The 121896-nt window shown below is 35.2% G+C and overlaps 1 protein-coding gene across 1 annotated transcript; it reads left to right on the top strand.

Annotated features, from left to right (window-relative positions):
- The first annotated feature begins 370 nt into the window (after positions 1-370).
- On the top strand, positions 371-91848 carry GABRA4 (gamma-aminobutyric acid type A receptor subunit alpha4). Its single transcript, XM_003773279.4, has 10 exons — positions 371-427; positions 774-911; positions 1321-1439; positions 19124-19191; positions 20241-20461; positions 20555-20637; positions 23830-23973; positions 25606-25758; positions 31912-32171; positions 80167-91848. The coding sequence occupies exons 2-10, from the start codon at positions 826-828 to the stop codon at positions 80701-80703; spliced, it is 1671 nt and encodes a 556-aa protein (XP_003773327.1). The 5' UTR covers positions 371-427; positions 774-825; the 3' UTR covers positions 80704-91848.
- Positions 91849-121896: the final 30048 nt, after the last annotated feature.

Below are 121896 nucleotides of genomic sequence, written 5' to 3'. Positions count from 1 at the left end.
TGGGGGGGGGGCTGGTGATGGTGAAAGGGATGGTGGAGGAGGGACGTAAAGGAAGGAAGGGGAAAGCTGGGGAGGAGGGGAGGGCTAGCGAAGGAATTAAGTTTTATGAAAGCGCTTGTCTCAGGAGCTGGAGACTGTTTCCGAGTCCCCCGTTCCGTGGGATGTAACCCCTTACCACGAGCTGGCTCCTCACCCTCTCCCCAAATTTTTGAAGACGGGAGATCCGTAGTTTCGGTCCCCGAATCTTCTCCGTTGATTTGGCTTGGGGGGGGGATGAAGCGGAGGAGGGGGGAATTGGGGGAAACAGAAGGACCCCGCCCCCCGTCCCCCTTTTTTTTGCCCTGAGAAAGAAAGAGGAGTCCTCAAATACCCTACATTTCCTTGGCCAAATCAAAAGCGAGCTCCCGGGGGAAGAGGATTAATGGAGGTGCGTGTGGGGGTGGGATGGGGGTGGGATGAGCTTAGAATAGGGGTGGGGGCGGAGGATGTTCCCCTTTTCCCTGCCCGGAGTTGAAGGTTCAGACTAACTTGCGCAGGCTGGACCGTAGGGGGAAGGAGTGGGAGGGCTGCCGAGGTGGGCACCCGGCTCCCCCGTTTCGGCTTTTCCTCCAGAAGGCTGGGATAGAATCGGGTCCTCCTCCCCTCCCACCCAGCCCCCCGCCGCGCGCACCCTTGCTCCTCCGGGGATGAGCGCCGGGTGAGTGTGAGCGCGAGTGTGCGAGTGTGCCCGCGCGGGTGCCAACCGCTGGGTGATCTCTGCGCTCCCGGACCAGGCGTCTGCGAGACGGAAACGTGAACAGGCTTAAAGTATGGCATGTGGCAAAGATGGTTTCTGCCAAGAAGGAGCCAGGAACGACCATGTCCTCCGGGGTCAGTTTTACCCTCTTGCACTTGCTGTGCCTGGCGGCTTGGTGAGTACTCCCCCGAGGCCGAGGGCGTGGGGGGCCTGGCCCCCTCCTGCGCCCCGGGGACTTCGCCGGCGCCCCCCGGGCGCTGGGACTCCGGCCCGAGCCGGGCGGGCTTGGGACCTGGGGAAGGGGCTGGGGCGGAAAGCGCCCGGTGAGCAGGTGGGAGAGGAGGGAGGGAGAGCGCCTTGCTGACCGCTGCCTTTTCTCTCCATCCCTCCCTGGATCAATTTCCCTCCTCCCCGCTCCCTCTCCCTCCTCCCACCCCCAGCCTCTCCCAGTGATGCTTCAGGTGAAGGGCTTTGACCCTTGAAAATCAATTGAGCATCCCCTCTCCCTCCCTCTCCCTCTCTCTCAATTCTGATTTTCTGTCTTTCCTACATTTTGGTTGTTTTTTGTTGATTTTGTGGTGCAGTTTAAACGAACCCCCAGGAGATCTCAAAAAGGAGGAGAAATTGCGTCCAGAGAATTTCACCCGCATCCTGGACAGTTTACTCGATGGTTATGACAACAGACTGCGTCCTGGATTTGGGGGTATGAATGATTTCAAACACGCCAGTGTGTCCTGTCCCCCCTGTCTGTCACTCTCTACGTCTGCCTGTCTGTCTGTCTTTGGGGAGATCAGGAGGTATGCTTCTTATGCAAATATAAATCTGTCTCTGTCCTGTCCCTGTCGTCCGTCTTCAGGTTCTGTGCCTCTATTATGTTATAAATACCCCCCCCCTCTCCCTTTCCTGCCCTCTCCCGCCTCACTTCTCCCCAGTTGCCTTGTCTTTCTTTCATAGCACCCAGGATCCCTTAGTCTATGTGGGGGAGAGACTAGGGAATTGCAAAAAGAAGAAGAAGATCAGGATATCTCATTCTAAATCCACTAAGGTAAAGAGTTTGGAGGTCCTCTCTGTCTTGAGATGAAGGAAGATGCATATTCCTCTACCTGAACACTGGGTGTTTCACCAAAAGCTTCACCTGTTATCCTTTCATTAGCACATAATTAGTAGGTGTGTTCCACACTGGTCAGATAGGAAGGGAAGCACAAGCATCTCTTCTTTTCAGTTCTTCCGTTACTTTGGTGGTTTCTTTCTTCTGGGTATATCTGGTTCTCTTCTACATTTTAGGAGTCTTTGAGCTCCATCATTAATCTGTTCACCAAATATTTATTGAGCACGTGAGCTGGGCCCTTTGCTAGATTCTATGGGAGATGTGAAATTGGCTAAGACAGTTTTTATACTTTCAAAGACTTTTGAATTTTTAATAGGAAAAAAAAGGTTTGATAAGAACATTGAAATGTAAGTAGTTTAAGAATTTAAGAATAGGGAGAGAGTACTTCCATATAAGATGATCAGAGAGGTTATTATAGCACAACTATAGAATCTCAGTATTGAGAGGTACTTTAGAAATCCCATTATTCAACTCTTATCCCATCAGGATAAGGATCAGGATTCACTGTTATAATATACTCAACAAGTGGTCATCTAGCCTTTTCTGGAAGTCCTCTAGTGAGAGAACACTGAGATGTTCCATTTAACTTCTGCTTAGGTCTAATTGCAAGGAAATCCTTTCTTTTATTAAATTCAACTTTGCATCTTTTTTTAAAAAACCTTTTTCCTTTGCTCCTAATTTTGTCTTCCAAAACAGCATGTCTAATTCTGTTTCTATATGATAGGCCTTCAACTATTGGAGATAGCTTATCATATCCCACTAGGTCTTCTTTTTCTGTGCTAAACTCTCAATTTTTTTAACCTTATATTAAGGATCTTCACACTAGTTACCTCACTCTGGATGCTCCAAAGCTCATCTTTCCTAAATGTGGTCTCTAGAACTAAACACAAATTTCCAGATAGGATTCGATCAGGTCAGACTACAGTAGTTCTGCACATTAGTTTTAAAGGTTGTCATATCACACTGTTGACTTATTAAGTTTGTAGTTCATTTTCACCTGAATTAGAATGTAACTATCTTGTATTTGTGACATTGATTTTTTGAACCTATGGTGACACTTTACATTTAGTCCCTTTTAAATTCTAATTCAATTCAATCTAACATTCAGTTCTTTTAAGATCCTGGGAGGATTAGGTTGGCAAATCAAGTAGGGCTTTGTGAACTGCTAATAGTACAGCTGGGTTGAGACATAGAATTCATGATGGAGAGTGATATGAAATAATGCTGGAAAAGCAGGTTGAAGGTGGCCTTTGAGCTGGACTTTAAAGATAGACTTTTGAGAGCTGAAGCTTAGAGAAAGCAGAACATTGAGAAGAAGGTCGTCCTAGGCAGTGAAAATAACAATAGCAGGGTCAGAAAGTAATCTATATTGCTAGAAGCTATATTGCTATTCAGATTTATTCATATTTGGGAGTAATGGGATTAGGAGTTTGAACTTTTTTCCTCATAGGCAACAGGGAACCGCTGAACATTTATTATATAGGTTTTTTTTTTCCCCTTTCATTTGATCAAGTCCACCTCATTAAAGGGACCTAAGAAATCATATAGTCAAATTAAATTTTACGAATGAGGAACTACCTTTGTCCAAGGTAGACAGTATCAATGTGAATCCAGCTTTCCTGATTCCAGAGCTTGTGTTATTTTCGATGCAAATGATTTATACCAGTGAGTTCCCCTAGAGAAACAAAGAAACAAATGCAAGTGTATTTGAGTGCTATGACTTTTCGACAGAGATATAGTTCCCTGAACAGTGAGTACCTTGATTTTATGTACAATCATAGAATGTTGGAGTGGGAAGGAATCTTTGAAATAATCTCTTCCAACCCCCTCATTTTATAAATGAAGAAACTGAAATCCTTGGAGGTTAACTGACTTGCCAAATGCCATGTAGGTAGAAAGCAGCATAGTTAGGAATTGAGGGCAGCCACTCAAACTCAAGTTCTGGGCTCTTTCCACCAAACTGCAATAATAATTTGGTAATTAACTAGAAACACTTTTTAAAAAAAATATCATTTGCTCTATTAAGGGTTTTCCTAATTTCCTGAGTAATTCTCCCTTTTGAGTCAGTAAACTGTTAGTAATTTAAATAAGCAATGAACTTTAAACTCTCCTTAAGTCATTCTGGGCATGGAAAATGTGGCTAACTGCAATATTGTAATTCAAAAGGGGATGATACTTTTGACTAACTCAATATAATTTAGTATCCATATTTGGAAAATTTTTACAGGATGGAATTTCCTTCCCATTACTTTGAACATTAGCAGTTGATTAATCATTAAAATAGTTACCATACAAATCAAACTTTCCCTTTTGTCTTCTAGTTCATGCTAATAAATATTTATTGTATAAAGTGATTCATAATTTGGAAGTCAGCTGCCCATTGGTATATGGCGAGTACTCTAGGTATCACAGAGGGTAATTCATACCAAAAGAAAACATGTGGGCTTTCAACAACATTTTAATGTTGTGTTTCCCTAAAAGTCAAGAGAAAATTCAGTATTAAAGATAAGTCTTCAAGTTTGTTTCCTTCTCTCAAATGCACTACTTTAAGGGATATTTTGACTTTTTAAAGATAAAATATAAAATACTTGTTTTTTTTTGCTAATAACACAGAAATGAATAAGGAAAGATTTACTTTCTGGTTCTGCTAACTCACTAAGAGATAAATCATTTTTATGCCTTTGCTTAAACATTTTTTATGTTCTTTTTAAAATAAAAGTTAAAATGGAAGCTTAATCAATCAGCAAGCATTTAATTTGGATCTTGGTTGACAGCATGCTCATTAGGCTAGGCAGGGGTTTGAATAGATTTGGAACCTAAATAGACTGTTTTTTTGTTTGTGGAGGAGAAAGGAAATAATTTTCTTTTTTTTTTGCTACCTCCTGCTTCCTGCCTTACTCCCTAACCTTCCATGTTTCTATCTTTTTCTCCTTACCCCAGTCATTATCACAAAGATTTTTTTTTTTTGGGGGGGGGAGGGAAGGGAAGGAGGAAATTAAGGAAAAAAAAAATCAGAGGGAAATATGGAAAGGACCTTGGTGAGTATTCTGAACAGATTTTCATCTGTTCCACAGTGGAATAAAATTAAAGCCTTCTAAAAAAGAAATTTAGAATGACTCTGTACCTTTTTTCCACCTATATACCACAAGCCCTGATTTAGAAACTACTTGTGTGCCTAAAGGAAGCTTGGCTTATAATTATCCAATCACTTATTGGATGATAACAGTAAATGAAATACAACCTAAAATATCTGGATCCTTTGGGACCAGATGTGACTGGGATATAGGAAATCATTATGAATATTATTGTGGAAAGAATGTTGGATCTGGTAGCAGAGGCTCTGCATTCGAATTTCATCTCTGCTCCTTACTTTTATCCTGGCCAGATTACTTTCCTCTCTAAAATCAGCTTCATCTCTAAAATGAGTGTATTGTACTAGATGACCCATAAGGTCCCTTTCAATTCTCTGATTTTGTGATCCCATAATTTCATCTCCCTGGACAATTTTTTACGGGTCCTTTGAATTAGGGAAGGAGGTGACGCGAGTCACATTTTCAAGCAGACATTAGCTTAGATTCTAAGCTCCTGCAGATGGAGAGAGAAAATTTAACTTCACATTAATTTTCAAGGCAGTTTATATGAATTGCCAAACTCATTTGAACAGACCTTATTGAAGTTACCCATTTAAAATGGCAAAAATTTGCAACTTTCATCAAAATCAATCATGCTGTATGTAATATGATTGCTCAATTCTGTAAAATTAAGAGATCCAGAAACCAATCACAAAATTTTAAAAGGTGAAAATTGTTGGTATTATTTTTCAAATGTATCAAGAGCTTAGCTTCCATGCATTCTCCACCCCCTACTCCCCCAAAATCTTTAAACTACACACAATTTGATTGAGAAAAATAATTATTTCAGTATATAGCATATTATTTCTAATGACAATAGCTTATCATTTACATAGCCCTTTAAGGTTTACATAGATCTGTGCAAATATTATGACTTTTTGCTCTTAACAACCTTGGGAGGTAAATGGGATTATTTTCTCATTTTAAAGATGAGAAAATTGAGGTAAACAGACATCAAATGACTTGCTTAGGGTGATACAGATATTTAATGTCTGATGGTGGACTTAAACTTAGCTTTTACTGACTCCAGGTTCAATTCTCTATCCACTACAATTTTTAGGTATGGGATGTGTGTGTGTGTATGTAAAATACTTAAAGCTTCAGTTTTATCAGTATTATCCTGGGTTTAAAAAAAAGTTGGACCTGGTAATACCCTTATTTCGGTACATTTAGAACATTTTCAATATGTTGTAAATTACTTAGAGATAAAGGATATGTATATTTTGTCCGTCATGGAAATGCCTTAGAAAATGCTGTTAAATAGTATTGATAGTTTCATTATTAGACACTTTTACTAAATGAGATACTTTCTTGCTGGGCCTATTAAACTCTTCAATCTGAATTCATGTGCCATTAAACCTAATGGTTATTTTATTTGGTTTAGGGGACTTGACAATTTAAAGCGAATTTGTGTTCCTAAGGAATAAAAAGAGTGAATTTATTACTGTTACCTAATCTTACATTCTACCCAGTCTTGACACCCAAACAAAGCCCTCTGAAAATGTTACATTTACATACAAGAACTCCATAAAAAATTGTTAGCTTTGGCTTCATTCTACCCAAATAGACTTTATATTTCAGGATTGTAAGTGTGTTCATTTGCAACTAACAAAAGGTAAGGAGCCTTTTATTGAAATTTTTGCTGGTCTACCTAGGAGTTCACTCTTTGAACCTATACTAATAGATGACCCTCTGAATTGTGGGACGTTTATATCTTAGAAATATTGCCGAAGGATTTTTGAGACAAATCTAAGGGTCTAGGTGCCCTGACTGTGGAAAGGATTTTCTAGGGGCCTGGAATATTATATGTGTTTTGTGAATTTTTATTTCATTTTTTAAAATTGGAAGAAAACCATTCATTCTAGTTCTGTTAACATCAATTGAGAGATTTCTGTTCTTCAATTTGCAATGATAAGGGTTTCAGACACCGAGCTGAAGACAACATTTTGCCAGTGCTAAGGGCCAAAATAAAATAGCAAGTTGTCAGAAATGGATACATCTTCATTGTTTATATAAAAACTCAAATAGAAATGAATGGGCAAAACACAAATTAATAATTTTTGCTTTTTAAATTTATTTTGTTAATTTTTTTATTACATTTTAATCTGGCCCAGTCAGGGAGTTGGCCCTCTTGAGTGTGAAACCTTTGGCTTACTCTGTTCATATTTACCTCTAAGTGGACAGATTTCTTCTTCCTATTGTAATTTGTGATTGATTGTTCAGGGAAGCAACCTTCCCTACTCCACCTCTTTTTTGTGGCTAATACAGTAAAATGGAAAGATCAATGGCTTATGAAATCAGAAAATGTAAATTCAATCTGAGTTCCACCAATTGTTTGTTATGACTGGGTGAGTTACTGAATTTAAGCCTCTGAGAGAGACCACACCTAGGACTTTTTATTTCTCATTACATCAAACTAGATCACTCATCTTTTCTTCACTGTATACATTGGGAAGTTGAGAAAGCCAGAAGAGGAATAGTTCTTATATAAAACAGTGCCAAGTCCCACTATGTCAAGAATACTTGTTCTTCCAGTTCTGATTTCATGGAAATGGAAATCCCAATCTATAAGGTTGTATGGCAGATGGAGGTTTCTAGCCTGAAAGATTCCAAAAAACAGGAGATAGCTCTAGTTGGAAGAAGCCTAGCTGAGAGAAAGGCTATCTGAGAAAGAGTAGGAGTGGAAAAACCAGAGTCCTTTTGAAATTAATTCATACCCCACTAAATTTTCATCCTGTTTTGGAGTAAAAACATTGTTTCTTTGTAGAACATGTGCCTTCCTGATGCAATGTACTGTAAAGAAGGCTCTTTTTATGTTCTGGTACAGAAAATGGTGATTACATTAAATGTCAACTTTTATTAATCATATTCAATATTAATTGATTGGTTTTATGTTTCTGTTTTCTGCAACTCAAAAATGAGTCCTAGAAGATCTTAAATTATAACCATAGAGTGACATCATGTAAGAACCATTACATGATGAATATTTTTTCACACCATTCAACTTAATTAAGTGGTTATGTGTTTAAAGTACTGTGCCAAACCATTTTGAGAGGTATTAAGTAAAAGACATGGTCCCTTTTCTTAAAAAATTTATACTGTATCAGGAGACTATTATTTTTAACTCTATTGGGAAAATTAATTAATTCATAACTTGTATCTATGGGATGAAATTGAGCGTAGTGAATTCTTTTCTGATGTTGGAGTCAAAAAGACATGAATTAGAAATCTGCCTCTGACAAAACTATCTGACCTAGGACAAGACCTTTAACCTTTTTATGACTCAAGTATCTCTTTAGGATTGACATAAGTTAAAGATAATTCAAAGTTTCTATTGGCAGAAGAATTTTCAATACTAATGGAATCTTGTATCTTCTTACAAAATTTAAAACTATAAATATGTGAATTATTATTACTGTTGTTTAATTCATACTTAACAGTTAATTATAAATAAAATGATCTTATAGTTACAAAATCATTTTAGAATCCTTAGAAGGAATAAAAATGATAAAAGTTTGAGAGTTTGATATGCATCATTAGGCAAATTTAGAAATTCCCATGCTTGAAATGTTTAATGGATAATATAGTCTATATTATTTGAACTGGAAGATAATTTAGAAAGATCATAGGTTTAAGCTATCATTTATTGGGGGATGGGTGAGCAGCAGGGAGAACTTAGGTCCCTTTCTTCTATAAGCACAAATATACTTGACCTGCCTCCCACCCATTCATGTTTGCTTAGAATTGTATGAAAACAAAATTTCATGAGATAAATTCGTATATATATATATATATATATATATATATATATATATACATCTATATATACACCCTAGACATATATAGATATATATATATATATACACACACATATGCACACATATCTGAGTGTCTCTCTCTATATACATATATACATATATATTTCTCTCCTGTGATATATCACAGAGCAAATTTTTACCATTAAGAGAATTTCATTAAAAAGATGAAGAACTCAGCATTCTGGTAGCTAATTTGAACTACAAGCAGCCTTAACTAAATCTTTCTGAGCTTCATCCTGGTTCACACTGAAGCAATTACTGCTGAAAAATGTATTTTTCAGATAGACTTGGAATTCAGTGGGTGGAGTTACTGATGTAGCTCAATGACTCAATTGCTTCAGCTTCATTTCTACCCATAGTTATATAAGTTAAGCTTTCATGCAGTGAGGGCATATAGGGAGACTCAACCATAACACTTTTTCTTTTGGCATTCAAAAGTTGGGGATTGTATTTGATCATTGTGTTTTGTTTGTTTTCAACAGTGCATTTAGAGTGTATTTTGAAGGCTTTTGTTGGCTATACTTAGTGGGACACCCCCCACGTTTACATCAAAAGACAGTCTCTTTGATATGTACAATTTCAGGAGTATTTCATGACATCTGTGAACAGCTAAGTTTTATAAAAAAGACTGCTCAAATGAAAATCAGCACTCTCCATTACTTTTTGGATTACATACATTTTTTGAGAAGCTTAAAAAGTGGGCTTTAAGTAGATTGTTTTTAAAAACTCATAAGATAAAACTCTAAGACCAGATTTGTTTATATGATCCACTGAATGCAATCCCAGCTTAGGAAGGAAACTAGTTGTTACTAGAAAATGATATGGTGACATGTGGAATTTGTCACATCAATTTTTGTGATGGTTGTCACAATATCATCCTGTTGAATTGTGCTAAACTTTGTTCTAGATCATAAAATCACAGTTTAATTAAAAAGTGAGATTATTTAATCCAATTCCTCCATTTTGCAGATGAGGAAACTGAGGCACAGGAAAGTTAAGTGAGTTGCCTGAAGTCACTCAGATAGTAAGCATCAAAAGTGGGGAAGGATTTTAGATGTGTTCTTGTGAAACTGACTTTTTGAATCCAAATGTGAGAGTTTAAACAAAATTTCATTCTTTGTATTTATACAAATATATGCTTTTAATAAATAAATGCTTTATACATGAGCACAGTACCTGTCACATAGTATACCTTTATTTAATAAATACATTTTGATGATGTGATTGATTGATTCTTAGTTCCAAAACTCTTTCTGGTCAAGATCTTTTTGGATCCCAACTTGCTGTAAATGATATTAGCTACCTCTTCCAGCTTTATGACATTTGCAGATTTCATTGAATGCTTTTATTCAAATCATAAATAAAATGCTAAATAGCTGAGGGTCAAGCAGAGATCCTCGGGGTCTCCATTTTGAAGACCCCCCAATCATGTTAACACTGAACCATTAATAGCTCTTTGATCTAGTCATACAGCCAGATGTGAATTGGTAAAATCATGTAATCATCGAGTAAACATCTCTGTATACCAGCTAATAAATTAATGCACAACATAAAGTTCCCTAGTCACTGGTAGTTGCAACCTTATATTTCATTTTCTGTACAAAACTGACCTCATGTCCCAGTACTGATATCCATCAAAATCCTCAAACTGATTTCAGCAATGCTCTGATAGCTACATAAAGCCTTTGGAGTGAATTATATGTGGCTAAACATAGCTTTTTGAGTTGTCTCTTACTGTGACTCAGCTAGCAACAAGGAGCAGAAAGGCTTGATTTTATACTGTGCTTATTACATGTCTCATTTATTTGGATCAAATGAGATGATATTTGTAGAACGTTTAGTGTAGGTTTAGCACACAGTAAGTGCTTTTTCTTTTTCTTCCTATCTCAAGAGGTGTTACCCATGTAACACTAGGAATAAGGGCTAAGGAGTCAGAATCCTTCTGTTCTGTTCTCAGTTCTCCCCTGTCCTACATGTGCAATCTTGGGCAAAATGTTTGCATCCCTAAGTTATAATTTTCTTGCTGGGAGAACAGGATAAGCAAACTTCCCTTGCCCAGGGAAATCTAGGGTCCTATGATCCAGCTTCAACAGGGTCATTGTGAGGATCATGTGAGATGATGTAGGTGGAAATGTTTTGAAAATGATAAAATTTAATACAAATAAAAGGCATGATTATATCATCACTTAGGCATCTCGTCACTAGCCTGTTTTCTAAAAGAATAGGTTATGATATTTTGGTCTCAGTCTTGCTTCAAGCTGCTAGACTATATTTGAAATTATCTTTAGGTCAGATTTGGTTTCCTTTTGAAAGTTAGTCATTTTGAAGAGAGAAAAACTCCTTTCAACTTCAAGACTGATGTGAAGGTAGAGGCCCAGGTGGGAACATAGAGGAAGTCTGGAGAGAGGAGAGGTTATAACTAAAAGCCAAAGGGGGTGAGATGAAGGATACAAAGGCCTTTTAACCTGCTTTTGATCACTGGAAAACCTGATTTTTCTTATGAAAATAGGAATTTTGTATTGATATTAATTAGTCATATTTTCTGAGTTATGTACTGGTTATAGATAAAGGATGCGAGAAAGTTGCTTTGTCAATTTTACAAACTGCCCTGTGAAAAGGTAAACATGGATTGTTATCTTTGATAACTTAGATGTGGGATATTTGACAAATTATGTAGCTGATTAGAATATTCATGTAATTCATAGCTTGAATATGCTGTGTATGAAACAAGATAATTTTGAAATCTCAATTTTATTTGCAAATATGTGCTACCTTGACTCCCCAGAAGCCATTTCTTATAACAAAGAATTTAAAAAGAAGAAAGAAAAAAAAAAGAAAGCATTTCAGCAGAATTATAAAGCTAGCTTTTACATAGCACTTTAAAAATATGATTTTATTTTGTCCTCTTAATAGTCCTGGGAAATATTCTTATCTCCATTTTACAGATGAAGGAATTGAGGCAGGTTGAAGTTAAGGGACTTGTCTAGTACCATATAGCTAATAAGTATATGAGATATGATTTGAAATTAGGTCTTCCTGTGCATTCATCCAGCACTATGTCCACTCTATCATCTAGCTTCCGAAAACTAAACATTCTATCAGTTGGGTCTGATATACAGAATGTTTACAGTCATGATCGCTCATTTATGCAAAGAAGGTAGAAATGTCCATTTTCTTTTCTCTTTTTCAATACTGAGCTTGATCATGGTAAATTACACAATTTCCTCCTCTCTCTCTGGCCCCTCTCAGTCCCTATGTACTTTTTAATTTTATTTTATATATTTATAGTGTAGCAATTGTTGCATATATTATTTTCCTAGTTCTTCTTACTTCATACCCCTTACTACAAATATTTCTATATTACTCAATGTTAACTAATGGAAAAATCAAGCATTTATTAAATTCTTACTATATCCAAAGCACTCTTCTAAGTACTGGGGCTGTCCATTTCAAAGCAAAGCAGTTTTTGCTCTCGAAGTGCTCATATTTTATAACAAGAGAGTTGACACCCCTGGAAGATTTCAGCTACAAATCATATAGGAAGGTCCCATGTATCTAGGGTGCAGCAGCAAAGCAGAAAGCAATGATTTTTTTCTTTGATAAGGATCACAACAGGTACTGATGTTGAAATATTTTTGAATGCCAAGAACTTTGGTGGCAAGGATATTCTGTCCTGGGTCCTTCGTAACTTTGGCTATGGCACTTGCAGGAGCAATCACCAGGCTGCATCACCACAGAATAATGGCATAGGAAAGAGCATGGAGACATTTCTATTCCCAGAGTTCTTGGGTTCAGGGGCCTGGGTTATCTCCACCAGTGTCGAGAGATGTTTTTCAGCATGATGGGGGTGTCCTGACTTACCTGGCTACCTCCTGTTTCTCTCTCCAGAATCTTTGATGCTTTATTCTTTACATTTAGCTTTTTATAGTGCAGTAACACTTCATTTTAATGCATGGGAGTTTTAATTAGCCCTTTCCAATTAATAAGCATTTACATTGTTCATAGTTCTTTGCTAGTTTCACAAGTACTATTATAAAGATTTTGTGGATTTAAAAAACTATTGAATTAAAAAAAAACTACCTTTGACTTCCTTGGACTATATGTCTAGCAGTGAGATTTTTAAGTCAAAAGGTGTTGACATTCTAGTTATTCTTTTAATATTATTGCAAATTGCTTTCTAGAATGGTTCAATCAATTCATAGTTCTACCAACACTATATTTGTGTTACTGTCTTTTCACAACCCCCTCACCATTTATTCCTAGCTGTTGTTATCTTTGACAATTTGCTGAGTGGGAGATGAAACCTCAGATTAAAAACAAAACAAAAAGCAATCTTTTGGAACAATCTTTTATGGGGTTGTATAGTTTGTGATTCTGCCTTTGAGACTATTTGTGTATATGCTTTCATTGGGGAATGGATTTTTAATCATGGATTTGTGTTAGTTCTATATATATATATCTTGGATATTATTACCTTGTCAAAAATATCGAATGTTAAGAATTTTTCCCAAATGAATAGCTTATCTTATAAATTTTCATGTTACTGTTTTCATGAAAAATCCTTTCAATCTCACATAATTAAAATGATCTTTTTTTCCGTTTGAGATAAATTTGATCTTTTCTTTGATTAAGAATTCTCCCCATATCCCTAAATGTAAACGGTACCTGTCCTGATTCTCTCAAAAAATTTTTTTAATGATGTAGCATTTAACATTCATATTGTATACTGATTGTGAATTTATTATGGTATCAGGTACTTATCTAGTTTGCGCTAAACAAATACTTATTCCATTGGTTCTTTTTCAAATAGGGGGTTGTTTCCTAAATAATTTATTCACTGATTTAGCAAATCCTAGGTTGTTATTGAATTAAATTACTTCTGATTCTTTTTTATATATTGTGTTTCACTGATTTACTTTTATATTATTATACTCAGTACCAAATAGTTTTGATTCTAGCTAATTTGTAGTGTCATTTGAAGTCTGAAAGTGCTATTTCCTTTTCATTGCTACCTCTTTGATTATTTCAGTTGTGAATTTAGAGCTTTTGTCTTTTCATATGATTTTTAAGCTTTAACTCTATAAAATAGTATCTTAGTGTTTTAATTATCTTGGCAATTTAATGCATGGCATTAAATCTGTAACTTAATTTAGGAGGATCATGAATTTCATTGTGTAGCCCACCCCTGAGCAATGAATAACCCTCCAGCCAGTCAGATATTTATCAGCCATCCTATTATGTGCCAAGGACTGTGCTATGTGCTGTTATTTGAGTTATTCTTAAAATGCCTTGTAATCATTTCTATAAAAAGTCTTTTATATAAGTTTTAAGTCTAGATGGGTTTCTTGATGTTTTTGTGCATTTTGTAGTTTTTTGGACAAAAATAAGAAGACTTAAGGTTTTTTTCTTTAAATAATCAAGGTCTCATGCATGTGCATATCCTAGCAGCTTTCTCAACTTACCATGTGGAGAAATTGAAAAGAATCCTTGTGGGAGACTTATGTAAGTGAGAAGTGCCTTGGGGAGATGTAGAGTTTGAGGAGGCATTCCATTACTAGTTCCAGTTGGCTAATCACTTGGTGCAGAGGAGGCTCTTTGATTGGCTGCAGAAACACTCCAAGAGGTCTATGGAGTTTAGTCACCTTCTTTTTGCTTCCCTGTTTCATTCAGTCACTCCTTAAGTTATAGTATCTGTTGAGACTTGATGCTCCATGGGAAACGATCTTAAAGCTTTCTTCTTTTTTTTAAGACCATACAGCCCAAGAATTGGTCTATGGGCCATGATTTTCCTATTCCAGATGAAAAGATCCAAAAGAGCTTTTTAGTTTCAAAAGTTTAGAGGGCAACTCAGAATCCTAATATTCCAGGATGTCCTGGCGGTTACAGGGCTGGTTTTACAGCTCTCCTAGTATTGATGCTTCAAGATGCAAGGGGTAGTCTTCTCGATCCAACCCAAATATGTTCACGAATTTGATGGGAACAATAATATATAAGAATTGAGATTTCTTAATTCTACATCCTAGCACTTCTCCAGCAAAGAGACGGCATAGGAATGAACATTCCTCTGAGATATAGGGGCAAATATTAATACTTTGTCCAGGGAGGAATATCTCTAGTTAAATCTCCTATTCCTTGACCCAATATTCACTTTTTTTTCTTGTGATAGCACTGACTGAATGCTTACCAGATCTGTAGATAATTAAAGGCTTTGAAGGATAGCTATCTATGGTATGAAAGTTAACCATATTGATTAATCAATTAATATGTACCAGCCACGTGTCAAGAATTGGAGATACAATATAGCCTTCACCCTCAAAGAGTTTGTGTTCTAATAGAAAAGAAAATGCATAGATACCTAACTACACATAAGATACAGGCTAGAAGGAAGGAAATGTGAAAGGGAGTCATCACTATATGGGAGGGGATCCTCCTTTAGAAGATGGGTTTTAAATTTACTCTTAAATAAAGAAGCCAGGGAAACACAGAGGAAGAGGTAAGAGGACAGAACACTCCAGGTATAGGACAAGGATTGCCAAAGCACAGCCATAGACAATGGAGTGGGTGACATGTTTGAGGAGCTCACTATTTCATAGAGTATGTGTAAAGATTGTAAGCCTATGTCTCTGAGACTCTTGATAGTAATAGTGAAGTTCAGACTAGAGTGGGGTTTGGAGGGAAATAATGAGTCCTGTTTTGGACATGTTGATTTTAAGATACCTATGGGAATTCAAGTTTGTGTTATATAAGAGACAGTTAGAGACAAATGGCTGTAACTCAGGAGAGAGACTAGTCCTGGATATATAGATTTTGGAATTTTATTTGTATAGAGATTATAATCAAATCCATGGAGCTGATGGGATCACCAAGTGAAAAAAATCAGGATTCCAAAAGTTCCAACAGGCTAGACTTCTGAGTAAAAACCAGTAAAATAAAGTGTAATTGTGATTAAAATAAAAGCTTATTCTCACAAGGACAGTATGTAGGAGGTGTGATTAAATAGCAGTCCATTAGAAAAACAGACACATATATAGTGATAGATATATAAATAAATAATATATGTAGGTATATATGTATTTCTACAGATATACACATACAAACATATATTTGTATCTATATAAAAGTTTTAAATGACAAGCGATTTTCAATGTCCCTTTTAGTTCTTTTCAAAAGTGGCAGAAAAAGTAAGAAAGACATCTTTTCTCTTAACCTTTCCAACCTAAGGGTATTATTCTCCACTTGATCTATATCTATATCTATATAAAGCTTAAAGACATTATACAATATGCAATAGTCTTAGACTTCTCTGGTATAAGTCCAATAAGCTTTTTAAAAACTTTTTGTTTTTAAATAAATTAAAAGTTTTTTTCAATAAGGGTATTAAATTAAGTATTAAATATTCTATTTGAAGAATTATATTAGATCCAAATAAAAAATACATGGCCCTTGCCCTTAAGTAGATTATAATCTTATAGAGAGTATCTATGGGTGATTTCATAATGAACTATCTCTTCTGCTTTCCAAAATTACAAATCAATAGGAAATGGGATGACTATGACTTCCCAATATATTCCTCTCTAAAATCTGCTGGAAAAGCTCCCTGGGCCCCTCCCCACTTTGGATATTCAAGAGATCTTATAAGACAGTGCCTTCTCACTTGAGATTTTTGTGTGAAGGCTTGGATGGGAATATATATATATATATATATATATATATATATATATGACACTGTAAATGAATTTTTAGGCCATATATGGACTAGAGGTGATATATGAAGTCCCTTCTAGGTCTGGCATTCATTGATTATTTTATAATATTCTCTGTTGAAAAATAGCAACATATTACCCTACCTGAATGATTTTATTTTTAAACTTTCTGGCTATATCCTCGTGACCCATTTAAATAGGTATTAGTGTTACCAGCTGATGATTTTTTTTTCATATCAGGTAGAATCATAGAATTTCAGAGATGGAAATGATCTAAAATGACTTTTTTTCCCTGTATCTGTCAAAGGACTTTTTATAAAAGTTTTTTTTTTAAATAAAAACTTACATAAATCTTAACAAGAGCTCATTTGGCCTTTTGTGAAAACCTTAATTGAGGGAGAACTTATTGCTTCCCCAAGCAGTCCATTCTTTTGGATAACTATAGCTGTCAAAAGACTTTTCTTCACTTCAAGATGAAATTCATCGCTGAAATTTCTGCCCATTACTGCTGGTTCTGATCTCTAAGGAGCAGAACAAGTAGATTCTTTTTTTTCAGAAAGTGGTCCTTCAAAAATGTGAAGACATTTTTCGGGGTCCCCTTAAATCTTTTCTTCAAATAGCTAGTACTTATCTAATGCTTTAAAGTGTGACAAATGATTTCCACATATTATCTTATTTGATCCTCACATTAACATTATCAAGTAGGTGCTGTTATTGTCTCCAATCTGAGTCTAAATGACGCCCTTAGTAATAGGGACAGTGACTCTATGTGGCAAGATTCAGATTCCTCTCTTATTGAATCTGGTTCCATCGTTCCATACATTGTTCCTCTTCTCCAAGATATACCTCCCCAGTGCTTTCAACTGATCCTCATAGCTCATGGATTTGCCATCCTGGTTTCCTGTCTCTGAGCAATTTAATAATATTCACATTTCTGTGAAGATGTATGACTTCTGGCAGCTGTTATGGATTTCTTTCCCCTTCCACATTAGCAAGTTCCATGTTAACCACCCTTTAATGATTTACCTCCTTGCCATAGGGGACCTGGGTCTATTGAAGATCACTCAGAAGCATCTGGCATTCCCCATGGCACTCAAAGGCTAGGAGCTCTTCTGAAATCATGGGATAATTGCTGTCTATCAGGACAAATAAGCTTTTTGTTTAATGTCTGTTTAATCGGAAAGATCTTAGCTAATACAGAAGTTGTCACAGACAACTATTTCTATTTGTAGAAATATACTTACCAAGACCAGTGTTAACACTAAGATGTTTATGGATATTGCTTTCTTTGTGAGATGTTCAGAATGGCACCTTCAGGCCTTAGGTTTTTTTTTTCCTTCCTTTCTTCTACCCTTTCTCTCCTTCCCTTTCTCTCCTTCCTTTCTTCCTCCTTTTTTTTCCCTCCCTTTCTCTCCTTCCCTCCTTACTCCCCTCCCTTTTCTTTCTTTCTTTCTTTCATTCTTTCTTTCTTCCTTCCTTTCCTTCCTTCCTTCCTTCCTTCCTTCCTTCCTTCCTTCCTTCCTTTCCTTCCTTCCTTCCCTTCCCTTCCCTTTCCTTCCCTTCCTTCCTTCCTTCCTTCCTTCCTTCCTTCCTTTCCTTCGTTCCTTTCCTTCCTTCCCTTTCCTTCCTTCCTTCCTTCCTTCCTTCCTTCCTTCCTTCCTTCCTTCCTTCCTTCCTTCCTTTCCTTCCTTCCTTCCCTTCCCTTCCCTTTCCTTCCTTCCTTCCTTCCTTCCTTCCTTCCTTCCTTCCTTCCTTCCTTTCCTTCCTTCCTTCCCTTCCCTTCCTTTCCTTCCTTCCTTCCTTCCTTCCTTCCTTCCTTCCTTCCTTTCCTTCCTTCCTTCCTTCCTTCCTTCCTTCCTTCCTTCCTTCCTTTCCTTCCTTCCTTCCCTTCCCTTCCCTTTCCTTCCCTTCCTTCCTTCCTTCCTTCCTTCCTTCCTTCCTTTCCTTCGTTCCTTTCCTTCCTTCCTTCCTTTCTTCTTTACTAAAGGAATTTATTTATTTATTTACATCTAATTCCTAAAATCACCTAATTTATTTAATTACCTCTAATTCCTAAAAAAATAATTTGTTGGGCATAAAACTTTTTTGGTTGTTGCTTTACTTTATTCTTTAAATTTTTTCTTCTAGAAAAAGATAGTGTTTCTAGATAGATAAATATAACTATTTCTGAGGCTCTTTTAGTATTAAATTCTTGAGAGACAGTGTGCAGTAGTGGACAAAAGGTTACATTTTGAAAAGGAAGATTTGTGTTTAAATATTTTGTGTTATCTTGAGTATTTCATATGACTGACTTTTCTGAACCTCCGTTTCCCCATCTGTAAAATGAAAATGTTGGCCTGAATGATCTCTGAAGGCTCTTTTACCTCTAAATTTTTTGATCTAGGACATCAATAGTTTTTGGTAAATGATTGGAATTTTACTTCTCACTTTCACTAAGTATTATTACCAGCATATATGTGTATTTGTAAAAAAACAAGTCTTTCTTTTTCTTTTAGTAATGTTTATCTCCTGGAAACTTAAAGGCAATAATTAAAATAGCTTTGTGTATTTTTCTATTATTTCCTCTCACAGTTATTTTGTAAAATTAATGATTACTTTTTCACACTTATCTATTTCCTATCTACTAGGTCCTGTTACAGAAGTGAAAACTGACATATATGTCACCAGCTTTGGGCCTGTTTCTGATGTGGAAATGGTAGGTGTTGGAGAAATTTAAAATAGCTTTCTGTAGTTAGGAGAAATCATACATAACAGAAGGAAATGGATGTTTATTTCAGTGTCAATCAGAAGAGTTAGAGAAGCTCTGTTTCTAGTATGAGTAATTAGACCCATACATTTGTCAAGAGGAGTCACAGCATTTGCACTTCAATCCTAACATTTGAGTACATTTTTTCCTGGATTCTTTTTTTTTTTTAAACAAAAGGAACAACAACAACAACAACAACAACAACAACAACAACAACAAAAAACAATAGTTACTACCCCCATACAGCAATCTTATGAACTGATTTTTTCCCCTGTGGGAACCACTGAGATGGAGAAAATTAGAGATTATAACAACTGAAATTATTTCTGGTACAAAACTATCTCCTAGTCCTGAGGGACCATATTTTAGCATTTCATTTTCACCCATTGTATAGTGTTTTTCCCCCTTAATGCTTGAAGAGCTTAGTATACCAAACTCTGGTAGCTGTCAGAATGAATTCATCCATTTAAGTGTGCCATCTTAAAGTTATATAAAGATCTTTGGCTTGTATAGTGGATGGTTAGTAGTATCTTTAAATCATATATACACGATCTAAAATACTGAATATCTACTTTCTAGTTTTAAGTAATTTGTTGGACACAAACCGTTTTGAGTTGTTGATTTGCTTTTATTCTTTTAATTTACTCTTCTAAAAAATTCAGTGTCAATTGTTACTGCATTATCTCATTTTCTTCCCTGATATATTAGAGTGAAAGTGTAATTTCTACCTTCCTGCAATTTTATTGAATTATAGTAATTATTCTTGAATGATTAAATATGTATGGTAATATATTTATCTGAGTAATGTGAGAAATTGAAGTATCAAGACATATAAAACATGCTTTAATTGCTGGAACTCTGTGATAGTACATTTTGTAAATGTCTGCTCCTATTGATTTTATTTTACTAGTATGGTTTTGGGTGCATATGTAATTATGTATTCAATTGTTCATTTTATAATAATTTATATTTGGGATTGCTGTGGTTTGCCCATCTAGGAATACACAATGGATGTCTTCTTCCGGCAAACATGGATTGACAAAAGATTAAAGTATGATGGCCCCATCGAAATTTTAAGACTGAACAATATGATGGTAACTAAAGTATGGACACCTGATACTTTCTTCAGGAATGGGAAAAAATCTGTCTCCCATAACATGACAGCACCAAACAAGCTCTTTAGAATTATGAGAAATGGCACCATTTTATATACAATGAGGTGATTAACTTTTTAAAAATTTTATGCATATTAAGAAATAAAGTTGATTATGAAAATAATTAAATCTCTTTTATTCTATTTGTTTCATTGTAGGCTTACCATAAGTGCAGAGTGCCCCATGAGATTAGTGGATTTCCCCATGGATGGTCATGCATGTCCCTTGAAATTTGGGAGTTGTAAGTTAAAATTGTAAAACTTATTTTTATTAACAATTCAATTAATTTAGTAATAAGATTTATAAAGTACCTATTATTTGTAAGGCATTCCAGAGATTGTATGAGAGAGGAAGGTCAAGAATCACTCCAAGATTTTAAGCCTTGTTGCTTGGCAGAATGAATAAAATGTCATATTTATAGATTCATGTGACTTATCACAGAAAAGTTTTCAATTTTGGGGGGAAGCAAAAGTAACACAAGTTGTGAAAAACTGGGTTTTCAGTTTATTACTCATACCCAAGCTGATAATCTTCAAATAAAGAGACACAAATCTATTTGAAGGATCCTTGAGACTGTGTCTGCTGATAATTTGGGTAGAAGAAATGACAGAATTCTGTCATATGACATTTCGGTTTGGCTGTTCAGTTTTTCTCTATAAGCACAAGGGACGTTTGGGATGGAGTTAGGGTTACTCAGTGATCATTCCTCCAGGTAAGTACTTTAGGAGAAAAATGGGAAGTAGAATGATATAGCTATCATTTCATGGGAGTAATAAGCAAATGGAGTGATTTATCATGAGTTTTAGTAATTCAAAATCTAGTTTTCAGTCCTGGGATCCATAGGAGACTCCCTCCTGTCCATGGCTTTTTTTTTTTTTAAATGATTTAGTATCCATGTAGAACATGTCAATGTTTTTCAGAGTTTGGAAGGAGCTTTTGCCTATGGAAGTCAGCACTTGGCTGACTCCATTGTATAAACTTCACTTTAAGATCCAGGTAGTATTTCCATTTTTATGCAATTGTTCTTAGATAGCATTGGGAAAATAACTCATTGGTCTCTATTTTAAATCGAAAATTTTTGTTGTCATTGTAAGATTGAAATAAAGAGCATGGTACTTATTTATTAGCACTTATTCTTCTCTTCCATTCATTAAATAAACATTTGTAAAGTAAGTATCTATGTACCTATTTAAAAGGACCTGTCTATTTTTGCATCTAAGGACACATACACATGCAAAAAAAACTCCTGGTGGTTTTCATAATTTGCTTAAGAGAAGGAGAGATAGACAGAGAATCACAGAGAGACAGAGAGACAGAGGGAGAGACAGACAGAGAGAAGAGAAGGAGGGAGGGAGAGGAAGAGAAAGAAGGACAGAGACAGAGAGAGGAGAAAGAAGAAGGGAAGGAGGGAGGAAAGGAAGGGTGGAGAGAGAGAGAGAGAGAGAGAGAGAGAGAGAGAGAGAGAGAGAGAGAGAGAATGTTTAAAACAATGAAGTTTACATTCTTTTAAGAGAGATATAATACAGATGCAAATAGTTACAGTAAGTAATTTTGTTTGATAACAAAATTCAAATGCAAAAAGAATGACTAGAAGAACCTTGAGAAAAAAAAACTTGCAACCCATTGGGTATTGGGGAAGACTATCTTGGGGAAGCAGAAATTGGGGTTATTTTTAAAGGCTGGCTAGGAATTCAGTAGGAAAAGAGAGGGAAGAAGTACCTTCTGACAGAGGAAAAAATGTTGGCAGGAGTAGAGAAACATGGTAATATAATGGATACACAGAAAGAAGAGACCTCCCTGGGAGCTGAAGAACTGTAACTTTTGATTGGACTATAGAAGGTGGGATGGGGAATTACAGTGAAGTGATGAAATTGTAGCACAGTTTGCAGATGGCTTTGAATGGCAGGTAAAGGTGAATAAGAGGAGATATTGTTGGAAAGAAAATCAGGTCATGGATGGCTTCTAATATCTTGAACTTGTGAGAAGAAAGAGAAAAGAGACAAGAACCCTAGTCTTTGAATAGGAAAAGGGATACAGACCTATTTCAAGAAAGCTTATTCTATCGTTAGTATGAAGGACAGATTAAAAGGGAAAAGAGGGTAGGCAAGAAAAAATGAAGTGCCAAAGAAGGCTTTTTTGCATATATCATAGACTCCCTTTAAAATTCTGACAAAGTCTAAGGACTCCTCAAAGTAAGGTTTTTAAAATAAAATATATAAGATTATAAAGAAAACCAATTATATTTAAATGCAGTTATCAAAATATATATAAAAACAAGTTAGCAGTAGTGGGAATCAAAAGAAGACTATGAATTTGAGACATGTTGTAGAATTAGAATCTAGGATACTTTTTGAACTTGAGAGAGGAAGGAAAAGTAAGTGTGAAAAATCTAGACATCAGGAAAAAATTGGGGACCAGTTGGTATCAGAGATAGGAAGAATGAGATTCAGAACGAGAAGCAGATTTAAGGGGGACGATGATGAACTCTATTTTTTGACATATTGAATTTGAGGAATTAGTGATACATTTAGGAAGGAATCTGGAAATCCAAGTCTGGAACTTAGAAGGAATGTCTAGAAGATTAAGATCTATGAGTAATATTGTGATCTGCTTTTTCATTCATTTATTCTTCATACATCGTTAAACCATAGAAGCAAATAAGAATTCCAAGGGAGGAGAGAAGAGGGTCACGGATGGACCTTTGTAGTTTTTTTAGAACATGTAGGGTCAAGGACAAGCTCTTGTTTGGTCTCATGGCTGAGACACTGATAACAATACAAGAGGAAATGGATTTAAATTACAGTTACTAGGATTTATAATAAAGGTTGGGGAAAATATCCTGATTGTAAAGGTTCAAAGGTAGTGCAACTGTTTATATAATCTCATTCCCTGGAGAGCTTTAAAAAAAAGCATAGGCAGTCATCTGTGTAGAGTGGTTTAGATGCAGTGTGCTTTGCCCAGAGGCAGTGGGCTGGACTAGGTGACCCCTGGAGATCTCTTCCAACAATAGCATCCTTTGTTATAAATAGCTTCTGGTATTCTTCTTATTGGTAATTTTGCATTAAGGTGGAAGAAGTAAGTGATGGTCCAATACAGGAGACAAGTCAGAGATGAGAGAGAGGAAGGAATGGGTTTATTTAACTTTAATAGAAAAGATTTTAGATGGACTGCCTGGTATTTTTCCCAGCACATTTCCAGGTGCAGTGATGCAGACACAGCATTTTAGTTTATTTTCCTTTGACCTGAACAAAAGAAATCCTGCTGAATTGCAAGGCTTATTTAGATATTAAACTTCTCTGAGGCTCAAAGCTGAGCCCAAATAAGTTAAAAAGCTCTTGTTTTCCAACAATTTTTGCTACTCCAGCATGTCCATTGTGAAATTGATAAAGAGTAAAACCCTAAAGCTAATCCCTTACTTTGCATTGGCATCCAGATGCTTACCCAAAGAGCGAGATGATCTATACCTGGACAAAAGGTCCTGAGAAGTCTGTGGAAGTTCCAAAAGAGTCTTCCAGCTTAGTTCAATATGACCTTGTTGGGCAGACAGTGTCCAGTGAAACCATCAAGTCTATTACAGGTAAGATGACGACCAATCAGAATGAATTTGAGATATGGCATTTGCAATGCTGTTTTATCTCACCCATTGTTTCAGAGGGTTTGGTAAAGCCCACAGAAGCAAAATGGCATAGAAAGTATAGCTTAGAATTGTATTCCTGAACTCATCGAAGGATCTGTCTGGTCTTTGAGTCATAAGTCCACTAAGGAAACCAGATGATGTTACAGTCAGAAGAGTTAGAAAAGGTGTATCATAATCATTGAAACACACATCCATGGTACAGAGGATTTTTTATTTTTTCAAATGGCTAGAATAAAGGTTATTCTGCAGGTCATTGAGGTTGCTGGTGGCTCTGTAAAATACAGAGCCATCTTTGTGTTGCTCAATTTGTAGTTCTATTTTGATTTAGAAGAGCAAAGGACATAAAGCCATGCACAAGGAACTTTAATGTAGTGCTTTAAAGTTCTCCCTACAGAAGATGTAGTTAACAAATATAAAAGGTGTTATTTTTGCTCTTAGAATTTATGTGAAAACAAATAAAAGACTTGATTTTAGTTTATTTAAAAGGAAAATACCAACTGATTATTTAAAAATGATTTTTCCCTTAATTTTCAGACTTTTTAAGTTCACTTATCTCATTTGCATTTCTAAAAATGAATTATCCAGTTTTCTCTTGGACAGTATCACCTTAAAAACATGTGGATAACTTCTGAAATCTTAGATTATATAGTCAGGTAATGGGAATCAAAGTTTCCCCAAAACACTTTTATGGGGGTTTTGTAGTTTTTAGATTACCTTATTAATACTTTTTAAAGACAGATAGTAGTAATTCAAAAGTTTATTTTTCTTAGGTCCATTTTTTTAAAAAAAGAAAATTTAAAAGTCAGGGCAGAATTATAACTGTAGAACATGTAAATATTCAGGTATGGTTACATATAAACTATATCGATTTCATTTCAAATGTTATAACATACAGAAATAAAGCCTTTGCTTAAATTGTTTATCTAAATTCTTAGAAGAAGTGGAGAGAATCGGTCTTGGAGTAAGAGTAAGAGAAACACCTTCCACTACTGCCCCCAATTTATCCAATGACCATAGCAAGTAACTTACAGATTCCCTGTAACTCCCTTAAACTTTCTAAGACGTTTAATCACAAAATTGCCAGTCTTTAATGGAGGAAGTTTTCACACAAGGAGTTCTTTACACATGTGAAATATCAGGCCTTCCCTCTCCAAATCAAATAAAACAAAGCAAACAAAACAAAAACAAATTCCCATTGTTATCAATATATACATCTAAATCAGAGAGGTTTAATCTATAATTTTCTAGGTAAAGAATTAAGATCCCATAGGCTGTACCTTATATGCTAAATGAGCTTAACTAAGAACTCATTATACCATAATCACTCACCCAAAAAAGCATTATCATTATTAGCCCTATACATTACGTTAACAGATAATCACACTGGAAAAAAAGTGGTGATGTTCATTTTCCTTTCAGCATCTCTTTCTGAAACAAACACAGCCTCTGCCTTGTGTTGGGAAGCTTGGATGCTATTATTATTTCAGATATGAGTTGGTAGTCTGACATATGTATATGGAAAAAGTAGCATGCAGAGCCAGTAACACATTTTCCTCCTGTTTTATTTTGTAGGTGAATACATTGTTATGACAGTTTACTTCCATCTCAGAAGGAAAATGGGTTATTTCATGATTCAGACTTATATTCCATGCATCATGACTGTGATTCTTTCTCAAGTTTCCTTCTGGATAAATAAAGAATCTGTTCCAGCTAGAACTGTGTTTGGTAATTACAATTTATTTATTGGTCCTTAATGTTACCTGCTCTCCTTTAGAATTTTGCCTTTGGAATGAAACCTTCCCTTAAGAATTGTGTTAGCAGTTTATATTTACAACTTTCCAACCAGAAAGAAACATTAAAGTTATGTGTATGTGCAGTCCTTGGGACTCATGTTACCTTTAGGTGGTTTTATACTATTGGAAGCCCTCCTGTTGGAGTCATATTGAATTAGCCTCAATGGGAACCATGAGTATGAAGACTAAATGTACCTCTGAACATAATTTCCCTTTTAGTGATACTCTTGGATTCAAAGCCTAATGCTGTGTAATTTAATTGAAATTGTATCTAGATGTTAAAATGAAATACACTGGGAAGCAATTTGCAAAGAAAAGCTTAAAATAAAACAAATACAATTCATGGCTGATTGGTTATGTGAAGGCCTAGAATAATTTTGCTTTTAATGAAAGGGAAAAAAATAACCTAACCTTTAAATGGTTTAAATGCAATAAAATAAAATATTTCCTACAATTGCAGTTTATTAGTTCATTATTAAAGCCCACATATGTTCTATGTTTTATACTGGTTTATATTTTGGTTTTCTATAACATATAATGCCTTGAATTGCTTGAATTTGAGAGATTTAGCAAGTTTTAAAAACTATTTTCTCCATATGAAGGAGGATTCCTTCATTGAATTGAACTGTGCAATTGAAATAGCTCTTACTATATAGTCCAAGGATAGGACTTGGATTAAAATCCTGCCACATACATCTTATTAAATAGGAAGTTAGATTTTTAAAGGGATTTTAAATTATAAAGCTTTTGACTTTTCACTTTCATAATTGTGCATTACGATAGCAGAACTGATAGAAGTGAGAGTATGGAAGAAAGCTTTCAGGGGATGTATCTTAGAATGGGAGTAGGTAATAATTTGGATGGCTCTTCGAGCTCCTGACCATTCATCATTATTGTAGGGGCGGGACAATGATCTCTCTCTTTCTCTCTCTCTCTCTCTCTCTCTCTCTCTCTCTCTCTCTCTCTTTTTTGTGAAGCACCTCTATGGTATGATACAAATCCTATCAGTGGAAATTATGAATACACAAAAATCTTCATGTGAACCTATAAACCCTGAATTAGCTTTTTGAAATAGTCAGTGTACTGTGATATAGGTAGTCCATAGAGAATACTTACAAGTGCTAGTCTAGTTCTGGGTCAGATGTCTGGTCAGGAAACTTCTAGGAGATTGATATATTCTGCCTGGAGGAAAAAGAGCCTTGGAAGTCTGCTGCTGTTACATCACCAAATACTTTCTTGGAAAGTTTTGGAGCTTCTTTTTGATCACAAACTGTTGTGGTAAGGGTAAAATAAGAACCTCGGGTCTTTTGCCATTAAAGCCTGCACCTAGAAATAATATTTATAATAGCTAGAATCTTTGAAAATGCTTCCAAATACATTATCATATGTTTTTAATAGGACCCTGAGGAACCCAAAGAGTAGTAATCATTGGTGATCAGTTATTAGTTTATATCAAAAACTCAGTCTCTCCGCTGGCTTTTGCCACATACTTTTTTCCACAATGATTTTTAGATATTCTTAGAGAGGAAGGGGAACTATAGTTGGCAGCCACCCGCCTTCTGTCAATGACTCAGATGATTGTCACTTTGCAACCTTTTGCCAACCTCCTGGCAGCAATAATGAAATTTTAACTTTAGGAAGTCAAAAGTAGGTAGATATCTAGAAAAAAGTTTCAGTTCATCAACTCATTCTGTATGCTGGAGCATCTCAGAATATCTGAGGCTGTTTTAGGTATCTCGTCCCATTTGTTTGAGGAGAGTTTACTGATAGAATGCCCAATTAGAGAAGAGTTACAAGTTTCCATAGTGCCCATAGCTTTGGGATTCTAAAGAACTTAAGTAGATAAAATTAACTTATTGGAAAGCTGGTTTTTTTTTATGTAGCCATAAGGACCAGTCAAACCTCTGTAAGTAGAATTTGCTTTTTGTAGAAACACTTTTTAAAATATTATTTCTTTTTCCAACAATTTGTTTTTCTTTAGTGTCTAAATTATGTTCTCTATTCACACCAATTTCTACCTCCACTAGAGGATTATAGAATTATCCCTGAAAGGGAACTTGATGGGATGTCCTCTAGTCTAAACCAGTTCATTTTAGAGGATAGTTGTTATCACATACAGTCCAAGAGAATGTCAAAAAGTGAAAAAGTACAAGCACTTGACCTTGTGTGTCATTTCTCTGGTCCTCGTTTTCCCTTCAGTAAAAAGAACATTTAGTGTAAATGACCTCCAAGCTCCCTTTGAGCTCTAACATTCTATGATTCTAAGATTTAAAAATAGGCCTAGAGAGGGGAACTTTAAACATGTGAGTAAATGTCAGCTGGCGGGCAGAAATGTGTTATCACACTGTTAAGTTAATGTTACTTATTTCCCTTGTGATTGGTCAGCCCATATTCGCTTCTGTGTACTTACAGCTTGTATTCATATTATGGGCAAAAATGATCATGTTCTGTGTTCTAGCTCAGGGATTGGTATTGATATTAAAATGTGACAAAAGGAAAAATAAACAAGCAAAAAACACTGTATTGAGATATCTGTAGGGTAGACACAGGGCAAGAAATGTCTTCAGACAGATGTACCCCGACATCAGCCTTTCTGGTACCCAAGAAGACACGGTTTGATTCTAATCTGAGTTGCTGCTTCTGCCTGCTGCCCTGTGCAACATTTACTTCATTGTGTGATCGGGCAAATGCTACACTAAATCAGTGTGTAATACATGTGCCCAAGGACATGCTCTGTGTCACCCTTAATAGAATAATATTAGAAAAAGAAGTGTTTTTCCCTGGCTGAAAGGGGAATGATTTAAACATCTCAGGCGGTGTTAAAAATGTCATGCCCTTTGTTCATCGCAGAAGACAAAGGCCATATTGGTTGGAGGATTCCCTTCTGTTTTTCCCCCCATCTCATTCCCTCTCCTTTCCACACTCATGTGTTAATGGCAGGTTTACATTTACTAAAGACACCTGGAGAGTAGTGTCTAAAGGTTTTGAGTTAGTGTAATAATCTGCCTTGCTCATTCATGTCACCTTCAACCATCTCTTTCTCAATTATTGCTGGAATTACACACTCCTTGTCTCTGTAGAAAAATCCAAAAGGCAGAAACGTCCCCAAAAAACAGTAAAAGAAATTGAGGGCCGTTTTGCCTGTGGGAGAAATAGTCCTTAGGGTGGTATACTCTACTTTTAACAGACTTCCAAAGCAATAAAGCTCACTGAAACACTAGTTCTTTTGTTTGTCTTCTTACTCTATGAGTTTCATTATATCACATTAAAGTAAAGAATTTTTCCCCTATGATGTTTCAGGAACAGAATAATTTTAATAAATGAAGTAGGAATTTGACAACTGGAAGGGCTTTCTGAGCTGACTCCTTCACACTGAGGATGCAAATGTCTAATCTAGGTAGAATGCTTAATTGTAGCTAGTTAGTGGGTAATAGTTGTGGAGGTCACCGAAAACCTTACTGCTCCTAAATTTTAATTAAAGTGATGGTCTTTCACAAGATAAAAGACTAATTAGGCTTCATCTCCACATTATGTAGCTGCAAGATTTAAAAGCTATGGCAGGACATTGTTAATTAACAAAGTCATCAGCATGACAACAGTTCATTTCTGAACCGAGAAATACGTCTTAATTTCCTTTCAACTCGAAAGTTTTATGGTTTTGTCAGTTTGTAGTTAAATAGGAAAAATATTAAATTCTATGAATTTATGGTATGTCCACTGGAAAATTGTTAAAGTAAAGAGACTATGCAATTCAGCAGATATTTGTTTCATCCTGAAGAGATAGATTGTTTTGTTCACTAATGTATTGATGATTATTTATAATAATCTCTATTCAGGGATAAAGTTAGAGTCCAGAATTGGGAGAGAGGCTTTAGTACATATTTTGCAAAACTTATTTTTAAATAAGTATTCTTCTTTAGCATACCATATAAGTCATCAGACACCATTTTCTGTAAGATCTTTAAGGAGGTAGAACATACTGACTTCTGAGACAGACCAGTCTATTTTTGGACATGGCTTTTTAAAAATGTTTTTCTTATATTGAACATAATTTCACCTCTTTATAACTTTTAGACATGGCTCCTACTTGCATCCATTGGAACAACAAGAACAAGTGAAGCTGGAAACTAATCTGCCATTTCTTTTAGCAGGTACCTTAGAATATAGTTCATTTAAATGAGGTGACTTGAAGTCATCAAGGCTAGCCTTTGTTTTTTTTTTTTTGTTTTTGTTTTGTTTTTTTTTAATAATCTCTCTATTTATCTTCAGTATTCACATCCTGTTAATCTTTGTCTTGTCCTTTCCAGTATATAGTACACTGTCTTTGGTATTGGGAAAACTATAAACAAAGTTTAAGAGCTTTGTCTTTTTCTTAAACATTAATTATATTCATCTCTTCCACTCCAAGTAGCATTCTTCTCTCTTCTTCGATACTTTTCAACATAGAAAAAAGTTAGCTTTTTTCTTCTTCATCAGCTCATTTTGGGCTTCAGCCATATTCTTAGAGGAATATACTAGATTTTTCTATTCATCTTTCATTAACCTTGCTTTCATAATCTATATCTGTCTTTGAAAAATCTTTGTTGATAAATTTTCTGTGCATCCACAGATAAAGCATTTTTTAATGCTTTCAATAAATCTTTTTTAAATATTGTTTTTCTTTGGGAACTTGATTCCTGGGGGCTTTTCATCCTACTTCAAATGACCTTCATTGAAAAATTTTCAAGATCTTGCTATTCTTTTTCTGATCTATGTTAAATAATCTCTTCTCTAAGAGAGGGTGAATATTCCCCTATTTTTATATTCTCTCTTCTTTTCTAATTGAGAATCATTTCATTAAAGGGCTCACTGTTGTTTTTTCTCAGTTTAACATTTAAAATATTTCATCTACAACTCTAGCCCATTATTCCAGACCTATTTTACATTTTTTCTCTTCATATACTATATTTATGTGAAAGCCCCAAAGACCTATTTGTCATTCTGTGAACCTAAACTATCCATCTTCTGCCTCTGCCTTTGCACTGATTAACTGGCACAGATCTTAGGTCTCTCTGCATCCTCAACTAATTATAAATAAACTTATTTATATGTTTTAATTCCCTGAGGGAATGTTAAACTCTTTAGGGAAAAGTATTTTTCTTTCATTTTATCTTTGTGTCTCTAATACTTACCATAGTATATTCATGTAAAAGATGCTTAATAAATTCTTGTTGGATTGGATTCTCTCTATCCCAGCATTTAGTTTCAAGTGGTGAGTTTTTCTCAAGATGGCTATCAGTAGTAAAGTCAATATGTAGTGCTCCTTTAGAGATAGCTTGAATCTATCATCTTCTTAAATATTGTCTATATTTTCTTGGGCCAGCTACTTTTGGCTTTGAATTTCTATAATAACTTCTCATTGTCACCGAAAAAGCATTTTACTATCTAATTGCTTGGTTGGCTTTCTTCTGGGTCATGTATAGAAGAAATTTAAATGGGTTAATTCCCTCGGGACTTTATAATTTGAAGTAACACTAAAACAGTGGCCATAAAAAAAGATATATAGACACATATAACTATGCAAAATCAATGGATAATAAAATTCAGGGTTTTTGTGTATATGTCCCCTGGGAAATGTTGTGTTATGATGTGGAATTGAGACTGGACTGAATTGTGGGACTTTTTCTAGGGAATATCATGTTTTCTAATTTCTAAGGAACAGTATGGCAGAGGAGGTAGGATTTTCAGGAACTAATTGAAAGAATCTTAGTGTAGCTGCGAAATCTTCAGGTCAGTCATAACCTGAGAGAAATTTGTAACTTCTAACAAATATCTTTTTATCTTGTAATCATTTCAGAAATATAATTGTCTAAGTAGACTTTATTCTTACACAAATTTGTCCTTGAATTGCTTTCTCTTTATTACTCACTGGTATCATGTTTTAAAAATCTCTCAATTAATTATATAATCCTTCCCCTCCCACCCCAGTTGTTGTACGTTTTTACAATTTGGATAGTTCTTTTTAAACTTTATCATGTATCCTCATCTCCATTTGTTTTTTTTTTTTTTAAATAAAGCTAAATTTTTCTGTTTCTTTGTTTTGAAGGAATAACTACTGTTCTGACAATGACAACTCTGAGCATCAGTGCCAGGCATTCCTTGCCCAAAGTGTCCTATGCTACTGCCATGGATTGGTTCATAGCTGTGTGCTTTGCCTTTGTGTTCTCTGCCCTCATTGAGTTTGCTGCGGTTAACTATTTTACGAATGTCCAAATGGAAAAAGCCAAAAAGAAGCCATCAAAACCCCAGCAAGAACTTTCTGCCCCTTCGGTTCAGAGAGAAAAGTGTTCCGATGAACCACTTCAGGTATTTGATGTATTTTCTCTGTGGTCTGGTCCTCAGTACTAAGGATACAATTGATAAGGGCGTACTCAATGTCTACAGTGTGTTGTTTCTAACCCTAGAAAACCAAACAAAAATCTGTCCAAGTTGGGAAGATTGACAAACTGTGGTCCGTGATGGAAAACCAAAGGAACTTAACAGCTGTGCAATGGAATGTTCAATTCAACTCAGCCATATTTACTGTTAATTATGTGTCAGGTACAAGGCTACAAAAACCAAAAAACACAAAACACCCAAAATCCCAAAACAAACCCTTCCCTGAAGAAGCTTATATTCCTCTGTGGGATGCAACATATATAGAGATAAAAAAAACAAAATAGATCTGCAGGAAATTAAAAGTAGCTTCAAAGCAGTACAAAGAAATGAGGAAATCATCCTAAGGACAAGACTAGATTATCCTTTGCATTTGCATGATGGATATAGGAAAAGTCAATAGGTAGGGTTATTGTTATCTGAGTCTCAGGGGGGGTTCCACTAAAGATGAATGACATGATCGCAATGCCTTGGATGCTTTCAGTCATCACTTCATCACTGTAGGGCACCTGTGGGCAATTTCTCTCTCCAGCCAAGCAGAAATTTTGATGGAGTACAGAATTGCTAGGGATGCAAATGGGAAGTAATGACTGTTCTTTGCAAGCTTAGGAGAGAAATTAGTTCTATCCTATTCTCTAGTAGATAGAATCTCTGTTTTTATAAGTCAATTCAGGGTTAATTCAATTTAAGAAATACAAAGCAAGAAACCACCAATTGTGGTGTGCTAAGATGGGCATAGGAGAGACAAATATGAAACAAATCAATGCTGTCCCAAGGAGTTTACAATTTAGTGGGTTACTGTGAAATAGTCTCATTAAAAAAAAATAAGCTCAATATGTTTCTAATACTATGCTATTACATGATGAAATGAAATGGCACAAAACTGAATTTCATTACAAGGAAATAAAAGGAATGGTGAAAAAATGTTAGGAAACATGCCCATGGGAAATTGAGATGCATGAACTAGAATGTATGTGATCTTGAAAGGTTTGCTGCTGTTGAACTGTTTCAATTGTGTCCAACTCTTGTTCACCTCAATTTTGATTTTTTTGGGCAAAGATACTGGAGTGGTTTGTTATTTCCTTTTTTGGCTCATTTTACAGGTGAGGAATTGAGGAAAACAAGATTAGTTGACTTGGCCAGGGTCACACAGCTAGTGTCTCAGGACAGATTTGAACTCAGGTTTTCTTGACTCCAAGGTCAGTGCTCTATCTACTGTGGGACTTGGCTACCTTCTTGAAAGGTTAGGGATACTCTAAAATGTTTAATATTGAAAGTGTTATGTGTTTGTTTTTGACTTTCTGCATAGAATTTTATTACACCTTTATGGAACTTTCTCTGTCTCTTGTAAATCGTATACATTTTTGTAGACTTGTATACATGTACATAGTTTTATATGCAGTCTTGATGTTTGTTGATGGACTCTCTCCAGTTATTTTATGTTTTCAGATACAAAATGGTATCTGTTTTCTAAGGTTTTCATTTTTTAAGAAGGAGTATTGCACAGATGAGACATTTCTTTGCAATACAGATTAAAAACTTTGGGTGTTATTAAGTATTTTGTTTTTCCTTTTGGTCCCTGATTTTATTTTCCACTCGCTTGGTGTGCTTAGGAACTGTGAACTGAGTCCCAGGACAATTAATAAATAGAGATTTAGCTGAGTTGAAATTCTTAACTAGCCAAACTAGTCTGGAAACTTTTCTTTTGAATTAGAAGATAAAGTTGATTTGACTAATAAATAGTAGAGATTTCCAAAATTCCTATGCAAACTGATGGAAAACAGGATGAAGTCTGGAGTGAGCTACTTAGGTTGAATGTAGTCAAAAATTGATGTGTAAAGTCACATAGAATATGATCAATAAAGGCAGCAATAAATTGATAAATGAAATACAATTATTTTTATTTTAGTATTCAAAAATACAATAGTTGGTATTTACTTAGTGCTCCATGGTTCATTAGCTTTGTTCTTCACTGTGACTCAGTGAATTAGGAAGCACCAATATTTATTTTAGGGTGACTGCTGAGATCTCGTCAATACAGGGAACAATTGCTATGGAAACTCTCTACCAGTATGGATCAGATGATAATGTCTCCTTACGATATATTCATAGAGGGTTGTTCAGAACCCTTAGAGATTAAGCTTTGCCAAAGTTGTTACTGGGTTTTAACCAAGGTTTTCCTGACTCCAAAACCAGTTCCTTTTCACTCACTAAGATACTATGTCTTAGTGCAAATCCTTTCTCTATTTATAGGTGAAACTGAGGATCAAAAAATGAATGACTGTAGAGTTTCCCCATTAGTCCCTATCTGAGCATAGAGTAGGACCCAGGGCTTCTATGGATTAGTACTCCTTTTATGATTTTATACGCCTCTCTAATTTTGTCCACGTCAATTTGCACTGATGAGGAAGAAGGAGACAAAGTAGAGAGGCTATTGAGAGTTACTGAAGCATGTTTACTTTGTGAGACAGAAGGTTCGAAATAAGTAGCCTTATGACTTGAGGGCCACTCATATGTTTTTCATCCCTTTTAGCACACAGAATTTCTGATTGTGATTATCTTTTTTTGAAGTAGAAATGGTTGCACTATAAATACTAACATGTAATTGACAATTATAATCCTCTGGGTGGAAGAGGGGAGAGCTATAGTAGTTAATTATGGTATATATTTGCTTTATATGATTTATGGTATCCTTGTTCCACTTGATCATTTTGCAGTTTCTTATTCAACACTATATTGATTTATCAAGAAAGACAATATACAATTGTGAGATTTATAAATATATACATATAGTTATATATGTATATATATATATATATATATATATATATATATATAGGTATAGATAGGTAGATGTATCATTTCTATTTTTGATGGCAATCTTCGATTGTTTGGTGATGTAGTTGAAAGATTAGCCTTTGTCTGATTTTCTCTTGGGAGCAGAACTAGAAACAATAGATGAATATTAGAGATAGACAAATTATATTCAATTTAATTCAGCAAAATATTTATTAAATATCCACTATGTGCAAAGCTTGAAGGAAGGGAAAAAAATCTTCCTAACAATTAGCACTCTCCAAAAATACAACTGATTGCTTTTGAGTGTGGTGAGTTTCCCCTTCATTTCTTGTTGTTGTTTAGTCATTTCAATTGTACTTGATGCTCCATGACACCATTTGGGGTTTTCTTGGCAAAGATCCTGGAGTGATTTTGCTATTTCCCACTTCATTACACAGATAAGGAAACTGTGACTTGCCCAGGGTCACACAGCTAGTAAATGTCTGAGGCCAGATTTGAAATAAGAAGATGGGTCTTACTGACTCCAGGTCCAACACTCTATCCCCTGTAATATCTGACTGCCCTTCATTTCATATCTTCAAGCAAAGTCTATATACTCATTTGTTGGTAATGTAATGGAAAGAATTCTTGGTCAGGAGCAAGCTGAGCTAAGGTTATTGTGGTTTCTTCCAACACTGAGATTGTGTAAATTATTTTTTTCCTGTGCTCTTAGACCAATTTTTATTATCTGAAATATGGTGATCCCTCAGTAGATTACAAAAGAAGCCTGTGTTGATTCATGGTAAAATGCATCTTGAGTATAAAAAGACTTTAGTATATTACCATAAGGACTTGCATGTGAAAAATTGTGTACAAGGGATAATGGAGGATAAAGATAAGGACTTTTGAAAGAGCACCGAGAGAGATTTATAGCCCAAATGGTATCATTATGATATAAAAGAACAAGATTGTTTTTAGGTTTTTTTTTATAGTTTTTGTGGTTCAGCATTAGATTAGCTGTCCTCTGAGGACCTTACCAGTTCTAGAAGTGAATGTATCCTTGGAGGATTTATGGTGAAGCCTGGACATAAATTTTATTGAACAAGAAAGAGCAAGATTCTAACCATGACTGTAATCTTCATTGATAGAAATAGTACCTACACCAATGAAATTTTTAAAAAAATCATTAAACCATCACTCCACTGATAAAATAATTAATATGTTTGAGTTATTGCATCATTGCCTATTAACCATTTGTTGATTCTGCAAGTAGATGAGTTCCTTAATATACAGTATGGTAGAGTGAGGGGCAGTTAGAGAGTGATGGTGGCTAGAGCCTGTGGGTGTAGAGTCAGTAAGATCTGAGTTTCAATATTGCCTTAATTATGTACTAGCTATGTGAGTCACTTCTCTTTGACTCAATTTTCTCATCAATAAAGTGACAGCGTCTACCTTACATGGTTATTTTGAAGATCAAATGAGTGAATAATTGTAAAATGCTTAGCACAGTATATAGTAGGTATTATATAAATGTTAGCTTAATTAGTGTTATAGTGGATTTACATGTATCATGCTTCCTTTATATGCAAACATGATACTTCTAATTAACTTCTTGTAGAACTTGTATCTTCACTTTATCTATTAATGGAGAAGAGTTTATATGACTCTTTCCCCGGAGTCTTTTGAGACCAATGCCATTTATTTGTGATTTATTTAAAATGTGATGTAATTGTTTAAAAATAATAATTAACGTGTGATTTCATTACCCTCTGCTCTGTTCCTTGGGGCTTCTTTCCTATCTTATGAGCCCCCAGGTAACTTGAATGCTTTTCGTTATTTTTTCTGGCTACCATTGAAAGGGGAAAAGATAAAGGAGGTCAGTGGCTTGCCTTCCATTTCCACCCCATCCTCAGTTCTGATTGTTATGTTGTACCAACGACCAAACAGCACAAAAGAAGGAGAGGAAATGGAAATGGAAATGATGGTTTTTGAGAAGGATCAGTCTGTTCTGTAAAGTTGGGATTAAACTTGCCATATTGCTGACATGAGAATGACATCATGAAACCTTTCCATTTATCATTCCTAGCTGGCCCTTAAGTGCCACGGAGGAAATGGAATGGCCAAATAACACTGCTTTCTGTTTTTGTTGTTATGAGAAAGGCTATGGAGAGGGCAAGAAACATTGATCAGGAGAATGCACAGGTAATTGTGAGCCCATAGGGACTGCGCAGGGACAAAAAGGGGACATGGAAGAGTGAATGAATACTGTTCCAAAATATTGGTCCTGGGTAGTTTTCAAATTCAACATGGAGAAGTTTCAGTTGGAGAATTACACAAGTCTTGGGCAGACAATGATGAAGTGATTTTGCTTGTGGGAAGAAAGGCAGGTATCCCAAAGCCTTAGGAATCACTTTGGCTTGAAGGAGAGGTTACATGATGCTTTTCTAGGGTCTTTATCGGGTCTTTTTTTGGTGTAAATGCGAGTGACAATAGAAAGAATCTAGTCCATTGGCAGTTTCTTTCCTGTACTATGTCTGTTGTCTTCTGGACAAAACAATTTATTTTCTGACCACTCTTCCCATCGTGGATGGCTAAGAGAAAAAGTCTAGCATAACTAGAGATCTTTGAGTCTTAGAAAAAAATGGAAATCTGAAGTTCTTTGCTCACTGAGCTTTTATTCATTCCCTAGAGACATTCCTTCTGGAAATAGAGACAGACATTTGTCAGCTTTCCTTGCGTATAGAAAAGTAATGGTACTAGTTTTCAGCTTTATTTTTTTAAAGTGATGACACATTTCTCCAGATCACCTTGGGCAAAACTAGTAGCTCGCTTTTTGTCCTTTGAAATGTAGCACTGAGCTACAGTATTAACTAAGAGTGTTGCAGTTATTCACTCCCCTAAATCACTGATCAGTTAGTGTGCCTAATAGATGAAGTCCATTTCTCCATAGTGATTCCTCTTGGCAGCAATAAGAAAGCTTTTGTGTGCTTGTGGGGAAACTGAGAAAATGAGTTGGTAAAGGGAAAATGTCATGTGTGTCATAAAGGAAAGTGAACTGCTTTACAACACATTGTGTGATGGGTATCTTTGTTAATCTAAAGATAGTGATGAATGGATGAAACCCACCCATCTCAGCTTCCTCCAGATACCCTGTTAGAATACAGCTGGCAATGAAATGGCAACTTTGATTGGTGAGAAGAGTTTTGAGTGTAACTGTGAGACAGGCTGGGAATAATAACAAAAGAAAAAAAAGGGCAGAAAAAACACACAGAAAAACAGATTGAGAATAATAGAAAGGGATGCTGGAAAGAATGCTCTAGGAATCTTACATGGGAAATGTAACCCATAAAATAATTTGACTGATTTTTACAAACACATCAGAAGTAATACATTCAGTGTGTCACCCCCTTTCCAGGAATGACAATGCACTTATACCTTTAAAATTATTTTTAATTATTTGAGTATGAAATAAACCACTCAAAATGAATATTGCCACACAGAAAGAATAGTGAAAAAAATCCTATATTAAAGCACTCTTTTCATACAACTAGCTATTTTTAAAAAAGAAAATTATATTAGAAATTTCAACATGCTATTTTCAAAGTTATCCAGTTTGTATTTGCTTCTGAACTTTCTTGTCTAATCGTATTTAAAAAATGATTCAATTATATAAACACACACACGCACACACACACACACACACACACACATATATATATATATATATAATTTTATTTTGATATGTATTTATTCCAATGGTGCTACTCTTGCTCATTACAATTTTAGAACTAGATTTCCCATTTTGGAATTGCAGAGCCTTTTTTGAACATCCTCAATTGTGGTAAATCTTTTAGTCATTGATTGGATTTTTGGAAAACGACCAAAGTCATTCAGAGACAAGAATGAGGAATAAGGTGTGTAATTAAAATGTGTAATATTTTATTTGGTTTAAAAATGGGCTGTGATTGCGAAGTAATGTGACTCATTTTTTGTTTCTTTGCCATACAAATGGCTTTGAAGTTAACTGCACTGCATCAGCTCTCTTCTAAGGTGAGAGTTTGAAGGCCAACTTCCAGGTTTGATAGAGAAGGTCACACCTTTTGGAGGAGAATTGTTCTGGAGCTGCTGCTTCATTCTGTTGCCTCTACATTTTCTTTTTAATCTTGATCATGTGAAAAAATGGGTTGTGGTTTATTTAAAGGAAAATTATTGATTTATTTCCAGTCTCGCAGATTTTCCAGCACCTAAATGTGGCATAGAATAGGAAATATTCATATTTCAAAGACTATAGGCTGCTTTTCCAGGCCATCCTGGGCCTGCAGAGACACAGCTCAGACTAAATGTTCAGGACTGCACAGAGGAAACAACACATCAGAATTGAGGTATTGTTCATCTAATGGTGAGCTTAAAACAAAAATCTAAAAGCCCCGGAAGGATTGTTAATTCTCAAGTCATAACAGTGCCCGAAATACTCTCTGGTTTCCAACTTTCCATCCTTTCTATCAATAACAAGCCCAGTTTGGTGACCATGTTCAGGTGTTCTGTTTTTGCTAATTTTTAAAATCTTAATTAATTTAACCTCTTCCTTATAACTTTTCCCACTTCTTCATTAAATTCATTTTAAAAAGAGGGAAAAATAAACATATAACTGCATAATTCTGCAAAACAAATTTCCATTTTGACTATGCCCTAAAATGTACATCTATCTCTCTATGTATTTTAAATTCACCACCTCCCTATCTGTGACAATTTTCATCATTAGTCTTTTGGAGTCATAGTTTAGTCTTTTAAAATTGTTTTTCTTTTTTTAATGTTGCTATCAATGCATAATTTGTTTGCCTAGTTCTTTTCACATTGCTCTGCATCAGATCACAAAATTCTTCCCAATTTGCCTTGAAATTATCCATTTTTTTCTCATGGCATAAAAATATTCCATTATATCCACAAATCACAATATTGTTTTGCCATTCCTCTTTAGAAAGGCATTCCTATAGTTTACAATTCTTGGCTATTGTGGAAAGAGCTGCTATAAATACATCTCAACATATAACAAACACATTGTTTGCTTTCTTTGGGGTATATGTTTTGAAATGGAATAGCTGGGTTACCTCACTATGGATGTTTTTAAACAGTATATAAGAAAAGAAAAGCATTGTCACAAAAACATAAAATTATTCTTGTATTTTCTTCTCGGAAGGAATCAGTATTTTATTACCACTCTTCTTGATTGGCTTTTGTTAGAGACAGTCTAAGATCATCAGGTTTGAGAAGAATTAAACTGGAATTCTGGGTTGGCCATTTGCTGTCTTTGTGTCTTAGTTTCCTAAGGAGTTGAGGATGAGGAGTGATAGTGGGAAGATGGGGAGTAATGAGAATTCAATTATTTCTGAGGCCCATTATAATTCTAAAATACTATGGTCATTTAGGGAAGTATAAACAGCAGCTTTTTTCAGTGCTTTGGGTTGACATTCTCTGCATTGGTGTTTAGGCTCCATTAACACTTAGCATAGACTTTTGGTGATCATTTTTACCCCTTATAAATATATTTAAATATAAATATAGCAAAGGCATATTTAAGAGGCATTGTGAAGTGTTAGATTGGAAGCAGCAATGGATAGCTTGAGAAACTCATGTTTTCCATAAGCTAATATGCTGCCTGACTCTCTATATTTTGTCTTAACTGGAGTCTCTTGCTCCTTCTCTGTCCATATCTCTGTATATCTACAATCTGAGTGGTTCAGGACACTTGGCTTAATTGGTAGAATGAAAATCAAAGGGGAAAATTTTAAAATATGCCTTTAATAAATTTTTAGTATGAAAATCACCTGAACTTAGGTTATATAGTAATGGGAATATAAATTTTTACACTGTAGTGTCATGATTTAGAATTGGAAAGGGCCTTAGACATCATGTCCAACTTGCTCATTTTGCAGCTGACACAACTGGGCCCTGGAGGGGCGATGTTAACTTGCACAGGTCACGCAGTGATGGAATATTTGAGGCAGGATTTAAACCCTGGTTTTTGTGAGTCCAAATTAGGGGACTGATCAACCTTGCCTCATTGTCTCTCCGTTATACAGCTGGCTTTTCTACCTCATGAAATCAGTTTATCAGACACGGCCTTTAAAGGAATTCTAATAGTTTTGTTGCAATCCTACTTAAAGTCAGAGAATTGCATTAAATGATAAATTGAAATTTCCTAGGATCCTATAATTGAACAGTGCCTTTTTCTTTACTAGGAAGAAAAGGAGTCAAAGAAATGTGTTTTTGATCGACTCTGTGAGACTTGCCATAATTCCATTAATCATACTACACATGCATTAATTCCAACCACAATCACCACGATCACCTTTTCTTCCTAACTATTCTCATTATTTTTTTACCATTGTCCGTACATTAGGCTAATTAAACACAAGCCCATAGTAAATATACTCTGACCTTTCACTGAAAATGTAGTCTCATGAAAACCAAATGAAATGTGATATGCAGGAGAGATTGAATATATAAAAATTTCTAAAGGCTCGTTCTTGGATTTCCTCTGGGCATGACTTGATTTCTTTTCATCTCTGATAATATGGGTGAATGTCTTTAATGACTTAAGAACATAGAATTCAGGGTTCTAATTATTTCTATCAGAGCCCTGGAGAGGCAGAATGAAATAGTACCTAGAGTAGCTATTCTCAAACTTTTTGAGCTCAAGACTCCTAGAACTCTTTTCATTCTTAAAAATTATCGAGATCACACAAGAGCTATTGTATATGTGAATTTCATCTATTAATATTTATTGCATCACCAATTAAAATTGATAGTTAAATTGCTTATTTATTAATTCATTTAAAATAACAATAACACACTGATTACATTTCAGTATACTTTTTATAAAAAAAACATTAAGTACTTTTCAAAACAAAAATTAGTGAGAAGAGTGGCATTGTTTTATGTTTTGCAAATCTCTTTAATAGCTTAATAGAAAACAGCTGGGTTTTCCTGTCTGCATCTACGTTAAATCTGTTGCAATCTGTTGTATTTGTTGAGGCACATAAAGAAAATCTAGCCTCACACAGATATGTAGTTGGAAAAGGGAGGGGGCATTGAATTAATATTATTATAAAGATAGTTCTGATCTGTCAGACCACCAGAAAATAAGGATCTCTGAGGAGTAAAAAGACCATACTTTGAGAACTACTGAGCTAGAAGACTTGGACTCAAGTCCTGCCTTTGGTATATACCAGAACTTTGAGGGTAGGCGAGTCATTCATTTCTTATATTAGTGCACAGCAAAATGTTTGGTAGTGTTTAATAAATCCTTGAGTGGAATGTATCCTCAGCTCAATTTCTTAACGCCCAAGTTCTAGGTTTGAAGAAGAAAAATTCTAATTTGGGAGGACATTAAACTGATGAAACCACCGGTCCAGCAAAACACACACACACACACACACACACACACACACACACACACACAAATACACACAACTTACATCCCTGATCAGATGACTTGTAGACCAGGTCCCTCTGATTCTATGATTAACAGGCAAGGACTTTAGATTCCTACTTCCCTTAGAAAAACAAATCAGAGACCAAGCTTTTATACAACTTGCATCCAGTGACTTTTATTCTTGTTCACTTTATGTCTGGCTTTTTTGTCATGATTTTTATAATGTTGACAATTTAATTCCCAAATAACTGGCTTCATTAAAATGTTTTTGCCTTTCAAATATATCACAGACTAAAGAGTAAAGACATTTATTCTTTCTCTATTAAAATGAAAAATAGTTAGTTTTAGTTCCAATTTTGTTTGCTTGTATCAACTGTACCTTCTTTTTCCTTCTAATTTTTCTTCTTTTATTTTTCCTTTTCCCCTGTCTTACTGTTACAAATAGGGGACTTAAATATCCATATAGATATTGCCTCAACTCCTTACCCTTTCTATTGCTCAGTCACAAAACCTCATCACTTATTCCTGCACATATTTCAGTAATACATAGGGATGGGTACACATTGGATCTCAGGACTACTCACAAATGTCCAATTCCCTGAATTAGAAACTCTGTCATTCCGTTATCTGACTCTCACCTCATATCATTCTCCCATCTCCTGTCCTTTACCTCTTTCCATTCTATTCTTGGTATTTTTTTAAATTAAGACCTTCAATCTTTCTACTTCTTAATAATTTGACAAAGTATAACTTCTCTGGATTCATTTTCTTCCTTCTCCAATTTCAAGCCTGAGCCATTTCAGCTGTGTAGTCCACTACTCTTGAATCCCTTGTTGCTTGTCTAGTTGTTATTCTTTAATGCTAAACCTCAGCCCTGGGTTATTTCTTCTTTTGTTTCCACATTTGGACCACTAAAAATAATGAGAGGAAGTCTCACAACTCTACCTACCAATTTCAACAACAACAAAAAATTCAATCTCATCTGGATCATTATTACAGCAGGCTATTCTCTTTATTCCTCTGCAATTTATTCCTTTTCTCATGCCCCACACAAGCTATTTCATATCACCTCTTCCTCTCTTGAACTTCATACATCTTCTGTTTTCATTTTTTACAGTGAAGGACTTTATTTTTTATTGAGAAAATTGAGGCTGTTGTAAGTGATCTTTCCTTTCTCCCATTTTCTTCATTTCAAAAATCTTTTTATGTGATTTCCCTTTCTGTCTTCCTTTCCCACTGTTTCTGACAAAAAGGTAGTTCTTCTCCTTGCCAAGGTCAAACCCTCTACATGTACAATTGATCCTAGAGCCTCAATCATATTGCAATCTCAAAGCATCCCCCCTCTCTCAAGAATTTCCAATCACTTCTAAATATCAAATTCTCTTTTCCCTTGAAACATGAGTAAGTCTCCAGATCCCCTTAAGCTACAATTATTCTGCCTTTTTCATCTATAGTCTTAGAAAAAAAATGCCTATATTTAATTCTTCCATTATATTGAAGTGCCACAAGTTTCTTTAGCCATTTCCCAACTAATGGGCACTGGCTGTTTCTACTTCTTTGCTATCAAAAAAAGTTAATATTTTGGTTTCTCTGAGTGTTTTCTTCTTCTTAATGGCTTCCTTGGGGTATATTCCTAGGAAAGGAATCTTTGGTTCAAAGAATATGGACCTTTTAGTCATTTTGTTTGCATAATTCCAAGTTACTTTATAAAATGTACCAATTTATAGCACCACCAATTTGATTGTGTGCCCATCTTCTCATAATTCCCTCCAACATTAATTATTCCTATGTTTTCTCTCCTTTGAAAGTGAAGGATATGAGATAAAACGTAGGGTTGTTTTGGTGGCATTTTCTTATAATAAATGACTTGCATTATTATTTAATGTGCTTTTCAATATTTTGTAATTCTTTTGAGAACTATGTATTCTCATCCTTTGATGACATATATTTTGGGGAATGGCTTTTGGTTATCTATCTCGAGCTTTATATATGTATATAGGTGTATATAATATCTCTATTTGCATATATGTATATATACACATGCATATATATACATACACACATATATATATATATATGGATATTTATATCCATATATATATGTATATATGTGTGTGTGTGTGTGTGTGTGTGCATTTTCAAGAAATCTTTGTTATTAGCTAAAACTGCACTAAAACTTTGGGGATATATATCTCTTTTTTTAGTTGTTCATATATCTTAGAAATCAAACCCTAATCTGAAAAATTAGATATATTTTTCTCCTTTTTTTGATTTCTTTTTTTATTTATCTGGACGCATTAATTTTATTCGAGCAGTAGTTTTTTTCAGTTTCAAACAATAAAAATGATGTTTTAAAAATATCTTCTGTTATATGGACTGGTTCTTTGGGAGGTGAGAAAAGATAATGGGAGACATTTTGCCAATAAAGAAACAAAAATATCAATAATACTTTTAAAAAAAATTAAAGCAAAACAGTTCTTTAGAGTGGTTGTTGTATACGCCAGGTTGCAAAGGGCTTAGGTGATTGAGGGTGTAACAAAATGTCCAATAAAGTCATTTTTTTAAATCAAGATCTAGCTAATTTTTCTAATAATAATGTAAGTTTTTTGTTTTTCTTCCCGGGTTACTTTTACCTTCTGAATCCAATTCTCCCTGTGCAACAAGAAAACTGTTTGGATCTGCACACATACATTGTATCTAGGATATACTATGACATATTCAACATATATAGGACTGCTTGCCATCTAGGAGAGGGGGTGGAGGGTGGGAGGGAAAAAACAGAAACAGAAGTGAGTGCAAGGGATAATGTAAAAAAAAATTGCCCTGGAATGGGTTCTGTCAATAAAAAGTTATAATTAAAAAAATAATAAAATATAAATAATAATAATAATAATAACGTAAGTTCACTTAATACCAGATCTCATTACTTATTAATCTTTGCCTTTTCCCTTTCCTATCCCAAATACTTTGAATATGATTTCTTGTACATAACACAAATTTAGTGAATTCTCATTTAATTGAATCAAATTGCCAATGAATTCTTGTGATATGGTCTGCTCTGAGATGACAATAACTGAAAGATATTAAAAATAACTGTTTGAGAATGAAGTAACTAAAATTATCTAAACTTAAAGTCTGTGATTGGCTCTGCAGAGAGTTGATGTGACCCTGAACCAAATGCCAATGATTCTTTGTGCAATTTGTTTACTAAATTGCTTGTAATTATTGGTCTTTTCATCTACATGTATCCCAATAGAAACCGTGGTCATCAGTAATCTCCTCTTGGGGTCTATATGGAAGTAACTGATGTTGTAAAATGAAATTCAAACTGTTAACAATCCATATTAAAACTTATCTTTAAAATGGTCTTCTCAGTGCTTGGAACTTAAGCTTCTCTCCTTTGGAAGTCTTCCCTGGAGTTAAATGACTCTGTGTCACGGTCTACCTTCAAGCAGCTGGGGAAGGTGACTGGTTTCCAAAGCCAAGAGTAGTTTGTGCTTCTGTTCCATGCTGCTTCTCGTGCTTGTCAGTGGGTACAACATTTCAGTATATTTGTAAAAAATTAGTGACATCCTTTAAATCTTGTAGGAATAAGGAATATGCAGAGCCAGTGCTGCTTGATGCTACAGTATTCTGTCATTAGTTGTACCCTTTCATTACAGAGTGAATGTTTAATTGAGCTGTTATTCCAGTGCACAATTTTAATGGCATGAGAGTCAGACTGGTGTTTAATCTTTGATGGTGTGTGGGAGCGGGGTATTTGTGTGTGTGTGTATGTGTGGACTCTTGAACAGATTTTTCTGAAACCTATCCCCATGTCACCTGAAGTTGGGTCAAATCTGTCAAATTTATTAATTTGCACAAGCATAGAAATGACCCAAGGGCAAGGGCCACCATCCCCAATGCAGAAAGAAACAGTCAATTAGCTGTGGCTCATTTTGGTAAGCATTCCTTGGCAAAGCTGTAGCTGGGAAAATATGATAAAAATATCACAGTAGTTCAGGATTTAGGTGGCTCAAAAATGATGGGCTGAAGCTCAGCTGAGAGATATATTTAGGAGCACTCCATTATCTTCAATGCTACACTGAATGGGGGTGTAATGGAAACTGGATATATTGGGGGCAGAGTTCAAGGCTAACTCAAGGTGTGTCAAGTTTCTGGAGTTCATCTATCACTGCGGGATAAACCTACATGACAACGACACTTCCCTGCAGTATAATCCTAAACTTAGTTGACTTGGTGAGACAACAGTGTTGAAATGATTGTTTGACATTGTTTATATGTGGTCTTTTGTAGTATCTTAACTGACTGTTAACCCAATGGGTAATTTTGGTTCCTAATACAAATCACAACTCTCCTATTGCTTCTATCCAGTGTGATTCTTGTTCATAACTTTATGAAAATATTATGAAAATATTCCAAAAATATTATTAAAAGTAGCACTTTGTGGTTATGATTCGATTATTTCAGTTGTGTCCAACTCTTTGTAATCCTATTTGAGGGTATTCCTGGCAAAGATGCTGGAGTGGTTTGTCATTTTCTTCTCCAGCTCATTTTACAGATGAGGAAACTGAGGCAAACAGGGTTTAGGGACTTGCTTGAGGTCACATAGCTAATAAGTGTCTTGAGCCAGATATGAAATCAGGAAGATGAGTCTTTCTGACTCCAGACCAACCCTCTATCCACTGGGCTATCTAGCTTCTCTCGACAATAATAGAAAGTGGTATTTATGTAATTTTTTAAGATTTACATCATGTAATTATTGGTTTTATTCTTCCATAAGTCTTCCATCTACTATATCTGATTTGTGTAAGTTAAAATCTCAGTAAAAATAAAATAAGAATATTTGTTATTTATATCTCACTTTAAGGTTTACAAAGCACTTAATTTGCTATATCTCACTTTATAGGAAAATAGAATCTTAGGTTGAAAGCCAGAAAAAATGTTAGAGACTATCAGAACCAATTCCCTCATTTTCAGATGGGGAAACTAACTTGTGCAAGGTCATGTCAACAATAGGTGCCTAAGCTAGGGTTGGAACTTGGCTTCTGAGGTGGTATGGTAATGGAGGAAAGGTGCTGGTTTAGAGTTCAAATCTTTCCTTTATGTGACCTTGGACAAGCAACAACTTCTCTAGATCTCTAATAAACTTGTGGTATGGAGTGAGGGGGAGGGCTTTAGACTGGGTTGATGGTCCCTAAGGAACCAGCTTGACAACTTTCCTGTAAACTTATGATTTATGATCGTAAATCCTAATAATAACTGCTCCAGCTGTGTATAACAGGTTTGATGCTCTCACTCTGCTTTATATGAGTAAATTTCAAATAGGTAGTTTTAAGGGATTTTATGAATATCACACTTGTTTACTCAGAAATTTATATTTGTTCATTTATAACCCAATTCCTGGCATAGTGCTGAAAAAAAAAAGAATGTTTAACAAATACATATTGCTTGGATAATTAACATTATACTCTCATATTTTTAAATTATAGGCTTATTCCAAGTATAGCAATAGAAGCATGTAGAACAAACTTATCAAAGTTGAAAATGAGGCATTAAACATGTAGAATTGTCTAAATGGATTTATATGAGCATCTTTATAATATCGGCAGGCATGGGTTGCTGGAAATGTTGTTTATGATGGTGGAAGCAGGCTTTTAGGATATAGATGGCAAGAACAGCTGCAGAGCCTTTAAAGAGACTTCTCTCAGTGATTGTATGGCCCTGCCAACAAGTCTTTCCCCTTTTTTCATGGAGTGGAATTATTTACACTTCCTCCTGCTTCTTCTGGCCCAGCTGCCAGTGTTTCTCTGCTATTTTGCAGGGCTAAGTTTTCCACCAGTATTATATAATATATATTATTGAACTCTCAATTTCCCAACAAGATACTACATAAGCTCATTGTGGACGGTGACTTTCCCTCAATGTAAAATGAATTACATTTTATTTCAGCTACTTTTCTAATTTTTCAAGGAATAGTTTTAAAAAACAGAATAAAATTGAATCGATAAGGTATAAATTATATATACATACATGTATATAAATTATAATATAATATAAATATTATAAATTATAAATATAAATAATATAAATTATTGTTCTACAGGATTTTACTCATGATGTTTTCTTTATATATGTTCTTCAAAGCTTTTTTTAAAAAAATTGGTGTCCATTCTAGTAATGCTTACTCTTTATTTTCCAATTTCACTGATACCTCTACATATATTTCTCCTTTGATATGTACCATTTCAAATTGACCTCATTTGTTTTAGCCTTTTAATTTATATAACTAAACACAGTTTTTATTCACTTTTCTGCCTAATTTTACAACTTCTCTTGTCTACAACCTAAAGTTTCTCAATCCAAAATATTCTCCTGAGGTATTGCTAGTTTGCTGCTTTCTGCCAGCTCCGATCATTGTTTACTTACTTTACAAATTCTTTTCTAGGAAATGCTGAGTTGATTACAGTTTGAGGACAATATAGCAGGTTCTCTAAACAAACAAAGGCAGGATGATCCCTAGTGATTGAAGGGCTTCAGGTAAATCACACCGTGTCTCTCTTTTCCTCCCACCACAGTTTTAAACAGGTGAAATGAAGTTGCAATGAATTTCAAGGGCAGTCTTGAAGGGGAAAATGAGGACAATAATATTTCTTTTACACTTCGATGCACGTACAATGTAGGTACTTTCTCCCATATTATACAATCCAGCCCATTCATGATTTCTCATCCTGAGTGAATCGTTCCCTTGCCCTTTCATAAACTATCCAGAGGGAATCTACTAAATATAACGTGTCTTTGTTTAGATCCCTTGACGTTTGTGGTTATCGGTGGAGCATATGGGCTGTCCATCGGCTCTCACCACATGACTGGAGTACCTTCATTTCTCATCATCCAGCTGTCTGAGGACATTTTTCATTTCACTTCTCTAGGACAATTCCTGGTTGGTAATCCTTCACAAACCATGCACACTCTCTGTGTGCCTCTACATTGTTCTTTGGGTGACCCTCAACTTTAATTTTAAATTCTAAAATTTTAAAATGTAAGGATTTTATTCTGTTCCTCTATGGCTAGACAGACAGATTTTTTCTCATCTTCCTGACTTGGGTGATTATCTCCTTAGCACTTCTTACCTGTGTAAGATAATAATTATAATGAAAAAGGCTATGATGGATTCTATCCAGCATTTTACCATTTTCAGAGTACAACATAACACAAGTATCATCACTAATTTTACTGATTTAAAAAAAGCACTGTAATTCAGAGGAGTTAAGTGATCTGCTCACTATCAAATGGACATCCAGATTAATAATCTGGATGCATTGGTGTAGATATTTGATCCCAGAAGTTCTGACATCAAGTCCCTTCTTCTTTGTAGAACAAATCTATTGGCTCCTATGCATAGTGATTAAGAAATAATTTATTCTTCAAGTCCACAGGAACTACAAATGAGCCACACAAACACTTGTATAGAGAATATAATTTTTGTTAGTTAACATCATTGATATTTATAAAACTCATTGAACAAAAATGATACATTTGAACAAGTCCTAAGCAATGACCCTCAAATCTCAATCTCAAGCATTGTCTCTCTGTCTGTCTCTTTTTCTCTCTGTGTTTCTTTACATCTCTCTCTCCCTCTCTCTTTCTCTCTCTCTGAGTCTCTCTCAGAGTCTCTCTCTCTCTCTGTCTGTCTCTCCAGAGACAGCTGGATCTGGAGAGAGAGAGTATCTTTTCACAGAGTACTTGCTGGCAGGGGAGGGAGGGAAGTTGTAGCAAGTTACTGGATCTCTTTACTTCTTTTGTCTTGATTGCAAAGGTTTAGATCATAAAATCTCTCCTCTCTTCTCTTCTTTCCTGTCCTGTCCTTTCCTCTCTTATGTTCTCCTTTTTACTCCTCTCTTCTCCTTCTCTCTCCTCTCTCTCTCTTCCTCTGCCATTTGTGACTTTATCAGGTTAGGGATGGATTGTTGATTAATTTCTAGCGACATGTCTCCTCTGCAATTTATGCATGAAGGTAAAAATGAAAAAATTAAAAGCATTTTAAGCACTTGGTAAGTGCTAAGTGCTGGAAATACAAATAGAAAAGCAAAACAGTTCCTTTTGTCAATGAAAGCCACACATCCAGAAGGTTTCAACATTTCAGTTGCAAGCCAGAGAGAATAACTCAAGTGTCCCTAGGGTGAAGTAGTAAAGCAGATGGAAATACATCTTTAGTGAATTTGTTCTGGAAAAAAGCATATCTATTTCTGTTGCTTACTCATTTAATAAAGGTACTAAGGACTTTAGGGTGGAAAGAACTTTCTTAGCTGGTAAACTTTCTTATTCAGTTTCATTGATGATGATGATGATGATGATGATGATGATGATGATGGAGGTGAGGAGAGAACTGCAGCATCTATGGGCACGTTTGCCAGGTTACCTTTCCCAGGATTCATTCCCACTGCAATAAGTGGGCTAAAAGCTGGGCTTATGGGGTGGGGCAGCACTGCTATTTCAGGAGCTCTTGACCAACTGTTGCTTTCTGGTTGGCAGTTGATGTTGGGATGCAGAGAGGAAGGAATAATGAACTCTTTATCTAGAGGATGGTCCCTCTTAGTGATACCTTCTTTGATCATGAGGGCAAAGTCATGGATGTTGGGGGCATTTCTATAGCTGGAGTTCTTGGATGAAGCAACTTGGCCCGTCTCCCTATAGGTCTGAGAAGGTGATGGGAAATGCAATCTTCCCACCTTTAATATTCCCCTTCTTCTTTCTCCATTAGAACACTTTGCTTCTGTAGCCAGGAGGGCTTGCCTGCTTTCTTGGTGGCAACTGATAAGCAGTTGATGTTGGGGGGAAGTAATTTGGATTGCTTCTCTTCTCTATAATTTGACTTGTAGCCCTGAGAGATTAACCATCTTTCCAAGAGTCACCCAGCAGAATATGCCATCTAGGAGACTTTAACTTTCTGCTGGAGAGACTGACTCTGTGTCCACTATGTCACGATGTCTTTCAAATAACTATTTAAAATAACCAAGCAATAGATTCTACCTAGGGCAGCTAATTGGCCCAATGGATAGAGTGTTGGGGTCAGGAAGACCTGGATTCAAATCTGGTCTCAGACACTTAATAGTTGTGTGACTTTGGGCAAGTCACCTACCCTTGTTTGCCTTAGTTTCCTCATCTGTAAAAGGAGCTGGAGAAAATATGACAAAGCATTTCAGTTTCTTTGCAAAGAAAACTCCCAATGGGGTCATGAAGAGTTGGACACAATGAAACAACTCAACAATAAAAAAGTCTGTCTATAGTTCTCAATGACTGTAATTATACTGAAGGTAAAAGAAGTTGCATCTTGTTTATTAAGGTCAAAATTTAAAAAGAAAAGGAAGATATAACATCTGAAGGTCAAGTATCATGTCTAATCTACTTTCTCCTAATGGAATGTTCTCATGGGAGAAGGGCAAAACTCAGCATTCACTCTGAGGGGCAAACCAACCCACACTTGCCTTTTTCATATGCTTTGAAGGGTGCTACCAAAGCCACTTCCAAAGACAATATATCTCTAAAGGTTCTTTCCAATCATTTTTAAAATTACAATTAGCAGCCATTTTATCCATTTGCTCAGAAGTCTGAAGAATTGTCACAGAATACATGTTAGGATGGCTACTTGTTTTCAGGCCATTTTTACCTAAACTCCATCAAACAAGAGGAGAAAAATAAGATGATCATTGACATGCATATGGTGCTTTCAAGTGGCCAAAGCCTAGTTATTTCATACAGTTGCTAACTGGGAAAGGCAATTAATTACTGCTTTGCAAGGGATAAGTCATTGGCAAGGTATGGTGGGAATTGCTATAGCTGTCCAGAGAAAAATGCAAATAATTATCTAAGTATTTATGACAAAAGTTTGGTGGGGTGAGAGGAGCTGAATTTTCAAGATAATTGCCTCAGTTCTCAGTTTTGATTTTCCAGTGAAATGAACTAGAGGAAGTTTCTCCCTCTTTCCCCCTCCCCACTTCAGTCACTAGCTTTTACATATATATACACACACATGTATATGTATATATACATATGTATGTATATAAATATAAGTGTGTGTATATATATATATAAATATGTATTTGTGTATGTATGTATATATGTACATAAGCATTTTAAGCCACAGATAGAGACCTGCTTTCTGAGGCAAATCTCCCAACCTTCCTTAGAGTCTGCTCTGTGTGCCTTGGTGGGGGGGGAGGGGGCGGTGTAAGGCCCTGCAGGCATTTGAGTGATTTCACTAGGATATTTTTTCCTGTTAGCTTATTTATTTTTATTTTCAGCTTAAAGCAGCTAAGCCTTGTGCAAACAGAGAATATATTCAAAGGAAAGACTCCTTTGGGAATAGCTCAGGATGGCTGTTTCTGGGGGGAAAAAACCCCAAGCCTATACTTTGTTAAAATCTGGATTGATCCTGAAAAAATGGTAATTTGCTTTTTACCTGAAGTTTGCCAATGGGCTAATCTAAAAATGGTATCAGGAGGTGATCTATTATCCACAGAACAAGAATACATTCAGGTACCAAAATAGAATGAGTCAATGGGGACTTATGTGCCAACAGAAAGATATTTTAGGACTTTAGCAGTTTTAAAGAAACACATTCAGATTTTTCCATTCATTTTATTGTTGTAAACCCTTAAACATTAACTCTCCAACCCCTCTGGCAACTTTCAAAACGTACTTTCATTTTATTTTTCTGCTTAAGATCTGGATTCAAGTCCTGTGGTAGCTAGTTAACTAATTGTGTGACCCTGGATTAGTAATTAAATCTCTCTGAGTCTCAGTTTCTTCATTATAAAATGAGAATAATAATTTTTAAAGCAATTACTTCAAATGAAATAAAATATGTGAAAAACTTAAAACAAGATATAAATGTCAGCTATTATTATTGCTTTTCAATATTATTCTGACTAAATGTATCAAAGTCCCATAAGAATTGCTAATTTTCTTCTTTTTTATGGGTTAAACATATGAAATCTCCCTTTGTCTATTTCATAAATATTAGATTTTAAAAGATGAGGACATAGAGTCTTAGAAGAACTGAGTGAAAATATCAGATATTACCTGAAACAATTTTCCATTTGAATGAATAAATCTTAATTATAGGGCAATCAAAAAATCCTGCTGAATTTCAAAATTCCAGATTAATGTGCAATGGAATAATGTTTTACACAATGAAAATTGGCTCCATTGTTTCAACTATATATTTCCAAAATGCAATTGAAATAGTTGGCTTCTGTTATTTTCCAAAATGTGTTCCAAAAATGGTGCTTGGAGCTAAAGTTATCATTTATAAGGGTATTTCCAGATCCCTGGAGATGATTTCAGCTGATTAGGGGATAGATTTAGCACCCTCCTTTTTTCAGCCATTTTTGTTCATGTTTCTCACTCATTTTTTGCTGTTTAGTAGAGTTTGTTATTTACTAATCCTAATAATGTTAGCTTTAAGTAGACAGAGATAACTGAATTTATAATGGGCAAACTTGGCCATCATAAAGAGATGATGAAATTTATCTCTTTCCCTTCTTTGCAGACAAGTGGAGGGGGAGGAATGGTTGTATAATAATACTGCATATACTATCATGAGCTGTTGATATGTTAATTAATTTTGATGAGCTACTTTTTTCTTTTTTTTTCCCAATGGATGGTTCTCTGGGTAAATGGAAAGTGAATGAATAGATATGGAAATGAAAGTGATTTAAAAACAAAAAAAAAATCTATTTTATTTCCAAAACAGGAGAAGATTAAAATGGTATCTTTAGATTTGGTTTCATGAAGTGGTGGAAGATATATACAAATGACTCTAATCTATTTTAGTCCTAGCGGGTGTTGACAATGTGTGTGTGTGTGTGTGTGTGTGTGTGTGTGTGTGTGTTTGTATGGTGTAGGGGGGGATGTAGAAAAAGGAATTTGGGCTTAAAATAAGAAAGGTAGAATAAGGAATATGTATAGAAGACAGACATAATACATTCAAGAGACTTTTCTGTCTTCTAGACTCCCCTTTGGATTTTCTCTTGCTTCTCATCTGAAAATGTGCATCCTTTATAGAGAGTTCTCTGGATTAAGAAGCAGAAAAGTATGAATTTTGATTATTAATGCAATAATTTGACAGTTTATTATCTACTTTAGCTTGGCAGGAAATAAGATTTTTGATGAGTTTTGGCTTATTACAAGCAGATGAGATATACGAATATGTCTGCATAAATTTGATGAAGGAAATGCTAGATTGTCAGGGGACCCGAGTTCAAATGTTGGTTCTCACATCTACTGTGATTTTAGACAAGCGAAACTTCAGTTTTCTCATGTATAAAATGAAGAGATTAGATACCATTGCCTTTAAGGTTTCAACTCTAAATCTGTAAGGTAATTATACTTCAAAGCAAAATAATGGACTCAGTTTAGAGGGAAGTCTTTGCATCCGCTTTTTTTGGTCCTATTTCTTCTATGTGGATGGTACCAAGGTCATCTTTGTTTACAGCAATAGCTTTTCTAATTAGAATCTGTAAGTACCACATGTGGGTCTGACAGGGTTGTTTCTTAAGGCAGAACTGACAGAAATAGGGGCTGCATTTTGTCAGTAAAAGGCGCCAATTCACTAACTCCAAAGTCTACCCCAAAACTCCTGAGTTCACCAGAGATGACATATCAGAAGGTTTCACGGGGACTGTGGGTAAAAGGACAAGAAATCACTGCGAGCTGACATTTAGCCATGTCCGCATTTGGCAGCCAGGCGAGCAATATCTTAAAAAGGTAGATAAAGGAAGACACAAGCCCCATGTTATTTGTAGGAATGACATACATTATCTCCTTGGCAACTGTCGGATGGCATGCAATTTGGCAATCTATGTTGTGTCATCGTGCATGACTGGAAGTCACTGGAACCTTTGGAAACAAAGGAGAGAACATCCTTTGCACAAAACGTGGTCTTTTTTTAGTCTTCTGGGAAAGCACTGAAAAACCAAGAGAATAGCAGACTTCTTTAGGGAATGTTAAAATCCACAAAATGACAGGCTAATTGCTCTTTTAACAACCCCACAATGCTCATTTCTTATCAGAGTCTCCTGGGGACTTGTTTTCTCTGGCCTGGTGAACTTCAGATAGATATCTTTGATTTAGAATAAGGCCAAACGGTCAGCCAACTTGTCATTGTGGGATTCCCAATCGCTAATAGATCTTGACCTGTTTCTAAAAAGCACCAGAGACCATAGCCTGCTTTTTAGATTCATTTCCTGCAAACCTTCTGTCCGGTCCTGGTGATTTTGTGTTTATTTATTTGAGGTCAAGTTAAAACTCCCTTTCAGTAGCTCTCCTTGAAGCCTGACCCAATACTGAAGGTATACCATTCTCTTCTTCTGACATCTTTTCTCTAGTCAAGAGAAACAAACCAGACGGACCCAGTTAAACCAGACCGGATCAAACCATTTTGCAATTTATTTAATGGATCATTAAAAATGCTATTATAAAAAGGTGGCAAATTATTAAATCAAAAAATGTGATTTTTAGATTCAGCAACTTTATAAAAAAAAGATATGTAATTCAATGGAAAGCATTATGATATAGTAGGATTTGGAATCAACCTTTGTTTCTCACACAAACTTCAAGACATAGAGTAAGTCACTTAACTCATTGATGCTCATATACGTCTCTAAGACTATAAGTTATGCCCAAAATGGAGTAGCAGCTTATCTCATCCATCTCTCTTTGTCTCTGTGTCTGCAGTTCTCTCTTTCTCTGTCTCTCTCCATTTCTATCTATGCCAATCCAGCAGATCATTATCCAGGAAAGTACTTGCTGAGATGACAATATGAGTCTGAAGTGAACAGCCAAAAATAGAAAAGGGGAAAAAAAGAATAAAAAAACAAAGAAAAAGAAATCTACCTTGTAGCACAGCAGTTAAAACCTTGAATATTTCCTCATAGGTTTTAGAGCTGAAATGGATTACCAAGAAGATCAAGTCTAACCCCCTGATTTAGAGATGAGGAGACTAAAGTTTAGTAAGGGACATGACTTGGCAACCTTGTGTAGAAGTAGAATCAGCAGGAGAATTCAGGCGAGTTTTATGACTCAAAATTCAACCATCTTTCCCCCTTCTTGGTTAGAAAAACCGTTATGGGCCAAACAGCTCCATCAATTTTTTTGTCTCAAGATTATTGATGGTACAAAAAGCTGTAAAATAGAACTAGAGGTTTCTGGGGGGCCCCTCTGGTCCTGTCTGGTGGGTGATGACACGGATTAAGTGCTACTGAAGCTGAAGGAGGTTGGGCTTCCCAATGGCAAGACTTTGGGACGTCCTGGATGGTGACCCTTCCTCTAGACTTACAAGAGGAAGGAAGGCTCATGTCTCTTAGTGGGCAGTAGCACAAATGCTACCATGTTTTTTTTTATTCCAGCCAGCCAGTGGGAGCTCATCCGCTCATCTCCAAATCTCAGGAGGAGCAGAATCAGGGGACTTTTTATATTTCCCTGGCATGTAGAACACTGCAATATGGGCCACTGATTCCCAGCCAAGAGAAGCACAAATAAATACCCCTGGGCCCTGCTTCCAGAGTAGCTGCTCCAGGTGGTCTTGGGCAACCCCTTGAGGTTGTTTCAAAATGATGTTAATACAATTAGCAATCATTCCCCATTCCCCAGATTGTTTTCATCAGGGTTGATTTGGTGAGGTCCTCCTTAAAGGACAATTTCACATTAGTATTTTCTTGAGGTTTGAGTGCGATATTCATGGAGGATTTAAATAGCATTGCAGCTGTACTGTAAAGCTGTTCCTCTAATATGTGCTTTGAAAACAAGTTTTTCCAATAACTTTTAGCTTTAGGACGGTGAGGGAGAGGAAGAATACAGGCCTTGTTAAGTAAACTGTTTAGCCACTGGCTATGTGTTTTAATCATTATGGCAAAGAGGAGCAATTTTTGCAATCCGCAGCTTCTCAGTGGGCAGATCTAACCCCCATGGGCCACATTCCTGTCCTGTCTAATTCCATAGCAGAGGAACAAATGGAAGGAAAATGAAGAAAGTTATCTTCCTCTGCTTATAAACAATTATTCAAGCATACCACCAAATGAGAAGTATGACTAGTGAGAGAAAAAGCATTTCATTCTAGTTATCAGTTAATATTCCATGATTGGATCATTAAACAGATCATTAACTACTGTAGTGGCCCAGGAAGTATAATGTGGATAGAAGAAACCACTGTCATCTGCTTCTCATGTAGATTTAATTGAACCGCTCTTGGCCAATAGCTCAGTCAACTTATTTTCTTGGGAGACATTCAGTTTGGGACTATGGTGGAAATGATTTCATATTTCAACTAATTCAATATATTCAGTTAATTATCTAGAGAAATATGATTTTTTAAAAATCTGCTAATAAAATTAAAATTGGTGATAAACTCCTGTGTTCACAGAATTCATAGTTACCTTATATATTCCCACATCCCATCATTTCTACTGCTGCTTCCCATGGAGAATAGCAAGAATTCTTTAACATGGAAAGACATGTTATTTTAACTGAAAATTTATTTAGCTTTAAATTGAAGAAGTTATCACAGAACTATTAGGACAGGTGAGACTGGGCTAGACTTTGCCTTAGCCACTGAGGTGCCTTTTATTCTTGGGGATTAATCTAATTATAGCCAAGCTAAGATAGGGAAGAGTGAAAAATTATGAAGAGGGACACAATGTGGAGGACTTAGCAAACTTTACAGTACTCTAGAATTATCTATATATATATATATATATATACACATATATATATATATTTTAAATAAGCATTTATTGATGGACTTTTATTTTTTACATCACTATAGTTTCACCCATGTAATCTATCAATCTCTCCTTCCCAAAAAACTAACCCATATAAATAATATTTGAAATAATGAAAATAAAATAAAGAAGGGAAAATCAACATAATTAAGTATTTTCATTGATTTATTTGAAATAAATTCACTATATCAGATATACTCAAATAAGAAAACTAAAATACTTCCAAAGCTAAGTACAAGTGATTTTCAGACTAATATATTAAATTAAATATGCCATGGCTCAATTTCAATAATATCAGTTTTCATCTTTATGGGACTTTGAGGTTTGCAAAGAAGTTTATATACATAGATTATCTTTTCATTCCTCACCATTCTTTGACATAGCTATTATGATTATCTTCAGTTTATTGATGAGAAATAGAACAATTAATAGAATTTAAGTGATTTTCTCATAGTTATAGAATTTTATATATATATATATATAAATCCTGACAAAGGATTTAGACTCAGGTCTTCTTGCCCTCAAGTTCACAACTGCATCCAAGTCATTTGAAATTAGAAGAAAAAGGATGTTGGGATAAGTAAGTCAGTAGTCATTTAGATGCCCCAAATATCAAGTTTATTCTTATTAAATTAGTTTTAGACAATTAAAACTGCCACCATCACTGCCACCTCCTCTACCACCGCTTTGGATTTAGCACCTTAACTTTAACTTTAACTTTAACCTTGGTGACTAGTAGCAAGACTCATTTGACATAGTATGTTGAGCAATATGGAGAAACTATAATTTATTTGTATAAACCATTTGTTAGTGAGCAAATACTCAAGTTTAACCTATTCCTTGACACGCAACATTTTTGGGGGGGCAATATTTTGTCTAACATTTCTGTTAAGTAACATGACATGCAATTTACTACATGATGACATGAATACTTCAAAACAGCTGATATTTCTTAAGTATGGGCTCTGATACAAACTGTAACTCATAGAATCATGAATTACTATATTTTCCCTTCCCCCAAAAAAATCATCACTAGTTGGCCAAGTTCCTGGTGATAAACTATTTTTAAGTTAGCTAGGCAAATTAGTCTCAAAATACTCTATCACTGAACACATAGTAGACTCTTTCCAAGTTCAAAATACAATTGGTTACAACTGAATTGATTATTACTGATTGAATGAGGGTGATCTAGTCAATAAAATATATAGGAGTCAGAAATATTTGGATTTATGTCCTCACTCTGATACATACTGTCCACATGATCTTGGGCAAGCGAAAAAACTTCTCATGTTTTAGAAGACTCTCTAGGTCTACAAATTGCAGAAAAGTTGCTTATATCTATTAACAGAGGGAATTTTCTTCCCAGGGAATTCCCATCATTAGCAAAATCACAGATCCGGAATCTAAAGACACACACACACACACACACACACACACACACACACACACGACTTTGCTAACAAAGTACTTTGTTAGCATCTAGAGATTGGGGAATCACTGAACTAGACAAAAACAAAAGGGCCAGTTCACAGAACCGAGAGAAATTTATGTTTATAGATGGTTTCAAAACTATGTGAAACAGTATATAAAGTACCCCCTATTTCTAGCACTCAACCATTAACAGTTTTACTGGAAGGGGGTGCTACAAAATACTTTCACCAGAAACCATTGGCCAAATAATGTCACTTTGGAAGAAAGGATAAACATAAGAATCTATAACCTTTAGTCATGAAACTGCTAGCCCAATCTATATGAACAAAGGGCCAACTGTTTAAAAAAAGGATATGGAATTTGGTTATCTGCATTTCTTAGAGTACTCAGACATAGAAAATAATTGCTATGATGAGCTGGCTGAAAGAACCTCAAAACTGCCTCAACCAAAAAAAAAAAAAAAAAAAAAAAAAAAAAAAAAAACTCTGGCTCTACCTGCCAAGTGGAGAGACATAGAATTCAAGGGCAGCGCCAGCTGAGAATTAAAAAGCTCCTTTGTGAAACATTTGGAAGAATAATAGAAGATGATGAACAGCATAACCTCAAAAAATAGTGAACTGCTGTGGAGGACAAACTTGCAGAAAATGTGTGAGACCTAAGACTCATTATTCCAATGGCATTTGTTGATAACTACAAAGTAGTAAAACAGAAAAGATTTGTCAACATTTCTATTTTTGCCAACAACCTCTGTAAATCAACACATTTGGATTCTACCAGATCAATACATGGCATGAAGAAATTTTTTAAAAATGATGAAAATAAGAAATTAGGAGCAGTTGGCTGGATCAAGAAAACATATTTGGATAACAATTCTGAATCATTAAGTGATCAATTATTAATATATCTCAAGGAGGGAACAGTTCCAAAGGAATGGCAAAGAAAATAAATGGCATTATAACAAGAAAGCTCGACAAGATACCATGAAGTATTGTCTGTTTACTTTGCCATCTCAAAAAAAGGATTTATGAGAATGCGCTATGGTTATGACAAGAATATCCGTTATGAAAACAAAGGAAGAAAATAGGCTTTTATTGAACACTTTCATAGTCACATATTTGAATAGGAAGTATAAATAATATAAGTTTCCTGCATTTATTTTTTGTGGATTAACTCCTACTTTAAAAAAAAGCATGTTACTTGGTAGAGCAAATACTGTTCTCATGGATCTTCTCAAATCAGGTGTATTAAAGATTATGTAAAATTGCTTGTTTCAGTCATATCAACACTCCCTTTTCAGTAACTCTTCATCAATATCAAACAAGATATGACCAGATATGAAAAAGAAGGATATCCTTATCCCTTATGGAAATATAATTGAAAGAAAATGACTTCATAAAAATGGCATTCTTCACGTTCTCCAGTTTATAGAAAACATTAATTACATTTAATTATTATTAACTTAAGATTAATTACATTGAATCCTGCAACATTACTAGAATTTCTTTATGAGACCTAAAGTGATTATTATAATGTGCAATGAAGTGATAGTGATGGTGATGGTGGTGAGAATTAGCATAAAATGAATATATATTGACCAGATTATAATATGAAGTTGGGCAGACAGGCCATTGAGTTCATTTCTCAGCATGCTTTGCAATTGGAGATTGAAGCCACCAAGAAGTGAAGAAAGGTGGCTGAGTTCTATTTCAGAAAGGGTATGGTACTTTCAATTATTGCAAGCTGCTCTTGCATGCATTATTTTTAGTACCAGCAATCTCTCAATAATGTGATATGGCTAAAAACTATGAAACATCATGTTTTTAAAAAAATATCTTAATTACAAGCGATTGTGTAAAGATGAAAAGAATGCATTATATGTCTAAATGGGGGAAGCAAATAAGCAATAATTATTTGTATGCAAGAAATTTTATCAAAGACATTATCAAGGATAAACATGAGCAGAAAAAGAGGATGTTTTGCTGATAGGATGAGCAAGAGATAGCAGACAAAGAGCTCAATTAGAACAATCCTTTCCCATCCCCACCTTTTTAAGTAGCTATTTTATGGGTGATCCATTCTATTGACTATTTCTATTGAGCTATTCTATTGACATGGTCAGCGATAATAGAGGGGTTAAGGGGATTGTGATCTGGACCACCTGGAAGGAGCACCTACATCCATAAGAAGATTGATAATTTAGAATATCAAAGTATATAAATGGACACTAACATAGTAGATTTTTCTAACATTTTGTCTTTTAAAAATTGATTAAAATTTTTCAATACAGCTGATGAACAAAAACAATTATTTAACAAACCACAAGTAATGTCTTTTTCCTGATAACTTCATCAAAGGAACAAAAATGTTTATAACCCATAGTCTATATGACTGCATATTTTAAAAACATATTCTATATTAAAAGAATAGGCAACTAGCTATATATTTAATTTTGATAAAGTAGTAGAAAGCTCATCAATTTTACTTAACTCTAGTTTTGCTGCTGTATTATATTGTCTACATTTACTTAATGTCTATATGTTATATATGCACCACAGTTTAGTCTTTTTTGGGGGGATCTGCTTCTCTTCATTTTTCTTTATTTGTCTTTAATATTTCTTAAAAATATTGTATTCATTGTTTCTTATAAAGCTGTGTGTGTTTTTGGCGTATGGTGCTAATCCTTCTCAATATAACATTTCAAGTGCATAAATTTAATATATAAAAGTACAACTAAAATTAATCACATGGATATATATATATATTTAATGAAAAAATATTTTTAAAACAAGATCATGAACTTTAGTTAAGAAACACAGCTATAGAACAATAAATTTCCATTGCGTTCATATACCACAAATCATTCATTCTCCAGTTGTATCTATCATAGATAGCTTTTATTTTAAAAATTATATTATAAATGCTACCATTATCAATATATTTACACTAATACATACTTTTCCTTTGCAGTATATAAAAATAGGGATAGGTTCATTGGAGGTTAGGAGCACAAACAGTATGTGATATCTTTATTGTACAATTCCATACTTCTGTCCAAAAATATTGGGACAAAGTCCCAGATTCACCATCAGTACATTCACATAACTTTTTTTCATGGTTTTCCAAAATATTAACTTCTTCCATTTTATTTTTAATCTTTGTCAACTGAATGAATATAAAGTAAAATCTGAGTTGTTTTAATTTGTACAAAATATTTGATTTAGTGGTCTTGTGTAGAAATTTGTATTTCTAAAAGTGAAAGACACTTTATAGATTATTTGGGTCAAATGAAAGCATTTCATTTGACAAATAAGAGATGGCATTTATACTGCACTTTAAATTTTACATAGCATTTTATCTACCTTATCAGACATGAGCCTCACAACAATCTGTGATATAGCTACTACAGGTATCCAGCTCTACTTTACAAAAAAAGAAAATATGGGTCAGCAAAAGAACTGTGACTTTTATCATCTCACGGATAAAACTTTTCAGAAGAGTTCAAGTTAAGTCTTTTTGAATCCAAATCTAGGTTGTATTATACTCAATGAGATATTAAATTGCTTAATGTCATACTACAGATAAAGTAAATTTAATAGCTAAGTAATTGACCTTAGAATATTCATCAATCTCATCCGTAATTTTTTCACTAAGTTGTATTTGTTTTCAGGATAACTTAATTAGTTCATTTAATCAGTTATTTTACTGTTTTCAATACTTCATATTCTTCAGCCTACCTGGAAAACATTTCTTGCTCAGCAGTGTATATTATGGCTTTGATGAGCCATTTGCTCTAAATCTCCACTTAGCTACTAAGTTCAGTTCGTGCTAAATTTGCAATGTGACTTCACTGAAGTGCAAAATTGGCTTGCTTGTCATAAACTGATAGAACATGCAAAATAATCTAATACCTTATTTTCTGGCTCAACTCAGATTATTTAGGCTCAGAGGAAGTTTGTAGATTTATGCTATAGATGTATATCTGTTACAATATATAATCTTTATTCAGCATTTAAAACATTTGATTTATACATTATTAGAAAACACTAAAAGAGTTCATATTCTCTGAAATTTCAAAATTATTTAATGAGGAAAAGAAAAGAAATGAAAAGATGTCAGTAGAGTATTGGTTTTACAACAGATTCGAGTACCATCAGTTGTTGTTAGTAATGTAACCTGTAATAATATAAAAAACATGAATTTATTTTACTAACTTGATCCAGAGTGCTATAATAAATGAAGTAATTATGTTGAATTAAATTAACAGAATGATGTACTTTATTATTTGTAGTCAAATTCATTACAAGTAATTCCACTTAGTAAGAGAAAGAGGTCATGGTTCTGATTCCACATTTTACAATACTTATGATGTGTGTGTTTGTGTGTGTGTGTATACACATGACAAACCAAAATACTTGGTGACAGTTTTAAGAGTGGTTTATATAAATAAAATAATATAGACTGATATGCTAATCATAACATTAAATATTATTTATATTATCTTAATGTATAACATGGACTAACCATATATATATATATATGTAAAATCTGTATATATATGTTTCTGTATACAAATATATACATTCACAGACATTTACACACTCCTATTTTTTGTGTTTATGTGTACTTGCATATTTTGCTTAAAACATAATCTGGGGTTGTCAGATTTATCCCATTTTTAACTCATAACTGTAGATGTGACCAAGATGCCAACTAATCATTCTTCTTTTACCTTCTCTCTGTGTGTGTCTATATGTATGTATGTCTGTATGATTATTTTTCCTTTCTCTCCCCCTACTCATCCTTTATTTATTTATAAGAAAATGCTATGTTAGAAATCTGTTAGAATTCCCCTTTTATAGCCAGGTGAAAATGATCACACCTAATTAATAGCATTTCTTTGTTATAAGAACAAATTAATCAGATATTACCATATATACAGAAAAAATTTCTTGGACCTTCTACATGATCAAATTTGGAATAGTGAGTATATTTTGTTTTTAATTGTATTTAAGGTTAAGGGAAATTTGTGATTCAAAGTCAGAAAGAATGTCATGACGAATTATATTTTAAAAGAATATGCAGAATAATATTGCCATTTTGATGATGTGATTATCAAACAATTAGAAATCAGAAGGAGCATTTTTGATTATACTATGGGTCATTTTAAATACGTCTAGAATGAAAGCATTATTGGGAAAATTTCAACTCTTTTTTTGATCAGAAAACTCTGTTTGAGAAAACAGAGACTTTCCAGTGGTATAAATTGTATAAGTAATACTATTTCTGAGAAGTGGAGTCACCATGTTTAGGCCTGAGTGACATGGACCTTAATAGAAGAGGAGATCTATACTATAGAAAATAGCATCTATTTATCACTTTCTATAAATCCAATTCTAAAAAATTAGAAACGAACCCCGGAATAAGGATGCTAGAAATATCTGCACAATTCTAGAACACTGTTTTCTAGGATTAAATTAGAAACACCATTTTTTTCTAGTTGTTCTTTGAAATACCAAGCAACTAAAAATAAATGTCACCACACATTTTTGTGGTCTTGTTGACACTTGTCTAACATAATCTCCAATTTGATGTGGCCTTTTAAAAAGTCAAACCCTAAAATTTCTTGTTTCAATGATGTCTATTTTGCTGTTAAGGTAAATGGAAAGCATTGGTTTATTCTCTAGTGGATTTTCATCATCATCATCGCCATCATTGTTGATACATAAATCTTTTTTTCTCAACAGTTTTGTATTTTTCCAAACATGTGCAAATATAGTTTTCAGCATTTTTGTAAGACTTTGTGTTCCAAATTTTTCTCCCTTCTCCTTTCCTCTCTTCTCTTCAATCTGATGTAGGGTAAACATGTACGATCCTTTTAAACTTATTTCCATATTTGTCATGTTGTGCAAGAAAAATCAGACCAAAAAAGAAAAAAAAAGTGAAAGAAAAAGCAAACAACCAAGAAAACAAAGGTGGAAATATTATGCTTTGATCCACATTCAATGTCCATATTTCTTTTTCTGAATGCAGGTGGCATTTTTCATTTCAACTTTATTGGAATTGTGTAGGATTACTGCATTGCTGAGAAGAGGCAGTTGGTTATCACATAATTTTGTTGTTATTGCATACAATGTGCTCTTGGTTCTGCTCCTTTCAGTTAGCATCAGTTATTGTAGGTTTCTCCAGGTTTTTCTGAAATCAGCTGCTTATCATTTCTTATAGATCAATAAAATTCCATTACTTTCATATACTATAAGTTATTCAGCTATTACCCAATTGATGGGCATCCATTCAATTTTTTGCCACCACAAAAAGAGTTGTTACAAACATTTTTTTTGTACAGACACATTTATCTCTTAAGGATTTTTGAGTCATTTTATACATGTCTAATTCTTTTGTGACCCCATTTGGGGTTTTCTTAGCAAAGATACTGAAGGGATTTGCTATTTCCTTCTCCAGATCATTTTGTATATGAGGAAACTAAGATTGAGTGCTTTACTCAGGGTCCCATGGCTAATAAGTATCTGAAGCTAGATTTGAACTGTGATTCTTCTGACTCCAGACTCATGGTGTATTCATAGTGTCAACTAGCTGCCTTTTAATGATTTCCCTATTATTAAGTGATTTCCCTATGAGAGGTACTGTGCTAAATTCTGAAGATACAAGTAAAACCAAGTGGTCTCTACACTCAAGGAACTTGTATTCTAATGAGTGAAGACTCACGTATAAGGGAGTAAAAAGTGCGAATGGGGTCCAGGCATTTGGCAAAGAGGAAGACAAGTCTAGAAAGTGAGATAAATTGAAGCAAGTTGAATTAAGGCTAAGGCCCTTACTGAAATAATAGTCCTAATAATAGGAAATCAACAATTAGGAGAAGGGAACCTCAAAATAGAAGTTTTCTAGGGGGGGAAAGTTGTTGGAAGAAAGAACAGGAGTTAGGAGACCGAGTTCAAGGCCTTGGTCTTTGTATAGAATTATTCATGGTATTGTCCATTTCAAACAAGGAAATTTTCATTTTTAGAAGGTGGGTTTGAGCAAGGAGAGGGAGGGAGGGAATCAACATTTATGTAATGCTTACTGTGTTCCAGCAACTCTGCTAAGTGATTTGCAAATATCTTATTTGATCCTCACAACAATCCTGCAAGGTAGATGCTGTTATTATGATGATGATTATTACTATTTTATAGCTGAGGAACCCAAGGTAAGGAAAAGAAGCTGGCAAAGTGGATGAGACCAGATGTGGACTCAGGTGTTCCTCACCTCAGGACCTGGACCCTATCCATTGCACCACCTAGCTACCTCCATGACTGACAAGATAAACAGAGAAATCGAAAGGAACTAGAATTTTAATGGCCAAGGAACTAACTCAACCACCATGGTCAGATGCTTATCCCAGGCCCCGTTTGGTGACTGAAAAATACTAAAATTCAGGAGCTTTACATGAAATTTCTTTAGCTTAGTTTCAAACAGACATGTTGACATATATATATTCATATGTTACACATAATTGATGTTATCATAAGTAATAAGATGTCAACATTTTATATCATTCATCTGTCATTTATCACTCAGATCACAAGGTAGGTTGATGGAATATATTCTATTTAAAACATAATTGTGACAAGTTATTTCAATTAATTCTTTCTAAATTATATATATATGTAAAGAGACACATTTTTAGATATATAGACACAATATGCACACATGTATATATATTTTGTTTTGATAAATATGAAAAAAGTTGTTGTGAGACTAATGAGAGACTCATATGAAAAGGGCTTTCACAAACATTAATGAGCTAATATGGATTTTTCAGTTGGAGTATGTTATTAGGAGGATCTGTTCTCAATAATTGATTGCTGTTCAGACAGTTCTCTTATTGATTTTGCTTATGCAGACAAACAAGCTTTTCTGGGACTATTTGGTATGCCAGTCTGATATTGGATTTTTATGGATCTGTATATCTCTGATTGGCTGTTTACTGAAAACCATTTTCATTTTGAGCAATTCTTATCAAATCAATTTAAGGAGAAGGTAATTTCCAAGTCCAGTATAGTTTTTTAAAAAATATTTTAGGTTTAAGTCGCTCATTCCCAGAGGGTAATATGGATACCTTAAATGTAAAAGAATTATGTGGCCTTCAAATTTAGGACTTAAATTCTAATTATATTTCTTACCCAATGTAGAACTACATATATTTATTTCATTTCTGCAAGATTTTTTCTACGTGTTCATTTTTATAGGAAGAGAAAAAACAAGTACCTACAATTTAAAATATTATATATTTTCCCAAAATTCAGGCTCTGAAAACTCATGCATACATACTAATTAAATTTCAGGATGTGGAATAGTGGAGAGGAAGACCTTTGCCATGAGGTGTTCTGGTTTAAGGACTAGCTCTCCAGAAAAAACAAACAAACAAACCAAAAATGTACACATGACATACTTTTAAATTTAATCTGCATTATTAACATGAACTAGTTCCAGCAAACTCCTGCCTAACACTTATTATGGGGACTAGAAGTCATTCAGTGCCCCCAGGCAACATTTATTAAATGGGTAAAACAAGAGTTTTAATGCCTATTTCCCATGGTTATTGTGAGAATCAATGAGATAATATATGTAGAATGCTTTTGAAAAATCATAAAGTGTCATATAATTGTTAGTTATTATTATATTTGTAGAGAAGAGATGCAAGCCTGAGATAAATTGAACAGCTGAAATTCAAGATAATTATATAGCCAGGTGAATGTTTTCTTTCCCTCATAAAAAGCCTCAATGCTGTTCAATTTCCAAATCTTATAGAATATAATTCAGGTCACTTGATCTCATTTTAAAATTCAAGCTTGGAAATTCAAACCTTCATAGCTTTAGTTTTTACCAATTCCAAACACAAATTGTAGGAATGAAAGAAAGTCAGGATCTCTCAATGCATCAGATTTTGGAAATGAGAGGGGTGTTATTAGTGGGAGTCAGTAATGTCACACAACTAGTAAATTTCACGGGTGAGATTTAAAGATTTAAAGATTTCCTCACTCCGATTTGCTCTCCCGAAATGAAGAAGGTTGGTTATTAAAAAAAAGTCTATTCTTAAGAGTAAAGATCTGGGCTGAATATCTCACTCCCAACAGAGACCTAACAATTTCTTCTTAAACTGAACTTTCAGTAGTTTGGTCTCTGTTGGCCCATGCTAGAATTCATTGATATTTGAAAGGTTCCTAGAAGAAATGAAAATCTGACATATTCCCTTAAAGCCCTGGAGATGTTCACAAAACCATAGCTTTAGAATGTTGACAGACCTTCCAACTGAATTGCTTCCTTTTACAAAAAAGAAAATTGGATAAAACCCAGGGATATTAAATGATTTGCCTAATGTCATGCAGAAAGTGAAGGGCAATTTAAGGATTTGAATTCAGGTCTTCTGACTCCAAATCTTTCTGGGGTAGCATTGTGGCTAAAATTTGCCTTGAGAGGAGCATAGTGCCCTTTATACAAATAGTACCAGTTAATATGTTCAGAAAATCCTGGGGGAAAGCAGATAGCTGTGAAGGAATATCCTCTAGGACTGTTTAAAGAGTACCCATAGACTTCTTCAATGAGAGTGATGGGAAGCAAGAAAGGAAACAAGCTTTTATGAAGTGCCAGACACTGTGGTAAATGCTTAATAAATAACAAATGAACACATTTAATTAACAAATCCCAACAATTTCCATTGATCCTAACAACAGCTCTGCAAAATAGATTAGTATTATCATCTACATTTTATAAATATAAAGTTACTTCCCCTGGATCACATAGTTATTAAGTGTTAGGGGTCACATTTGAACTCGGGTCTTCTTGACTTTATGCTCAGCCCTCAAACCGCTGTTTTATCCAGCTGCTTCTCCAGAGGCAGATTTGATAGAGTATGAGTTAATAAAATTTAGCCTCTGATGCAACATGGAGGTGTTAAAAAAGTAAAATAGAAGGAGTGAACAGAGCTTGGAACAATTCAAGTTCATCCCGAATGAAAGGAGGATATTGAGCAGTGAATATTGAGACATCAAGACTCTCAGAGCTGAATTTGTGATTACAGAATGAATGAAAAGCGAAGGAAAAGAAGGGCATTGAAATGAGATCCATGATCTTGTTGGGTTTGGAAGAAATTAATTCAAGGAAAAGATAGACAATTGACTCAGTTTATCTTTGGAGCTGGCTAGAGAGGTTGACCCTAGACCCCTTTCTGATTTTTATGCAGTAATATCTGTATTTTGGAAGTTGCAGTGACCAACTTCTGACTAGCTGTAGATATATGATTTGCATAATCCTAAACCACTACTTGTATTTGCATTGCAAAAGGCAATACAGTTGTCCATTCCACATCATTGAGGTTCCAGGATCTGGAAAATCTGTGTAAAATTTTTTCGATTCTCTCTTTAGGAGAAAAGTCTGATTTTTTTTCTCTTTCTTTTATAGGGTTTTTTACACTTATTGTAAAATTTGGGTTAAGTCTTAGGCTCTGTGTCCTCTGCTGGGCTTCATGTGCTGCTTAAAATTTCAGCAAATCTTCCCCCAAATTCCCATTTGATTTCTTATACCAAACTTCAATATATCAAAACTCCAATGGGGAAAGTCATGATGTGGAGGGATAACTACTCTGCTGGAAGGAATCATATTGACCTTGGGTCTTGGTGCAAATATAACTAGTGGGCAAGTGATTAAGTGATTGTAAGTAGCGCTGTATATGTGAAAGTATGGTAGGGTTAGGATGGACAGATCACTGTCAGAAAAGCTGAAAAGTTTAAAAAAAAAGCATATTTGAAAAAGGAAATGAGTTCTTATGCACAAATGTCACTTTTCTTTTTCTATAGCTCTTTTGTTTGATGTTATCCATATTTGTTTCTTTCCAAGAGAACAGAGCCTATTGCATATTTCTACTGAGATTTGGGGCTCCATGAAGCTAACATAAAGCATGAGACACTTGATATTAAAACAATTACAAATCTCAGGTTGTTACCAATTCACAGAAACAGCAAGCTGGTAGGGAGTGTGCTGTGTGGGAAGTCTAAGTAAAGACATCCTCACATCATTATATCCTCAACCTCTGAGGATGTGGCCACCAAGTAAATTCATTCTTCAGGCCCTGAATGTTTTCTGGTAATGACAAATTTAATCTATGCATTTCTCGTTTAGTTTCAAGAAAGTAATGACGGTATTTCTACAGTTTATGGCACTATGAATTAGTGAAGCAGGAGGCCAAATACATAATGAACTTGTTTTCTTTCTCTAAGATTTTGGGGTCAATAAATTATTAAATTCCTTGCTAATGATTTATGCAACAGTCAGAATGTTTATCATTTTTTCCCCATTTCTCTGTCTCTAGTCCCTGCTAGCTCCTCAGTTCAAAAAAGGCCTCAGGGTATCCAGTTGAGCTCAGGTCTCTTCTATCCAAGCATATTTTGTGGCCAACCCCTGGAGCGATGTTGGGAAATGAATGCCTTGGATAAATGTATTTGCATTATTATTTTTCTTTTTTTTTCTCTCTTTAGTAGACATTGACTCATTAGTTGTCCAGAAGATAAACATGATCATTATTAGTCTTGTTTGTTTTTAATTTAGAATGGAGTAAATTACATTTTATTAAACTTAGCTAGTTTCCCAAGCAGGCAGGCGAGCAAGATGGATGCAGATGTTTTGCCTTCTGTAATCCCCGTCTAGCCCCTGTGTCTCCATGCAGTTACAGTGAAAGCTTCAAAAAGCACTTATTGCTACTCAAGACACTGGAGCTAAAACCGTGTCATTTTGCTGTTATGACTGATAAACTGTTTGGAAGGGCTTATGTCTGGCTGTTGTTTTAATTTGTTGGTAATGTTTGAATCTGCTACCGCACATCCACATCCTACTAGTTTTCTTGCTTCGGGCTATTTTGACTGATGACAAAATAGTTTCAAATTGAGTAGTGTTAAAAACAAAAACAATATTAACAATAACACACAACATGAAATTTGAGGTGGATTTACTGTTGGAGATTTCTACCACTTGAGCTGCCAAAGAGTGCAGAGATGGGGTCTGGAAGGTTTCCAACGTGGGACGTCTGATTGGAATCTTAGCTCCTCCAAATGTTTTGTAACTTTACAAATCTTTTAAGTGTCTTATTTCTGGTGACTGTATATCAGCTAGGTCAGCAGGCATCTAATTCTATTTGGTTTTTGGCAGCAATGGAAATGAGATCTCCCCCAGAGCAGGAGCAGAGCTTGGGATTTGAGACATTATTCAAAATGTAACTTCAGTATGATTTGCCTTTTTTTTTTCCTCGTGAGAAATGGAAAACTAGGCCAAAAATAAGATTCTGATCATTTTTTAATGTTCACATCAGAATTCTGGGGTCTCCATCACTCAGTCTCTGCCAGACTTCACAATGGGTCAAAGTAATGTTGCTTTTAGCTGCTGATATCCTGATGTCTAGAAACGCTAGAAAAATAATCAAGTTCTTTCAGGTTTGAACAAAGCAACGACAGTCTGTGAAGATCAAGGAAATGTTGAAGAATTCCTCTTTTATTTCGATGAGATGATTTTTGTTCCTTCTTTTATGAAATAATCAAACAAGTGTGAATGTAAAATATATGTCAGTGAGTACTTACTACTGGGGACCTTCACAGGCAGCTGGCATTCTTTTTTTCCCACAAGGAAGATCCTAGATCTTTGATATGGTTGGCCTCCGATCACAGAAAAGGCTATTTATGAACCCCCTCATGCATCCTGTGTATCCTTGGGGTAATGAAACTGGTGATGGAATCTACATCTTATCTTTAGAACAATTCTGTCACAGGCTTTTAAAATGCAGAAGTAAATGATTAAGAACCCATTTAGGGCCTTTTACATTGCCTCAGTTCATCTATATTTTCTGTCCAGTTCATTTTGTTGAATCATTTTTTTTTTTCACTTTCACTTTTCAATGAACATTTTGGCAAATTACCTTTACTCTGCTCCATAATCACAAAATACAAACCCACTGTAAATTCTAATGTTCCCTTCTTGCTTCTCAATTCATCTATCTCTAAGTGTTGTTTTTCCTGAGTATAGTGTAAGCTTTTGAGATCAGAGACCGTTTCAATTTTATTTTTATATTCCTGGAACTGCTAATCCAGGGCCTTGCACGTAGAGGGCCCATTCTTAATAAATTGCATTAGAACTTGGACTCTAAGATTTAGAACAGTAACATTATTTTTAAATGCGATGCTAGGTGGCTATATTTGATGGGAAAAATATGACAAATGAAATGTTCATGGTGAGTATAATTAGGCAAAAATGTGTCATCCATGATGATTCATGCTAACAAAGTCTAAAAGACATTGGCAAGAACATGTATTACCAGAAGAGGTTGATATCATGAAGATGAGGTTAGGTTAAGAGGTAGCCCAGGTATGACATTGGTGCTCTTGAAATAACGAAAAGAATGAAGGACTTTAGAACAGGAATTATTAATCACTTTTATGGATCCCTTTGGCAGCCTGGTCAAGCCTATCATCCCTTTTTCTTAATTGATAATAGAAGGAGATGCTAACTTTCAGTTATATATTAATAAAAATGAAGATGTAACTTTTCCCAAGTTCCCAAGTTATAATTTTTCCAAGTTCCTAAACCACCGAAATCTCTCCACGTGCACCTAGACCTCAGGTTAAGAAACCTTTCTTTATGGGAAAAAGTAGATACTTAATGAAGAATTTATGAAAAGACATCGACTAGAATTACATAGATTAAGCTAAGGATTGTTTTCTCTATTAGAACAATCAACATAATGAAATAAAAAAATTCACCATTCCAAAGAGCAGCTTATTGTTCCTAGTAATAATTTGAAAGCTGCCATCTTGACATCTTCTCTCCCTCTCTCCATCCTGATAGTAGATGACTTTCTTTTTATGCATCATCTTCACTGATTGGAATGAAAACTTGTGATCAGGAACATTCTTTTCCTCATTTTAGTAACTAGTATATGGTAAGTGCATAATAAATGCTTAACATTGACTTGACTAAGACTGTCAGCTCCTACAGGTTTTGTCATTCTCTATCAGTCCCAATGAGCATTCCTGCTGCTTTGACTGACTGAAACTAGGAATTACTGGGAACCCACATTTCTTGCCTTTCCCTTTCTCTAGAATTCTTTCCTTCATCTTGAATTGTAGGGTGATTATGTGGGATAAACTGATTCACTGTCATTCTAGTGACAAGACTCATTGCATTGTGACTTCTAATTCATTTGTCTTGAGTGTTCATGACCTGAAGTACCTGGTGATGACTTGACCTAGAAGAGCTATCTCTTAGAACTGAAAGGTCTTGTTTCAGAACAGTATCCTCCCTGACAAGTCATCTGGAGGTTTGAGAGTTTGGGGGGTTATTTTTAATATCAGAGCTGACTTCTCCATCGTGCGCCCATGTAAAATATATTCATTCCACTCTATTTTCAAGTTTCCATTTTATGTGTGGTCTTCTCTCATTAGAATATAAGATCTTTGAATAGAAGGACTTTCTTTTTGCTTATATTTGTCTTCCTGATACTTAGTATCGTGCCTAGCACATAGTAAGTGATGTGACTGATGTGGAGCCAAATGATGTTATAGGTGGTAGGCACCAAATGTTGGGCTTGGTAATGTGAAGAATTCACAATGGCCATTTTATAATGTAAACATAACATAAAATAAACCTAAATATAGGTTTATTAAGGGGAAAAGTTTACAGACAAAATAAAGAGATACAATAGACTCCAGAAACGGTAAATAGGAAATAGAGTGGGAGAGCATATAGCAAGGAAAGGGATTTTAATAATTAATGATGGAAAGGGCAAGTTTCCTAATGGAACTTAAAATTAGCCAGGAGAAAAGAAATTCTGCATAAGGTTAGGGAAATTCCTAAGGTGGCAGGATAAATCATAAAAATAATTGATTATTAATATGCAAGGAAAATAATCATTTCTCTAAGCTGTATCATAATTATCCAGATGTGTACAAATGGTCACTCATGTCTGACATATTTATTTTGCTCACATCCACTTAAAACTTTCTGTATGAAGATTTTCCTGGTCTTCCCAGTTATTAGTATTTTTTTCAGCCATAAAGTTACTTTATATTTGTTCTTGTAGGGCTGAGGGAAGAGGTTATGGTAGATGACCCCTAAAATTCTTTTCAGCTCCAAATCTTTAATATTATAGCTTATAAGTAAGTTGAATTCCTTCAGTATAATTCAAGTCTTTTGAGGACAAGGTTTATTTAATTTTCATCTTTTTATCCCTGGCACCTAGAATGGTTCCTTAATAAAGCATATAGGTTTGTTGAATAAAGCATATCTTAGGTTTGTTGGGTTGAATAGACTTTGAAATAAATCCTTTTGAAAATTCTGAGGCCTATTTGTTTTTCAAATACCAGAATTATGTTTGAAGCAGAACAGTGTAGTGAAAACACCACTGAAATGGCCACATGGAGCTTCAATTCCCAGATTCCCCATTATTGAGTTTTTAGTTTATTTGTCTTAACCTCAGTTTCCTCATCCATAGCTGTTTTGAATATGCCTTGTCAATTCTAACATGCTTTACAAAAATGAGTTACTGTTATTAGTTCAAATGATAATTTCTGTTTGAGATTTGGAAGAGTGCGCAATGTTATTTTAATTATATAAGACTTTAGCTTCTTCTAGGAGCCAAACAATTCTCTGAGAATAGTGGACTGGCTGTTGAGTGTGGGGGTGGAATTTTGGATTACAACAGTGTACTGCCAGATGTAATGATCTGGTTCTTGAAATCTGTAGTTTGGAAATGTTAAAGAAACTGCTATCCTAGCACTTGATGGCTATAAGCTGATATTGTGTCACTTATGAGTGGAAGGATTATAAGGTTTCTTCACCTTCTAACAAAGTGCCACAGACTTTGGATAGGCAGTGGCAGACAGACCTAGCCCATGTCAAAGCATATATATTCACAAAAACCATCACTAAGGGGTTGTCATGTTATTACCATTGACCTTAGTAAAAATAATTGAACAAAAAATGTTTTTATCAGAGTTAAAATAGATAGTTCCCTGTGGTAAGGGAAGCTAAAAATTAACGCAGATAACATTTCAAAATGTGTTCAGTCACCCTAGAATTCCCTTGCTAAATAAGTGCATTTCTTTAGCCCTAATGGTATGATATAGTCGGGTATCATAGAATATCACTATCATAAGACTTAGTGTTGCAGGTGATTCAAAGATCCACTTTTCATAGAAATGGAAAAATAAATGGGGATATAAATAAATAGTAACATAATACATTCTACCCTACACACCATGGCATATAGATATAGTATATATGTAGGGATTAAGGGTAATTTACTTTTCTTTATTATATATATATATATATATATATTATATATATATGGATATTAATTATGTTACCATTTATCTTGTATCACATAGACCCTTGTGTGATAAGTAGTAGAAAAGGTGGGCCAGTCATGTAGTGAGAATCCAATGCACTTGTGATATAGCTTAACTGCTACATTGGTACACCGGATATGAGGTGGAGGAATGGTTCAGATGTATTATGTAAAAGCTCTTTGGAAAATTTATGGACAGATGTGGATTCACTTTCATATAGGATGAAAAGGCTTGAAGGGATTTCAGTATTCTTTATGGGAGGAAGGGGCTTGAAATATATTACCCAAAGTCCTTTTCATTAATTTCTAAATATTTTGATTCTATGAAAGACCATTGTCAATGAGACTACAAATTTATCTAAGTACAAAGTGATGATAATGGAAAGGGTACATGAAAAAAAGTATCCAGGACAGGGGGTTCTTATGGAATCTCACCTCAGAGGCTAGGTGGTCCACCTTTCACCTGCACAAAAATGTTTTTGCATCTTACTTTACAAAGTGCCATTAAACTTTACTTGAAGACTTCTGGTGAAGGGGAAAATATTATATCTAAAAGTAGCCAATCCTATTTCTTGGCTTGTACTAATTGTTAGTAAATTTGCATCTTTTTTATCTTTTACTCATTACTACTAGCTTAACCCTCTGGGACCAAACACAAAATAGACCTTCACCTACTTGAAAACAGCTTTCCTTCTCTTGGCTAAACTTGCCCAGTGCCTTCAACTGACTCCCATGGTGTGACTCCTGAGTTTCATCACTATTCTCATTGCACTTCTCTGGACATGATCGAGAAGCATCTAGGTGGTGCAGAAGAATAGAGTACCAAACCTCAAATCAAGAAGGTTCATCTTCCTGAGTTCAAATCTAGCCTCAGACTAGTAGTTGGAGGACCCTAATCATATAATTTAATTTTGTCTGCCTCAGTTTCCTCATCTATAAAATGGAATGCAGAAGGAAATAATAAACTACTCCAGTAACTTTACCAAGAAAACCCCTAGTGGGGGGGTTTGGAGGGTTACAAATTGTTAGACATGACTACTAACATGACTAAACAGCAGCAGCAGCAAAATGTGGTGACAAAGTATTTCTGAAATAATTTGATGAAGGTAGAATATTTACCTCCCTATAGTTGTGGTCATTATATTTATCTCACTATCACCTAAGATTGCAATAGCCTTCTTGGCAGCCATATGATACTGATAACTGATATTAAATCTATAGTTCATTAAGGTTTTTTACATTTGTCTCAGACAAACTGCTGATTAGCCATATTCTCCCAACCTTTATCTGTAAATTAATATATTTGTAATTAAAACTTTTTATTTTCAAAACATATGCAGTTTTCAACAGTCACCCTTGCAAAACCTTGTTTCAATTTTTTTCCTCTCCCCACCTCCTTCCCTAGATGGCAAGTAATACAATATATGTTAATCATGTGTATTAATTAATATTTTAAAGAAATTAATTGTAAATAAGCTCCTCGAGGTTAGAGTATGGTTTCTATATCTTTTTACTTGTTTTTCATTCAAGCTTCATAATAATAGTGAACCATTAGTAGATACTCAATAATAATTGTTGAACTGTATTGAACTGAATTGGAATCAACAGATTTTATAAAAAATTGGGAGAAAAAACATCATTTCCCTTCCCCTCACACTCTCATCATCTCACTATAACCTGGGCAAGTCATTCTCTGCTTAATTTTCTTATTCGATAAACTGGAAGCAGTAATATCTTCAGCACAGAAGGATTAAAGATGTGAGGATTAATTAGGCAATGTTTGTAAGTGCTCTGCGGGAAAAAAAATGCTGGGTAAGTAATGGGCTCTTCAACTTTTAGGTGGATGTCAATTGTTACTTCAATTGTCTTCATCCAAATCGAGGTGCCTGCCATATGTTAGACTATGTCTTCTCATTAGTTCAACTGCAACCTGCTTGGAAAATTACTGTAGGCTGACATGAAGAATGTTTTTCCTCCCTCCCAGAGTCTCATTTGGTTCCAAATTTAGAACTTTTCCTTTCTACACCCAGTGACCTTGGAATCACAACACGTTGTGTCTATGAGATACAAATCGAACTTGGGTAGCACAATTTGGTAAGGGGCTTTAAGACTATTGGGGGCCCCAATACAAAAATATTTTCATAAGCAAAATAAACCTTTGTGTAGCCAACTCTTATTTATTTGAGTGCAGATGATTTACGTTGTCAATTATTTGCAATAAGTATTCTGTCCATTCTTTATTTTCTAATATGTGCATCTCACTCCTGAGCTGCTCTTTCCATTCCTCTTTTATGTCTTGGGGATAAATCCATATATACATATGTATATTATATGTACATATGTACATATATATTATATATAGATTAAATATTACTTAAGCATAATAATCAGGATGACAAAAATCACAATTCATTCCACAATGAAATAGAAATAATTTTTGGTTTATCAGAATCCTGCTTTTCTCCAAAGTTCAGCTCTAGAAAGGTTCCTGGCTTAGGGCCTTTCCTGATTCCTCTAGCTGGTAATCCCTTCCCACCAAGTTGCTTTGCACTTATTTTGCATAGATTTTATACATATTTACTTATATGCATGTTGTCATCCTGACAATGTAAACTCTGAGGGTACAGGATATTCTTTATTTGTCTTCGTATGCCCAGTCCACAGAATAACATCTTGCACATGGTAAGCACTTAATAAATGTGTAATTATTGGCTTGATTGATATAGAATTGGTTGATTTATTTAACATCATATAGCTTAAATTTAATAGTTTGTATATCATTAAACTTTATATAGATATAAGATATGTCAATAGAGAAAAAACCATCTGAGAAATCTTCCCAAACAGATAAACTTGCTTTATTTAAAAACTTCTACTTGATTAACAGATTGTTAAAATTAAAATTATTCTCTCCAAGTCTGATGATGCAAATAAGAAATGTCATAAAGGGGTATGATTCAAATATTTGATATCATGGTTGAAGAATGAACATTTACTCAAGTTTCAGTAGTAAGGGAGAATAACTCAAGAAATTTTTATTTTGATTTGTTACTTTAAAAAATTTATATATTTACATGTACAATTTTAGTACATATTGTATAGTTGTGTGTTTGTGTTCTGGTCAATGAACCTAAGATATCAGGTGGGGAATGCCATTTATTCACATTTCCTACAGGAAATGCAGGTGAACATTAATATGAAAGATTAAGTGATTCCCCAGTGGTCTCTGAGATGGCACATTTCAGAAGTCTTGGAAAGCAGCAGTATGTTGGCGAATGTTTAACAACCATTTTTTTTTGGGGGGGGGGTACACTTTTAAGTTCAATTGACATTATTGGCATTTTTTCCCATCACTTTTTAAAGTCTGGTGGATTTCTCAGGTATCAACACTCATAATAAAATTTCCTATAAGTATTTATCAGCCTGGTTGGAGCTGGCTCTAATACGCCCCTGCTATATCCAAATACTCCAAGTTTTCTTAACTCCCAGGCAATCCTCCTCTTATAAACACCCAGATGCACCAGTATCATGTATAACATAGAGCTTAATGTTCTCCTTATGAAAGGAAATATAAAGGTCTTGAAAATTAAAGCTTTTTTAATTCTCAAAAGGAAGGAGTTATACAAGTACACAAGAGTGTTTTGTCATTCAGCGCATAAAAACAGATGTTCCTTCTGCTTAAAAAAAATTATTGAAATGTTTACAATGCCTAATTGGAGAATTTCAGACATGAGATGCTTTTCAATGGAAGAGAACAATGAAAGCAGAATATATACAGCTAAAGGCATGAACTCTCACAATAAAAACAAACACATTCCTTGCTTAATCCAGTTCCTTTCACATTCATTGTCCAATTATTTATAGAAATAATTAATGTATCGAGAAGAAGGTTCTTGATTGACAACTTGAAGTACATGGAGATTCATTTGAATTTAGAATAATATTTTAAGCTTCTGGATGAAGCTAAAGTACCATGCAAATGGTTTTATAGTTAAGAGTTGTTTTCAAGATCTGGTATACTTGAAGGAGTTTTAACCCCACTAGACATGAGTCCAAATGCTTAAAATAATTATATTTCTAATGGTGATTTTCTTTCCCTCCCCCCATTTACTCTTTCAGAATACAGATGCCAATTCAAATGTGAGAAAAAGAACCAATGTACCAGCTCCATCTGATACTGATGTTGGCAACAGAGCGGAGACTGGAAGCGTGTCAATGGGAACTTCTGCAGAAGCTCAGGGGCCTTCTGGCACCACACCACAATCCTATCTGGCTTCCAGTCCCAACCCATTCAGTCGGGCAAATGCAGCTGAGACGATCTCTGCTGCTCGAGCCCCTCCTCCAGCTCCTCCATCCACTCCCACGTTAACTGGATATGTGTCCCAGCTGGTCTCCACCGTCTCTCCAGCTAAGCGTCCCGCATTTGGATCAAGACTGAAACAGGTCCAAACCAAGGTCAATACTTTTGGATCTTCTGCAAAACCGCCGGCGGCTGTCTCACCTTCCCCGGCTCCACCACCTTCAGGCTCTGGCACGAGTAAAATAGACAAATATGCCCGTATTCTCTTCCCTGTCACATTTGGAGCATTCAACATGGTCTACTGGGTGGTCTACTTATCTAAGGACCCTATGAAGAAATCTGAAAGTCTAATGTAGTGTTTTTGTTTTCTTTTTTTGCTGCTATGTAGTAGTTTCCTTAACAATAATGCACTTAGTGCAGGGTACCTTTTAAACTTTTTTAAAAAAGCAAAAACCATTCCTTTCTCTTGAAATGAAAGCTTTGTATATGTTCTTTAATGCTATATATGTAATATATTTATGCATACATCATATATATATATGCCAGTTACTGAGAGAATTAAGTCCTCAGTCAAAAGAAAATGATTTCTTCCCCTTTCCCAAATGGCAATGTAGAAGAAATGTATGTTAAATTTAGAAGAAAATCAAAGCTTAATTGTTCAAAAGCCCCCTTGGGAAGTTTCAACAAGGGGCACTGGGCTGTTGTTCACCGAAATCTGAAAATGGGCATTGGCGTTTTAGAAATATTCAGTGTTTCTGGTGGTATTCCCCTTAACCAGATGCATATATGTGAAATCACATGCAGTGACCTTTCAGAAACTTCTTAGTGCCTGTGAGAAAAGGATTTCTCCTGTTAGACCCATGTAGGGAAAAACATATAATATATAGTGACTAGCTGTCAAAAAAATTCCCTGATGCACCAATGAAGCAGTGCACATGGGGGAAAAACAACAAGTTTACTCCTCATTGGAGCGACCAAGATGTGATTGCACCACCTGGGAAATTCTTTCTTTGGTGCTCCAGTGAATCTGTGATCTCACTAATGTGGGTATTCCTTCCACTGAGGTAGATCCCAGCCCCTTCATACCTGCCATGAATAAAAATACAGCACATTTGTCAGGAAAAGTATTTCTTCTGAAAAGAGCACACCTTTAAACTCATCCAGGCAATGAATGTATTGCCCTATCACCATCTTATGACAATTAGTGTGAAGAATTGCTTTCTGAGCAGAGAAATACTTGAATTTATCAAATGAAGTGAATGTCCTAACTACGGCAAGACTTGAGCATCTGGTTTCCCCAGTGTTGAATTCTCAGGAAGTGATCAAGTCTATCTCTTTTTAATCAGCGTGGGCAAGGGCCAGGAGGAAAATTCTTTCCACCAATGTAGATCTACAAATAGGTCTGATATAGTTTCATAGAGAGAAGCAAATAGAGAATGAACTTGACTTTCCTAGGGTCACACAGCTAGGATATGTCAGAAACAGAACTTAGATGCTGATTTTCCTGATTCCAAGGGTTCCATTGATTTTAGAGTGTGTACCTATAGAGGTGGTAAGATGTACAAATATATGAATATCTGTTGTAGTTGGAACCTAAAAATAGCAAAACATGGAAAGACAGATTGCCCTGGGTTGCACTGTTGGTATAAATTTATCACATTCAGCAATGATAGTGAATGTCAAATCTGGACACTCTGGCCCTTGACAAATCATACACACTCAGACATGGACTCAGTCAACTAATTTTTCTTTGCACCCAAGGCCTTATAGAAGGTGATTGAATTTTATGAGGAGTGAGCTAATAGAAAGAAATGGCTGAAATAGGTACAAGTCACCCATTTCATGGTCTTCTCTTGGGTCTATTTCACTATGTGGATTGGCAAGAGGCTGTATTATTGGAGAGATTAGATAATTTTGATGAAGTCTTTGAATTTAAAATAATTCCAAAGGAATGTGGGTGAAATGATAATTCAAAGGCATTGGGCAGGGTTTAATTTACATATTTAGGAAGTTTAAAGACTTTTTAGCAGAGAAACCTTTTTTTCTTTTCCAGATGGTAGCCTTGACAATTTAATTGAATGTCTCCTATGTAGTCATGGGGCTCAGAGCGTCTATGTCTGGCTTGGTATGTTTTCACTTCTCTCCTGTTCTCTCCTGAAAATCACTCACAGGCATAGGAGCAGAGTTTTCCTCACAGTATTTAGTATGTTCTGCTCATAGGATCCTCCACAAAAATGAGATGGATAATTTCTTGGCATAAAACTGCTATTGAATTTTCAGTCTTAACTTATCTCTTGTGTTTCAAGAAGATCTTGATATTGGCCATTACTGAAAAGGATATATATGGAACTTCTACTTTTTGATGTTATCAAAATGAATATATTCTAGAGCATTTTTCTACATCATATAAGCTATACAAATATACACATACGTATATCTACACAATACATATATTCAACTAGAGAAATGTGAATAATCTATAGGTTTCTCTCAGCATCCGCAAGAACATATAATAAATACTGAAATATTATCTTCTTGAATTATCATGTTGTTCATCTTTTTATAAAGGGACAAAACTCCTGGATCTGGAGATTTGAAAACTTGAGTTCAAATCTAGCTTCAGACACTTACTTACTGGCTGTGTGATTGTGAGCAAGTCACTCAAATTCTGTTTGCCTCAGCAAAATAAATGCACAAATACGAGATATTTCTGGTGGTGAAAAAAATGCTTAACTTCATAATTGCAAAGAGATAACTTTTTGGGGTTTAATTATGAAAAAAAATAAGGAGAGACCCAACATGATTCAATGGAAAAATCGATGGAGTAAAAGGGGGACAATACCACTTGATGTACCTAACAAGCTTTCAAGGCTATTGTCAAGACAATGTTTTGCAAACCTTGAAGTGATATAAAAATAGGAGTTATTATTAACTTTTTAGTAAAGAATGGATTCTCCTTGTTTACTTTCAAGCCTTTCTTCCTATGATGTCATCTCACCATTTTTTCCCTATCTTTCACTTACAATCTTGGGCAGATTTTAGGTTACCTAAAAAGCCAGAATTGATATAAATGGATCCAGTTGAATTCATATTGTATCCTGTACAAAACCATAATTCTTGTTTTAACATAACCAAATCAAAGATCATACATGGATTGGAATCATAAGACTACTAAGATAATTAAGGAATCTTTATGGGACCATTGTGGAGGGAGGTGAACAATTCCAATTTAACAAACCTATGAAGAGGTGGCACACTATATTATATAGGTTGAATTGGGATTTAAATTTCTGAGTCTCAGACACATGTATCCTGCTTTTGATATGGACTAATTACAAAGCTATGGAAGTCATTTAATATTGTCCCAGAAAATGCTCTGAGAATATAACTTCCTGAGACCTTGTTTTTCTTATTGGTGATAAGCTTTTCCCCAATGGGAATTTCCTATACTTATCCAATGAAATTATGATTACAGATGTCTTCTCTGTCCACCCCCCTCAAAATGTACTTATATGTTGTATATATACAATTGGGAGTTATTTTTTAATTTTGGACTATAATCAGAATCACTAGGAGTCAACAGATCTGAGATTTAGTTCCAGCTCTGCTACTAATATATCTGACATTTATGTAATACTTGGAAATTTATAAGGTGCTTTGCATGATACTATTTCACTTTACCCTCCTTGCAACCTTATTAAGTAGACATTGCATATATTATTATATCTGTTTTTATTAATGAAGGAATAAAGCAGTCAGACAGGTGAGGAAAGTTGTATTCCACAGAGGTGGGCATGAAGTTCTGATTCTCCAGAAACCATTAGCTGGTAGGGAAGTAGAATCTTGAGTCCTGTGGACTCAATTGTCCAAGATCCCAGAGGTAAGCACTATTATCCCAATTTATGGTAATCTAAGGCAAACAGAAATTAAATGATTTGCTCAGGATCACACAGGTATGTCTAAGGCTGGACTTGAACTCAGGCCCTCAAGTGCCCTCATTTAGCATCTATTCTCTATGTTACCTACTTAGTCATCAGGATGGTACCTTGGGGAGAGTGCTGGATTTAGAATCAGTTTGGAGTTCTAATCCTGACCTTTTGGATTAGCTATGTAACTTTGTACAAGTCACTTAATTTAATTAAGGGGCTAATTTAGGATTAGTCCTTTACCAAGTCACTTAGGCTTAGTTTCCTAATTTTTAAAGGGAGGATGTTACAAGAAAAGTCATCTAAAAAGTTGTCTTTATTTCTATTGTGTTATAATTTGATACAATGATAAATTTGCAAACTAATGAAGTAATGATTAAACCTCTGCATTTTATAGTGTTTAAAGTTAGCAAAATATTTCCTACATCTGATTTCACTTGATCCTCCTCATTTCTCTGGAGATCTCAAAATTCTCATTTTACAAATGAATAAAATAATATTCTCGTTAAGATTGTGTAACATAAGATATATAAAGTAATGAAAAGTTGAGATGTTCATCTTATTTGAGAAATAGGGCTGAAAGAGAATTTACAAAGTCTTTGCCATTAGTCGAGAGGACGTTGCCATCAGCAGCTTTCAAAGTTAACAAGGCTCGCCAAAGTTCTGACTGGCTTGTCTTTATCATCCTGTGTTCTCCCCCAGTGAGTGGCCAAGTGCATTTCTTGCACTGTATTACCCGACCCCCTCCATGAAAATAGCAAAAAACACCCAGACTAAGAATCATAAAACAGCTTCTAGTTCCATTTTGCCACTTAATAGCTTTGTGATTTTGAGCCATCACTTCTTTGGCCATTAGGTTTTTTTTTTTTTTTTTTTTTCATCCATAAAATGAGAGCTTTCCATTTTGCTTTTCCAATTAAGTAGCAACAAATCTTTTCCCTCTAGCTTTCATTAACAAGGGGGAAGAATATCTTCAAAGGCTCCTTTTCTAGCCATCCTCTAGAAGCAGAAAAGCTATAAAGAGAGAAAATGATAGAAAAGAAGAGGGAAAGAACCACAAAGAAAATATAGGCAATAATTACAAAGAACTAATTTCTATTAGGCTGGAATGAACTAAGGAGCCATTAAAAAATCAGGTGGAGTTTAAATTGAATAGGCATGTAATGAAAATTCTGCATTAAAACTCTAGGCAAAGCTTTTTCCAAAATCTGTTAGTGGATCAGGGTTCCGAGTGCATCTGATCCAGGCACATACTTGTAGTCAGACACGTTAATCTAATGTTAGAGTCAGTCAGACCTTGGGATCACATTCTGCTTGTGACATTTAGGATCATAAAATCATAAATTTAGAGCTAAGAGGTATCGTTGAAAGGGAAACCAATAAAGAAGTGTTAAGGGATTTTCCAAAGGTCAAATGAGAAGTTAGTAATAGAGATGGAATCTATCAATAACCCCAAACCCAGCAACAGCACCTGGCACAGAGTAGGCACTTCATAAATGCCAGTTTACTGACAACCCGACTTTCCATTGTGTCATAATGCCCCTTGCTAGCACTTACATCTCTTTAAGCCTCAGTTTCCCTGCCTGACAGAATAAGATCAACTTTCTTCCTGTATTCTTGTTGGGAATCAGATGACATAACATATAGAAAGTTCTGTTGATAAATCTTAAGGTTTTATATAAATCATAATTATTCCTAAATGTGACATTTCAGTGATTAGGGGGCTACCTTGCTACATTAAACTAGCTGTAATTTCATCATTGTGGACACGCCCTCCATTTTTTCCCTGGTCCTATGTGACTCTTTTTGTTGTTGCTCATTCTTATTGTCTTTTAATGAAAATTCTCCATAACAGATCTATCAAGTGTATTGGAGGCCTTCTCTTAATTATTCTATTTCTTGAGAGTGCCGTTAGAAGACTTGATTTAAACAGATTCTGATTCTTAGTTGGTGAGTGACCCATTTCATTTTCTAGCTATCTCCTTGATGATATCACTAACATTCAACAATCCTTTATAATTGAAAAAAAACCCCTCCATATACTTTCTTTAATTTGATTATCACAACAGTCTTCTGGAGGTTGGTAATAACTGACTTTTCATTAGCACTTTAAGGCTTACAAAGCACTTTCCTTATAACAAACCAATAAAGCAGAAAATATAAGGACTATTTTACTGATGAGGACACTAAGGTTTGGGGAAGTTAAATGTCTCACTCCAGGTCACACAGATAGCAAAGATGAAAAACCAGAGCAGAGTGTGAGTATGGTCAGGAAGGAAGGAAGCTCCTTTATTTTTTACCTTATTCTCCTAGGATTCACCATTTCTACATTCTTCCTCTCTGCTCAATCTCTGCAGCTTTTTCCTTTCATTATTTCCTTGAAAGCACCTTTCCTTCTTTTTCTCTCGTTTGTAGATTTCTTTTGTCCCCTATTTATATTCTCAGGTCCTTCAATTTACTAGCATTCTAATGAGGGCAAATACCTTTAATTATAAGGAAAAAAAATTTAAAGCTGAAGTTTCAATAATAATCAGCCATTCAGGAAACTAAAATAGTTTGAAATATAATAATAAGGGCAGCTCAGTGATGAATACATATGCACATACTTTTCATGACTCTGTTCATCACTGATTATTCTAGTTACAGCTGAATTGAGGACCCTGAAGTCCTTGAGAGAAAGGCAAATTGAGAGCAAAAATTTATACATTTTTGATAGAAGTGACAGGTGAAAAGGAAGTTGTAACATTAGAATCTGAATTTCAAAATGGAGAAATAAAATGATGTAAAAGGAATACATTCATAAATTCAAGTGCCTCCCCTTTAAATATATTCCCTGACTGGAAAGAATCCATTATGTGGTTCTTTTTTCAAATTTTTTGCCATTGCTCATAACACTGCTGACATGGTCATTCTTGATTAAGGGGAAAGTCAGGATTAATAAATTATACAATACAGTCAACTCTGCATTCATAAACAGCCTGCAACTCTCCAGATTATACTTAATGCAGTATTTTTCTAATTTTCAGTGAAGGACATTTGCTGTCACTTCTTTGCATCTAATAGATGGTATAAGCAAGAAAGCATATTGGAAGGAAGCCCCAAAGTGTAGATAAACTTTTTTTATTTGTAAAAAAAGACACATAGCAGATATTTAGGGAAAACGTACATGAACAAAACATCATATTAGGTTGTGAGACAATTTAGTGTTAGAACTAGAGGGCTAGAGGTAGAATCAGAAAGACCTGGATTCAAATGCTGCCTCCATCATTTATTGGGTGAGAGACTTTATTCACATCATTTAACTTCTCTATGTCTATTTCTTCATCTATAAAATGAATAGGGGGGACTTGGTGTTTTCACCAACTTTATAACTTTATAAATCCAAAGATATAAAGAGATGGGATGGCTGTCTTAATATTCTTTTTCTCTTAAGCTTTTTTCTTTTAAAAATCATTTCCCTTTGTATTTTAGCCATTCTTCACAGATCATTTCTTCTCAGTAAAATCCATTAGTCAAAAAATCTCCCTTGGCTATTCTTCCATAAATTTTAGGGATTAATGGATCATAAGTACTTTATAATCCAGTAGCCACAAAATCTAATGTGACTTTAGGTAACAATCAATGATGGTGTCCAAATCATTCTACTTTGGTCCATTTAGATCAATCTGATGTATTCTGTTCAGCTTTGGTTACCGTATTTAAGAATACCCGGTGAACCTTGAGAAAACTCACAACTTCCTGGGACCTCTATTTATTCATTTGTATACTGAGAGAATTGTAGTAAATATTCCTCCAAGTTCTTCCCAGCTCAAAATGGATAATGTTGAAATGGAAAAGGATGAAAATAATGGTTATGATGAAAAAATAAAGGATATTAACAATAAAGGTTATTAACCTTAAAGGTGAGGGGATGAGGGCAGGTTAAGGATACTCCAAATCATGTTAAATAAGAAACATTTGAGCTTATGAAGAATAATCATGGGAAAATAAACAAACAAAAAAGGTCTGACTTGATTTACCTGATCTTACTAGACAGAATTTGACTAACTGTAAATCTCTAGAGCATTGGAGATTTTAATGATTAGAGCTGTCAAATGGAAGATCATATCCTATATGATTTTGAGTTTCCTAACACTGGAGATATTCCAATATGAATCAGATGGCTACATATGCCACTGAAGATGTTGTAAAGGGCATTTTTATATCATGTTGAGGATTGGATTTCACAATGTTCCTTTCAACTGCAAAACCCTATGATTCTATGACTTTGAGATTCTACACTACCTTTAGATATTTATATAGGATTTCTATTGCCATGTGCTGAGAATGAGATGGAGAAGTACACGGAGCACAGTAGACTAAATGGAGCACAGGTGGCAAATAGCATGACTACATTTAAATATACACATATACGTGCTATATAAATATGTACATATATATGAGTGTGTGTGTATGTATACACATATATACACATATACCCATGCATAAAATACTTTTTTTCAGAAGCAACTGGGCCACATGTAAATGCATATATTTGAGTAACATTGTTTTTTGTACTTTGTTTCAAACTTCTCCATTTGGGAGTAATGCTCTATGGCTATTTTTATGAGAATTTGATGATCTTGGAAATCTACTTCAGGTGGGTTTCACCATAGATATGATTCAAATCCTAGCATATGAGTCATACATAGAACCCATAACATTTAATTATTTGTTTTCATCTTCAAAAGACTTTTATCGGAGGAATACTTCTTTCACTGATGCAGATTGCAACCCTTCCATAATGTAATAGCTAGTCTTAATTGTTTTCAAGTTAACTTAAGGAACAACCTTCTGATCATGAACTCCTGTGAACTTAGATGGGTCAGTCCTCAGATGGCAGAAATATGCCAGCACTTGATTTTTACTGAAAGAGTTTTTAAGCACCTGGGATAATCACCTCACCATGAGGAAGCATCAAAATAGGATGTGCTTGGTAAACATTTCATTGAAGTTCAGCAGGTCCAAGAAAGAAGTTTAAGGTCCCATTGATCTATCTGTAATAAGGATAGTTTTTGACATGTTATTCAGTGTGAACATTCCAGGAATTCGCAATGCTTACCTTCACCTGCATGAAATCCAAAGTGTTTCCTAATTTGTGGTATTAAAATGAACTTCAACACCCTTCAGATTAATCTTCAATCTTTCTTTGTAAATCACAAGCTTGAAAAGCTTTTGTTATGTTATTAATCTTCTCATCATCAAAGTCAAAATGAATAATGTATTTTTGTGGCAGAGATGCATTTGGTATAGCCTGTGCTTCATTGTTTTTGTTCACTTAGATGAGAGGTATATCCTTTGGGTATATGATGTTTAAAACATAAGTACATTGGTATCTGGAACTCTATAGGGAGTTCAGTATTGCCACAAAATAATTAAGCATTTCTGTACCCTGGCATGTTGCATGGAGAGTGCATAGTAAAGGGATTTTAATTTGAAAAATAATATTCCAGACAAGTGGTCATTCAACCTCTGCTTGCAGGCCTTCAGTGGCAGAGAAATTAGTACTCTAAAATAGTTCATTCAATTTTAGTCATATGTAATTATTAGAAAATGTTTCTTTATGTTCACTTAAAATCCACTTCTCTACTTTCCACTCATTATTCTCACTTCTGCCCTTTGGAGTCAAGTAAAATAGATTTAATCTTTCTTCCACCAGACATTGATTTCACTCTTGAAACTCTATCCTTGTCATCATTAATCTCAGCTTTTATTTATATCCAACTCCCTCCAAGTTCTCTGCAGCCTCAAATCTTATGTTTGTCCATGTTGGCCTATTAAAAGAATGAATGGCCATTGGTAGATGTGTGTGTCCCAAATTGGAAGTTAAGAAGATATGGCCAATTAGAGCCAAAGGTCCACTAGATCTGGGGTCTCATAGAGTGAGATTCGGGTCACTCAGTATCAGAATCAGATAGCATCTATCAAGTTTGCTTTATATTTTCTAATTTGACAACCAAAATCCAAGGGAATAAGTCTGGGATGAGCGTAGAGATTCAATGTAAAACTGAATTGCTATAACCAAAGATGAAAATGTCCTTCTGAAAGCTCTGATAACAAAAAGGGGCTGAAAAGTGAAAAAGGGGGCATATTTAATAGCCCATCTAGAAATTCATTATTTCTTTGAAGAGACGAAGCACACTGTGATCTGTGACAGTAGGGGAGGCTTCTGTTACATTTAGAAACATAAAATAAAACATCTTAAATGTATATTTATCTCTGATGGCTAAAACAGCTAACTTTTCCATTGGCATGTGAAGTGATTAAAATATGACCTTTTTCTCTAAAGAACTTATATCTGAATAGAATAGTGACCACAGAAAACTGACTATAAATTTCTCCTTTTAGAAAATAAGCACACATTTTTATTAGCACAATTTTATAATGTATGAGATGATGCTTATTCTTCATGCTATTGTATATGGAGTATTATTTGACTAAATCTATTTCACACCATACGAAATTGCTTGATGAAGTATAGCTTTATGCTTTGACTTTAAAAATCTATATTATTCTTTGGAATCTTTAAAAATGTAAAGCCTGTTCCACTCTGTAATGAACAAAGCATTGAAGTTTGTTTTTTCAAACCATCAGCAACCTCAGTGACATCTTACTGGCTTTAGAGGGCAGAAATTGGACCAAGGGGTGGCCATTACAAAGTAATAGTTTTTTTTTTTTTGATTTATCACAAAATTTCCCCAAATTAGGCATAAGAAAGGAAAATTTGTATTATTAGAATGATCAGAAGTCAAGGAGACTCATATTTGAAGGCGATTGTTAGCTGGACTCAAGCTTTTGGGTGAAAAGTGGATGAAATGATCTCTGAGGTCTTTTAATTCTAAGATTTTATGAGTCTGCTTTTTACAGCTGTCTAGTTCTCCTTAAATAGAAAATCTACTAGAAACTTCCTCTCTCTTCAGTCCCTTCACTGTAGACTCTGACCTAATATAGTAAGGAAGAAAACTTACAGTTAAAATAACATCCTGTGCATGAATTCACTCATATACATACATGCATACACATACAGAAGTATCAAAGAGAAAGAGAAATAGATTCAAAAGTCTGGTTATTTTAGAAACTTAAACTTGTTTAGTTTCATGCAATTCAGAGCTAAAAGGAATGTTTATTTCAATCCCTCGTTTTAAATTTTAGACTCAGAAAGATAAATACATTTGCCCAAAATATAGCAAAGGAGAGGATGTATTTGAACCCCGTCCCTCTGATTCCAAATTCAGAGCTCTCACTACTATACCACATTGCCTCTGTTGTTTGAACATTTTTATGGGAGAAATTACATATAATGAATTTTCCACTGATTAAAATGAAGAAAATCTGAATGTTTATGTTAACAGATTTTGAAGTGGTTCAATAAGCTGTGACCTTGTGGGGCTACTTACTTAACATTTAATTTTGCTGTATCATGAATATCTGCACATTCTGAAAAGAAGCTTGTCTGATAAGAAAGGTCATATAAAATTGTGACTATAACCATCCATTGTAGTTTACTGATGTCAATAAATTTATCCACTAACTGTTCTTAAGCACTTTATGTAGTTATTTTGGATCAGTCCTGTGATTTCAGCAATAGAGGAATTGCCAAGAAGCTTCCTCTATTAAAGAAGAGCAGTATCTTCTTTGTAATTTATATTACTTGAGGGGTGATTGGCAATGTGAGGATACAAGGAACTTCTTGCTTAGGGTCCCACTGTGAGGATGTGGCAAAGATGAGCCTGGAATGGGGTCTTCCTGGCACTTAGGTTAGCTGCCAATTTCACACAATACTAACTCACTCATTTTCATCTGGCACATGGAAAATGATATCATGATTTTTCCATTGGTTTGGATTCTATTAATATTTACATACATACATGTTGGTACATATACCCACATAGATATGCATCCATATCTCTCTTCAAGATCACATTCAATAGCCACCTGTCATAAGGAGATTCTTGAAAGGGCTCCATCAACCTTATGATAGATGCTAATCTGTGTCACAATTTATTAAACAAGGCACACGTCTACTATATGTAATTGTCAAGATGCCCCCTCTGTACATTAATCAGCTAAAAGCTAAACAAATTGGGATATTTCTGTAACAGAAGCAAAATCAAAGAGAAGACATAAGTTCCTACAGCATTCTGACACCTTGTTTGTCTTTTCCTATCTTTCCTACCTAAATTTCCCTTATATAACTTCTCCTTTTTGAGTCATGTGCCTTTCCTTGATTTCTATAACGAGGACACACAAATGAGATCATTTAATACTTTTGTTGTGGTTGCTAATGGTAAGTATATGATTGGAAAAGCTTCTAAGATCCTTAAACAGTTCAGAGAAGGAGAATAATAGAAATTAGATAAAAACAAGTCTCAGGATCGAATGGCAAGCTCTCCCAAGCCAAGAATCCTAGCTCTGCCATTTATATCAAAATGGCCAGGTTGGGAAGCTGGATATATTTCCTCAAGAAGTAACTGATAATACTCACTTGATACCAAATGGCTTTATGAGATTTAATGCGCTCCACAAGGAAGACAATCTATTCTTCACACTCAAGTAAGATCAGGTCTAATATCTCCTTGGGTAGAAAAAGCAAACAAGAAAAAAACAAACTCTTGCCTTTCATTTTGATAAAGACAGACGGCACAGAGAATACCTCCTGGCCATTTCAGAAGTAAGCCATGCGCAGAATAAGAAATGACCTTTGGAGTCAGTATTAACTGAATGATTCAAACATTGTCTGGAAAATCAGATCTTAATACTGGCATTGCCCAGAGAGGCTGAGAAATCTATAGTTTCTTGCCCATTTTGAGATCTAGTATTAAGGAATGGCGTCTTCAATTCAATACAGATTTTCTATTAATATCTGATTTCATTAATAAGATAAAACCCCTAGGATTTCAAGAAATAAAGCCTTTATTTGAAGGATGTCATTTTTAGTCTTTGTCTTAGATGTATCAGCATTCAGAAAATGGCTTTTATTTTTATATGCTTTCTTTACAATGACAATTTGCTTATTTGAAAGAAATTCTAGTTAGGAAAATAAGATAAGAAAGGATACAAGCATAGTCAAAGTAGAAATAAAATTATTTTTTGTAGATTTAATGGGTTATTTAGAGAATACTAGAGAATCAATCAAGAAATCAAAACAACTTCAGAAAATTGCAAGATATAACATAAATTCACATAAATTCTAACCATTTCTATATGATACCAGCAATAATCAGCAGAAAGATAAAAAAAATTCTTTTTGAAATGACAGAATGCATTCTATCTACCAACAGAATGTATTTGTCTATCTATAATATAGTCTGTCTACCAGGGTACACACAGAAGTTCTATGAATACAGTTATAAAGCTATTTTGACAGTAATAGAGATATATTATTTAGAAAGATAGTATTGCTCATTGCCAATTTAATACTAAAGGTAATAGTTTCTAAATTAATTTATTAAGTGCCAAAGAGTTAATGTAACAAAGCAATATGAAATAACAAATGAATCCATTTCTTTTTAGCAGCATTAGCTTATTATACAATAGTTTTTCTCTAACTACTTTTAAATCATTATTGTAGTAGTTTGTCCTTTGTTCTCAAAGAAGACCATGACATCAGGGAAGAGATGTCATGACATGCAAGTGAAATGGATTTCAGTGAGGGAGGGCTGGCAAGATCACCTGCCTCACTTTCCCTTCCAAAGCCATCTGGATCCAGCAGCAAGACAGAGTAATATTACAGGAGGAAAAGAACTTGATAATTCATTCCTGCTACCAAACACATGCTGTTGATAGTGTTTTTATCATATTATAAGCATACGTGAATGAAATGTGTCATGAAAACATAGACAGAAGAGAGAATCAAGGAAGAGATGGTGACCAACAGTCTCAGATATTGCAAAAAAATGAGTAATGATTGACAAAAGATAATTAGGTTTGGTAATTAGAGGGTCAATGGTAACTCCGAGAATGAAGTTGCAATTGAATGATAAGATCAGATGCCATAATACACTTATGAAAAAAGTTTAAAAAGTGGAGTCATTGATTATAGGACTTCTCGTGGAATTTACTGTGAAAGAGAGGCAAGATATAAGAAGCTAGCTAGAGGGGATGGCCAGATCAAGTGAATATTTCTTAAGCATGGAGGATATATGACTATATTTTATATACACCAGTGAATTAGTTAGCACATGGGAAAAAGGAGAAGATTAGTTAGAAAGGGAGATTTTTAGGGGGTAGTCTGCTGGAGACGTTGCTTCTCAATGAATTGTTCCATTCAATTCATCAGATATGTATTAAATACTTAACCTGTGGTAGGATGGGAAAGTGGACATAGACTGTCACAAAAGTAGTTAACATTTTTCAAGACTTTTGAAAAAACAAAGCTTCCAACTTTTCTTTTATAGTCTTATTGATTTGTTTCTCTTTTTCTATAGTCTTGTATAACAAAAAAGAAAGTATTATAATTATGCAAAACGATTTATTAAGTTAAATCAAATTCATGGGGCATTGCTATAAACTGACTATATTTTATTAATTATTATTCCTGACTCCCTCGCCTCAGAGGGACATGTGTGTATATTTGTTAATCATGCATACATATGTATATATGTATGCATGATTAACAAATATATATCTTGAATATATATGTGTGTAATATATATATATACACAAAATCATATGTATCTGTGTGTATATGTGCATATATACATATATAGAGAGATAAACACAGAGATATAGGCAGAAAGAAGATGATGAAGAAGAAGATGATGATGATGAAGAAGAAGAGGAGGAGGAGGAGGAGGAAGAGGAGGAGGAGGAAGACACAATAGACATTTAAATTATTTCTCTGGTTGGCTGTATTTTCTTTCTATATTTGTTTGCATATAGTTTTGAATAACGCATTGCACTCACTGTCAAATATTTGGATTTTCTTTCAAACTTTCCAAGATTTAAAAGTCTAAAAAATAAAGATATAATTGAGTCAGATATTTGAAGAGCTTTAAAGGACAGAGACATTTTAGCCCTTGGAGTAAATAAAAGGCAAATTTTATAAACAATATCATAAATTGGGATTAGCTATGAACCAAAGTAATATATAGTGTGTATGATAGCACCCTACACTAAGGAGACAAGGTATCTATCGAGGTCAGAAACCACTGGAGAGATAATCACTTTCCAGGTAGGTTGCAGAGAAGTAAAATTTGCACTCTGAGATTTTATGATTTATAATTTATTTTATAATGGATTTATAATGGGAACATGAAAGGCCACTGGGTAGGATTCTCTTCCTTTGTGGCTTAGTTGTGTTCAGTCATATCTGACTCTTTGTGATCTCATTTGGAGTTTCCTTGACAAAGATCCTGGGATGGCATTACTTTCTCTACCTCACTTTACAGATGAGACACAGGGTTAAATGACTTGCCCAGGGTATCAGAGCTAGCCTTTGCATATACTTGAATTCAGTCTTCCTGACTCTAGATCCTATGCTCAATCCATTATATCACCTTGCTTTCTAGGAAGGTACAAACACCATGACCTAAGGGACTCTTCAGCACAGAGGAGCCAAATTGTTCAAGTGGAGGCATTCCATAGACCAACGGAAAAATGTCTTACTCTAGTCCCTCCTCCCTTTGGAAACATATAGTTCAAATTTCCATAGATGGCACTTAAAGTTACAAGTACTTTCTTTACATCAGCTTCACAAGGCAGGTATTGAAAGTATCATCCTCTTATCCTACTGCCTCTTTAAGGTCTGATAAAAGTAAATGATTTTTCTTGGGATGCCCAATCGATATGTGCTAAAGCTAAGACTCAAAAGTAAATCTTGCAAATCCAGGTTGAGAACTTCTTCTGTGACATCACAGCACCTCTCTCTATAGTTTCTATTCTGCTTTGGCACAGTATCCCTGCACTAACAACATTACATCCTTAGGATTAGAAGAGAGAGAGAGCCAGAGATGTTCCTCCCTTGATAAACCCACAAGATACAAAACTCATAAAGCTTACACCAGTCTGCTCTCCCAAATAATACGATGGCATAATATTTTTATCTCCAATAAGTGCTAATGTCCTGGGAAATGCTTGCAATGAAAAAAAAATGCTTCTAAACAAATCCAGAGGTTAATTTAGAGTATACACAAGTTTACCTAAGATACTTATATGGAGCTAATTAAAGGGAAAGCTAGATGGTTTGAATTTGAATTTGTGAGTTCTATATACTTTAAGCTAATATATTATTCATTAAAAGATTTCTAAAATCAGTTGGGGTCAGGCCTGCCATTAAGCTGGTATTTCGTCAATTAAGTACAAGTTTGAGTTGGGAGGCCTGCAGTTTAGATGGATGAGGTCCTTGTCAATCTAAACCTTCACCTTATAGCCTAGTCATCTAGGTGGTTTGATTTCATAGGTAAAACTTTTGCATATTCAGGCCTCTTGAGCAATCAGATCAGCTTTACTGACTGCTGTAACTGGACACATCTATTAAAGAGCTAATTCTATTAGAAAAAAATCAAACTACTTGGATAAATTGACAGGAAGATACAAGCAGACTCAGGCTTAAATTTCCTTCAAGTCCCCATTCAATTAATCGACATTGGATGGGATTGTCAGGATTCTTAAATCTAAAAAGTGGTTGTAGAAAGGAAAAGAGTAGAATCATAGAATCTGAGTTGGAAGTTACCTCATGGGTTGTTCAGTCCAAACACTTCCTAAGCAGAAATCTCTAAAAGAGATCCACTTTCAACATGAAAATAAAGGGAACCCTGTCATGTACTCTAAACAGCTCATTCTACTTTTGGACAACTCTAATTCTTAGCAGGTATTTCTTTGTTTCAAACCCAAATCTCCTATAAATTCCAGCTAATCATTGTTACTAGTTTTCTCTAGGGACAAATAAACTTAAGTTACTGACCCTCATATTCATGTATCACCATCATTTCTCTTTTTCCATTCTCCTAATCATACGCTCAATTATCTTTAAAAAAACAACCTAATAATGGGCAGCTAAGCGGTGCAGTGGATAGAGCACCGGCCCTGAAGTCAGGAGGCCCTAAGTTCAAATCTGGTCTCAGACACTTAACACTTCCTAGTTGTGTGATCCTGGGCAAGTCATTTAACCCTAATTGCCTCGGGGGAGGGGGGGGAGGGGGAAAACAACCTAATTTTCTTATTTTTGTCTTATTCTTTGTAAACTTGTAAAGTCTTATTATTCAGAGACCTTGAATTTTTAAAACAATGTTGTAACATTATGATAATCTAAACAGCAGGCATGTATTAAACAGCAACTATGTGTCACATTGTGCTAATCACTGGGGATACAAAGACAAGAATGAGGTAAATCCATGCCTTTGAAGAGCTTATATTCCATATTATAATTATCAATTCTCAGTGATTCATTAACTTATTTGACAAATTCGTATTAAGCACTTCTTATGTGGCAGACCTCATGTGTGGGGATGTGTGCTATTTTCACTAGGGAATAGAACAAAATGAGTTTGGAGTTCTTCAAGGGTCAACTAGCAAAGAACATATATATATATATATATATATATATATATATATAGTTCTGGAAGATAACAATTTTTAATAAAAGGAACATTCTAAATGTACCTATTTTCAAGATTGAGCATTAAGTTGTTCAGAGATAATGTGCAAACACTACAAACATCTTCATTATGATTAGTATACTCTGTGAGAATGTTGCAAAATAGAATTTCATTCTTCCAACAAGCCAATGAAAATGAGAATAAATGTAGCATCATTTACTCAAGATTTGTTCAAGTTGGTGATATTTCATTTGGTTACAATAAAAGAGGTTTTACAATTGAAATACCACTTTGTTACTTTCAACTGGCCATATGCTTTTTCATTCTAAATCAAATTATCTGTTAACAACTTGAAATTCCTTTTTCTTCCTAAGGAAATAAAAGTTTATGGACTAATTGAAATTTAATCAGAAAAAATCCTTTAATTATTTCACTGACACTTGTAAAATGCTTATTTTTTTAAGCACAGTTAGTGGACCAATTCACTTTATATTCACAGAATTGTAGAGCTTAAATATCCATGGGTTTAAGTATCATCTTATTTAGTCTAACTCTCTCTCTCTCTCTCTCAATCTAATCACATGTAAAATAATATCTGCTAGTTTTCTTTTATCAGCGTTTCAAACTCTATGTGTACAGGACAAATCTTATCTTTTCCCCTCAATCTCCCTTTTTGCTGCTGAAGACAAGAAGCACTAACACTGTTCCAGTCCTCTAAGTTTCTAACCTTCGTGCTGTTCTTGTATCTTTCCTTTCTTTCAACTCCTTTATCTCCATATCCCAGATTCTTTCTGGTGACAGATCATGTTGGATCTCGGTTGACACTAAGGTGTTTTAACTTGTAGAGACCTGGCTCTGAAAACAAGATCTGACTTTGAATCCATCCTGAGAAACTTACTGTGTGCCAGTAAGCAAATCACTTAGCCTTGACTTCAGTTTTCTTGTGGGTAGAATGGAGATACTAATAATAGAATTTGTTTTATGAGGTTGTTATGAGAATCCAATGAAAAAATTGAAAGTGTTTTTAAACCTAATAACACGATGTACAAATTGTTATTAATAGCTAACAGAAAGTGATTGGAATTTTGTTTGTTTAGGTGAGGAGTAATATTATCAATCTTGTGGATGAAAGAGATTAATTCATCAAGAGTATAAAGTATGCATCCAAGATTTAGATCTATGAAACCTCAGATGCCATCTACTTTAAATTCCTTTTTCAGCAGATGAAGAAACTGAGGCTCTGAGAACTCATCAGAAGATCATTGACTTAGAGAGAGGAAGAGACCTTTATTAGCAAAACAATACTCCAAACTCTAATTTACTTAATTTCCCATTAGATGGGATGAAGAAACTAAGGTTGAGATTGTTCAAGTGTCTCTGCCAAAACCACACAGATAGTAATTTTCTTAGACATGATTTGAACTGAAGCCTTCCTAATTTTAACCCATTGCAGCATCTAGTTGCTTTCTACTTGTCCCGTAGGAAACCATGGCTAAAGAATTCCCCATCTCATGATGTGTTGCTCCATTAAAAAAGTTACTTTTACAATAATTGATATTACCAGTTTTCTGTACTATATTAAAAAACCTTTCTAGGTTTGTAAACTCTGTTGCTAGTCTTCAAGAATCCATGGACATCAAAAGCAGCAGAACTTCTGTTAGAGGATGGCTATAAATAAAACTGTATCAACTGTACAGTATTAAAACAAAACAACAATATCCAACTCCAAAGGGAAAAAAAACTTTAGGAGCAAGTTTCTCAATGAATATTGATCATAAAAATCTAAATAAAACACAGAGGGAGATTATAGCAATAAATCACAAAGATCATACATTATAATCAGGTGGAATTTATACAAGGGATCTTGTTTCAATATTAGAAAAAAATCTATTGCGTAATTGGCTATTATAGTTTGGTGGTTAGTGAGTGGAGGAAGTGAAACCAATAAAGGAAGAAAGAAGGCACAGGTACAGAGGTGGGAGAACTAGGAGATGGAAACATAAGGAGAGAACTTTAAGGGTAGAGAGGGGGTTTTGACCAATATTTGTCAACAAACCACACCAAAAATCATACGATTATTTCAATAGATGTAGAAAAAAAAACTTTTGACAAAATACAACACCCATTCCTATAAAAAATAATAGAAAGCATAGGAATCAATGGACCTTTTCTGAGTAATATCAGGTAATATCAAGAGCAATTCTTAATGGACTAGGGTTAGATTATGTTATGGGCCAGAACTTGAAACAAAGTGCTAAGTCAGTGCAATTGATAGAGACAATAGTTATTTAATTTAGCATGGTTCAGGATGATTTAATCCTACAAGGAGATGTTATGAGCCAGAACTTGAAACAAGATACTAAGTGGAATTGAGGAGACAATGGTTAAATCTAGTTTGGCTTTGATTTAATACTACAACAAATAATGGTTTCCTAGTGATATAATGATTGGTCTATTCTCAGTGTGGAACATATAAGGAGGATCTCTCAGGGCCAGAAAGGACAAGCACACTAGAAGCTCTTGGAGGCTGAGAGATTCATTCCATTTTCCACCTTTGTTGTGGCTGGAGGCTGAAGCACGAACCCTTGGAAGTCGGGAAGATTCAAAAACCAGAGCTCAAGCTCTCGGAACCAGGGAGAGAGATAGGTCTCTAAGAAAGGTAACTGGGCCACAGGAAAGAAGACAAGACTTGGAAAGAGACAATAAAGGATTTGGACTTTAACACTTGGCTGCATTTGGGGTGATTACTGAACTGAAATGAAGGCTACTCCCAGAAGTCTCCCAAGAAACCTGCTCCCAGAGAACATTACATTTTAGAGAAGAATATTACAAGGTTAGGGTTAGGGCTAGGGTTAGGGTTAAGAATGTCTATTATCACCCCCTTTCAATATTATATAACAAATACTAACCCAAGCAATAAGACAAAAACAAACAAACAAACCCCAAAGAAATAAATATAGGCAATGAAGAAATAAAACCATTACTCTTTGCAGATAATATGATGGGAAACTTAGAGAACTCTAGATAATGAACTAAAAACTTGTTGAAAATTAACATCTTTAGCATAGTTTTAGTTAATAACATAAACATACATATATCACCAGCATTTCCATATACTACAAAGAAATATACAAAGTATATTTCCATATACTAGTAGGAGAAGATAGAATGAGATGTTTCATTTAAAATAACTGCAGACAATGTAAAACACTAGAGATTCTACCTGCCAAGCCAAATTCAGGAACTATATGAATTCAAAATACCCTTCTCCAAATAAAGACAGATCTGAACAATCGGAGAAATGCCAATTGCTCATGGGTAGACCAAGACAATATAATTGCTCTATAATTTCTCTTTGCTGCCTTATTTTAATTCACTCTTCATGGGTAACATCATTTTGCATCAAAGATGGTTGATCATCAATATCATCCCTTTATTCTACTTATTGTGTTACTCTCTCACATGAGATAATTGAAGTTATACGGATCATTGCAAGAGTGAATAAAGGGAAGAATAGGGGAATGAAGATTAAAATTTGAGAAATAACTGAAGCTAGATTCTTAGAAGGAATATCCTGGACCTGCCTGGAAAAATGAAGCCAAACTGATGCTAGAACTCTTTCAATAGTGCTTTTGACAGTGTTAGATAAACTGTCTTGAGAAATGGGTCAATAATATCTTTACTACAGTTTGGCAGTTAGTGAGTGGAGGAAGTTAAAGCAATAAAGGAAAAAAAAAGGCATGTGGATGGAAGTGGGAGAATTAGGACATGGAAACAATGGAGTGGAGAAGGGGGTGGTGACCAATGATGTCAAAAATGGTGCAAGAATTGAGACATTCTCATCTTTCTTTTTAGTTAAAGAATTGCTTCTGGAAAAAAAAATCCTATTAAAATGCAAATATGTCACCTAAGGGAAATTGCATATTAATCCATTATCACACATTATAATTCTGTCCCCTGAATTCTTTAGCTGGAAAAGGGTCTGGTCAGGTCAATTGTAGTAAATGAAGTAGAGCCTGGAAGTTCTGGTATCTGGCAAGTCTGAGTCAAAAGCATAAAAGGGAGGTAGGTCATCAGGGGACAAAGAGACCACAGGAAGCTTGAGATCCCTATTTTCCTGGGAACTGCAATGTGGAGCATCAAAGTAAATTCATTCACACAAATGCCTAATTGATGTTCCCAAGCTCAGCTCGGACCATATCATCTTCCCTTCTCAGAAAGTTTCTGTGACTCTCCATTGCCTTCTGGATACAATATAAATGACTGGCTCTTAAAAGCACTTTATAATCTGTTTCCAGCGCCTCTTTTCAGCGTCATTATAAATCTCTCCCCATCATGCCTAGTGACTGCTTTTCTTTTCTTTATGCATAACAGCCCATCCCTCTCATAAATTTTCCCGCATTATTCCAGTGTCTGGAATGGTCCCTCTGCTTGGCAATGTCTCTCGGAACTCCAAGTTTCCTTTAAAGGTCATCTTGATACCGGAAAGATTCCAATCTTTGCTTCCCAACCCCCCCCTAGTTAATGTAAATTACCCTTTGACTCACAAATCCTGGTCCCTTTGAATTCCAATAGAAGATCAGGACCTGTCCCAGCCCCACCCGGATATGAGCCAACTTTGGGACTACACCCAAAAGCCCCTCGAGCTAAGTCTCCTACTATAAAAGGGCCACACTGGGAACCCCTCTTTGCAGAGATTCCAAACATGGTAGCCATCCAGTGCCCTCCTTATCTCTACCTTCACCTATCTCCTACTTCTAAAACTCAATAATAAACCTTTTATCAATCTAGCTCTCGGGCTAATAAATGCTTTTATTGGGGACTCGCGCTGCTACTAGACCTCATATACCACCGTATCCTTGCGCCGAATCCAAGGGGGTTACAGGGGAGCTTTGCTTGACTTCCTGTACCCCAAATCTGCCACTAGACCTTAACTAAACCCTAATTTCATTTAGGTACCCCAAATCTAGACCTCAACAATCTCAAATACATCCATCTACTAGAGACCCTTCTAGTTCCCCCATTATAAGTGTTCCCTTCTTACCCCAAGTTTTTTATATTTATTTTGTACATTTTGTAGTTACTTACAAGGATAGATCTTCCACCCGAAAGGCTTCTCCTGGATGGAAACCCCGGGGATATGGGAGCCTGGCAGCAGCTCCCACAGGTGCTGTTCATTCAAGTCCTAGAATGAACGGTTTTGCCTACAAAGTCCTTGGCCCGGCCACGATTTAACATCAGCCCAAGATGGATTTTTATCTAGGGAAAAGACATTAAGGAAGAAGTGTTAGCTTCAGGAGAAAATTGAGCCTTGAGAGGATTCTGGGAAGATGGTGGAGGCGGTTGAAAATTTCAAGCTCTCCCGATTTTTTGCACAAAATGATCAAATATGCGCCTCAGGGCAAACATAGGAATCTTGGGGCAGAACTGGGATCTTCCCGATACAACCCAGAAAGTCTGAAGAAAGCGCCCGGGCTGGGGACCCATCTGTCAGAAGGGCACGCGCCCCTGGCCCAGCTCAGCAGGACCCTCGGGTGGGGAGCCCCGGGCGGAGCTGGGTGGGGCCGGAGCCTTAGCGAGAACCACGGGGACTCTCACCCCAGGACTTTTTCTCCAGTCTGGTCTGACCCGGGAAGCTTGAGGGAATCGCGCCAGGTCCGGTTGTGCTGCTGAGACGTGGCCCCGGGCGAGAAGGAGCCAGTGCCCCGTGAGTGTGGAGGCTGTGGGCAGGGACACTGCGGGCATTTGCAGGGGGAGGGGGCTCTTGGTTTGGGGTTCCAGGTCAGAGGGGAAGAAAGCTGAAGGGAAGCTTGGGCACCATCCCCCCACCCCATGATTAAAGGTATTCACACTAATACTTCTTATTAAAAAAAAAAAAAAAAAAAACTGGCAAAGAAGAACCCCACCATTGAAACATTTTATAGGAACAGGGAATAACGGGGTTCATCTTCAGAGGAAGAAACGGAAGTTTAAAAAAAAAAAAAACTTCTATCCCAAAGAATAACCTGAAATGGCTTCCTCCTCAGAGAGAATTTATAGAACTCAAAAATCAAATGAGACATTGAGGACAAATCAAAGGAAAAAAATAATAATCATTTAAGAAAAACAAGAAGATTATGGAAAAAAAGGTAATTAACTAGAAAAGGAGATACAGAGTCTAAAGAAGAAAATAACTCTTTGAAAATTAGAATCGGGCAAGGGGAAGCCAGTGAAGCTATGAGAGACCAAGAAATAACAAAACATTATAAAGAATGAGAAAACAGAGCAAAATGTGAAACAGTTCATAAGAAAAACAACCGAGAAAAGATAAAATTGTCCTGGAATGATAGAACATAAGGGGAAAGTAGAAATAGGAAAAAAAACTCCACCCATCACTATCTCCACACATCACTATGTGAACAACATAGGAATATTATTGCCAAATTTTGAATCCCCCAGATCAAAGAGAAAATTTTTCAAGAAACAAGAAATATATAATTCAAATATTAGGAGTTACAATTACAATTGTACAAGACTTAGCAGCAGCCAACAGGCCTTGGAATCATATCTACAGAAAAACAAAAATACAAGGCCTGGGGCCAAAAATATCATATCTAGCAAAATTATCTAAAACTTTGAATGAGGAAAAATGGACATTCAAGGAACTTGAAGATTTTCAGGACTTTCTATCAAACAAACCCGACTTTAGCAGAAAATTGAACACATATGAGTTAATATCAAAGAGCAATTTTAAGAAACTCTACTAAACACAAATTATTGTTTTTTTTTAACATGGGAAATGTATATTTTATGCTTAAGATTCACATCAACAATAAGGTAAGCTCAAAAGAGAGACTGGCAGAGTAAAGGTAAAAAATGATAATAAGGTACAGAGGAAGATAGACACAGAGGCATTAAAGTGAGGAGGAAGGCTCATAGTTCTGGAAACTCACTCACATTGCAAATGCATTTAATAGGCAACGTTACTTATATACCATGAAGGACATAGCATCTTCCAAAATCTATAAAGAAAATAAAGGGGTGAGGGATGGGCAGATGGGTAAGTAAGAGGTGAGGGAAGAAGACATGGGAGGAATCCTTGGGTAGGGAGAGTTTTAAGTAATAGCAAGGCAAGTTAGGGAGCAAAAATAGGTAGCAGAGACAGGAAAGACATTGTCATGTGGAGTGGGTGTGCGTGTAAGTGCATGCATGTATGTATATAACTACATTAAAAAAGATAAGAAAATTGGGCTTTTCTATCTGAATTGCAATTGAAATTTTCCAAATGTGTTGTCTCTACATTGCAATGGGAGCTTCTTGAGAGCAGGGACTATCTTACTTTTCTTCTACTCTTCTCTACTGTATCTCCAGCAATTAGCAATTGAACAAAATTGAAACTTAATAAATGCTCGGTTCATTCATAAATTCACTTAAATGTTTGTGGTATGAAACTGCTCTACCTATTTCACAATCTTTACAAGTTTACCTAGAGCATGAGTTTTAACTGGGGGTTCATGAATAAATTTGAGAGTGTCCATAAGCTTGAATGGAGGAAAAATCTTTATTTTCTCCCCTAAATAAAATTTAGCATTTTTATTTATTTATGAAGGGAGGCAGTGATAGTAATATTAGGTTTCATCAGACTATCAAATTCTTGACACTTCAAATTTTTGTATTCTTGATACAAAAAGTTAAGAAGCTCTTGCTTAGGGAGAGCTTTTATAATGTTGTAATACATGGGGTTTTAGTTTACCTGTGCTTTTATCACTTTCTAGGAGGCAGGCTTTAAACTAAGTAAAAAGGCAGGAGATCTTGCCAATAGCTCTAAAGAGGCGTCAGTCCCTTTTCTTATATTATGGAGAGAGAGGAAGAGAGAGAAAGAGAAGGAGAGGGAGAGAGAGAGAGGGAGAGAGGGAAAGAGGAAGGGGGAGGGAGGGAGAGAAGAAGAGAAGGATGCAGAGGAAGAGAAAGAGGGGGAGAGGCAGGGAAAGAGGAGAGGGAGAGGGAGAGGAAGAGACAGAAACAGAGACAGAGAGACACGGAGGGAGAGATTGCTGGAGAGACAGCGGGAGAGAGGGAGAAGATGGAGAGGAGAGGAGAGGAGAGGAGAGGAGAGGATGGGAGAGAAGAACAAAAAGAACTCATGTGTTCATCTCTCCAGCATTTAAAAACTGGCCCTTATAGAGTGACCACAAAATTGAACATGTTGGCAGAAAAGCCAGCAACAGAATTATGTGGGAATTCAGCCTTTCAGAGCAGTGCAGACTCCAGTCTAGTTCCTTTATATACATTTCTGTTCTTTTATTGTGTATGTCTTACTAGGCAAAGCATCATCTATTGAGTTCCACTGTAAGATTTTTTTAAATTCATAGGCACAATAGAACAAGGTGGATACTAAAGAGTGTTTAGATTAATGGGAATGGGATAAAGAAGGGGAGGGAAAGGGTTGAGGGAGAAGATAAGGGAGGGATCCATGGGTTAGCGGGAGGTTAAGTCATAGCAAGTTAAATTAAGTAGTAAAACTAAAGTAGAAGAGTATAGGGATATAAATAGGGATATAGGGATATAAATAAATCTACACAAACACAATGACAAGGATTAGGAGTAGAACTTAGAAAAAAAAGTATGGCAAATAACCATTGATCTCAAAATCTACATTATGTCTCAGTGCTATTAATATTGTTTCAGACGCATGTCTGTGTATGTGAAAATGCATGAATATATAGATGTGTATATGTTTATTTACATTTAGGTATATGTGTGTATATATAGATATCTGTGTGTAGGGATATGCAGGGGTGAATATATAAACACATATATGTAAACATGTATGGATGTATATATATTTATATATGTATGTGTGCATGTATGTATGTATATCTGTGCTTAACTGTTGCCTGTATGAAGGGGAAAAAGAGAATGAAGTAAAAAGTGCACAGCAAAGAACAAAAGAATAACCTACAAGGAAGCAAAGAAAAGATGAATATAGTGTCTGCTATTATTATATATGTTTTCTTGAAATGGAAATTTATAGTTACATATTTTGAATCCTCCCTGATATTTTAGTGAGCAGATAACCATGTTTTGCTTAGTTTTTTTTGTTTTCCTTTTTCTATTTGTTTTTTCTTTCTTATTTTGTATTTAGTTTTATGTTAATACATTTTAAAAATTCATAGGCACAGAAAATGCAGGTGGGATATGTTGACTCTAATATCATGTTTTTAACAACAGTTATGTCCTTGATAATTAATATTTTCTATGTTTTTCCCTATTTCCTGTGTCACTGGTCACATGAGAATGGATAGTGTCCTGGTGGTGGAGACAGTAATATATGGAGCAGGCCTTGAGTTCAGGCAGATGGATTAACAACAGTGTGACCCTGTACAGCTCAGTTAACCTCATAGTGCTCAGGCCATAGGTGTTAAACACAGTGTCCTGCAGAAGTCTCAGATGCTGTCTGACACACATTAAAATGTAATGGGGTAAATAAATCAAAACACGGATGAGATTAAAAATTTAAAACCAAGTCTAAATGCCACCTGCAGAGAGCTTATGTGAGGTTCAGTGGCCCCTTTTCTATTTGCTTTTAACAGTGCTATTCTAGCCAACTCTAAGGCCATAAGTGATAGAGAAAATGCCGACTTGCATGGCTAGTAATTATATCTAGCATTGACTTTGCACCTTCTGCTTTGCAAAGTGCTTTGTATGGACTCCCTCTCAACAACCCTTTAAGGTGAGGTTATTTTTATTCCTATCTTACAAATGAGGAACTGAGGCTGAAAGAGCTTTGGTGACTTGCCCAGAGTATTGCACTTGGCTAAGGTTGCTGAGGTAGAATTTAACTCCGTTTCTACTCTCTCATATGGCTATGGCACTCAGGTACCTGCCCAGGTACTTCTAGAAATCCCCTGTACCAGACCTGTTAAATATAACCCTGCAACATTCCTGAATACAGCCAAAATCATATTAAAATGTAATTGGGATATGTCTACCACCAGGATACTATCCATTCTCATGTGACCAGTGACACAGGAAATAGGGAAAAACATAGAAAATATTAATTATCAATTAATAAAAATATAAATAAAAATACAGTAGAAAATAGATCATATTAAAATGTGATTTTCCAAGTCAAATACAGTTGGCTGGAATCCTTATATATGGTTTAGTGGTCTCTTTGTACTTGAGTTTGACACTATAACCCATCTAGTTCCTATCCCTGTCCTGGAAGTATAGTTTGAATGTTGGGAAGAGTAACAGGAATGAGCAGGGAGAGAGAAGGAAGCCTAGAAGTTACCCAGATAATTCTCTCCTGAGTCTCTCAGGAAGATCGTCACAAGATAAATTCATCTTCTCAGATCACTAATATAGTATCAGCCAAGATCTCTGGAGAAATGTGCTCCTTTCATCTCTACTGGAAGACTGGGAGCACGAATGCATGTGAAAGAACATGCTTCTTAGAGCTCATAGTGTTCATGGCAAAGCATGGCAGCAGCCCCTGAGAGAGACCAGTGCAAGCAGGAAATCTTTGCCCCACAGAATTCCCCACTCTGGGTGTGTCACTGGGATAGGAAGGGATGGACAAAGGCTTATTGAAAGGAGCTGCCTGTAGCCTCCATAAGAACTTCAAATTGTCATTTTAATAGGTCCAATATTTTCACCTTAATCTCTTTCCCTCAAAAATATATCTTGTTTTATATGTTCGCAAGCTGACACATCATCTAGAAAGACTATTTATTTCCCCTATCTTCTACACACAAAGGCTGCGATTATTCTTGCAACAGTAATCAAGATCTTCTGTCTTTGGGTTGCAAAGAAAATGCATTCAACTGTACTTGAAAGAGAAAATTGAAATTCTCCAACAGATGATAGAGCACATTCTCCTGCTCTTTCAATTCTGTCTGCTCACGTCGGCTAAACAGCATTAATGTGAGCAAAGGTTGCTCGTTGCCTGCTAGTGACAGAAAATACAATATTCAATTGCCCAAAAGTGTGCATTTGGCTTCTCGAAATTGGCTCTTATTACAGAACCTTATGCTAGAATCCATTCTTTTCTTAGTGCCATGGGGTTGCAAAGTAAACTGGGAAATCATCCCCCCAGCGAGAGGAAAATCTTAATTTGCTTTGAGTAGAAACGTTTTGAAACTTTTAGGAAACTATCTGGAGCAAGCTGAAGATATATTTTATATTCAGAAATCAGCTAACTCTACAAATCAAGGTTTGATTTATTGTTTTGTTGATTGATTGAACTTAAGAACTAAACATTTATAGTATTTAAAATTAATTTGAATTATTTCATTTGCTGAATATGAGTCGAAAATTGTCACCAGCCCAATTATGCATACACACGCATATATGCACATATTTATTTAAATATCCAGAAATAAAGCTGAATTCAATTAATATTAAGCACTTATTCTATTATGTGTCAGAGATTAGGAATACAAAGATGAAAAAAAATGCAGTTTCTATCAAACAAGATCTTCTCATTTAATATTTTCCAGTCTCCTAACCCTTCTTCCTACCTGCGTTCAGACACAAAGTGGCACCATATTCTTTTCCTCTTCCTACATCAAAGTCAGTTTCAGGAAATTTAATAGGGACATAGGTTTTATATTTCTGTTAAAAAAAAAAAGACTTCACAAATACAAGATAAGGGAAAGCATAGATAGATAGTCGGTCTGAAAATTTTCTATTGACGTTTGTGAACTGAAAACTCACTGAGTTAACGGAATGATGTGGTAGGCAAGAAAAATAGCTAATAGATCTTGGTCTGCAGGCATATCACTCTCTTTGCTAATGATATCCTTAACATGAAATGAGAGCTCTTAAATAAGTTTATGGCATGTTTGATCACTGCCTCCATCTTCCAATGTACTACCATTATGTTTATTTCCATAATGGGCTGTGACTATTATGGGTCCCAGATTTTCTAAGGAGGAAATTACCATTTCAAGAACTGAAGCCAAACAGAAGCACAAATGGCAAAGATTCCATGATAGTGTAGATTCGATCTGGCTATCTTCTGCTCTGTCAGACTACATCTGAAATAATATTTTTAATTCTGAGTACCATAGTTTAGGAAGGAAATGATAAGCTAGAGAGGGAATATTCACTGATGTGACATGAGTCCATATATTGTACAAATATCTATATACAAATATACTTTCTGGATATTATATATATGTACATATATATGTATATATATATATATTTATACACAACAATATATTTATGTAGGGATCTATTGCCATAGGGGCTATATTGACCTATGTCTTGCCACTGTATTCTGGTGACCGAAAGAGATAGGAAGGCTGATGATTTTGCACAGCCTTGCCTCTCTTAAAACCAAATCCATCAATCACTCTGGATATCGTGGGTCCTCTCTGAGAACAATTTGCTTAGTTGTTATATAACTGTATGTATATAGATTTAACCTATCTATCTATATGTTTTATGTAGCTAATTAGACACAACATAATAGAAATTAATTATACACACACACACACACACACACACATCATATTAGGTTAGATAGAAACTTTTAAGTGTTTTCTCCCCAGAATTCCCTAAATGCAAACAGATTCAGCCAAGAAAGAATAATAGACTAAAAGATTTTGAAGTGGATTTTAGAGCCACAGATCCGATGCCCTCCTCTTTCAGATAACAAAACTGAATTCAGATAAATGAATTAACTTGCCCATGATTAATAATGATAAAGTCAAGATTCTAAACAAGTACTCATGAAATAAAATGTTCTTTCCTCTGCACATTTTTCTTCACATTTAAATTTAACTTCCTGATTGGCCTCTTGATTGGTAACAGGTATTGAAAGAGAAAGATAAGCCAGAGATGTGTTGGTAAATGTTTAACAACCAGTTTCCCACCCCACCCCCCCAAAAAAAAAAAGATAAGACACATTTTTAAGCTTTATTTACATTATTAACATTTTCTCTAAAACTTTCTTAAGTTCAAACAATTAACAAAACAATAAATCAAACATTGATTTGCAAAGTTAGCTGATTTCTGAAGCGTAAATGCTCACACTGGAAAATTTAATGTTTACTATTGTGAGCTACCATGAACTGGCTCCAGCATACTCCTGAAGATAACATTTTGGAGCATCAAGTAGAAATTATCTCCCTTAAAATATCTCTTTTGAATGAGAAATGTGGGTTTGCCCAAGGTGAAAAGCTTGCTAAGGTCCAGCAAGTTAGTGGCAAAGCTAGCTAGAGAAACCAGGTCTCTTGTTTGGAGAGCCCCCATTCTTTCGACTTTATCAAATTGAGATGGTAGTCTGGAGAGAGATGGAATAGTACCATTTAGTCTGCTGTCTCTTCCTTTAGGCAAAGACACTTGTTTTATAAGAAAAACGATAGACAGCCAAGAAATGTCGTTTTTGAACAAAGGCTTTCCTTTTGTAGATGTATCCATTTGTGCTTCTGTTTGGCTTCAGTTCTTGAAATGGTAATTTCCTCCTTAGAAAATCTGGGACCCATAATAGTCACAGCCCATTATGGAAATAAACATAATGGTAGTACATTGGAAGATGGAGGCAGTGATCAAACATGCCATAAACTTATTTAAGAGCTCTCATTTCATGTTAAGGATATCATTAGCAAAGAGAGTGATATTCATAAAAACAGTTTAATTTTTCCTCCCTTATGATTAATCTTGGGTCATTGGTATCCTTAAGAGTAAAAGAATCAAAGGAAAGCTTTCAGTATTTAACAAAACACTAGCTTCTGGATACCTGAAGAATTTTTTAAAATTCCACCTTTAGTAATTTACTATGTGGTCTTAGGCAAATCATTTAACCTCCTTAGGTCTCCATTTTTCTTTAGGAAAATGATCAGGTTGGACCAGATGTCCCATACTTCCAGCAATATTTTGAAAGTGCAATATATAGTAGCCTAATAAATGTTTCCTTCCTCTCTTCCTTTCTTCCCTCCCTTCTTTCTTCTCTCTCTTCTTCCCTCTCTTCTCTTTTCCTTCCTCCTTTCCCTCTCTTCCTCCCTTCCTTCTTTCCACCTTCTTCCCCTCCTTCCCTTCCCTTCCTCTTAACTTCCCTTCCCTCCTTCTCTTTCCTCCCTGCCTTCCTCCTCTCCCTTCATCTCCTCTCTCTTTTCCTTCCTTCTCTCCCTTCCTTCCTTCTCTTCTCCTTTCCCTCCCTCTCTTCCTTTTCTCTCCTCCCTCCCTCTCTCCATCCTTCTCTTCCCCTCCCTCTAGCCCTCTTTCTCTCCCTTTCCTCCTTCTTCCCTCTCTCCCTTCCCTTCCTTCCTCCTCTCCCTCTCTTCCTCTTCCCTTTCCCCTTCCCTTCATCACTCCCTCCCTTTCCTTCTCCCCCTTCTTTCCCTCCTTTTTCCCCTCACTTCCCTCCCTTCCTTCCCCTCTTCCTTTCCTTCCCTCCTTTTTCTCCCCCACTTCCCTCCCTTCCCTTCCCTTCTTTTTCTCCCTCCCTCCCTCCTTTCCTTCCTCTCTCCCTTCCTTCCTCTCTCCTTCCCTTCTTCCCTCCTTTTCCCTCCCTCCCTCCTTCCTTCCTTCCTTCCTTCCTTCCTTCCTTCCTTCCTTCCTTCCTTCCTTCCTTCCTTCCTTCCTTCCTTCCTTCTTTCCTTTCTTCCTTCTTTTCCTCTTTCCTCCTTTCCTAGCAAAATAACACAATCTTCAAAAGGTAAAAGGTAGTGAGAAGTTTGAATAAACTAGATAATTCCCTCACTAGTAGACTGTCTTACAATGGCCAGTTTCTTATGGTAATGACATCCGTGCATCCGTGTCATCAGATGGGGAGAAGGGGAACTTCAACTGAAGCTGAAAGACCATTTGTCAGGGATAGTATAGAGGAGGGCTTCTTTCTTATGGAAGTGAGGTCGGTAACCTTTCACGTCTCTTGCAATTCAAAAATTCTATGACTTCAACTCTTCAAGCAACTCAGAAAGCTAATTATATAGAAAATAACCACCCAAGTTACATGGAACCTTCAAGTCAGAAAACTGCTACTTTTTTTCTTATTTTAGGACCAAGAGTAATCTTGTGATGACAACAAGGTAAAGAAGCCCTTGTCTTGTACAAAGCATTAAGGTGATTTCTTTTCTGTGGATGTTGGTACCTTGAATGGGTGGTTCCTTAACAATTTTGGATAAATCTGGTTACACTTAATTATAGTTGTTCCTTTTTGCCTCTCCAGAGAAGGATGTCCTGACAGTAGCTAAGAATAAGTTTAACTGAAGAGGGTGAAAGGGCAAGGGAATAAATGAATACTTAGGATGTCTGAAACAAAAGAAATCTACATACCCTTCTCAGGCCTGTTTCCTTTTCACTGCATTTGAATAGCATGCCTGCAATTTACTGATGTGATCACAAGGCTTCCTATACCCACAACAAGCTACTTCTTTTTCAGGAAAAGGCCCCATTCAACATCATCTTTGGTATTCTAGTCAAGGTTTTGATCCGTACAGGCAACATTGTCAATAATATTTATTGTGTCCCCTCTTTTTGGAGTTACATTATGGTCAGCAAAACCCAGAGACTCTCATAGTGAAGCCGACATTTCTTTTTAAAGCTTTAAAGCTTTTTATTTTCAAAATTTTATTTATTTTCAAAACATGCAAAGATAAATTTCAGAAAAATTCATCCATGCAAAAAACCCTGTGTCCCAAATTTTTTCTCCCTCCCTCAATCTCTTCCCCCTCCCCTAGATGGCAGGTAATCTAATAGAGGTTAAACATGTGCAATTCTTCTAAACATATTTCCAAATTTATCATGATGCATAAAAAAAATGAGATCAAAAAGGGAAAAAGTTTGAGAAAGCAAGCAAGAAACAATAACAAAAGGTGAAAATACTGTAATCCCCACTCAGTTCCCACTCTCTCTAGGTGAAGATGGCTCTCTCTATCACAAGACCGTTGGAACTGGCTTGAATCACTTCACTGTTGAAAAGAGCCACATCTATCACAGCTGATCATTGTATAATCTTGTTGCTGTCAACAACCATCTCCTGATTCAGTTCGTTAAGTCTCTCCAGACCTCTCTGAAACCATCCTGCTGGCCATTTCTTACAGAACAATAATATTCCATAACATTCACATACTATAACTTATTCAGTCATTCTCCATGTGATGGGTATCCACTCAGTTTCCAGAAATCAATGTTTCTAGTTACAACTATAAATATTATCAGTAAAGAAGGCTTTGCCCCAGGATGCTGACAGTGTGATGGAGCCTGTGTGCATTGTACAACAATTCTATACCTCATCTCTCTGCTTTTCAACACTGAAGAGCAGCACTGGCTCAGTTACCATCCCTGAGATGCTGTCATCTGAGGTGTCCTTTTCTAGAGTAACTTTTCTCCCCATTCCCTGCAAGAATGAGGGGTGGAATTTTTGGGAGAGGACTCACAACCAGCATATTATTTTAACTGCAGTTGGACTGTCCCCTTCACTACCTGGCTTTCCTGCACATAAAGGGAATTTGTCCCAGCTGTGGTATGGTCAGCTCTACTTTTCATCCAGTACTCTGGAATATTAACGTTCTAATGGATACTTAGAAGTTATTTTATTTAGCTCACTTCTATTCCACAATATACAAGCAAGGGAATAAAGTCCAGAAGATTTTAAGAGGTTTAAATTTTATATATATATATATATATATATATATATATATATATGTGTGTGTGTGTGTGTGTTTCTGATTCAGATAATATTAAGCAAATGCTTTGTCTCAAGGATGATCCCAAATAGCATTGTTTTTGTGATGCTGATGACATAGTCCTAGCATACTGAGTTTACAAAACTCAAGGTCAATCTCAGTAGTTTATCATGAAATTTCTTGGGGTTTGTGTCTCACACAAGGTCTCCTTCAGGAACATCAGAATTTGCTGTCTAAACCTCTACACAAAAAGAAAAGAAGAAAGAGGAAGAAGAAAAAAGAAAAGGAAAAAGAAGAGGAGAAGAAGAAGAGGAGGAAGAAGAAGAAGAAAGGGGAAGAGAAAGGGGAAAAGGAAGAGGAAGAGGAAGAAAGAGGAGGAGCAGGAGCACTTGTATTAGAGTTGATAAATAGGAAAGAACTTTCCCTCTTCAATGAACTCTTCCTTCATAAGGACCTCTTTAGTTCTCTAGTTTTAAAACACTTCCTCTAGATTTAAAACACTTGATGTCCTACTGAGTTGCTGAAAGTTGAAATACTTCCTAAGGCATGCAGTTACTACAACTCACAGAACTAGTGAAGGGAAACATCAAGGTTTTGATCCTTAGCCTTTTGCCTTCCCTGCCTTTTTCCTCTGCTGTGGCTTTTGTGTGGACAAGGCATCCTCCAGGGGTCAAAGAAGCTTGGTAAAGGAACCCTTCACCATCCATCCAGTCATGGTTCAGACCACCAGATGCAGTCATCTGGATACTCTCCCATTTATTCATATTATTCCTAAACTATATCTTTAAGAACATAGTATACTATTCCAAAAGTGGTATGAAAAGGTGTGATAGACCCAGACTATTTGTTCTTTTTGGGGGGCTTGCTTGTTTTTTGTTTTGTGGGCCATGTTTCTTATTGAAGTCTAAGATAACCATACTATAGCTCATACTGAACTTGAACATCATTAAGTGCCCCAGATAATTTTCTTAGATTAAATGCTCTCCAAACATACCTCCTAAACTTTGCAATTGTAAAATTGATTTTTTTGAACCAAAGTGTGCAAATTTACTTAGATCCATATTACATTCTCAATAAATTTGACCCCTGTTCAAGTTTGTTAATGTTATCATTCATTGCGTTAGCTATTCTCCCAGATTTGTGTTATTGTACATTTGATTAGCATGCTGTTTTTAGTCTTATGATGGTCTGAGTCGTGGATTAAAACATTGGGTTTAAGTAGAGATACTGAGAGGATTTCACTGAAAATTCTTTTAAAGCAGATAAAGAACTTTGACATAACTTTACTTGTATGACTAGGCAATCAGTTTTTAAAATACCTGTTAAAATCTTGCTCACATTTATTCATGTTTTCCACAAGAAAAGGACAATGAATTGTGTCAAATGCTTTACTAACATTTAGATAAATAGTAGAGCAGCAAGATAGTACAGTAGATAAGAGTACTGGGCCTAGAGTTAGAACGACCATTTTTCTATGTTCAAATCTTATCTCAGATACTTGGTGACTTACCAGTTGTGTGAACTTGGGCAAGTCACTTAACTCTGCCTTTATTTCCTAATCTCTAAAAAGAGTTGGTGAAGGAAATGACAGACCAGTATAGTATCTTTCTCAAGAAAATCTACCAGTCCAATTGCCCTATTAAAAAAAAAATTGGTCTAGGATGACTTTTTTTGCTGTCTCAATATATCTTTGTGATAATTATATTCTTGGTCTATTATGATTTCCTTTTGATAAAGTCATAAAATACCAGTGTGATTATCATTTTCTTTTTCATATGTCCAATATATTCTACAATTTTTTCAAAACAACAATAAAAATTAATTATTTGGTATATAAATGGTAGCTGAATTATCTTCCCTCTTCTGAGAATTAGGACATTTGCCCTTGTCCAGGCCTGTGGGATTGCTGCTATTCTCCATGACCTTTGGAGTTCAAAGTTCACTGCTAATTCTACCAGTATTCAAGGATATAGTTCACCTGGACCCTCGTGATATGTAGCAAGAAAATCTTAATCTTATCCTTCTCATTGGTCATTGTACCAATCCACAGTCCAAAGATCTGTCTTTCATAAAGGAAATAAAGAAAATTAGAGTTGAAGAGCTATGTCTACTCACCAACCCTTGTCAGTATTATCCTATTTAGTGTTGGAACACACACATTCACCTCTTTTATCCTTCTCTTTTCATGTAATATAAAATATTAAAAAGAATATTAAAAAGAAAAATATATATAAAAAATTTTAAAAAATCACACCCTTTTTTATTGTGCTTAGTTTGCCTCAGTTAACTGCACTGATTTTAAGTGGTAATTCTCCTGATACTAATCTTATAGTATTTTGATAGACTTTAGTATTTACAATCTACTGCAGTCCTTGCTTCCATCTTCTACATTTTCTTTTAAAAAACATTTACATAGGCTAATGTATTTCTTATGCAGTCATATTAATTGTTGTGCACTATGATAGTGACCTCTTTTTGTATCTTAAAAATCTATTTTTTGAGATCTCCCCATTCTTCCTAAATTAACTTTTTCCTTTTGTTTGAATGCTTTGAAATCTCTTCTCCTACTATAAGAACTAATGTGTATGTTAGAACGTGCCTGATTTTCCTTACCTTCTATATCACATATTTTATGATCGAAATGTATCACTCCAAGACTTCTCTAGCAACTAGTTCTTCAGATAGAGAATGGTGGTTCTCTGAATTGGCTCATCCACATTTTACAGGAGAAAATCAAACATTAAATTAAGATCAGCATGTTAAAACTATTCTGTTTTAAATAGAGAGAAAACTTCAGTAAACTCTGTGTATCTGCTTTCTATCATTACTATAGAATGATACCATACTTGGTTTATGAGATTTCCCAAACTCCTCATATGTTTCCTCTTTCTCTCTATGTAGAACTTTTTAATTTCTCTTGTCTCCTATTAGTAATTTATTTTTCTCCTCATAGTAAAATAAAAGGAACATAACCCTTGTAAAATATAGTCTAAAATTTTCTACATTGACCTTGACCAGTTTCATATGTCTCATTCTACATCTCGAGTCCATCAGCTCTTTTTCATGGGGTCAAAGTCTTTTGTCTTAACAGTGTTAATGTTTACTAATGTTATATCTTATATAACATTATTAATGTTATATGTTATATAACAATGTCTCGACAATGATAATGTATATTATTTTTCTGGATCTGATGACTCTTTTGTCAATTCATACAAGTTTGTAATAATTTCACTATATTCTGTTTCTGTTGCTAATTTTTCATCCAAATGTTCTCTACCATGTCCATTTAAACCAGTTCCTGGATTTCCTCATATGAATATAACTTCTTAACATTCACTACTAATCTTTACTCTATCCTTTTAACACAGGTATACCTTTCATCTATTCTATTTATAACATGATTTATATGAAATTTCAGATTTGAACACATAAACACTAACATATTCTCTAGCTTTAAAATTTTCTATTATGATTCATCAGGTCAGTTGATCTAATGATCAATTTTATTATTATTTATTATTATTATAAAGAGGGAATCTTTAGATTTCTGATTATATTGTCTTATGGAAGCTGAATGCAGATCAGACAACTCATCTCTAATTTATAGCTTTTTTTTTTTTTTTTTTTTTTTGGTGAGGCAGTTGGGTTTAAGTGACTTGTTCAGAATCACACAGATAATAAGTGTTAAGTATCTGAAACTGAATTTGAACTCAATTCTTTTTCACTCAAGGGTCAGTGTTCTATTCACTGTGCCTTCTAGCTGCCCCTAATTTGTAACTTTTTAAGACTTGTCTGAGGTATGGGTAGTTATTGAGTGGTTGAGTAATTCATCTCTAGTTACAGAGTCAGTTTTGTCCTCTATCCCATTATTCTTCTCACTTTTATTTAAATCTAACCCATGTCTTTGGGAATGTAAGCCCTTGAGCCTTAGTAATTGAAGTTACACTTCAAACTATGGCATAAAAGTATTTTTTCAAAGTGGAAAGGTAATTAAGAGGTTACACCATAAGGAAAAATCTCTATGTCTGTCAGAGTTCCTCTTGAGACATTTGTTTGAAAGTTTACCAAAGCCTAAAGTTAAATTTATAGCTAGGGCTCAAATGGACCTATTAAAATGGTTTATGACTGAAGATAGTTTATCAGATTTATATATCAGTTGAAACAGTTTAAAGTGTCATATAGACCACAGAGAGCTTGAGTTCAGAAAGAGAAATCAATCACTGTCATCCTACAATCTCTTTTGTCTTTGAGATGTGGCAGGAGCAAAATGAGGAGGGGTAGGCCTCAGGGAGCAAGGAATCCATCTCTCCAGGGCCTGACATTTGGTGAGAGTACTTGGTCCTTCTACGGTTGATAATATGTATGATATGAAGTTCCCTTCATGAAATGAAATCTAGTTGGTCATAATTATCCTTTTACTTTGCTGGGGAATCATGTCTAAATTAGGGTTAGGCAATACTCATTCTTTCAAAAGTTCTTCTGTCCAAGGAAGGAAGATCACCTACAGGAAATTCTCTCTGGGCTGGCAGTTGGGATCAGGAGCTAGGGGAGAACAGAGGTGGATGGACCTGTCTAACAAAAGTATTGTTACCTTAGAAATATATCTGAATTCTTTATTGAGGGAGCCTTTGTACCTGAAGGTTCCTGCCAAGTGAGGGATATCAGTTTCTGGGTGTGTTCCCAATCTTGTTTGTTTTTTGTTTCTGATTTAAAGTGTTTTTAGTCACTTTGTGAATTTGACAAGGATGTCAGACCACCTTGATTCCTGCACTAATCAACTGTCTCCTTTCTTCTGTAGGATGATTTCTGGGAGACTGATTCAGGCCGAGCCAATATATAACACTTTATTTAGTCAGTTTGGATGATACCATCTTGCTGCTGTTGCTAGTGTGTCCACAGTAGTGAGCCTGCTTTCCCAGCACAGACTGCACTATATGGAGGCTTCGTGCTATGTCAGCCAGACCCCTGCTCCATCCTTCCTTATGAATAGGATGTTTTTGCCTCAGTACAGCTCTTTACATGCTTTAATGATTTTCAAAGGGTCTATTTTAAAAGCAATTAATTAATACGATGATTGTGAGCATCATTGTGCCAGTGATAACTGAGACAGTCAATTTAGTGATCCATTTTGATTGGTACCAGGATGTTGTCAATCACAAGAATCTAGAAAGAGAGAAAGTTAGAAATACCATTTATTGAGTGGACACTGAAAAAAGACTATCACTTCTAGCTGCTCAGTTTTAAAAGGTTTTTCCAATCTAAATCAAAGTATAGAAAATTATAAAGAAAGTTTGACAAGGAACAATCCGTCAACCTAGAGGATCGAACTCCAAGTGAGAAGTACTTCAGGGCCCATCAGTAAAATCTGAGCATTTGTCTAGGGTTGGCAATTGAATGACTTTTTCAAGTTGATGGGTTCAAGCTAGTTAAATGGCCCTACCCTCTATTTACTGTCATCTCCTTTGCCCATCCTGATAAAGTCCCAAACTGTGGCAATACAACTGAAGCTTTTGGAGCTTCAGTTGTATCATCTAAAAAATGAACGGATCTGAATAAATGGCTTTTAAGGCACCTTTTACCTGTAATGATAATAATGAAGTCCTTTTGGAATGTGTGGGCACTGACAATATGGGGAAAGTCTTTTAGATATAGTCTTAAGTCAAAGGAAAGTAATATAAGCGTAATGCCTAGCTCATAAGTGCTGAATAAATGCTTATTTATTGATCAGGATAGAATAAATAAAACAGATTTGGATCCCTTCTGACCATTTATCCTAGATTTTCTAGGAAAGTCCCAACTTAAAAAAAGAAAAATAGTATAAAGAATTGCACATTGTCAGACTGTTTGTTTTTGTGATTGGTACACAGATACAATCATGATACATAAAAAGGAAAGTAAAAGTCCTAGCAAAGGCAAAGGTATTTTCCTAGGTTGGATAATTTTGTTATAATAATAATACTTCATATAATGAAATGTTTTTTTTCATTTTTGTACTTAAAGGAAACTTAGAGATTAATCTAATGCCTTTATTTTATATATAGCACATATATTCTATGTTATATATATCTACATATATAATATATATATTTAAATTTAATATATATTTTATATTGGTGAGAAAAAAAATCGAGATCCAGGGAAGAATAATGGGTTACTACTTCTTATAGTATCCAAATCTGAACCCAAGATCCCTAGCTCTAAATTCAATGCTCTTCTATAAGGTTAAGCTAGATTTTTTTTTTTTTTACATCTTATATCCACTTGAGAAATCCAACCATTTTCAATGCAAGATGAAATGTGCATCTGCTTGCTAGTTTTTTACTGTCTAGCTGCTATTCCTGCTAAACTCTTGCTCCCCACTAAGGAGAGTTTATGGTCGTTATGTCCCAGCTCCCACACTCTGAATATAGTTCTTCTCTCCTCCCTTTCTATTTGTTCTTCCTACCATCTGCTCTCAGTGAGGCAGTCTCAGACTCTCTAGGCAAGAGCCAGAGGGAGACTGGATTGTCCTCATTACATTCCCCCACCTGTGAGGGGAGAGCAAAGATTTTTTAGTATCACATGACTACTGTTTGTGGAAGAGCTTTAACCAAGTTTTAGGGGAAAAGTGTGTGTGAGACAAGGGAGAGACTTGGATGAATTCATTCTGTTGAAGAGAAGGCTGAGGAACAAGTATTACTACCCAAAGAACTCGATAGTACATTTATTAGTCCTGAGGGCAGGGTTTAAAGTGCTCTAAAAATCATCCCAGAGAAAGTTCTTCCTCTCTCAATACTTGACTGGATCCTAAAAAAAGATTAAAGGCAGGGCTAATTGTATTTAGAAACAGAATTAACTTAATGCTTACATAATCTTTAAACTTTTCTTTCTTTTTTTTTATCCCCTTGTAAATTTCCTTACAGTGCTTAATATTGAGAAAGTAGCCTTAAGAATACCTAAAAAGAAGTATTCTGGGTATTTCAGTGATTACAGTGGGAGAGGGAAAAACAGGCAAACATACACAAAAACCTCTATCAATCTCAGTTGGCAAAGCTGGATGGGTAAGAACTGGGACTCAGAGAGGAGCCTGGGATGAGGGTGGAGCAATAAAAGACTAGCAGGAAATGTGGCTGATAGTAGGAAAATGAGGGGTTACAGTAAATTGCAAGTAAATAATGCTACAGGCAAAATAATTCTTCCTTAATCTTTATATTGATCCCCAGATCACTCCTTGAAACTTAGACAAATTATAGCAGAATTGGGAAGGGATGGAGGAAAACATACAATGAAGTCTTTTCCTTGTTTGATATACAGGTACACAGGATGAAGTGAAAATCTTCATGGAGACTATTATTAAAGCTTAAAATTACATTAAGACTTTTGGGACACTTTTTATGAATACATTGCATTAGCAAGGGAACTTCCCTACAATCTTTCTCTGA

Source organism: Sarcophilus harrisii, chromosome 6, assembly GCF_902635505.1.
Source record: "Sarcophilus harrisii chromosome 6, mSarHar1.11, whole genome shotgun sequence".
NCBI lineage: Eukaryota > Metazoa > Chordata > Mammalia > Dasyuromorphia > Dasyuridae > Sarcophilus > Sarcophilus harrisii.
The sequence above is the reverse complement of the archived record's forward strand: the minus strand, read 5'-3'. Positions and strand labels throughout refer to the sequence as shown.

Coding starts and splice junctions, on each gene's coding strand:
- GABRA4 (XM_003773279.4), top strand. CDS start 826: ATGGTTTCTGCCAAGAAGGAGCCAGGAACGACCATGTCCTCCGGGGTC. Junction 1,440..19,123: donor ACTGCGTCCTGGATTTGGGG/GTATGAATGATT, acceptor CCTATCTACTAG/GTCCTGTTACAGAAGTGAAA. Junction 19,192..20,240: donor CTGTTTCTGATGTGGAAATG/GTAGGTGTTGGA, acceptor TTGCCCATCTAG/GAATACACAATGGATGTCTT.